The following is a 134,826-nucleotide window of genomic DNA, read 5'->3' as shown; positions in this document are numbered from 1 at the left end:
AATAATAGTCAATGATTTTCCTAAATCTTACAGTTAGGGGAAAATCCGTAGTAGGCCTATAAATATGGCTGATTTGTAATTTACACCAAACTAAAATTATACTCAAATGAATACGAACTGGGAATTTCAAAATTCTGGAAACTGTGAACAACAGAGTAAAAACTAGATGGTTGCCCATTATGTAACCCGGTTGCACATAAATTTAACCAATATTTCCGCAGATTGGTGTCGAATCGCAATTTCATCCAATTAATTGTTCAGTTAGGTTATACCTACACTTAAACCACAGTTAACTTTAATAGACGCTGCCAGGAGTCTAGATAAACATCCAGGAGTAAAGTAAACTGCCGATTCTATTATTTCAAATCGATATCAATCCAGACATCTAGACATCTCTTACACGAGCGTAGTGACTTTCTAATGGCAAAATTCCAGTTTACAGCTAATAATAATGATATAATCATAATATCATAACATAATAATATATAATAATCAGAATATTATGAATCATCTTTGAAATAGTTCGGATTTCCGTATTTCAGGATATCCAACAAGCTGACTATTCGAAAACGTCTTTGATCGGGAAGCTTCAATGATGAACTAACTGGCAATGTGAGCAGAGGTGATATGAAAAGTGGACTACTTTTCGCTTCATGAATAGTATAGATGCCAGGAATTTTGGTACCGTATCAGTATCGAGAAAAACTAGATATCGATATTGATATACAGTAGGCTACTTGGTTCTAAAAAAAGGTATTGATGCGAAGCAGTATCTAAAGTATCGCAACGTCCCTGATGGCTGGATGATATAATATCCATCAATAGTGAGTGCCACGTGAACAAAAATAGGGGCCAGCGTGCCGATCTCTGCCTTCACACTGCCTTCTATAGACGATATTGATACCAGTATAATTATCTAGTCTATATAACATTAACTGTTCATTCTTGTTCAAATAATCTATTATTATTAGTCAGAAAAATAATTCTTCAATTATTGAATGATAAATTTCAATTATGAGATTAAAGATTTTCTAAATTATAATTTTCACATTTTTAAAAACGATCTGGAAATTTTGCAGAGCTTATGAGAGATAGCGCTATCCGCCATGTCGAATGATAGACAAGGATAACAACACCAATTTTAATCAAATACTGCCATTATAACGTGGATCGACCGTGGATCTCACTATATAACTTTAGTCTGAGTATAAGATTATGTGTGTGCGTGTGTGTGTGTGTGTGTCTGTGTGTGTGTGTGTGTGTGTGTGTGTGTGTGTGTGTGTGTGTGTGTGTGTGTGTGTGTGTATGTCAAATTATACCTAAAAAGTAATGATAAGCTCTATCAACTGCCACAAGGCCCATATCTGTATACTATTAATATTAGGCACGAGCTTTGCGCCTGGTGCAATATCATGGATAGATGGATGAATAGAATTTTCATTACTATTTTGAAATAATGTGATGAAAAAATTAATATAATTGCATATTTCACAGTTTTGTCTCAAAATATATCTAAAAAATTGTTTGAAATTTAAATTACGGTAACTAATATAAAAAATAGGTAATAAAAGTCGAAATTCATCGACAAAAAAAAAGTCATTGACCAAGATTCGAACCTAGATCATGTTTGTTCACTGAGCATGGTTCTGACTGATGTATTACGCCTTTACGCTCTCGGCCATTCCGTACTGTTGAACTTTGGGGCCTGACTGATAACCCTTAGCATACACGTAATACTGTAATACTAGACTTCTAAAAAGTTTACTTCACTCCTAAAAAGCGTACCGTACAACAGACTTTGGCTCATGATTATATTATTAAAATTAATATTATTATCTGTCTCACAATAAAATTTTCACTCTGAATTAAGTCAGATAACATAGGCTACTATAATAATAGAGTATAGCGCAAATTTGAAGCCGGTTTGCTGGCATTTTCACAACAAAATATTGCTCTGAAAATAGTTAAATCATAGAGAAAACATTCGAAGATTCAATCTTGAGTGGGCCTAATGTTTTCTCTATATGTTTAATATTAAAGAAAAAATTATCTAAAAGTTTTAATAATGAATTACGGAAAAATTACTAGGTATTTTTCAGTCAAGGCTGAGTTTCACCAGTAGGCTTACCTTAAACTTCAGATCTGTGCTGTATTTGCATTATTATTGTTGATTGTATTGCATTAAGAAGTGGAATTCGATAATAAAAAAGAAACAATTATTACTCTACCTCACTTTTAAATATTGATACAATTATTGTACTTTGAATTCAAATTCGATTCTTCACTTTTAAATACTAGCGATACATACCTTTCTGACAATGGACAATGTAGCCAACATTATATTGTTGAGGCTATGGAGATATATCATCGTATTCTATTGTTTGATATCAAAAACACAATAATAATATTAAATTATGAAACAGTAATTATAAAAATATATTATTATAGACATAATACCGCGATTCACGATACATAATTATATAGAAATTACAGTCATTATGAGATTATCTCTCTATGATTTTTATGAGATCGGACACGATCAGCTGTTATTCAAGGTCATTTACACCCTAGGGCCGTAAGGTTTTACCGGCCTGGTCGGAAAACAATCACTTTCGGCCTCCATATGACGCACGTAAACCAGCTCATTACATCCAAGTGTGGTGAAAAAATTTTTCTGCACTCCAGATTTGCACATGGCAACACAAAATAGTTGGTGGGTTATATGGGGATTAGTGCACAAAACAAAATTAAGTTGGTAACAATGACTGTGGTCAGATTTAGATGAGAATCATTCAATGGCTACCTACATTTATGATAAAATCCCAATCTAGAAATCCAAAACAAGAATAATGTTTATCTAAATCATAATTAAATAATAACTTCTCATCATTTAATAATAAATAATGTTCATTTTCTATTGACAGTGATAATTATTTCAACTCCAAGCAATGAGAATGTAGCAAACACACATTTTGAAATTCGAATTTTCAGGTTAAATAATTACCGTTCGGAATCCATGTCGATAAAATCAATAAAATAACATTAGAATATACTAAAATAAAATATTTTCTGTTGTCTATGTTATTTTATAAATATTTTTCAGTTAATTATAGTATTTTTCGGTAATTCTAGTGGTCATAATTCGAATATCTGAATACTGTTTTTAGCTGGATGAAAGAACGAAGTTAGGTACGATTCTTCCTGCTAGGTCACGCGCTTGTCGGTTCAGCCATTTTTCAGTCATTCAAACCAGCTTTTGGCGTGAATTTTGAATGCGAATTTTTTGTTTCATCTGTATTTTCTTGATTCTTGAATGAATAAAAATGAGAACTTTGGCTGAAAATTTTCAACTTCAATTAGATTATTAATTTTTAAATGAATTAAGATTGTTTTTAATAACAGCATCACACACACAAACATTTGATGGATTTCAGCCATCATTTTATCCATAATACCCACTTTTCATATTCAATGGTAACTGTAGGAAAAACTTAATGTGAAATACGTGCGCAAAGTTCCCTGCTGCACTCAAGAAGCCATCCGCCCTCGCGTACGGCTCGGGCGTAAATGTTCTTTCGGTGCAGCAAACTGTCACTTTGCGCACTAGTTGCACAAATAACTATTTCGCCATATCACTATTTTTACTTTCCTTGCCCTATTACCATAGGTAGGGAAAGTATTGCTTTCCGAAAAAATTAAGGTACCCCAATTACTACATTTTTATACGTTTCAAGGTCCCCTGAGTCCGAAAAAGTGGTTTTTGGGCATTGGTCTGTATATGTGTGTGTGTGTGTGTGTGTGTGTGTGTGGTGTGGTGTGTGTGTGTGGTGTGTGTGTGTGTGTGTGTGTGTGTGGTGTGTGTGTGGTGAGGGTATGCGTCTGTGTACACGATATCTCATCTCCCAATTAACGGAATTACTTGAAATTTGGAACTTAAGGTCCTTACAATATAAGGATCCGACACGAACAATTTCGATCAAATGCAATTCAAGATGGCGGATAAAATGGCGAAAATGTTGTCAAAAACAGGGTTTTTCGCGATTTTCTCGAAAACGGCTCCAACGATTTTGATTAAATTCATACCTGGAATAGTCTTTGATGAGCTCTATCAATTGCCACAAGTCCCATATCTGTAAAAATTTCAGGAGCTCCGCCCAATCTATGCAAAGTTGGATTTCAGATTCCCAATTATCAGGCATCAGATACAATTTGAACAAAAAAATCGAGTGTATAAGATTGAGCATAAAAATCTCTACAAATTATGTTGAGTAACATTTTCACCTAAAATTGAAATTAAGCTCGAAATTCGAGAAAATGTGATTGTCCAATTGCAAACTGTTGATTCTATTAAATCATTCACTATGAAGAGATATCAGACCTCGTATATCTCCAGCGTTATTGTCCTGTCACCAGCTGGCTTAGATCTTTGTTTATAAGTAGACTTCTGATGCGCGTGAACACTAGCGTCAGGTGATCAATTCTATTAACGGCAAGGAAAGTTGTGTGAGTGCGCCACACCAGATTTTATTTTTAAAGTGGATTACTTCCCAACTCTTCAACCCCAAAACGTTTCTAGTAATATCGATATTAAAGGTAGAACTGTGTACCTTCTGTATTTGTTTACATAATACAGATCTATGGTTAAATCAGAAATTTGAGAAATTCACTATTCTACACATTCTGAGAACGAATATTTTTCTGAATAGAGGCTTGTTTTATTATTGCAAGCATGCTAGCTTATATGTGAGAAAAAAATTGAGAAAGTAGCTTAGTATATTAGTTATAAGCTATTAAGTAGATTGGTAACTGTATTATTACAGAGTTGAATAGCATCTCGTATGATCATTGGTTTCCAATCCACAAACTGGGTAGTGCGGGTACCGTAGGCCTACCATTACTACACCTTCTTTCTATAGTCGAAGCTACAACGTAAGAACGTTTTGTCTCATATACCCATTCAAATCTACGATTGTTTGAGCAGATCAGATCTTTTCAAGCTCGAGTTGTCATTAATTTGTTGAATATTGCTTTTTACTCGTATACGGTTCAGTAAAGGATATACTGAGTGAGTTAAATGTATGGGAACCCATCAATAAATTGGAGACTGTTGTACAAATAATACTGCAACTTTCAGGATAAGTTATTGGTAAAATACTCTACCTTTCGACCTACAACTGAATTTCAACCCCTCATAAGAGGTTGACTTAGTGGTTGTTGTTCGAATATTTTAAATGTAAACATCCATTGTGTTTTAAAGGCCTTTTGAAACAAGAAAGATGTCATCAACAAAAATGTTCTATTATACAAAATGTACTTGTATCCAAAATGGCGGATGATTGAAGTTTTAGTTTTTAAAAAATGAGGGGTTGTAACTCAAATGTTTTGGACGTAAACACCCATTGTGTGATACATAATTTTGAAGCTCAATACTAGAAAAAATTTATCAATTATTTCTTAGAAAACTCAAACTTCAATCATCCGCCATTTTGGATACAAGTATCATAGAAAATTTCAGTCAATACCATATTTCTTGTTTCAAAAAGGCCTTAAAAAAGATGTACCACACAATGGATGTTCAAATTTAAAATATTCGAGTTACAACCCCTAAGTCACCCTCTTATGAGGGGTTGAAATTCAGTTGTAGGTCAAAAGGTAGAGTATTTGAGCAATAACTTATCCTGAAAGTTACAGTATTATTTTTACAATAGTCTCCAATTTATTGAAGGGTTCCCATACATATGAATCACTCTGTACACAATTAACATTTTAACATAATAGACATTACAACCCATTTATTTGGAGCATCAAGTACCGTAGTAATTTTTGTAGCAATAATGTTCTAAAGCATAAATCTGAATTCACAAAATATCTCATCGAAAAGCCTATTCCAGCGATTCTTAATCTGTGTGCCGTGAAATTCTGGCAACACATAGATATTACCTATAATCACAGGAAACTTCTAGATTCTTTATTCCGTCCTATAATATAATAAAGGAAAGAATAAATTGGCTTATACACGTACGGGATAGGAAATTCACGAATTAACTACTGGACTGATTAACTTGAAATTTTGCTTTTAGGTTCTTCATATACCTAGGATGGTATAAATACAGTATGGTATGATACAGTAAGTAGGTACTTGGATCAGTGGAATGTCATAGATGTTCTGCCATGTCTTAATTTTCTCTACGATCTCACAAAAGATTGCAACATTGATTTGAATTTTGAACCTTTCTGATGACATTTCGAAATGTCTAGGTAAGAAGCTTGAAAATACATGAACAAAAATATTGAGTAAGAGCCATTGATTTTTTAACTATGACAAGAATAGATTTTCGTCTCTTGTTTTATTAGAAAATTAAAGGTTTTTATAATATTCCAAGTAGTTTTCATTCATCTATACCACAATATTACCATTACAACAAAACAGAGATATTCAAAATTCTTCGACTTTCATAAAAATGTATCTTCCGTATATTTGATGAGGAATCCCCAATCCTCCTACTGCATGTAAACTGCATAATATCTTAGTAAAGTAATGATGAATGAGGTATTATTGACTCATGTCATTAGTGATCGGTATGAAATTGGAGTACGGTAGGCTACATTGAGTTGATAGCTGAAGGAAAGGCAAATATGAATAAAACAGACCTAGAAGTCAACATTTAGGATTCTTCTTCACTCCCATTCATTTAAAAAAGTAATGAGAGCAATATGACATTTTCAACGGTGTATAAACTCCTGATTATTATATAATATAGCTTCTAGTCTGCAGAAAAAGGGAAAAAAATTCATTACAAATCAGTCTCAGTATGTTTTCCGTTCACTAGGGGTTGAAAAAACGAACTATTTTTTGTGAGAACATCATTATTTAGATTATTTAGATTGGTGAATAGGTAAATCCAATGTACCTATAGTGAGGTCAACGATGAAATGGCAGTGGAGAAAGATATGAAAAAACGTTGCCGATCCTCTGTCTTGTCAATGCCTTCTAACTTATAGACGGTAGCTGATACAGGTTTATTGATGTAATATTAACAGTTCATTCACGTTTAAATCAATTATATTTCATTAATAAGAAAGAGATTATATTTTTCAATAATTTCATAATGAATTTTCATAATTAGGATGAATTATTTTGTTAATTAATTATGAATTCTACATTGTTAAAAGACGATCTGGCAAGAGAGCAAAGCGAGAAAAAGATAGCGCTATCCGTTTTTTTGAATGCTAGACAAGGATAGCAATAACATTGCTAATCAAACACTGCCATTGATAATGAATTTAAGTGTGAATCTAAAAGTAATTTTCCTGGTTCAACATTACTTCATCACCTGCTTGGATGAACGATGTAGCTTAAGCTTATAAGTCGGTTTGTTAGATCTTCGAACCAATGCTTGAGAAACAGAGGAACTCTTCTTTATTGGAAAAATGGATACTGATTCATCCTAACCGTGTTAGCGGTTTGAAAATAAAGAAATTTTGTATTTTGGTCGCCTAAGAAGCAATTTTTTATCTCTACCAGACTGATAATAAAAAGTTGCCCCATTCCGTCAGCATTTTTTGCTCTTTGTTACCCTACATTCTTATTCCTTTCAATGTTTGAAAGTTGAGAGTCGAATAAGGAGAATATGAAGTTTCAATGGATTAAATTCCTTTTGAGGTCAATAAGATAACTAGAAATACCTGTGTGGTCATAGTGAACAATATCTAGGGATTTCCAGAAGTGAAATTCCACTAATTAATACGTACACAAACAGTCCTTTGTATTGCCCTTCTAAATAGTGTTGGTTGTAAGTTCTATTCCTAAAAATAGTGTGGTCGACCACAAACTGCATGATAATTGGCTGAGACGGGTCAAAGTACGGATTGCTGGGATAATCCTGGCCGGGCGGGCATTGTTAGCTGAAAATTGCTCATCGGCGCGTGATCGCTGTCCAAACATACGGTAACTGTTCTAATTCGGTATTCGCAAGGCAGGTGCAATCAACAAGTTCTCCTACTGTTGAGGCCTCGACGGAATTATCGTCGAGTTAAATGGAAAATTCCAAGAATGTAGATAGTTTCTACTGGATATTATTCATTTGTACATTACCAATATTATATGAAAATGGAGTGAGGTAGATGTCTACTATTGACATATTTGATGTAAGTTAGTAGGGATCTCCTTTTTGAATTATTGAAACCGCATTGAATGCTTTTAATTTGTTCACAGGTCATCTGCCTGACTTGTAGAAAAACTTCTAGTGTCTGGTGCGCTTTACAGCAATTACTTTCCGCTTCTGATAACAAATGAAATTATTTTCATTTCATTTGGTCTGGGATTTTATTAAATTGGAGTTAGGTAGGGAATTTCTGAATTTGTAATCTTGAAAAAACACGCGCTATTCTACAAAGATGAAAAGACCTTTCAAAGTTTAAAATCTGTAATGCATAATAGGATTTTACCACACAGGTCGGGGAATTTTATTTCACTTCATTCATTTCATTGTATTTCTTAATATTCATTATTCAAAACACCTTCTAAATACCATTCTACTGTAGAAAGACCTCGACTATATCCGATGGAATATTCATTCAATCGGTTGTGAAGAGTTAACCAAATTGAAAAACCCATAGGCTATTTCCATTGAAAATAATAATAACCCATTTCAATTTCGTGAATTTTCTATTCAATAGTATGTTTTTATCTCTCTTCTCTTATTATCTGTTTCTGAGAAGTGCATTTCTCCCTCACAGTTGGCACCACTGAAATAGAAACGAAATCCAATCCAACTTCGTCTCTTTATCTACAATCTCAAATAAGCTCTCTTTGGTCTTGAATAGAGAATGACAGTTTTCACTATTCGGATGATAACAAATTGAGTAATTCAAAGCTGGTGTATCAGCAATTAGACATTAAGAGAGGTTTTGGTAGTGCGTTTTGAATTAACTGTCTAGGAAAATTATGTAAATCAACTCTCAAGTCTAACAAATTGATGCCTGATTTCAATATCTGGAAGTTCATGTCATTCTATAGGCCTATTGGATGATCCCGGTTTTCAAAGGCTAAATACAGCACATGCACATTGCAGACTTAAATAATATTTCTTCTGCTATACAGAATTGACAAGGCATGTTGTGGTAGGTCCTCACTCCTTTGATCTCCGAAATCTTCAAATTTGTAAAAAAAAACTATGAATTGAGAATTGGGGTAAAATGGAATGCAGAAATTGACCGCTTTTAATCTTAATCAAGCGAATAATATGCTGCTGATCATGGAATAGAGAGATGAGATTAAATATAATTATTATGAAGGATTTAAACCCGATAATCAAACAAGGATATACTGGTATCTTCAAAGCGAACCCCTAATTTCCGGGAAAGGTGGTAAAATTTTGCATTTGAAAAGACAAGTAGTGTAATAGAATAAAAAAAGTAAATTCATATGGCTTTTATTGGTGGAGAGTCCTTTGCGAGAAGGTACCACCTCGCCTGAATATATAATTTAAGCCGTAATTGGGCCTGTCAAAGAGGAAGTGACCTGACTAAAAACTTTTGTTCATTGTTCATATTCGAGTTTGAACCCGGGACCTTTACACTGCTACACAATCACTTCATCCACTACACCAATGATCACTCGTCATTATGGAAGAGAATAGATTTTGTCAACAATTGCGACATTGAAACTCGGTATCCATCCATTCTTCTTCAACTTCTCACGTCTATAGGCCCTACAGCAGTGTTTGATAAAACAGACGCGATTTATATATGATCAATGTATATTTTTTCCTCTCCTTCAAAATGATAACATTAAAGATACTCACTAGAAGGAGAATATTAGGCTTTGTTCAAAAATGATTGTGTAACTTTACTATTTCAAATCATTCATAGCCTAAACTCCATTGCCCAACTCTGTATAAGCTTGAGACTTGAGGGACGATTGTGAGAGAGAGTCACATAGTACCCATTTAGCAAGAGTATTCCAGACAAAATGAGAATTGAGAGAGTGTATAGATCAACTATAAAATATTATATTTTCGGCCTCCAGTCCGGCTGATAGATCGGACTGAAGGCCTGGAATTGAAGACCTGAATTACACTTTACTTCAGCTTACTCGTATTTTAGAAATTAAAAACGAGTAGCATTATAATACTGATACTGTATGCTAGTGGAACAATCTGAAGAATAAGTTGAGTATGACCAGTGTCGCAACCAGAACCATTGATCATGTGTTATTGAAGTCGATAGAGATGAGGGAATGAAGTTCAAACTGGCTTCTCAAAATTTAATGGTGATTGGAATAAAATGTCCTCCAAATGGAGTTTTTCGAGATTTTCAAGAAACATACTGCAATTTACAGAATAATGAAATAAAATCAAAAGATTATCTTGGTTTATCTGATAAAGCATAACTGTGATCTTTTATGTGTCAGATCGGTTAGCGACATAACTGAATTTTCGATGGACAGTAGTTTCTCGAGTTTTACAGAAATTCAAACAATATGGTCTATCACCGACAATATTATTGATCAAATGAACAGATCAGAATGTAGTGAATGTATCAATGATATTAAAGAACATTCCCTTAATACTTCACTCAAGTGACTCATATCTGTTTATACTGCCGATCACGTCACAGGTCTGTTTTCACATCAAAAAATAATCTGTCAAAGTGAAGTTCACATTCATTACTGATTTAAAACTATCCTATTAGTATGTCTGAATATTGTATAAGAATATTATTTGTGATGTGAAAACAGATCTTGCTGTGACAAACGGCGGCATGAAGCGATATTATAAAAGTATGAGTTAGTCACTTGAGTGAAGTACAGTGAAAAGGGAATGACGAAATATGAGACTGAATAACGGAGTATCAATGATTTGATATTTATGAAAAAGAAATAAAATACAATGTAATCAGTTGAAAAACTAATGTTATACAAGCTGGACCTACTGAGATTTTGAATAATTTAAAATAGGCCTATAGCATAGCCTACTATAGATAGCCTATTATCTAAAGTAAGCCATGCCATAACCATCATCAGTAAATTAAAAATCTATGTGCAAAATTTCAAATAAATCAGTTCAGGCGTGATAAATTCAGAAAAGCATCCTGTTATTACAACAGTCCGTTCATACTAGACTGAGAGAATATTTCTTGCATTCTTCAAAGAATGCAAGAATAAATTGATAATTGAAATAAATTGATTCAATTTTTATGTAACGAATTATCAGTATTGATGCCTTTTCCTGACTCTTTAGTAGAAAGCAATCACCCATACTGCAAATAGGCCTACAGCATTCTGTTGATAAACTATCAAAATCCGAAAAACAATACAGAGAGGTGATAGTGATTTTAAAGCGATTGATGATCTTGCTTAGATACCTAAGAATAGTCTATTCAGCACACTATCAATCATCAATAAATTATATTCAAAATAATATAACTCTAAATATAGATTTATAAATATTTCATAAATCTCATTCAACACTTCTTTATAATTTTAATGTGTAGCCTATTGCTCTCTGAGGTTCAAAAATGGAAATGAAAATAATGAGGACATGGAAGGTAATTGGATTATGCAGGATTTGGAACAGATCACCCAAGATTTAAGAGCAGCAGGGAAAATTGGTATCAAGGGAGAGTGCAATCAACAGTATTATGATGTTACGGTTGTCTCTGAAAAGAAATATTCTTACAGTAATTTCATTCTTAATAATTCGACAATAAATCCAAAGCTGTTGGAGAATAATAATTCATCAATAGCATTACTGTATTAGATAATAGCAAGACTGCTGCTCTTCGTTAAACTATTGTAATATGAGTTAGATAAAGAGGTGGTCAGAAATCCAAGTAAGGCATTTGGTACGGTATTGAATATTATTATGTATCGGGATCACAAACTGATAGTGGTGGAGAGTTGAATAGTAATGCTCAAGGTAGTTTCGATAATCGAATGACGCCAACAAGTCATAACTTATTTCTATTACACATTTAGTTCATATTATGCAGTCCCAAATCACAGCTTATTTATCTATTTATTTCTTCGTCAAATATGCAGATGGGTTGATAATAATTGTATTCACATATCGCTCATTTACATATTTTTCTCCAGTAAATTCAGATGAGCAAAGATTAAGATAAAAAATAATCAATACGGTAGACGAAAAATGTATTAGTGAACTTCTATTCCTCAAGTCAACAAAATAAATTCAATGCTGAAAGATGCAGTTTTCCCAGGTAGCGTTGAAGTCTCCAAAATCACTCCTCTTCCGAAAAAAGGCATAACAGTTTATTTTGAATTATCACCCCATCTCTATTTTACCTGCTCTGTTTATTTAGAAAAAATATGCGTCTGACTAGCTATTCAACTGAATTCAAACCTGTTCTCACCTACCTAGTCCAGTCACCAGGTACTTTTTGCTGGAAGAAACTCCGAACACGCTAATTTTTCTGTGCAATAATTCTGGAGTATTGGACATCCTAAATACAAAAAGTTGAACTTCTTGGCCTGGAGCTTTTTACAGAATGCCCCAAAACTGCGGATTTTCGGCTCCTTTTCCAGTTCTTTGAGATTTTCGCCGAATCAAGCCATCAGACAGAAAAAATCACTCGTCTTTTTCTTGAATAATAAAATTTTGAATGAAATGAAGTTATTATTCGGAGCTCTTTATCTTCATTGAGTACTGAGTTACAATTTTTCAAAAATGAGTACCTAATTTTTGGAAAAACATTCATTTAGAGGAAATTTCGCTTTTAATCAACTATATATATTCCATTCCGTTTTAAGCCATGACAATTTATGATTCAAAATTGTTCTGGGAGGAATTCTGTGCTCTACAACCTGAAACTAGATAGATTGTTCTATCTTAGATAGAGTTTCAGGAACACCTGATAACAATATTCCTTGTATTTCGAAAAACACCCGATTTTAAGCTTCAACCCCCATCATTAACTTCATTATCCTGTTATTGATAATTCGCACAATGATAAAGGCTAATGAGATCATGTTCTATCATACTCACCCGTTCGATTAACATTTTTTCAGTATTTTCTAGTGGATGGGCACACGCATAAGGAGACCTAAAGGATCAAAGTTTCAAACACTGATAACTTTTGACTGAATGATCTCCTGATACTACAGCACATTCTTCTCGGCTTCTCCAGGCGGTTTGAAATAACTTATCATAAGTCAAATTCGGTCAAAAAATGATTAATTTATCCTTAACTGTACTTGAACCTATATTTTCATACACAAAAAAATTAATAATTTCTATATCCAACAAGAATATATTCCAGAAACCCATTATGATAAAAAATTTACTTGGTTTTAAATTGTAGAACAGAATCTTCTCTCTCATTTGACGTGAATAATTTATGAAAAAATGTACTTGGAAAGTTCGATTCGCTCGTTTCAAATATTCATGAGAATGGAAAAACTCATCTCACTTTTACGTTCTTCGTAGTTTTTCGATGAAGAAGAATGATTGAAGATGGATTTGAGGCAACTAAGCATAATTATTAATAGAGCAATGAATTCTCCACAATTTGAGACCAATCGCGTGTTCCTATCATGTATCAGTCTCAGTTTGGAGGCTGTCGTCCTGTCGATTATTAGTAGAATCGTAAAATTAAGGGAAAAATGAAATTCACCATTTTTTTACCGGTCTCTAACTTTTTATCTGACACATCGTCAGAAGGCCTTCGATTGTGTTGATTCCAAAAGATTATAAAATTTCAAAAACCTATGACTTGAGTAATGAGGTTTTTGTGCTGGTTATCTTTTCTGGAAGTATGCAAGAACCTCTTCAATTTTTAGAATAAGTAGAATATCATTACATAAGACTGTGCTACATTTTCAATAATATAAGTTAAACCAGTACGGTATAGATTTGTAATAAAAAATTCATTGAAAAATGGAAATTCTCTTTCTATAGTAAATATTTTGAGACAGGGAATTATTTTCCGAGGCTAAGAAATTGATTCAATGGATTAAAAAGTACGGTACGATGGCATAATGAATAGAAAAATAATAACTTGAAGATTAAAAAGTGATAATATTTCACACCTTTGTGGGCATGAAATGTCATGCTCCCTCGTTTTCCAAATTCAAGTCATAATTTCATTGAGAAAATAGAAATATGTATTTAAAAAAAAATTGATTTGAGGAATTAACAAACAAATAAAAACGTAACAATAAATCATATAATATGCGTTCGAATTTCGAATGCTGTTCCTTTCAAGTAGATTATGTGATAATGAGTCAGAATGGAGAAATTCATTTATTAACGCATCAAATAAATTTAGAAGCAGCTTTGCATTCAATAATAGCTTATTCAAAAGTTTATACAGAAAATGTATTTCTGGTAAACATCACACACACTGGGAATACGAATACAATAGGCCTATGTGTGTGCCTTCGGCAGCAAAGTAGGTCAACGAACTTTCGTTTCACCACTGTGTAGACCCAACCGGTCGGCACCGACCAATAGGGTTGATGCATCGAGTGGTGACTCCACCCCCATTCCAGGACGAGCAGAGCGAGGACCCTGTTCGCCATTAGCAATTCACTTCAACTTGTGACATTACCGGTGATACATCAAGTGGTGTGTTTAGTCTGTTTATACTATAAGTTACTAGTCATAGTTACTTTCCGTTTACAATGGACATGGAAATCTGCCAGAGCTGTGATAGAGATTGGGAGGCCCACAAAAACAAGATTATTGTAAGTGGGATCTTATATTATTCAAATCTATTTGTGAAAATGAGGCATGTTTTTTCTGTGATAAATAAATTAATTTATTATGTTATTCATCACAGCTGAAATCAATAATTATTATTACATTGCAAACACCTTTGCCGCTAACCACATTGACTTATCAGTTATCTGGTGTAGATGTTTTCTTGTAGCCTATTGAAGCTTCTCGCTTGTGACAATGATAAGAATAAGAAATTAACTACGCGTAATCTCCATGATTTATCACTTAGTTTGATACAATCTAGTCTCTTATTTCACAATGCAATTATACGGTAAGTTAATAAATTGTAATCTTGATCAATTTTTCAATGTACAGTAAAAGTATACCAGTATTTAAACTTTATGAAGGAGATTCAATAGAAATAAATTACTAGAATAAAAAAGTTATACGGTAGCCTACCGGTTTTGTATCTAAAGTTGAAGTTATTTTTTAGATGCGAATGAAATCTCTAGGTACTTCAATTTCGTACTATTTAAGTTCGAGTTGTGAGTATCAATTAACTTCTAGTAGACTATGTATTTGTAATGGGTAACATTCTTATGAGAATCAAAATGAATAAGAAGTGAAATAAAATGTTTATGACTTTTATGTAACTTTTAAGACTTCTCTTGCTTGGTATTTCTTTCCTTGATTAACCAAAATCGGATTTTTTAGTAATATTAATAGAAATTGAAATGTTATTTCAGAATTATTTACATTGAAATTATCTTATTAAAACAGGAATTTCTATTTTGCTATTATTTTTAAGAGAAATTGTAATAAAATACCTACTGAATAGGTACCGTAACCTTAGTTCTGTTGATTTGAAGTTCAGATTGCTGTATCACAGCATTTAAAATTAGCCGCCAAGATTTCAGGTTAGTATGAAAGTAAAAATCTGATCTCAGTTATGAAAGCAAAGTTTTCAATCAAATCATGGAAAAGGATATTTTTATTAATGTAATTTATTTGACATGAATTTGATTATTTATCAAAGAGAATGAAAACTAATAGGCTATTAGATCAAATAACGTAATGGGATGAATTGAGTAACAGCTGTGGCAAAATAGAATCAAATTATAAATTAGGCTATAGAGGTTTGACCTCTCTTTTTTCTTCACTGCCATTATAACTTTTTATTCAATAACAAAAAAGTGATTTGTTCATTTGTTGTTTAATAGGAGAGCCGGTTGCACAAAAGCAGGTTAAATTTTAACCGTGATTAATTCCACGAGAACCAATCAGATAAGCCGTCTCTTCAAAAAAGCCTTCTCTGATTAGTTCTCGTAAAGTTAATCACGGTTAAAATTCAACTGGCTTTTGTGCAAATGGGCCTATGCATTAAATTATTGTTCTGGGTTTTTTTGTCAAAGTTTAACATGGTATTGGCAACTACTTCCCCCACCATTGGAGATTTGTGCATAACTATTAACAGACGATATTATTTAATGTAGGCTATTGATAAGCTCTAAATTTATTAGTAAGCTGTATCATAATTCTCGAGACTTCAGTAATTTTGACGGTTCATCATAGTTATAAAAAAAATTGTAGTGGACATTTTTTATGGCTACGTGATGTTTCCCACAAACCAAAATTCTATCATTTACTTCCCTACTTAGAACTGGGGTTTTATTAGGTTAATTGTGTTTTGAACTATCTATTACTGTAATATAATTTTTATAGACTAATATTGCATAGATGTATTATTTTTCTGCTACTATCCTGCATCTATGGGTGGGAATGTGAGTGTTGGTTGGGAAGTCCAAGAATAGGATATTTTTAGACCATTCTGTCCATTTTGAAACGTTTATATACTTTGAAATAATTATACTTTATAATACTGTTGTAAATGTGATTTTGTAATAACACTTTATTAGGTTACATCAATTTGGAACGTAAGCTTATATCACAAAAGCTCTGCGTTTACACCGAAGTTAATAACTCAAGTTTTTAACATTTTTGTTATCAACTGATGTTAATTACAAAAGTTAATAGCATCATGTTGAGTTGCATTTACACCGGAGTTGATAACATGAGTTATTAATAAAAAGTTGCCAACCTGACTGAATCAACAAAAAACAATCATGAAAAAATTTGATAACTCGTGTTTTCAACAGAAAATTCCTTGTTATAAACAAGATTTACATTATCCATCGAGAGTCGGTAATAGTATATTTCGCACCTAGGGCCGAAAATGAGACTTTTCCGGCTCGAAATCGGTTTTAAAGTCCGAGGCCGTAGGCCAAGGAATAGAAAAGTTTGAGAGCCGGAAAAACATTTTTGCCTGTGTTGCGAATGCTATTTTTTGCCACACAGAAAAATAAAACAATATAAATATATGAGAATAGTTGTTTATTAGGCACTTCTGAAAGCAAAACTGGAAGGTCATAGCTCTAGCAAATCAGAGGTATGAATATCAGGAAAAGTGTCCAAGTATTTTTATTTTTATTCTGATTTGTCTAAATAACCTAAAAGATTATGTTCAATTATTATGTTTTAATGTGGTCGGTTGAGTTTATACTTTTAAATTCTTTCAAATGACAATGAGATGATATTATTATGTTTTGATTCTTAAATAATAAACACAAATAATGAAACGTTTTCGATCAGCTGTTTTAGCACTCTTGAAATTTGGAAAATCTGAATGTCAACGGAAGTTTAGGTTAGAAGTTCTATCCTACTCTGAAAATCGAATTTGAATAGTTTATAATATTAATATATCTTATCTGTATTTCATTCATCCAAATAAAATGATAGTATCTTATGGCTGAATACTGTATTTAATTCTGGAAGCATGAATTGATTACGTTTCATAAACTATTTGTAAAAATGTTCAATATGTAAAACACATGTTTCAATTCAAATTTGAAGACAATTTTTTGCTTTTTATTCCGGCTGCTTTATCATATGAATACTCTCGTTAAATGAAATCATATGGAAGTCAATTACATTGATATAACAAGATCTGGTTACATGACAAGGAATTTCCTGTTAGAAACATGAGTTATTAACTTATTTCAAGAGAAATTTTTGACGATTCAGTCAAGTTAATAACTTTTTGTTAATAACTTGTGTTATTAACTCCGGTGTAAACGCAGCTTAAAGCTAGAGTTAAAAATAGAATCTATAAGGATTCCCAGCTTAAATAGTCCAAAAAGTAGGTTATGTTCCATACACTTGAATTCGGGTCCAATTTTCAGTCCAAACATTTGAAAACAGAAAAGTTCTAATTTAGATTGTTTACAAACCAAATTGAATAACAAAATAACACTCACTAATCACTTAAAACTGTAGAATAATGATCAACTTAAACAGGTCAAACAGGAGACATAATATATATAGATCGGCTCTTCTCGGTTGAGAAAGGAGACTTAGTCTCCGAAAATTTTCCCCATTTCTAATGTAAGTTTTCAAGTGTTTTCAATCTATTTATATCGTGTCTCCTGTTTTAATTTATATTACAAACTTTAAAGTGTCTTCTAATATAAATATTCTATATATATATAATATATATATATTCTTCTATATACATATATAATCAACGCAGTATTAGCTACGCAGAGTGTAGCGCTTCGAGGATGTCATTTGTTATATAATGGCGAAACGTCAGCAAGTAAGTGAAACTGCTTATCGGATGTACCCGGATATATATATATATATATATATATATATATATATATATATATATATATATATTTGGTTATTTATATGTTCATTTATTTCCAACGGATCTCGAAAACGGCTCTAACGATTTTCACGAAATTTGGAACATAGTAGGTTCATGATATAAAAATTCGATTGCATTAGGTCTCATCCCTGGGAAAACTTTCTGAAGGACATGAAAAGGATAATAATTATTCATCCTTGGAAAAACACATGATAATTTCGTCGTCTGTTGATAACGGAAGATGGGAATGTTGGTTATTACATTTTGTTAATAGCTTTGGTGTAAACGCAGCTCTACTTGTTATCTTTTTATAAAGATATTGCCAAAACAGTCACCTTGAAAACCGTGCTCACATGATAAGAGTATCTATTAGGGCTAGCCTACCGTACATCACTATCAGTGGCGTAACTAGTCCGACTGCGCCCCAATGCTATAGTATTTCTTTGCGCCCCTATTCGTAGACTCTCATCATTGTATTGAGTGTGAAATCTTCAGTTTCGCAACAATAGACCAATTGACAAAGGAATTTGTTTTATTTTAAACACAATTTTTGACTTTGCAGCTTTATTGGGACCAGTTAGGAGGTGAATATACCAAAAGTCCCCATCCCTACCCCTTGTGAAGGGATGAGGGTGGTTCGAAAGTAGAATTTTTCAATGTTTTGCCTACACGTTCATATCTTGAAAAAATGCGTTCAACCGACAAGACCAACTATTCAAAAAAGAAGCTTGTTAAATTCTCTACAATTTTTTTTAGCATGGAGTTTTGTGATTTTCCCCAACAATTTTCGCGATATACGATCTTGAAAATGTGAAATTGTTAAAATAACAACTTGTAATCCAATTTTTTGCTCTTTCAGGGCGTATAAATCTTGAACAATGCATAGTGATAATGAATGCTTATCGAAGATTTGTTGAGCATTGGTTCTCTTCAATTTTTATGTATTATTCCACTATTTCATATTTTCCTTTCATTGTTATAGCAGAAGCAGATTCAATGTACCGTAGTAGGTGAAATTTTCTATTCTGTAACAATTGATCATTTGACAATGAAATTTGAGGGGAATGTCTGGTACAAAATTGCTGACTTTGAAGGTCAATGAATACTAGTTGGGAGGTAAAAATAGCAAAAATGCGCATCTCTAGCCCGTCTGTTAAAGTTATGGAACTGCTAAGTTGACACTTGTTGCAGAGTTGAAAATTTAAACCCCACACATTGAATTTGCTATAACTATGAAAGGAAAACATAATAATGAAAGTAATACATAAAATTGAAGAGAAATCTATGTTCTACAAACCTACAATAAGCATTCCTTACGATGAATATACGGCTGTAAGCCGGTTCTTTCTTTTTTATAATATAGATGATAGATGGATGGATGATTTATTAGTATCTTTGAATGAGAATAACTTTTGAACGGTTTGAGATATCGATGTGCGGTGTTCACCATTTATTTTATCTTGAAATTCTGTATCAAAATAATGTATCATATAACCAAATTCCAATTTTAAAAATGAAGTTGGATTCAAAATTGCTTTTCCAAGATGGAGGACCAAAATTTTGATGTGACAGAAAATCAGTTATTTTTATTCGAATAGGATCCCCAATCAGACATAGGTCTATGAGACCGTTGAATACACTATTTTATCTATGACCACCTCTCAATCAAAGTTAGCAAAACATAATAAATTGGAAGTATGACAAATTGAAAACTAGACAAACTGAAGACTTGCCATCATGAAGAATTGAAAATACATCTATAACCATCCTTGGAATCTATATGCGAAATTTCAAGTTAATCAGTTCAGTAGTTCAGACGTATTGATGCGTCAAACATAATTTTCCTATCCCTATGGCTGTAAGCCGATTTTTTCCTTTATTATAATATGGATGAACAATTAGGATAGGAAATTGAAATTTGAACTTCGAAATTCGTATTGACTTCAATAATAGCCATGCTTGTATTGATTTCCATTACCGTATTTTGGTATAAATGGAAAAACGAAATAAATTTTTTCACCATTTTTATTTCCAAGTTATCCGTTTGAAATACGAAATGGTTCAATGATTTAAAATTTAGGTGCGCTTAGTTATCTCAAAAGGTAAAAATGATAAAAACAGGTGTTCCTTGAAAATTTGGTTCATTTTGGTAACTTAATAATAGTACCCAAATAGAATGATTTGAGAAAATCTAGAAATTTTCCACAAGCGAGTTGCACAACCTTAGATGCTATCCATCTATACTCTATACTCCTTGGGGTTATCTAAGAGGGTTATTGAAAAGCGTTTCCTACGAACCCCAGCGTGGTGTTTCCTACAAATTTTAATTTTCCTACAAATATTGTTGATCGAAAACTAAAATTCATCAAAATTGATTTTTTCTTCAAAATTCACTCATTTTTAAAAAAATCATAACTCAGTACTCAATGGAGATAGAGAGTTCCGAATGATCTCATTCCATTCAGAATTTCATAATCTAGAAAAAAAGTAGCCTCTTAGTCCAGTCAATATAGACATAAAAAAGGGGTCTCAAATCTCCATTGAGTACTGAGTTATGATTTTTTAAAAAATGAGTGAAATTTGAAGAAAAAATCAATTTTGATGAATTTTAGTTTTTGATCAACAATATTTGTAGGAAAATTTAAATTTGTAGGAAACACCACGCTGGGGTTCTTAGGAAATGCTTTTAAATAACCCTCTTAGATAAAGTAAAGTAAAGTAAAGTTTTATTATTCTCAATAAGCTCAATACAAGAAAATGTAAAATACATGCATATAAAAAAAACAAAACAAATAAACAAGTTTATAATATACATAACTGCATAGTAACGAATCAAACCAAATTTAATATTACTTATTGAGAAAAATACAATCCAGCACGTAAGATGCAACTTACGGACCGCTGGAGGGAGTCTAACACACTATTTTACTAAAGCAATAGAATGGACTGAAAAAAAGAGAGATAAAAAAAACATTTATGGGCTGTAATCAAAATAGGATATTAGTATTTAATTATTAAAGAGATGATGCTAATTAGAGAGAGCAAAAGAAAATCATTAAAAATAGAGATTCAAATTGTGTGGAAGGATTAATTTTATTGATTTATATTACAAAAAAAAACGGTAAGAAGAGCAGGGAAAATACAAAAAAAAAATAAAGAGGAGAAAAAATAAAAAGAAAAGCAAGATAACAGAATGCAAAGTTAACAGAATGGAAAGAAAAATAGACGGATTAAACAATAATTATGAACAAAAACTCTAGAGCTTCGGGAGTGAGTGACAAAAGCCAAATTTTAATTAATCTCTTAATCTTATTTCCACAATTACATGCAGCAATGGCATTCTTGACCTCAAGCGGCAAAGCATTATAAAATCTAGGTGCCAGGAAAATGAACGTTTTACGAAAAAGAGTGCAATTGGGTTTAGGACATCTGACTTGGGAAGCCGCAGTCCGCCTGGTCTGTCGAAGTGCGGTAACAGGCTGACAGTAATCAATTGTCACACCTCTATTTCCACTTATATTGAAGAACAATGACAAAACCTTGAATACATATAGGAACCTAACAGGCAAAATTCTAAGATGACAGAACAGTGGAAATGTATGATCATCAAACCTACTGCCCGTTATCAATCTTATAAAAGCTTTTTGAAGTTTAATAATTGGATCCTGGTTAGAGTAATAGGAGCTTCCCCAACATGTGATTCCATATTCAATTTTGGAATGTACAAATGAAAAATAAAGTTCCTTCATTACATTAAAATCGCACAAATATTTAATGCGATGGAAAATCATCAAATAGAACCTTAAAGACTTGGGACAGTCACAGCTAGAATAGGAACAAACCGGAGAGTGAAAGCGCAGTGGAGCAGGCAAGTCAGCACTTCCAGAGAGACTGAACATCATATAATTAGTTTTGGCTACATTAATTCTAAGTTTGTTACATGTAAACCATAGATATATTTTGTTCAAGTCAGACTGCATTTTCTGATGTAAATCTTGAAGGTTATTACTTTTATATGAAAGAGCAGTGTCGTCCGCAAAAGCAGTTATCCGTCCATTCAATTCACCATTATACAAATCATTTACAAAAATTAAGAAGAGAATAGGGCCAAGAACCGAACCTTGCGGCACACCACAAGTTGTGGGTAATACTTCACTTGCAACGTTTCTGATCCTTACATACTGTTTCCTACCCTGTAGGAAGGACTTAAACCAATCTAGTGGAATTCCCCTTACACCAGCACTCTCCAGCTTGCGGAACAGCAGACTATTAACTGTATCGAATGCTTTACTAATATCCAGGAAGATTCCCACTGTTTTGCCACTACAGCCACTGTTTAATCCTGAATAGACATATTTCAAAAGATGCTGTAAGGCAATTTCTGTACAAATATTTTCCCTGAAACCGAACTGGCAGGCCGAAAAAAAGTTGCAGCTATTGAGGAATGAAAGTAATCTAGTTTTTATAATTTTTTCAAATAGTTTTGACATGACTGGTAATAATGAGATGGGTCTGTAGTTTTCTTTACTGAGTTTATTTCCTTTTTTGAAGATGGGAACAACAGTAGCCGACTTCAGTATTTCAGGGAAACAACCAGATACCAACGACAAGTTAAACAAATATAAAAGAACTGAAGAAATAGAAGAAAAGTTATCTTTAAGGATTCTAGCAGTCACAACATCGTCACCCGAACTTTTACGAGTAGAAAGAGAGTCAACAAATGTTTTGAGTTCAACAAGTGTAACAGGGCTGAAAAAAATAGATTTATGGCTAGTTTTAATTCTGAAGGACTCTGAAGATTGTGCCTGAATATGGGTGGGTAAAGCAGGAAAAGAATCAGAAAGATTCTTAGGCATTTCAATAAAGTATTTATTCATTACGTCAGAAACTAGGCGGTTGTCATCAAATAAAATACCATTCTCCTGCAACACAATATCCGTATCTTTATTATTGTCTTTTACTGGCAAAAGTGTTTTTATTGATTTCCATTTTTCTCGGGGGTTATGTTTTTGAATGAATAACTGTGAAGAGTAAAATAGAAGTTTGGCCTCTTTCACCCATACTTTTATTTTATCTTTCATATTTACGAATTTTCTTTTGAGGATCAAGTTTTTTGGATCATTTTTATGCATCTTATGCAATTTGTCTCTTACATAAATGGCATTGGACAAACCAGGAGTCATCCAGGGCTTTAACATTTTTATGTTCTGTTTGTATTTAATATTTTTTTGTGATTCTACAATACAGTTATTTAAGATTTGATAAAAAATATCAAATGCTTTGTTAGTTTCGTGTTCTTCAAAGACAGGTTCCCAATTTTCATATTTTAATAAGGTACTCAAACGCTTGTGGTCCAATTTTTTAAATTCAGACTGCTGAATCCTTCTCTTTTCAATAACTATAGGCAAAATACAAGCCACCGCCCGGTGATCCGTGATTAGGGTTTCAATGACAGCAACTTTGTCAATGACAAAAAGATTCGAACGATATGATAAGTGGTCAATACAGGTTGAAGATGACCCCACTACCCTCGTCCCTATATCTATTAACTGCTGCATACCATTTCCATTGAGACAATTTAGATACGAATCACTATAAACATCCGAAACACTAACATTTAGGTTAACATCCCCTAGACAATATAAATCTGAGCTCCTGGTGGTAGCCAAGAATCTATCAAAACTGGCAATAAATGTATGCCGATCACCTAGGTGAAATCTGTACAAACCTAACACATTAAATAAATAATTCTTGTATTTACAAAAAAGTAACAGTGAGTCACAGTCAGCAATGCAACAATCCTTTTTAGTGGCAGTAATAGAAGAATGAACAACCCCAAGGAGTATAGAGTATAGATGGATAGCATCTAAGGTTGTGCAACTCGCTTGTGAAAAATTTCTAGATTTTCTCAAATCATTCTATTTGGGTACTATTATTAAGTTACCAAAATGAACCAAATTTTCAAGGAACACCTGTTTTTATCATTTTTACCTTTTGAGATAACTAAGCGCACCTAAATTTTAAATCATTGAACCATTTCGTATTTCAAACGGATAACTAACTTGGAAATAAAAATGGTGAAAAAATTTATTTCGTTTTTCCATTTTGGTACCGTAGCTTGATAGTAACTTGAAAAATGACACTAAAACGTTTTTAACAACGTGGTACACAGCCTTAATGTTCGGTACTCAAATCAGGTCTTAGCTCACCCAGTTGACCGAAATGGAATAGCCTACTATGGATCAAGTTGTTTGAAAAATGATAGGAGAACGCAATGTAAAAAACCAATGAAAAATCTCGGATAAGTGCATAACTCTGGAATAATTAAAAAAATACTATTAATACGCTCTCTCCTGTCCTTAGCGAGCATGAGAACCTCTTAGGGCCGTTTGCACAGTCAAAGCTTAAACTGAATTTAATCAGCTGGTGGCTTAAACTCAAAATGAAACAAATTACAACAAACGAGACTTGGTACGGACTTAATCCAGTTTAAAATGAAATTTAGTTTAAACTGTCACTGTGCAAACGGCCCTTACTGTGAACATCTTCAACAGTCATATTCTAAGACGTAGCAAATAGATAAGAATATTTAGTTTGTAAAACTCTTCATTTTCGTCTTACAGCTTTCCCTTAGTATTTATTTACTTATTTATTTTATCGACAGTCACAAATCATAATTACAATATAATATGATTGGGAGAAGACAACAGGCATAACCCAAAACTGTCTTCTCCCAAATTTTTACAAATAAAAGTTTAAAAAAAGAATGAGGTTATGATTTTACTTTTCACTTCAAAAAGTCCAATTTCCGCTTTAAAACTAATGACATTAAAACTATTTAAACATAAAAACTATTGGAACATGGAATGGTATTGTCATGATTAAACCTATAATAGTACAATTGGAATTTGTATTGAAGAAATGCAGGTTAATAATAAAATATCTGTCATGCCAAGACCAACCAAACCGTTCGCAAAAAATGTTGATATAAATTTTTTTTATCATTTCTTATACTTTCGATGAAAGTATTTTTTATTAGTTTTTAATAAAAAAGTATGTCCTAAAATAGATTCTTAGAATAGATTAGATTTGTCTGATTTGATATCTTACTGTTGGATATTTTTTTGGGATGGGAAAAACATGTATTTTCAACAAATTGTAAAAATCCAAATAGTTTATTATCTCTACTCATTTTTATTAGTAATAAAAAAATGGCCTATAGGCCTATCAATGTTTTTACTCTCCTTGCCCTACCGTTATGTAGTGAAGGAAAGTAGGCTATGTATGTAAGAAAAGTGACATGTAGGCTATGTAAGAAAAGTATTGATTCCAAAAGAACAAAAAGTTATTCAATATTCGAGAAAGTTAATAGAAATAAATGAATCCAGCTGTGGATTGCAAGTATAATAATTATATGATAAAAATGAATTGAATTGGGAAAGGTCTATAACGTACGGGAGCGAGAGAACCCATATAGGTAGATGGTTGAAAGATGGTTGTCGCCGTCGCCGTTAGGCGGAATCAAATTCAAATCTATAAAAAGACACACTACATATTCAATAACACAAGTAATATCAAACAAATATAATGAGCCCCGAGATGATTCGAATTGCAGTAGTGTTCACAAAGGCGTTATCAGTTTGCATTTCACGCAGATAAAACCAGCTGGAAAACAGGGGAATGAGAATGTTGTTTTGTGTTGCAGATTGCTGGTGACCCCAAATTCGACAGTTGCCCGAATGCGATGGACCGCGAGCAGTTGCAGCAGTACCCCTGTCCGGAAGCAGTGCTCGAACTGGGTCCCCTTTGCCCAGTCACCTGCGATCTCCTCACGGCCTGCATGGCTCACCCCGAACAGGTGTCGGCCGAGGGCCGCCGCTTCGCCGCCAAGTTCGTCTTCCAAAGAGCCATGGAGACTGTTCTCAACGTTGATGTGGCAGTCGAGGTGGCCACCACAGTCATGGCAAAAGAGGAGAACGACCCAGTCTTCACAACGAGACTGACCAGTTGCTTGGATCTTACCTACGTCGAACGCGAGAACCTCATACCTATGAAACACATCAACGTCACACATTTCCTCAAGCGACTCTACACTGTTCTCAAAAATCGAAAAGTATCCGTCAGAATCTTCAACACCGAACTACCAACCTATTTTCTGAACTGTATGCTGACATGGTGTCATAGTTGCTTTGAGAAGCCCAATCTCTATTCAGTATCAGCAATGGACGCATTTCATGGTATAATTAATAGAAACACGGCATTAGTCATGCGCAAGAAGTTCCCACGTAGAACAACACGACTGAGAGGATGTATTGCGAAAGCAGTCTCTCGAGGCCCTCTACAGAAAGGAGTCCGACTTCTTATGTGGGAGATCCTACAATTTTTCCCCAGGGATGACTAAAATAGAAAGAAACTTCGAATGAAGATATTTTCTTGGAATTCAGAACTAGTTTTTGAACTTATCAGTACTATTAATTAAGCTTTATGATACCGGTAATTTGAGGTTTAACTGTAATTTAAATACCAAATAATGAATTATTGTCTAGGATGAACAATTTTCCTATTAATTATCATCTCAATAAGAAATTAGAATTGACAAAATTATAATAATTCACTATTCTCCCAGAAGACTGAAAAATGGGATTCCCAAAAATTAAAACTGAGCTTTCCCAAAGATAAATTTATTTTTAAATATAGACTAATTATTATAGAATACATTTTGTTTAAAATATATACGGTAGCTTTGTTCTTATGTAATTTGATCTCAGAATACTCAAACCGCTCGCTGTTTATTAGTTTAGTCCATTAAGAAAAATGTGAATTTATTGTTAGTAATATCATCAAGATTTAATCATTTGATTTTGTTCTAGTGCTCAACTTGTGAATTGTTTTCTATTTCCACTATAAAATAAGCCAAACAAAAAGGACTAGGTAACTTTCAAGTTTTGGAAGATGTATTTGAACCTGCAGTCATAATAGTCTAGTCTTGTGTTATTTATTCCTATCTTACTAGTCTTGAGTTATCTACAGTTCAGACTAAGCAACAGGGATTATTGAGTAACTTTATCCTTGGTAATTATTTCCCACGTAATTGTGTAATTTTATCAACGAGATAGTCAAAATAATTAAATTACTACTTACAGCATTAGGTATATTATAGGCTAATTCTTATTTGACGAGCAATATTCTGTGAAAATTAATTTTAATATTGATTGATCTCTCTATAAAATAGCCATATCATAATGGTTCTCTGTAGATGATGATAATGTAACTAGAATCTGTACATATTGTAAATAAATATTCTATTTAGAAATACACAGTGTACGATTAATGCTTGAGTTTTTGAATCCTCAAATCAATATTTTGTCAAGTTCTAGACTAATTGAGTTATAAAAAATGTAATTAATATTAAAACCATGGTTAATGAAGAATATTAAGCGAATTATATGTAACAGTACAACATAGAGAACAATAGTAATTAATTTGTTTTCTCAACATTCAATTTTTTATATTAGCTTGATTGTTGATCAATTTGGTAACTATGAGCCAAATTGGTTTTAATCATGAGCAGAATCCTATTACGATACTATAATTTCAAGTATCCTACTACGAAAATGAGACTTCATTCATTCAATTTAATCATGAAATGGGATCTTGAAAGGCAAGTGGTTCATGAAAAGTAATAAATTTTCATCACTTGATTTGATTGATGAGAAGCAAATTATGTTCTTTTTTACTATCAGTCATCTTCAATTCACTATCTTGATCTTACAAGACAATGAGGAGCTAAGTCTACATATAGCAATAAATATTACATTATCATTATTCCACATTATTATTCACGGACATGGTTCAGCAATCTCATAGTCCTTTCTCATAGACCTAAGCCATTCATTGAAGATGTGAAGATGGCATACTGAGATACATTCATATGTTGCACTCTATATTGAGTTTCACCTTTAACTGTTGCAGCAATGTAGTTTTAATATTTTCAACTATTAACAGCAATTTGATCAGTTTACACTATTTTTATACCATTTATATTATATGGTGAGATTCACTTTGAATTCAATTTAGTTGCAATCTCATGACGAAATAATTATAGTATTATGGATGGCACCAACGCTCCTGTGCAACTAAATTGAATTGAAAGTGAATCTAATTATATAAATGGTATGAAAATATTGTGAACTGATCAAAATGAATCTCACAGCAAAGCAAATAGATTATAAACATTAAAATGGGATTTAGGTATGTATTGCATGCAATCCTATCTAACCAGTTGACTGCTGAATCTGGACCCGATAGATAATTGTACAACGTTGTCAGCATGTTGGGCAGAGCATCCAACTACTGTAGTGATGGCTGTGATGGTAACGTACAGTGATGGTGGTATAATAAAGTAGCTTCAAGCAATTTGGAGCCTTCAAGCACTACCATCTAAATTCACAGGTGGAAATCTAGGTGGTAGTGCTTCAAGGCGCAGGTAGGTGCTTCACTACTTGTGAGTACAAAACAGAATCTAATCAATCAATACCGTATAACTTGACCAAATAAGAATTTATTTCAAGAGATAAGATTTTGAGAAAAATCATCAAAAATATGATTATTACAGACCAGTCCTATATAAATTCCTCTCAAACACTAGCAGACCATTTGAATGATTAATTTCCATGGAAATCGGCTATCTATTTCACAAAATAATATGATATATATCTAAATAAGATCTTGTGGTGCGAAGAAGTTGCTGCTAACCATCTTCTGAGTACGCAACGTGTCATATTATTATTATCTTGATTCTTCTCGAAAACTAGCTCATCAATAACCTGTTTTCCATTAATCTGCAATCCAATCCCTGAATATAATTATATTCTAGAATATCCAAATTCATATTGTGGATAATGTTAAATTTGATTTGCCTCAAGTTTTAGTGACATTTTATAATGTTCATTGAATCCCAAAATATTTTGATTAATTTGGACCAATTCAACTTATTTTCCATCAATCTGCAATCCATTCCTCCAATATAAGATCCATTTACTCCATTACCGGTACTCAAGATCCATTTTAAGGACTAGCAGACTGTTCAATTGAATTGGTACTATTGTTTGTGGAAATCGGCAATCCATTTTCTGAAGATCTTCTTGTAGAACTTGCGAGCCATTGTGACGGTAGGCGGGTCAAGGTTGTTGGAGGCCCTCAGGTCGAGGTGGTGAGCGGCTGACGGCAGCAACACGGCAACTGTCGACTCTGACACGTTCTTCAACACGCCGCCGCCTGCCCATGGATCCAGAAGGCCATTGCTACACAATTAAACAATATTATTAGTTGAGTAAGGGCCATATGCACCATCTTCGTTTAACGCTAAACCACGTTTACTTGTAGATATGGTTGCATTCATCATAATGTGTTTCATTCGGGGTTTAAACGAACAGCTGACATTTCTCCTTTTAACCGAGATTTTGCATACCGTACCTAAATCGTCACTAGAATAATTTACTTGTTCTCCATCATTGCTTGATTATGAAAGTTGCCTCCATTTATCAAGTTGGATACGCATTACCCAAAGAGGTTCCGAAGGGTAGGGTGTAGGTGAATATCTCTATGTCGTTTATCAAATTGATTTTGTAGAATCTGAAAATGAGGTATTTCAATTTTTTGCATTTGTCATCAATATGATAATTCCATCTAAGATAAGAATCAATTATAACACCCAGATACCTAGCATGGTCCACCTTATCAATCATTGGGCACTGACAATGATCCAGCGCAGCAGGCAAATTGCATGATGCATCATTAATTTGCGATCTTAAATTTGTTGGTTGTGATCCGGCAGTAGGGGAAAAAGCTATGAATGAACTTTTTTTATGGTTCAATGTGAGTGTATGGATATCCAACCATGTCTTGACCGTCTTCAACCCTTCTATTGCCAAATCTCTCACCTCCTCCCATGTAGAACCCGAGAAAGTCACAATGGTATCATCAGCAAATGAAATAATTGTTCTATTTTCAGAATTAAGTTTGAGCAAATCATTCATATACACCAGGAACAATATTGGAGATAACACAGTTCCCTGGGGTACCCCATATTCCGACAAATGCACCTGATCAGACTTGCTTCCTATTGATATGATTTGTGTTCTGTCTTTTAGGTAGTGTTTGAACAAATCTAATGCCTTGCCACGAATTCCTATATTTTTCAGTTTGTTCAACAAATTTTTGTGTGGAATTGTGTCGAAAGCCTTTGCCAGGTCCAGCAGCACTGTAAGAGTTTTTTTATTGTTATTAAAGTTATCTGTCACTATGTCTACCAGGTGTAATATAGCATCTTGTGTACTCTTGCCGGTTTGGAAGCCATACTGATTTTTATGTATAATATTGAATTTATCTAGGTATTCTACAATTCTTGTTTTTATTATTTTCTCCATTACCTTAGACAGGCTACTAAGTAGGCTAATCGGTCGATAATTACTAGGATCATTTTTAATTCCACCCTTGTGAAGAGGTACGACTCTAGCAGTTTTGAACTCCTCTGGGAAGTATCCCTGTTCAAAACACTTATTTATTATGAAGGACAATGGACTAGCAATGAAACTGGATATATTTTTCAAACAAAAATTACTTATATTATCAATACCAGGTGAAGAGCTATTTTTTAATGTACATATTGTTTTAATTACCTCACATTCATTTGTTGGAAACCAGAAAAAGACTTTGGTGAGTTGACAATTGTTTCAGGGAAATGAATATCAATATTGGAGTTTCTTATCTTTTCTGCATGCGACTTGCCAACCTCTGCAAAATAATTATTCAAGACACTAGGTTCAATGTTTACATCAGTGTTTTCTTTTCTTTGTCCAACAGCTTATCTATACAATTCCAGAGTTTCTTGCTGTTTGTTTTATTTTGTGTTATCTTGTTTTTAAAATAGTTCTGCTTAGCCTGCTTTATAAGATTTCTCAATACGTTTCTATATCTAGTGTAGGCTATTGCAATTTCAAGTCAAGATTATTAGGTTGTTTTGTCAGTTTTTTATACATTCCATCTCTAGTTCTTATACAGTTTACTAAGTTTGCAGTAATCCAGTTTTTTAAAGGTTTTTGTCTGTGGTTCAATTTTATTTTTGTTTTTGAATTATTGATATGATTATTTAATTTGTTGATGAAATTAGGTGTCAAGTTTTGCAGGTTATTACAATCAAATATATCCTGCCAAGATTCAGTTTGCAGATTTGTAATTAGTTTTGAGTAGTCTTTTTTTTCAGTATGCTCTCTACAGTTTGTGGGGGCTATATGTATGTGATCTGAGATACCCAGAAAAAGACCAGTCGCACAATGATCAGTGATGCTAGTCTTGAAAATTACACCTACAACATCCTTGTAATTTGACGTTTCGTCTTTATGGAATATGTGATCAAGAGTTGCCACTGATTGATTTTGTACTCTTGTCGGTTTATTTATATACGATTTTAGACCATTCATATGTAACAAGCTACAGTACTCATTCGCAGAATTTGTGTTTTGATCGAGGTTAATATTTATGTCACCGGCTAGTATTATGTTTTTTTTATTTTTGAGTTCTTCTAGACATGAGCCAAGATCCTCAACAAACGATTCAACCGATAATGATGGAGGTCTATATATAGCCATTAGTGTGATATTTTCTTTCATCTGTGGTACACTAATTTCAAGAATGATTGAATTTGCAGAAGCAATATCATTGCTTAAAATTCAGCATTTAGATTATCCTTAATAAACACACAAACTCCATCACATTTATTAATTTGGCAGGTGAATTTATAACTGAATATCCGTTCAAATTGAAAGAAAACTCGTGCTCATTTGAAGCCCATGTTTCAGATAGTATAATTAAATGGTAGGAGGTTTTACAATTTTGAAGGACGAGAGATAATTCATCGAAATTTTTTTTCATACTACGTATATTCATATGTAGGATGTTGAATGAAGTTTTACAAATGTTGTTCAATTTCAGTGACGGACGAAAATCCAACACATCATCATATTCTATTGTGTCGTAGCAGCCATCCTCAATCAATCCTCCGAAATCATTAACAAAACCATTATTTTTTAGTTTCCAATTTTTAATCCAATTCCTTCTATATTTGAGTGATTATTTTTTATCATGCAAGTGAGAAATGTATCTAATGAGCCAATGTTACTTATGTGTCTTTAAGGAGATGATTTAATAATCTGATTTTAAAGGGAAAATGTATGAAGATGAAAGATTATAATTAAAACCCTTCTTTCCTGAATGAAACGGGAATATGAAATATTAGCTGATCTGTTTTATTTAAAAAGAGAATTAACGCTAGAGAAAATATGTGAAAAATGTATGGAAAAAGTTCAACTGGTTTATAAGAGAAAAGTTTTTATGGAAACCTTCAACGTTAAAAATAAAAGATAATTAAGAAAAAAACAAAAAAAAACAATAACAAACTTATTAACGGTCACATCAGGTGCGGCCGTGCTATCTCCGCAGTATTGTAACCGTAAAAATTCCTTATCAATATGAGTTGCATTTATACCTTTCCAAATTCCTATGAAAAACTTAGAGTGTTTAATTAGAGAATCCAGATAAAAATATTGAATTCTTATAATGAAAATGATAAGAAACTTTTCAGTCAGATAACTTGAATAAATTGAGACCAACTTAATACAAATAAAAAATAATAAGAAAATTTCAGTATTCAATTAGAGAACCTGGATAGATTAATATTTTTATAACAAAATAATATGATATATATCTAAATAAGATCTTGTGGTGCGAAGAAGTTGCTGCTAACCATCTTCTGAGTACGCAACGTGTCATATTATTATTATCTTGATTCTTCTCGAAAACTAGCTCATCAATAACCTGTTTTCCATTAATCTGCAATCCAATCCCTGAATATAATTATATTCTAGAATATCCAAATTCATATTGTGGATAATGTTAAATTTGATTTGCCTCAAGTTTTAGTGACATTTTATAATGTTCATTGAATCCCAAAATATTTTGATTAATTTGGACCAATTCAACTCATTTTCCATCAATCTGCAATCCATTCCTCCAATATAAGATCCATTTACTCCATTACCGGTACTCAAGATCCATTTTAAGGACTAGCAGACTTTTCAATTGAATTGGTACTATTGTTTGTGGAAATCGGCAATCCATTTTCTGAAGATCTTCTTGTAGAACTTGCGAGCCATTGTGACGGTAGGCGGGTCAAGGTTGTTGGAGGCCCTCAGGTCGAGGTGGTGAGCGGCTGACGGCAGCAACACGGCAACTGTCGACTCTGACACGTTCTTCAACACGCCGCCGCCTGCCCATGGATCCAGAAGGCCATTGCTACACAATTAAACAATATTATTAGTTGAGTAAGGGCCATATGCACCATCTTCGTTTAACGCTAAACCACGTTTACTTGTAGATATGGTTGCATTCATCATAATGTGTTTCATTCGGGGTTTAAACGAACAGCTGACATTTCTCCTTTTAACCGAGATTTTGCATACCGTACCTAAATCGTCACTAGAATAATTTACTCGTTCTCCATCATTGCTTGATTATGAAAGTTGCCTCCATTTATCAAGTTGGATACGCATTACCCAAAGAGGTTCCGAAGGGTAGGGTGTAGGTGAATATCATTGCAATTGAAGTTATAAAAACTCACCTTTTTAGGCAACACATTATTAAACAGGCACATTATTTAAACAGGAAGGCTATTCAATCTCGCTTATTATATATAGACAGCTAGTTGAATCAATTAAGTAACATTTTCATAATTTAGTAACATTTTCTTAGAAACCTGATAGATACATCACAAAGAATAAATAATATGCTTCAGCTGTAAGAGATGCCGTACAACAATGATAAGCAAAAGCTTGATATTAGTTTTATTATCAAATATAGTGCTGAAATCATGCATTCAATTACATTAATTTTGTTTCCGATATACTAAAAATATACTATGTACATTTTATAAACTATTTTATATACTATGTCCTATCGGACATAGGGTGAAAAGAGTGGAATACCTGAAATATTAACAGATCATATGGTCATCTATGGTAGTGGAATAATAGCTTCTAGTTTCTGTAGTGGTTATTCTAGTCTCAGGATTCCAATTTGATAAACGTTGTAACTATAATAATAATAATAATAATAATATTGGAGGGTGATGCCTACATAAGCTCTTAGGCATGTGCGTGGGTAATGAATGAGAGGGATGATGATGAGAGATGATGACTACTTTTTAGGTAATCGGGACCGACGGCTTATCGTCTCCTCCGAAAGAAAGGGTGGCCGTATTTATGTGATTGTACTGTGGTCAAAAACTTCTGTCTCGGTCGAGATTCGAACTCGGGTTCTCTTGATTAATAGACCGGCGAGTTATCACTTTCTCCAACGAGCCACTATAAGCAACTACCGGGTGCGACAGCGAAACTTCCATTTTTGAAGTGAACGCCATTCAGTCAGCTGATGTCGTAGTACAGCGAATTTGGTCTCGTTAGAGAGGCCAAACCATAAATTTTTCTTCCCAACATGTTCAGTTACCATCATGCATTGTAACAATGAAAAGCGTGCATTTACCGTTGAGACGTATTTTTCGAGCGGAAGTTTTTTGGTCACAACCCAGCACGCATTTCAAAATCGCTTCAATTCAGCCCCTTTGGCTACTGTCCTTGAGCGTAAATCAACTGTTACGTGGGTCACTAGATCAGTCAAACTGCAAGTGCGACAAGAGGAAGAACTGAAGTCCCTCGGCCCATTAGGTCACTTGAGAACATTGAGGCAGTGAGAGTTTCAATGTTGCGATCACCACAGCGTTCAGCGCGCAAACATGCGTCTGGTCTTGGACTTTCCGATCGTGCTGTGAGACAAATTCTTCATGATGATCTTCATTTTCATCCATACAAGATGGCAATTGTATAGGAACTTTCAGAACTTGACTTCAATTGAGGAAACACGTTCCAGGACGCCTCATCTCAATATTAGGAGCGATTCGGAGTGGCCAGCCCGATTTCGCGATTTGAACCCTTGTGATTTTTTTCTACGGGGGTTTTTGAAATCCATTGTTTAAAAGAACCGTTCAATGACCCTAGAAGATTGGAAGACCAAAATCAGGGAAGAAATTGATGAAATAACACCTGCAATGCAAGCAGGAGTCATGACAAACGCCAGAAATCGGTTTACTCAGTGTATGGAGAATTGTGGACGTTACCTACCTGATTTGATATTCAAAACTAATTGAAACACAACTTATTTATATATGTGTCTACATTACAAAAAATAAATACAAACTTTCTGATCCATACAATGAGTTCTATTCACTTTTAAAAACAGGAAGTTTCGCTGCCGCACTCTGTATAACCAACTTATAACCAACTATAAGCACATTGTTCTAGATCTAGCACAATGTAAATAATTATGTTAAAACAATTTTTGTAATTTCATTGCGAATTTTATTATATTTAATGAAATAACAGTAAGATAGATATGGTGACTTATATAATCGTTTTAAGGAAATAACTTAACCTATTTCCACAAGAAATACATTTTCATTATTTTGATGATAAAATTGCATGTCCCACACAAATATTGTTAGCTTTGTTTGAGAGCGGGTTTTGTGTTTTTGTTTTCTAGCTCGGATGGTAAATAAATTACTTTCAGTCTAAGATAATAATTGAGGCATATATAAACTATGAGTAAGACGGACTGGCAAAATGTAGCGTACCTGAATATGATGTTGCTGGCTGTCTCAAGATTCTTTCCACCAAACAACTTTGGGATGCTGTATGGCCTTGTGCTCATCTTCAATGTTTTCTTGCAATCATTAACATAGGCTCCAAGATCCCATGGCGCTGGCTCGAAGAAATCTTGTTTTCCATCCATGCAGATGGGCATCACCATTTCTGTACATGACTAAAAAAGAGTTATTGTATTAAAAATTTTTCATCCTTTTTTGCTAGGTAACTCAAATATATTATCTAGTTATTTTCAAATCCCCAAATATTTGTGTGATAAGATCAAAATACTGTATAATACATAAAACAAAATATTAATGAACAAATAACCTTACCAATCGATTTACAACTAATAATAGCTATATTACGGAAACACAAATTGCAGAATATCAAAATAACTCATCTTGAATTATGTGATTCCTCCAATCATACCAAAATGTGAACAATGTAGATTGACTTAAATATCCATAAAAATAATTGTTGTAATCAAAGGAAAGAGTATTTTGAGCAAGCATAATGTACATTATAGCAGTTATCAGCAAATATTTTGCTCAATAAATAGAAGCATAAATTAAATTATCAACACTACCAAGGTTACATTTACAAAGAGGTAAAATCTCTTCAAGAGGTAAAACACTTATCAATTTCGAACTTGCTTCTAAATAGTGTTCGACTAATCAATGACCCACTTGAAAAAGATCTTAATTTTAAATGATCGAAACAATATCCCGAATACTGGAATCTCTCATCTAGGTCCATGTGAACATTTTCCTCATTTTCTTTTGTATATTTATGATATAGAGTTTTTGAAATATTATCAGTAAATACTATTCTTGAATAATTTGTTTTATTTTCATTCTTATTCCAGTTGGGTACCTGGTAATTCCATGCGTCTAAACCAAGATCTGAAGTTCCAAACTCAGAAGACAAATTAAAACATTTCGCAGAACCTGAATGGTTGAACCAAGCATTCAGCCCTTTGAAAGTTGCTGTAAGTAGATCTTTTCCTTCCATTGGCTCATCCAAATGTTTGCAAAATGCCTGGAACAAGAACAATTTCAAACGTTTATTTCCTTAAAAGTGTTTTACTTTATATTTTTACAATGAGCCAAGGCAATATGAATATAAGTAGGTGCTTTCTTTAAAACTTGATCAGAATTAGTAAGTAGCTTATGACATGCATGTGAGGTAGAAACTTGAGAAAATTAGTCGAATATAGAAGGACATCAAAAATTGATCTCAGAAGAAATGTATTTTTGAGGAAAAAGAAGGGCTACCCTGCACCCTGCTAGTAGAAAAGAATCTATACACTCTACTCAAAGTAAAACTTTCACAAGATGAAATCATCAATATTGATGAGTTTAATTGTTATATCGTAATATTTGATATCTATTTAATACATCTTACATTGCCAGATCTGACAAGACCTATGACAAACACTAATAATATAATAATAAACAAAACATAACACTTCTATAATAATAAATTGATAAATTAACCCCCCCCCCCAAAGAAAAAAAATGGAGAAATAGAATGCATTGCACAATACAAAACACTCGCTTATCAATAGGCTAACATAAATCATGAATCAAACTCTATTCAGCAGTTCAATCTCAATCGACTTGAGAACAACTTTGTGCAACTCTGCTTTGTTTATGATTCAGCTTTTGTAGCATGCATGCAGTCATCGGCACAGATACTCAGATATATATATATATATATATATATATATATATATATATAAATTAAAACAGGAGACACAAGATATAAATAGATTGAAAACCTTTAAAAACTTATATATATATATATATATATATATAATATATATATATATATATATATATATATATATTATTGAGATGGAGTGAAATAGAATAATGTAGCCCAGGTTCATGTCATATTCGCAAGGTACCGTAGGCTTCACTTCACTCGTTTCGACAATCCCTAAATATAATAAATATACCGTAATTACACATGATTAATTACCCTGACAGGATGTCCTGGTAGATCCCCTAAGAAATTGGCTGGGTAGGGATAGTTGACCATAGCAACATTGATTGTGGCGCTTGATATCCAAGCTTTCATATTATCCACATCTGTTTTATTTTTCAACGCATTACACAGCTTCCAGTTGGTTGACATCCATTCCAGTCCTTCTTCTATAAAAGAAGGAGATAAAAATGAAATAAATGATTAGGAGAAAACTTCTTCCAAATAACATACAATTTTAATGCTCATTTACTGATATAACTGTAATTCTTTTTTCAAGTATGCTGCGTATTTTCAAAGCAGCCAATGAAGATATTCCACTTTTTCATTTCACGTTTACCAGCTTTTCATCGTACCGGTTATTAGTAAACACATTTTAGTTTGTGGAGAATCTAAGGCTAAGTCTATTGTTATTTCGTCGTATTATCATTCATTTTTCAATGCATGTAATAAAAGTTCAATTCTCAACTGTTTTATATTCATCCATCTAAATAAATTAATTGAACGAGCGTTAGCGAGCTCTCACTTTTGACTTACTGAAGGCCAAAGTCGTTTTCTGTCTGTTTGTATGTTTGACAAGAACTTTAGAGAGAATTGATCAGCTTCAAATTTTGAACACGAATTCTTCGAACCTTTTTACATGACAAGTTCGTTGGACAACAAAATTGATTCACTCCACCGTCCTTTTTCAGAATAAAAAAATAAAATTGAAATTGCATAAGAAAAATATTGGTTTTGATTTTATGATTTAGTCAGCTAAATTGCATGCTATTTCTTTAATTTTTCCATTCATTTAAAAAAGCTGATGCTATTTAGGAGATATCACACAGACTGTCAACAGACATACTTTATGCACCGACACATGATTTCAGCTGAATAATACAAAACATTAATTTATAAGATCTATATATTAACTCGCTTCCGTTAACGTCTGTCTGCCTGTCTGTAACATATACGTAATTAATAATACTACTTGTGATAGCAGTTGCTATGACAAATTGTTTGTTCAAAGTGTTAAATTTGTGAGTAGAAACTACTATTAGTGTTCACTAACACTTGATTATTCAATGTACAGGTACTCATTCATTTCATTTTGGTATCATCTATTAGGGCCGGTTTCCGAGCTTGGGATCTATAAGTTCTGGACTTACAGAGTCCAGGACTAAAATAAGCTCTCGGGTCTAAATCAACTTTTTGAGTCACGGGTTTATTTATGTTCTAAACTCCAGGGTCTATTTGAGTCCTCGACTATGTTAACACTCTGACTCGGAAAGCCAATTTTCTGACTCCAGAATTTTTAAAGCCGGTTAAAGACTAGAACTTAGCTAAATCCCGAGCTCGGAAACCGGACTTAGTATCTTCAAATGTTGGGATCATTGAAACGGTTTGAGATGATATCGATGTGCGGGTTTCGTCATTAATTTCACTTTGAAATTCTGTATCGAAATCATGTATCACATGATAACCTTCGCATTTGAAAAAATGAAGTTGGATTCAAAATGAAGCTGGATTTGAAATGAAGTTGGATCCATATTATGACAGATCCAAGATGGCGGACAAAAGTTTTGAAGCGACAGAAAGTATTTTTTTTTCAATTGAAATAGGATCCCCATGGAACCTACTACTGTAATATCATACTTGTAAAATATAGTATATATATATTATTTAAATATATTTAGCTGTTCCCATAATAATTCTCGCCAACTCTGTTTAATCACAAGTTTCGGTTATCAGAGACAATACAACAGTTCATGAGCGAGTTCTTCAACCCATGGAGTCTCTAGTTCATTAATTTATTCTGATTTTAAAATAATATTTTACTTACTAGAATTACCCAACTCATCGATCGCAGTCCACAATTTCCTCACATTATGAGGACAACTCTTTTCTTCTATTTCGAATGCAGAAGTGACAATCCTAGCGAACGTATGACAGTCATTGAGACCAGGAAATTGCCAGATTGGTGCTGAAGAGGCTAACGCACTGAAATAGAAAAAAACATTTGAATCGTTAACAAACATAAAATATCTCTGATATTTGAGGAATAGAAATGAATCTGCTTCGGTTGATGTTATTATTACAGTTCCAAGACGTAGAAATTTATTATTCTATATGAATATAAAAATGATGTTCCTACGTTGATGACAGTAGTTTTATAATGTCATACTTTAATTCATTATTCAGTTTCGGATCCGGTATCGTAACTGAAGAATGAATTAAAGAACGAAATAATAAAACTATTGTAATCAACTTGGAAAAGTCATATATACTGTACCCTAGTCATATTCTTCAAGTACCGTATGCCTATATAGGCCTACTGGGAATCGGAGAGTTTACATGTTTGTAATGTGGGAATTACAGTATTCACGTTTCGATCGGAGTCAATAAGTACTAACTGCTGAATTATGAAAAGTAAAATTTTAAATAAGAGCGAGTTCCATATAATGAGGGAAGTTTAATTATAAGGAGAGTTTTGTTATGCGAGAAACATCTTTTTATGATGTAGGCACATGCATGCATGCGGACGTTTGATTCTTTACCGTCCTCCGTCTGTCTGCTGCTGTGTGCGTTCGCTTTACATTTGAAAATAGTATGAAATTGGCCGAAACTAGTTTTGCCATCTAAAAAGGATACTAGTCTACTCAATTGAAAAATTCTTATATTATACATGAATTGGCGAATTGTTATATTCTCACCCAGTGACTAATCCTGGATATTTCATCCTGAACCAAGCTGACAGCATACCTCCATAGGAGCCGCCAAATGAAATAATAGGAATTCTCTTCGTTCTCTTATTCACATTCTTCTTACCATTAACAAAAATATCAGTACGGAGGTCTCTCGCAGATGTAGTTAAATTTGTTAGAAGATAAACATAATCAGCCAATGTTTGCTCTGCTGTCAAGTATCCCGAATATTTTGGTTCCTGAAAATTTTAGATAAGCCATATTATAATATGTTTTTTCAATGTTCGTTTCAATAACTTTTGAAAAATTAAATAACGACATAGCAGTCTAATATTTATATCATAATGATATTCTTACAATATTATTCAACTTGTTTTTTCAGAATTATGGAAGAAAAATAATAAAAGATTATATTTTTGAACAATTAAATTACGACCTAGCAGTCTGATATTTATTAATAAAAGCTATTAGCTTCTACTCACATTTGTGTTGAGGAAGGGCCTATAGTGTCCGAAAGCACTCCACAAATGTGAGTAGAAGCTAATAGCTTTTATTAATAAATATCAGACTGCTACCGGTATGTCGTAATTTAATTGTTCAAAAATATAATATTTTATTATTTTTCTTCCATAATTCTGAAAAAACAAGTTGAATAATATTGTGAAAATAACATAAATGACGCTCATATGAAGTTCAAAGAGATGATTCTTTGATTCATTCAAAGAAAGTAATATACTTTATGAACAAGAAAATGCAAGAACATTATTAAGTGAATCAAGATTAAAACGATGGTTTCTTGATCCATTCCGAATTACGATGTATTGAGACACTGTTTTAATGTTTTTTACATCAGTCAATTGACGATCATTAAAACAGTGTGACTAAAGAATATTTAATTAAACGGCAATTCAATATCAGAATATTTAATATTATGTGATAGTACCTCTATATGTTTAATACTAAATATGCAAAATTTTACGATGTCAAGTGAACATATAAAACTTTTAAGACTGAAGAAAAATGAAACAGTCGAAATTATTTATAATTTCGTTTAATTCATTAAACTCATTTTTGAGCTCGAAATTGAAGAAATTTTAAATCCTCCAGCCGGAAGATTAGAAATGTAATCCATCAATTGCGGGCCAAACATATCTCTTTAAATTAACATAAATCTAGAGGAAATGAGTTTTTATTTTTAAAATGCTGAATCTATTATTGAATTTGGGAGAATATTCCCAAAAGTGAGACGAGGAAAAATATTATAAACATCTGAAAAATTCATTTCAGAAGTGTATGAGATAATGATTTAGGATAAATCAATTTGAAAAAAGTTGTCTTACACTGAGAGATTTATTTCCATAAGGCATGGAATGTCCATAGTATCTGTGCTCAGCAAAGACAATTAATGCATGGAATTCTGGAGCTGACTCCCACAGAAAGCCCTGGAAACAACATAATATATTTTAAATTAAATGTACTGTACCAGTGAGATTCACTTGAGAATATTGGTTGAATTGAAAGCATTGATTCAATTTATGAGGAATGGGGTTCAAAGTTGATATCACTATCTGCTACAAGCGGTGATAACAAGAATTGAATTACATGGCACATTTATGAATCAATCCAAAATTATTAAAAACTACTTGAAGACATCTTGCACCTTCAACACACCTCACCTGCTTATTTGCTGCATTAGGTACTCGTCCCTTACAACATAATCGAATATGGGAATAAGCATTATCAATGAAAATATTTCATTTCACCTGAATATCAAATAAAATAACTGCCAAATGTAATATACCTATATTGACTGTTTTATTTCATTTATTTATAAATTTTATTTTTATTTTATCATCTATTTTAAAAATATTTAGCAGTATGATTATTGAAATATTATTTTAGAGTTATCAAGTTTTATGTAGTAATGTTTTAATGTTATCAGTCCAAGTACGGTAGTATTGTTTTCTGTCGAGGCATAAAATGTAGCTTATTAGGCTACTTAATGGTTACCTAATAAAAAAGATTTATATTCTATTCAGCTATGTTTGAAATAAAATGAAATGAGATAATTTCTGAGAATCCAAATGCGATTGAGAAAGTGAAATGAATTCAAACGTTTTCAAAGATTGCAGGATAATGATCTATTCCGCTCTTGTAGACCATTATTCTTCTATGTAGCGTACATTAGAAGAATCACTTTCAGACATTATTTTCAATTATTGTTCTCTTTCGGGAGCGAAGACCCATGATGTTTTATATAAGAAACATTTTTTCGAATAAACCTTCAATATTCAAACCGTACTGGTCTTGAATGATCTACTTGAGAAAAACAAACTACTACGGTTATTATGCTATTACAGTATCGCTTTCTCACTTTCTACCACACAATATTGATGAATGAAAGAATAATGTATTTCAGGATTCAAGAGGAAATTAAGGCAATTTTGAGGTCTATGATGCTATTCATATATGATTTTGGTACGGTATCTATACTCACAGTATTTGCAGCAAATGATTCTATATCACCTTCATTTCCTGTATAGAAGAAAATTGGTGCACCTTCATTTGGTTTCCAATATGAGTCATTTATCAGGTATCGCATTCTAAACATATCGTCATTTGTAAAAGCAAAATGATCCACCTGAAAGTAGAACAAACATTTATAATTGATATAGCCTACCTACTATAATTGTTAAAATGGAATAAAATTCATGCGGAGCCGGCAATCATTATCTTCGTTCACATTACAGTGTTCTTCGCACAATCCTATAGCTAGAGAACATTAGGGCTAAGATACTCTACTAACTTTGCTATTAAAATTGTGAAGTTTCTTCAACACGTACAAAGCTGTTTAATGCTGCTAGTATTTTATTAATGCACATTTTGAGACTCAAGATAAGATACAATGTATTCTTCAAGTGAAGGAGTCTCTTATGAACCGATTGAAAGATAAGTTATCACTCTGAATCTAAAAAAAGTCACACGTTCTCTTAATTGCTCCAACCAAATGAGAAAGTATATAGTATTATATTTTTTTCGTTAGGGCTACTCTTATTTACAGGGCTACATCTTTAGCAAAAAACTTATTTGATTTTTCAAATTGTTGATTTTTTGGGATAATTATGAAACAAGAACGAAACCAACTTCTAACTTGCATTTGGCTTATATAACCGTTACTAATATTTCAATTTCATTTCATCTAGTGTAATGGCTAAATAACTATTTTCAGGCGCTTAAATAACTTGATTGATGTTTTAGAAATCAATATTGTGCTGTAAATACAAGATATCTTTGTATGAACCAATACCTATCAATTTGTTTTGTATATTTTTACTAGAACAGCTTACTGAAATCGTTGAAGCTTGTTGAAACTTCTCGAGGAAGAACTTGATAGAATCAGAGACCTCAATACAGCAGTAAATTATTATTGTGGAATTCACAAATATCGGAGAAGTCACAAACAGTGTACTGGTTCACGGATTGATATAAAATTAATAAAAATTAAATAACTTTGTTTTTTTAAATCAAACTTTAAAAATTAATAAATGAAAATGAGCATCAATATACATACAATTCTATTTATAATGATCACTCATATTTTTAAAATTTATCATATTACATCAGTCTACAACATCTAATTTGTTATTATTGTGAGGAAATTGAATAATAAATTTAATTCACTTACGGGCACATCAAAATACTCCGTTTTATAAGTGTATGGAGAAGACCCGCCATTGCAGATTCTCGGAGCTAGTGCACTTAATCCAATAACTGGAAACAATAACTGCAAAGTTAGAATTGAATATAACATTTTCAACAAAAACTAAATCTGGACTCTAAATGTGGTAGCTAGCTCAACAGATTATCAGTCTGTCGGCTGTGAACAATGATAAGTATTGGAAGTATTTATCCTACTCTTCACTGTAGTAGTTGTTGATAAGAGAATAGAGTGCACAGGCAAGCAATTGAGCCAATTCACTACTATCTCAATCTTCTCCACAGTATCCCCACCTAATCTCGGTTTCAAATTAAAATTCTAGTTCCTTTCGACTGAGACAGAGTTTGTTGACACACTCATCCAATAGCCATGGGTCATTAACATGATAAATTATTAGCTATGCCAGTTGTGTAAGTTACTATTTAGTTGAGTTAAAATTTTCTTAAATTTGCCTTCATGGGTAAGAATACATTAAAATGATGAATGATTAGCTTTGTCAGTTACGTGAGTTACTAGGTAGTCAGTTCAAGTTTTCTTCAATTCTTCACTTGTATATACAATTACGTTTCGAATAAACTGTTTTTCCTCATACTCTCATGAAATTACTTTTTTCCTCTTATCTCTCTGTTTTTCAACAAACAACATGAGGGAAATATCGATGTCACCGTACCGGTTCAACGAATAATATTCTAAAATTGGAAAAAGCTAATATTCCATTCCTACAAAACATTTTGTAGGATATTTATATGGTAAAATATCAGAGATAAATTCCTATTCACAGTCTACATACTTGATAGTCTGTTTAACAATTGTATTATAGTTGAGAAAATCATTTATACAATAAATAGCAATAATAGCTATGATAGTATTACACATTACACAATAGTTTGTAGTGGCCCGGTAAAATAATTAAATACCTATATAAAATAATTGTACCTATGTATTACGTCATCAGAGGACATTCACAATATTAGATCACGGAAAAGGGACTTTCCAAAGCCGAACTCAATAACTGTATAGCTTTTCATTAATCCATTACGATATTTAGTTCACCTTCAAGAATAGAGTCAAATAATAGTGTACCTGACGGCTAAAATAAAGTGAATAATGTCTAATTATATTTAAATTAAAAGTCTACTGAATTGGGCTTTATGTACTAACTCAATACTAGAAATTAAAAGTGAATATACTGGTGTAGAAATCATGTGAAAATCGTGATTGAGTGATTGATTGGGTTCAATATTGCGTGTGAAGGAGGAGGATTCTTTGTTCTTGGCGAATGATACTGAACGTACATTAGAAAATATTAATATCAAACATTTACATCAATTATCATAATAAATAATATGCAAGATATGTTTTCAACAATATTTATAAGGTAAAATCTTTGAGATAAAGTCCTATTCACAGCCTACATTATGAACTTGAACAAAACTTGACAATTATTTGTATACAAAAATGTTATTTTTTACATGAAATAAATATAGATTTTGAATTTTAAGTTTCAGGACATGCTCAGAAGTAGAATATATAAAAATTACTAGGAGTCGATAATAATACAGAATTTTGTACAATTAAAATGAAAACATAAACAGATCAAGACAGGTAATAAATTTAGTATAAGATCATTGTTTCAAAAAAGCATTTGTTTATTCAAAATTGTCATGGAATATACACAACGACTGATTCGGAAATCCATATTAAAAGTTCATTATCAATATTCAATATTGACATTCGTCGGGAATAAGCCATGCTCAGATAAAATTTTTGAATTTATTGAATAAATAGTAGAGCTTAAAAACTACAATCTTGTTACAAATTTAATTGCCTAATCATACAGGACATAAAATAAATGGAAACAGAATAAATGCAAAAAAGAGAGGGAGAGGCTAAAATAATGAATAAGTTCATTAAAAACGACTCAAGAGTTTGACAAATACTTCCTTCTCAAATTGAAATGGTAGTGAGGAATAATTTCTATTGGAGCTAACCACTTGCGCACAAGAGAACGTAGTCCCAGTTACTGCTAATAAATTAATAAATAAAACACTTGAATTCAATGCGGCAATTACGCCCTCCAAGTTTTCTTGATTTGCTAAAATATTATCCAAAATACTTCCAATAGCATATTCAAGCGATTGGTACAAAATGACGTGATCATCAATATCAATTTACTAAAATGGCTTCTGAGCCTTCTTATTATAATAATCTCATAAGTTTAGAATATTATGGAAAAATAAAACTATGATAGGAATAGCCATACACGATCTTATTACAATGAATATGTTGAGCTTATTGCAATGTAGAGCGATGCGTAAGATGAAATGTGATGTGGAATACACCAACAGGTATTAAATAACAATAAAATAAAATGAATGATTGATTGGAATAAGTTAATATAGAAAAAAATGAATGCATTATACAATAATATCAATATTACTTAAAACTCTTAATAGGTAACCAGAGGGTTGAATCACAAAAATTCACTGTCACCATTAATCTATGAAAATACTTTGAGCATTTTATAAAAACAGAATAGACCGAAAACAATCAAATAGGATACAACTATAATTATAAGTAACTTCAGTATCATATTAAAATACAGTTCTAGGGAATTAATCTCGAGGGCGATTAAAACAGTGAATACATTTTTGGAACTTTGAAAACAGCACATATTACATAACCTCAATCAATTATTCTCATTCTATCAATAAATGAACATTCATTACTCTATTCGACTTCACATATATTATATAGAATACAGCAATCGGTCTGATACAAGTTTGAATTGAAATATTTGTTTTACAAACATACATTACATACTTTACAAACATTTTCAAATAGAAGCAATGAGAACTTAGATATCATGAATTGCCAGCACTTGTGCACCAATAAGAACATTTCAAACTGTACAGACACAAACAAAATGAGGGAAATTACACAAATATTAAATAACTTTTTTTGGAGTGATAAATCAGAGATCTATCGTGAATAGAAGCACCACAGTATAGAATATCATTAATCTTACACAGAAACTTCACGATTAAAGTATCAAAGGAATGAAATTAATCACGGTGACTGCATTGTTTGTCTTGATATACTGAAATAACTATGTTCTAGAAGGAGAGCATACTCCACAAAGTAACTTTTCAATAAATAAATACTGACAGTATGCTTTGAAAATTTCAACGGTAATCTAATAATTAGATTAATTTTAATTATTAAAAGTTTTTGGCAATGCCTTTTAAATAATATCAATCAAGTCACAAATCTGATTGTTGATTTGCAACTAGTCATTCTTTTAATGCTAAATCAACTGAGACATCTTGTGGGGGTACTGGAGCCTAAAATTTTTAATGTTAGTTCTTATCATTAATTCACTCTATAATGTCAAAAGTAAAAATGAGATTGATGAGAAAGTGATTAATACAATGATAATGAAATTCGAAGCTCATCCATTTATCCAGGGAAATCTCAGAATTCAACATTATTCATAAATCATGGAAACACAATCTTTTATGAATAATTTCAATAAAAAACATATAATCGGACAAATGGAAACCACTACTGCAGAGCTGGATATTATTTGAACGATTTAAAACAAATTAGAATGCTAAAAAGTATTTACAACTGTTAGATTGGCAAATAAGTATTTTAGGATAATTATTAAGTATTGACTTGAATTAAGGACCAGCTAACCAATGTTATCTATTTTTTCTACTTTTCCTGTTGCAATGGAAAAAAGGGAAATGTACATTGCTGTAATCAAGACTAATATATATTGCTCAACAATATCCAATTAAACTGTATATTTTATTGTTTTAACTACTTCAATTGCTATGATTAGTAGTAAAATCACAAATCCTCAATGAACGTAATTGTACCTTACAATCAGATTATTAGATACTTCAAATATATACAATCGAATTGTCAAAACAATATAATTAAGGATGAAAAATAGTTAAATTACAGTTTGACTTATGATTTTTACAGAAGAATACGAAAAGCTATATTTATAGATATTTTTTACATTACGACAGCTTGACAATTTTTTTCACACACCGTTCAATATACAGTAGAATTTAAAAAGATTGTAGTTGTTTAGAAAGTTATCTTTCACAAATGTGAGATCGTTTTCAATGAGTATTATTATAGTTTGATGTTTCTGCGATTGTTTCAGAACAGTAAATATGATTTATGAAATCAGATATTTATCTTTATATAACATTAGCAAAAGTTTATAATGCTTATTGGTACATTTGTATTTACGATTATGAGATTTGTGAAAAAGAGGAATTCACAAAATATATATTTTCATTTAGCAATGCACTCATGATGATATTACAAGATTTACAATGTCAAGTTTTTTGTATAATATAAATAATATCATTTCAAACAATAGTTTTTGATAATCAATGAATTTTTCAATAACATGCATTTCATTGGTTACTATTCAAAACATTGTCAAAAACTTCGTTTTTTATGATATTTTGATCATTCAACAATAAGCTTTTGATGTGATAATAATAATAAATATTATAGATGGAACGAAAAATGATGGCTAGTAGAATTGCATCTAGCCTTTGTTCTCTATAGCAGTTGTTGAAAGGCCTGTTGGTTTTATTAAAGTCTTGAATTGTTCAGGCACTGGATACTCCGCCTAGAAAAAAGTTTAAAATTATTATCTTTTCATAAATAGTATAAAATGTATCTGTCACAAGATAAATGTGTGAGTTGATTTTATTGATACCGTAACAAAATTCTTAAATATGGCCTGATATTTAAGGTATAACGATTCTTGATACGGCAGACAAAAAGGAAAAGGTGATACGTAAGCCAGGTACTTTATCAAATCCACTTAATTTGAGTACGAGTAAACCGTTAAACATTATAAAACGTTTTTTTATCGAGTAGGAAGTGAATGTTGGAGTTGGTATTCCATTAGTAGTTAAATTTTGGATGAATTCAGCTACTTGAACAACATTTTTGTAATATTGTAGAAGGAATGAATAAATTTGAATTTGAACATAGGGAAATAGAAAATATGTACTACTATTTAAACACAATGAGAGTTATGAAGTAACTTTTTATTTTTATTTTCAACACTTCATCGAAACACAACTGGTTTCAACTCTTCAAGGGCCATTTTCAAGTGTAAATCATGAAGATTTGAAACTAGTGGTGTTTTGGTAAAATAAGAATAATACTGGATAGCTTTCATTTTGTTTCAATAATTTTCGTAGCCCTAAAAAAGTGACCATTTAAAATACTATTAATACGCCAAGGTCGCCCACTATCATTAATTGACCGAGCGAAGTGAGGTCTGAGATTCAAGTCGACGGTTTGGCATTTCTCTTAATGTTTAAATGTTTATATGTTGCGCATTTACGGCGAAACGCGGTAATAGATTTTCATGAGATTTGACAGGTATGTTCCTTTTTTAATTGCGCGTCGACGTATATACAAGGTTTTTGGAAATTTTTGCATTTCAAGGATAATATAAAAGGGAAAAGGAGCCTCATTCATACGCCAATAATAGAGTAAAAGTCTAGTGCACTCACACAACTTTCCTTGCCGTTATGAAAATTGATCAACTGACGCTAGTGTTCCCGCGCATCTCAAGTCTACTTTTCTAAGATCTGAGCCAGCTGGTGACAGGACAATAGCGCTGCAGATACACGAAGTCTGCTATCTCTTTATAGTGAATGATTTAATAGAATCAACAGTTGCCAACAGTTTGCAATTGAATAATCTTATTTTCTCGAATTTCTAGCTTATTTTCAATTTTAGGTGAAAATGTTACTGGACATTAATTGTAGAGATTTCTATGCTTAATCTTTTCCACTTAAATTTTTTTTGTTTAAATTGTATCTGAAGCCTGATAATTGGGAATCTAAAATCAAACTTTGCATGGATGGTGCAGTGCTCCTGAAATTTTTACAAATATGAGACTAGTGGCAGTTGATAGAGCTTATCAATGACTTTTCTAGGTATGAATTTGATCAAAATCGTTGGAGCCGTTTTTGAGAAAATCGAGAAAAACCCTGTTTTTGACAACATTTTCGCTATTTTAGCCGCCATTTTGATCGAAAATGTTCGTGTCGGATCCTTTTAGTGCAAGGACCTTAATTTCAAAATTTCAAGTCATTCCGTTAATTGGGAGATGAAATATCGTGTACACAGACGCACATACACTCATACACACACACACACACACACACATACACACACAGACCAATCCCGAAAAACCACTTTTTTGGACTCAGGGGACCTTGAAACGTATAGAAATTTAGAAATTGGGGTACCTTAATTTTTTCGGAAAGCAATACTTTCCTTACCTATGGTAATAGGGCAAGGAAAGTAAAAATCAGACTATAGAATTATTCATCATAAATCAGCTGACAAGTGATTACACAGATGTGTGGAGAAGCCAGTCTATTGCTGTATTTCCATAAGGTCTATAGTTTCAATCAGGTACTTGTGGATGAGAATACTGCGTGAGGTCTACTGTTCACAGAACTACTAGTAAATGAATCTCATCAAATAAATAAATGCCGAGTGACCTGCCTGGCTCAAGTCTGGTGTCAGTGTTTTCAAGGTTGCACCTGATCAATTTCAGAGCCTCTGAACATGACATAACGACTGCTTCTAGGCATCTGGGACACACATAAAGAGTGTCAATCCGAAACACGGGAGTGGCCGAGAAAAATATGTGGCCTCGCCGAGAACCGAACCCCGTGAGTCTGGTTTACGAAACCACTCAACTATGACCACTACAATATATCTCGTTGATCTTTGATGAATAGCATACTCATAAATGGATGAATCAAATCGAAAATTGATTTATTCGATTCGACGTGTTCGATTAACAGATACGCCTGGAATGGGGTGGATGTTTTTTTTTGTGAACGATGCAACAAACGGTATTGTTCAATAGTTGGATGCTGACTTTCTACTCTGTTTTAATGCCAACTGAATTAGGTATGAAATACCTTCGGGTTTGGTAGGACCCTCAATTGTTTGAATTGTGAACAAAAATTTTGTATTGATTTGAACTCACACAGAAAATGGTCGGTATAAAGGGCGAGAAGAGTTTGTATCGATTTTCTGCATTAATAATAAAATCGATTAGGTAGTGGAGGGCAAGTTGTATATGCCTTGGTTGTATATAGCAATTGATTGTGAAAATAAGTACGGTACTACGGATGATAGGATGATGATCCATGTTTCCAGTCTTGTTTCAAAATATTTATATTTCAAGTCAGCTAGTGGTTAGTCTTGAAAACTAGTTAATAATCTAGGCACCCAATTAGAAGTAAATATTATTTGGCATATTTGTGCATTTTAAACTCGACAGTTCAATCTTCAATACACATAATTACGAGCATTATGATATTATTTATTCATTTATTTATCACATTGTGAACAAATACTTAACATGAGGAAAGGCACAACAGGCTCATGCCCAAAACCGTTCATTTCCAGTTTATACTATACTGTCCAAATCAAAATGTTGGTTACGCCACTTTCACTTTTCATAATACAATTTACATTCTTCAATACTCAGATAACGTTTTTAGTACGTTTACTTGTAGATACGGTTGCATTTATCATTATCTGCAAATAAACAGCGAAAGTTATGAAGTGAAAGACTTACGAAATCTCCATTTGCTTTGGGAACAAGCACGTTCATCTCTGATGACTTGGAGCTGATTATTTCAACATCGAGCGAGTCCTTGCTCAGGTAGATCTGGCATCCATCGGTTTTATCTATAGAAATGGTGGGCACTTTACCCAGCACCTGAACAAAAAACAAATGAGAAATATTTTTCTTCAATGTTGTTTTCTATCACGAACTGCTTATTATTAAATCACTTTTTGCCATTAAAAAGAACGACTAGCAGTCTGATTTTTTACAATAAATGAATTAATCACTCACTGTGACAACGAGATCTTTCGGCAGGTCCGCCATGTTACTTAGAAGATGAAGAGAAATATTAAAAAAACAAGAAATATACATGCGATATTCATTCTGATAGTTCAAATATAGCTACTGTATTTCAAATGGTTTGGAAATTACTCAAAATCAGTTAAATCAGTTATGTAGTAATCAGTACAATATCAACCTCTTATGATAAGTGATAACGTGAAAAAATAATAATATTGGGAGGATATTCTTAATATTTCAATATTGTGAGTTCAATGAATAATTGTTGGTTTAAAATCAGTCTTTTGTTGAACATTTTCAAATATAATTCAATGTTCTACAATTAAAAATTATGCCAATGCTTCAAATGAAAGAAACTTTCAAGGGTTTGGAAAAACTCTTACAAATAATATTATTATTCTTCAGACTGTCGACGGCGACAAAAAATTCTTGCCAGAAAATAGAACCTGTCCTATTTTCAGAGTAGAGCAATAGTAATGGCACATATGCTTCTTCATACAACCGTTCACACTGATCTAGTTTAGTCACCGGAGCCCATTCTTCACAATTTTAGGAGAGTCACTGGCCTTTGTTTGCCTGCCTAAATCAAAAAAACTTTAATCGTCAATTTCAAGATATATTTTTTTTGAAATATTATAATAATCCACTCGACTCACTGAGTCCATAGAAGTTTGAGTTTGTTTTGTTTCTACAACCAAAAATAATAATATTTTTTGTTAAAAAAGCTAAAAGTTGCTCTGTTCAAGAATCAATAATGTCGAAACCCAAAGCGATTTCTCCTATTCTACGATTTTTAGCAAACCATTCCGGTTCATTGCGGACGACTACTCTACCTAATCTTCACTACCTAACCTACCCTACCTGACATAACCTACCTCCAGCCTAATTAACCTGCCCTCCCTCGTACAGTCGTAAAAGGCAATTGTACGGGCGAAGCCCGCCTCCCAACCGGAACGCGAAGCGCGGAGGCTGTTACCCAACACTATACAGTCATAGAAGGCGATTGGGCGGGCGAAGCCCGCCACCCCCAGCCGGAGCGCGAAGCGCGGAGGCTGCTACCCAACACTATACTGTCATAAAAGGCCATTGGGCGGGTGAAGCCCGCCTCCCAGCCGGAGCACAAAACGCGGAGGCTGCTACCCAACACTATTCAGTTATAGAAGGTGATTGGGTGGGCGAAGCCCGCCTCCCAGCCGGAGCGCGAAGCGCGGAGGCTGCTAACCCACCCAACTGGGGGTGCAGGGGGGCGAAGCCCCCTGCCGAGCGCAAAGCGCGAGTAATATTATTATTTGTCAAAATTAATTGAAAGAAGAATGCTGATTTTTCAAGTAAAATTAATTTCTAAAATTCTATAGGTTTCATCCAAAAACTATTCCTTTCCCGAATTCAAATAAATAACAAGTTCAAAATACATCAACTAAGTTTTGAACACTTACCTGCATCTGTACTGATTGACAGTTGACAAATTCCACAGACGATACTAGCGAATCGAAGACAACAGCAGATTTTTTACAAGAATCAAGGAATACTGAGTTGATTTTGCCTTTCACTGTCAGAGTCGACTCAGAGCAGCCAAACATGTACACAACATTGTTCATTTCGGCTCCATCGATAACAAGATTCTGGTTTTTGTGTTGGTACTCCTGGGAACAAAATGTTTAAAATATTTCATCAGTTATAGATATATCATCAGATTGAAGTGATTTACAAAGAGTCAAAGTTCTAAATTATAATTTTCAATCGACTTTCCAAATATTTTATTTTGGGACTTGATAATTCTTCTTGTTTACAAAATAATAATTTATTTCTTCAGTTGAATATAGATAGCATTCAGTGATTATTAATATAAATAATTCAATGTTAATATTTTTTTTATATTTCTAACATTTCAATGACAGACTTGGAAGTTAAATATTAGTTAGGGAACTACATTTGCATAAATGAGAAAAATGAAAATACAACATTACTATACATACTAGATTCAAATGCACAGTACTCCATTTTCAGTTGCGATGCAACAAACCAGTTTTTTGTAGCCAGTGTCTAAAATAGCCAATTTTCTCAAACATGTCAAAAAATTAGCAAAAGACTTGGCTACTGCATAAGCCATGTTGAATTAAGTTTTTTATTCAAATCGTATAATTTATTTATTCCCTCATTCATTCGTAAATGTAATTAAGAAAATACTTTGGAGAGAAGCAATAGGTTTCACCGAAAACTATTTCTTTCATTAACTATCATGGGTAGTAATAAGTTCGAAATGAATTGAAGCCTCACTTTTTAAAATTCAACATAGATTTTATGATAAAAGAATCAAACTGAGTGATTAGAAGAGAAATAAAAATGAAATGTTTAGCTTGATAATCATTTGAAATTTCCACTTTTGAAATAAATCTTACTTATTTTTGGGACTTTTTGATCAAGAAAACTTATTATTGTAGGCAAATCTGATTACTTCAACAATTCTTATCCCCGGTTGTACATACAACTACTTGATTTAATCGCCGTGAATTATCAATTTCATTCTCCAAAAAAACATAATACACGAGTATGACATACAATATATTATATAATATATACAACATATTTTGGAATCCCCCTACCAGACTAATACAACTGTGTGTAGGGGGGATTTAAAAATAGTATGTCTATTTATTTATTTATACATTAATAGATACAATCATTCTCAACTATGAATGATTGGGAAAGGAACAACAGGCTTAAAGCCCAAAACTGATCAGTGGTTCTGATCGAAACGGATAATGCGATGACGATGCAATACATTTTTTAGACATACTAGGCCTTGATTGCTAATCTCAAACTTAATAATTGATTCATTGATTTATGCGTTGAATGAACACTTACAACAAGCCACTTCTTGCCATCGCGCGCGAAGACGGGGGGCTTGTTGGTGGCGGGTGCCTTGACAGGCACAGTAGTGGGGGCGCCAGTGCTGGCCGCAGCCGGCTTGAAGGGCGCTGGTCCCGTGCGCAGGTTCGGGTTCTTGTGAGTCTGCATTTCCGAAGTCACTTTCTTCAAACCTACAACAAACATAACGCCAGTCATACTATGCTACCCTTTTATTAGGTCAAAAACATCACAATATTGGAAAGAAAAGTCGCTAGCACAAATTATATTAACTTCATCTCTTCCTAAATTAGTTTCTTTAATTTTATTTTTTAATTAATAATTCAATCTAGTAGGAGTTCAACAAGAACTTGTGAATTTCTCTTGAGTAGCTGTTTATTATAATTTGTAGCTACAGTAGAGTAATCTATCAGATGCATTTTCTGTTTACTTTTCTACTGTATGTTCTAAAGGAGTTGTTTGCTTGAGTGCTTGCTATTTTTATCAACATTTTATGGTACCGTAGCTCTTGTAGAGTAAGCTATTAACTGTATTTTCTATAGTCAAGCAGATAATTATAGATGCGGTTACTCTATATTTTTCACTTGTTTTGTTCATTTTTACACATAAATAAAATCAAATTCATTATTATTATTATTATCAAGACTTTATATAAAATACTGATATTATTACAAGACCAGATTTAGGGTCAATGATTGCAGTCCAGTCACTATAGACATAAAAAAGGGGATGTGCTTGCAATTTATATTGTAGTTCTGATTTTTTAATATATTATTTGGGTACATAAGAGAAGTGCAGAACCAATTTCTTCATGCAAAATTTCCTTGTGCTAGATACAGGGTGGCCCAAAAACCTCGTATTTTCGGCTCATTTTCCATTTGCTCTCGCCTTTTTTTAGATTATAGAATTCTGAATAAAATTAGATCATTCAGAACTCTCTATCTCCAATGAGTACTGAGTTATGATTTTTCAAAAATGAGTAAAATTTGAAGGAAAAATCAATTCTGATGAATTTTAGTTTTTGATCAACAATATCTTCCGATTGTTACCATTTAGATGTATAATTCAAAATCCCTCTGGGCGTATTTTTGTGTTCTACAATCTGGGATCAGGTAGATCTTTATCTTATAAAGATTTCCAGGTACACCTGACAACAATGCTCCTTGTATTGTGAAAAACACCTAATTTTCAGCTTCAACCATCATCACCAACTACATTGTCCTCACATTGATATTTCGCACAATGTCATAAGTTCATGATATTATGTTCTATGAGAATCAACCGTCAGATGCACTTAATTTCAGTATTTCCTAGTGGAGAGGCGCGCTTAAGGACACCTCAAGGATCAAAATTTCAAACACTTATAACTTTTGATACACTGTTCAAATTCCATCGTACTACACTTCATTCTTCTCGTCTCGTCAAGGCGGTCCAAATTCATGCATCATGAGTCAAATTTGGTCGAAAAATGGAAAATTTATTGTTGAGTGTGCTTAAGCCCATATTCCAATATACAAAAATGGCTAATTTCTATATTCAAAGCTGCATGTCTTGTGAAATATTTCTGATAAAATTTCCAAATCAAGTGAGAATGTGAAAATTGCCCCCCTCTACCCACTCCAATAAATAATACTTTCGATTCCAATACAATTCGAAAGTTACAGAAGATTTTAAAAATAGCGATTTCAGTTTTTACATTTTTTTCCTGATTTTAGTGTTGATTAAGAGTTTCTAAAACGAGTCTGATTCATTATAGAAACTCACGATTGATTCCAAATTGTAGATAAATTCATGCTCAACGAGCTCAGTTGCCTAAAATCCATCTTGACCCACTTTTTCCTATCATAGAACTGCCAAACCCGTTAATATGAGAAAAATATCTACAATTTCCGAATATTTTCAACAATCGAATCTCACTTCACGAACTAATTTTTTCATGAATCGTTTACAGCAGATGAAAGAGAAACTCTTAAATGATCATTTTGATAGTTAAAAGATGAGTAAACACATATTTGGAGTTTTAATGAACCGAACGAGATCAGTTCTAATCCAGGATCAACACAATTCACAATATTGTAGGAGGTAAGACACACGCTCATTCAATTTGATTGATCACTAATGGTACTCAGGTATTGTTTCATTTACATAATCTAGATTGAACAATGAATCATTATTGATGAGATTCTGTTGAAGGAAAAAAGAATAAACCAGAATATTCTGAATTTTATAATTACTAGCGTTCTCTCTCTATACATGGACTTAATGATACCTAGTGATAATATAAAAATAATAATAATACAGCCTATCAATTAAATGCGATCGAAATTAATTTCATCAATATGTCAATGAGAAGAATAATTATTACTGATGATGATTATGAAAGGTAAGAAGGTAAAAATAATAAATGGTAATATAGAAAACTTTCCTAACAGAGAATGATGATTTACTTACTCTTGGTGATATTTTCTCCTTGGTTGATTTGAGCAAATAGGGCAGATCGGTCATTGGCTGCGTCTTCAATGGTGAGATCTGCCATTGGCGGCATAACGGGAGGGGGTGGGGGAGGGCATCCGGGGGGTGGGGGTGGAATTCCGCCCCCGGATTTTCCAGACCAAACAAGGCCAGTCGTGTGATGCTGCTTCACAAATTTCTGCAACTCGGTCAGCGTCTCTACCCATGCCTTCGCCCAGTCTGCATGCTTCGCATCCCTGTAAAATAACGTTCATAACATATTTACAAATTGTGCAGTAGAATATGTTGGATTCTCTATTTAATAGTTCAGAGGGCCTACACAGCTGTAAGAACTAGAAGGAGTCCAAGAAAGGAAATTGAAGGCCCTAAAAGACAAAAAAAAGGATAATACCTACTTGGTGAATCAATTTATGCTCCAATTTACATTATTTAATAAGTGTTTCTATTCCTCACAAATGACTAAAAGGTTTTCTCTTCCATTCTGATATAAATTCATCATATTAATTATTAATTTTATTTAGGATTATGAATATTTTTCATTTTTTTCAGGTTTATGCTTAATTTTATTTCAAATTGTACAATTTGTATGTTATGAGAGCAATAATGAGGTCTCCCGGGTGCTCTCACATATTGTACTTTTTTAATAAATGAATAGATGAATATAAATTTGTATGACTCAACATGAAGGTAATCATTATCATGATAAAAACCGCCACCATGACAAGTATTTCAAGACAACCAAGCCTATGAGAAATTATTATTATAATCGTATCTTGAATAAACGTCGGATAAGTTATGAACAGATTGAGTAAGCTATGTGTTTGAGAGAGAATAACAAGATTCAAGGAGAAAATATTGAAAAGTATTTACTTACTTTTGTTTCCAGTCTTTCAAAACTCGGTTCGTATAGAATTGGCCAGCATCGTTCATCTCTTTCACATAGGGAGAAGGTGCAGGGCTCTGTAAAATGAATTTAAATCTCAAGCATTTGCATCAACTAAAATGTCCGACAATTACGTTAATATAATTAACAAATAGACATACAGGAATAACATTTATTCAACAACACTTTTTTGAAGTTTGATAAAACTATAACAGAATAAATCATGTGCTACAATACAACCATGTCTACTAGTATCCAACATTTTCGGAATACACGTTGCAAAAATATATGTTAACCAATTGAATGACTGAATGTATGATGCATGTATGATATAAATATACATTATAAAATTTATGATTGTTGGAGCAGATACCTTGATGTATAAGTGATCTGATCTTATCTTGCCCAAGATTTAAAAGCAATTATCATGGCTATTATTGTCTAGTAACTTTCAAAAGCGATCGAAAGAAATTTCATCAATTTGATGTGAAGATTTTCGATTCACATTATTAAATTCGAGAAAGTCATTAAATTTGATTTGTAGGAGACAAATTTGCATTTTCAATTAAAATGCATGTACCAATCTCCTAGAGATGAGAGCTTCAGTTAGATGAAAAATGGAATTGTGCTTACCACTGTGACCCAACCAAGAGCAGGGATACTCTCACTAATAGCGCTAAGGTGGTTGAAGAAGGGAGATGCTCTATTCTTCTCCCTCAAGCCTTGAATCTCTTGAATTTTTTGTGATGTTGGCTGCAGCAGCTGAACTAACTCATTGTCGCTAGGAGACGACCGACTGGCAGCAAGTTGCAGGAACTGTACTTGAATCCTAAAAAGTAGAGTGATAATACATTTCCTATTCTGGAAGATGACAAAAAACATACATAGCGAAATGACAAAGAATCAAAATTAAATTGAATCACACTGAAATTTCATATCTTCTTATAACCATCATTGGAGCTCAATGAAATTACATATCAAAAGTAAAGGGCGAACCTCTAAATGAAGATGAAATTTATAGCAGCATGGACAAGAACGTCATAGCAATGAAACAGCTCAAAAAACATAATAAGAATGTAGATATTAATAGTCATACCATAGTATCACGTACAATACAGAAGGCCTATACTATTGAAGAATAGGAATTCCAAGTCGTGTCTACCATCGAATTTCAATTTCTGTGGTCTATAAAACGTGGAGTAAAGTGGATTAAAAACGACAAAACTGAAAAATTATAATGAATATTTCGGGGACATATCTGCAATTTGGATCCATTCTTTTTCAAATGATGTATTGAGTATGTAAGCTTGAATTGGTTTACAAGTAAATTTTCATAGTGGAACTTGAACACAATGAATAACAGTGGTTTCATCCTGATTCGATTGAAAAAGATTAATTATGCCAAGATTTTATCGTAAAGTAAACGGTATTTTTACATTAAAAATATAGTTATATCATAACTATTCAACAACTACACAACTATATTCTATATTGTCAGTATGATCACAGAAATATCTTTTACACTGTTTATAAATTAAACAATTATAGAAATTAACATGTACAAGATAGGAAATACATTGTGACGCTTATCACTTCTGAACTATTGAACTGATCAACTACAAATTTGCATACGATTCTGAATTTACCGAGGATGGTTATAGGCCTATTTTCATTCTTATTAATCAATTATTTATAATTTAATAATTAAGACAAATTTATTCAATTATTCGGAAAATATAAAAACTAACAAAGTCAAAGGAATCACTTACAGAAAAGTCTGTTAGCTTGGGCTTTTGTCATTGCGTAACTTTGAAACACAAATTGAATAAATTTGTTTGAATAATTAAATTAGAATTAGTTGATTAACAGCAATGAAAATGGGCCTATGATCATCCTTGGTAAATTAAAAACCTTTATGCGAAATTTCAAGTTCATCAGTTGTGATGATGCGTATTTCCCATCCCGTACGTGTATAAGCCTATTCTTTCCTTTATTATATTATTACTTACAATACCCCACAATTAATTACTTTAAAAATTAGAAAGGTATGGGATTAGAGTGCTTCCCCTTGTTTTGTTAAAAAATTATTCAAGTGATCGCTCTCAATTGATATGTAAACGGAGGGGGTGTTTCTGCTCTTCTATAATATTCGATGAAATTATACTACTAAACTTATGATCGAATCCTTGGTTGGGAGCTTATCGTGGATTCGTTCATTCAAATGCACAGATTTACATCATTATTTAATTGCCACCTATTTTAGCAACTAGCAACTACGAGCCAGGAACTTCATTGAAAAATACTTTCAACATTTTACGTCAGATTTATTGAATTCTAAATCGAACGGATTAATAAAAGACATGTAACATTCAAATTTTCAAACAAAGTTACTCATTAATTGGTTTATGACAGAAGACATATTCAATTTTTAATTTCTGCACTTTGGAACTTGCTAACTTGCTGCAATTTATTTCGGGCCTCGGTCATTCTATGTAACTAAATTTGAGCTAAATAAAAACAACAGTTTGGCACTCACCATTTCCACAATTCAAACTTCAACTCTTTAGAAACACACACATAAGATTTAATATAACTCACTAAACTTGAACTCACACGCACAAATAATTTCCAGATTCTACTCCTAATAACTATATAAAATTTGGCTACCTATTCAACTAGTTAAAAATTACTGATAACTGGAAACTTAACAATCTTTCCCTCTGAATGGGGAAATGGGCCCATTCAGAAGAGGACCGAAGCTCGCGCACCGTTACATGATTTTCAATTGTTGCGCGTCTCAATTCGAACTGTGGCCTTTTCACTGAGAATTATTCCCCCTCCACGAGCGTTGATCCTAACTTCCAGTGGAAAAGCCAAAGCTGCTAAAAGGTCAATGGTCATACAATTCCCAAATACAGTAGCATTTTCGGCAAGAAATTGAAACTGCACTTGAAAAATGCACGAAAATTGCTTTAATTTCGACAACTAAGCAACAAGTTAGCGTATTCAAACAAGACAGAGTCAATTCTCACATTAAAAGCGCAGGGCTCAACATATAGTGAAAATCAAAGTTTATTCCAGTTCAAAAACCTGAAAAGAATATAAGATATACAAAAACAACTACAATATACCCACTCAATTTCACACTATTACAGATATATAATAGCAACGATTATAAATCCAATATTTTAAAATTGAACTCTTTTGGATTACCACAGGGTACCGAGTTATCTCATTTTTTATTTTTACTTTACATAAATGACATATTTAAATTGAAAATAAGTGACTCAAATTGAATTTCTTTTGCGGATGACACAGCCTTAATAGTTAAAGATCGGTCATGGATATAGACTTTTTCAAAGGCAGAAAAAGTTATAACAGTAATTAAAAAATGGCTAGACCTTAAAATATTGAGCATTAATAATACAAAAACAAAATATTTAGCCATTTCTCCCAATATATTTGGACAGCCACCAAATACTATGCAATTGAGGATACATACTAATTGTGAAAATTGGAATGAGTGTACCTGCCCCCTACTAAACAAAGAGAATTCCATCAAATACTTGGGGATCATGATCGACTGTAACCTTAAATGGGAGCATCATATAGAATTCATTTGTAGAATGCTCAAGTAACTTATATATCAATTTTATTCTATAAAACCCGTAAAATACTGAATATTAATGAATTAAAGATTCTATACTTTTCATACGTTCTGCAGTATGGGTTGGTGATATGGGGTGAAACATAATTATGATGTTTACATGGGAAAAAAATGTATCATGCAAAAAATGATAATTAAAACAATCCTTAATAAACAGAGAATATATTACAGTAGAGAAACTTTCGACCAATTCAAGTTGATCTATTTCTCGTTGATTATTCGCCAACTATATAAACAGAAAATGTTACAGTACGTACATACGGGTAAATAAAAACGAGTTTACATTGAGAGATGATAATACTGCTTTGTATAACTTCAGATTGAGTTCACATAACACATTTAACATCAATCACACTAATATGAGAATAGTACGCAGACAATTGAGTTATCTTAGCACTGAACTAATAAATCTCATCTCCGGTAACAGAATTGATATTTTTTCCCTGTGAATTGACTGTATCGTTGAAAACTTTTTCTTTGACATCAGTAATATTGTAATTTATTTTTTCTACAACTGCGCGTAAAGAAAGAATTTACACACTCAATTCTCCTCATAAAACAGCTTATTTCTGAGGATAATCTACTTTTTCGCTCGCTAACCATCCGCGCAAGCGCAGTAGATTTACTTTCCGCTCCCAAATCATTCGCGCATGCGCAGAAGAGTTTCTTTACGCTCCCTAATCAGCTGATTGTAAGCAGCTCGCCAAAAAGTCAGATCTTAACCTAAAACGTCGGTAATTGTAACTCCGCCGATATAAGTAATTTAATAGGTTTGGGCAGTTGTAGAAAAAATTTTGTATGTAAAATACGCTTCGCGTCGCGTGATAACTGTTTTGCGCGAGCGATAAAGTTGCGCATTATGCTCTTAATACATAAAAAGCTATTTTCACTATCAACTCCTTTGGTTTCTTTTTTGTTTCATGTTAGCTTGATTTTGTTTTGAATTGATACTCTCACTCAGCGGACAGGATTTTTCCTTTGCTGGTTGATGCCAATAGTGTATTAAAATTGTTTTGTTTTAAATTTTCTTTAAATTTGATTTCCATTATCGAATTATTTCTAAGAAATTAATAGAATGATTTTATACTATATTTTATTACTTGAATGCATCTGCAACCAGTTTGGCATGGGTGGCAACATCCCCGCCAATCTCTCCGGACAACTTGAGGTAGGTGGCCAGAGGCCCCTGCAGTATGTCGCTGTATGCTTGCACGCTCATGGCCATCGGTGATTCAGATGATGGCTGGTTGGATGGCTTCTGATGTTTATGTTCTGGCGAAAAGGAAACCTCTGAAACACAAATATAATATAGAAATCACTCAAAAGTTAGATTAGATTCCAATTAGAACAATCCAAGTTGAGCAAATATTCAGCAGTTAGTCAGATTCAAGGAATGAATTTTGGAATCAGTAAATCAAACATTGAATAAAACAACTTAAAATTGTGACAGCCACATATTTAATGAGATATTTATTAAGTTATTTATCCATAGGATAGAGCATATGTGTATACTTGTATAGATGTAATTTGTAAAAAATTGTATACAATATTCAGAGACGAAAAAAATGCTATTGCCCAAAACTTCTATTTCTTAATTTTGCCTCAAATAGTTCAAATATTTTTTAGGTTATGCCCACATTCATTTTCACGCCAAATCATTCATTTTGAGAATGCGATTTGATTTGAGTTGTAAATTATGTGTGTTTTTTATGCCATCCTATTATGTGGACAAAATTTAGTGGACTATGAAAGAGGATAATTTATAGTGTATAAAGACAAAAAAATTGTACAACAAAAACTGTGTCTTGGGATATAATTTGTAAAAGTTTTAGCATTTTCTAAATGATTTTGATGCCATTCTGTTATGTATAGAAATTTTAGTGAACTACAAAAATCTACAATGAGTATAATTTGCTGTGTATAAAACAAAAAATTAACGTTGAAATTCCAAATAAGAATAAAACAACCATTTTGTGATTTGGATGGATTGATAAAGAAACTTTTTAATGATGAGATAATGAATTTAATAGTTTCAGTTGTAACGACACTATCAATCTCTGGGAAAATCGATTGTTAACAAAAGAAACAATATATAATAATAATGAAATATATTTCAATAATAATTTATAGTTGCATGATTGACAATTTCTTGCAAAAAAAGTAAAATGGATATTTATTTCTCACAGTAATATCAACATCTATTTTAAAGAAGCATCAACAAGTAAATAAGTACTGTATGGCTTCAAAACCAGTCATAAGGCTTGTTTCAAGGAGATGAAATGGACTTGCAGACTTGAGACTGAGAGCATTTCATTTTATTTTATTTTTTTACTCTAATAAGAAGTAAAAAGTTATGACTTCTCTTGCTCTCTTTTCAGAGAACCCTGATCTCAAATTTTCATCTCTTAAGCGACAAACCAATATTTCTTCGGCGCTTCGGCACAACTCCATAGTTTCGAAAATGAAAATTATAATATACGGTACAACTTCGACGAAACAAATAGCATTCCAGAACAGATCAAGAAGTCAGATTCTTAAGAGCTTGGCCAAAGGAAATGGATAGCTCAAGGTTTAAAGAGCAACATTTACAACACAAGTAGGCTGAGTAATTTTGAAAATGTAAAAATGTTATACTAAATTAGACTAATTATATCAACAATGAGCGATAGAACTACTCTTAATGTGTGAATAGCAACTCACGGCAGGCTGTATGATGCTTAGGTGTTTCCGATGTAGGAACTGCTTTTTCTAGTCGTGAGGTTATATTTTCAAGACGGGACAACACCGTACTCAATTCAACACTAGATGACGCACCGCATTCACAAGGAGCCCCTGTAATTAAAAAAATCATAACAGATTGACTGAATAATCTTAGAGAACAATTCGTGGACATGATAGATTGGATCAACAGACATACAGATAACAAAATTGTGTGTATTAAATTAGAATGAAATCAGAAATCTCGATAATTTCCAACAATTGTTTCGTTTCGTTTCATTAAAAGGAAAGCATTTTTGATTACAACACTAATGTAATTTCAAATGGCTTGACTCGTCGAAAATGAGTACAAACACAAATATTTTAGATTTAGAAAAAAATATTTTATAAATTTAAAGAAATATTTTTGGACAGAAAATTGTGATGCAAGTTTAAAATTTCAAGTAGGCTACTTACTACAAATGAATGAATAAATAGCTACAAGAATGTCTATTGATCTTATTTATATTAATTCTATGCGAATGAAAAGCTCTTTACTCTTGTAGCTTCATCAGAAAGATATGCACAACGAGCGGTCGGGCGGTCCGAGTTCCACTTTCTTGGAAACTGGATATAATGGAAACTGAGTTTTATTAGTCCCTATTGAATTTGTAATAAACAAAATCAAATCAAATTTATTTGAAATTTTCACACAATATACAAATTGAAGAGAGATTTAGTGAATTATTAAGAGATAAAATTAGCGATATGGAGTTTATCATATTATGAAAATTATACTGAAGCTACAGATAGCTTTGGCTATTTAGCTATGGCTATACACTTAACTTGGCGAGCTGAATAAGAAAGCTTGCAATACATTTTTTGTGGGAAACAAAATAATATAAATGTGTCCCAAATATTTGGGAGAGCCCAGGGCTTCCGGGGGCAGAATTTGGAAGGTCTGGAGGTTTTCTCGTAGCCTCCAGTGGAGTATGCAACAGATTTGGTGTTCAGTTTTCACAGCAAACTCATAGTTCCAAGCAGCATTTTCACACTCATCTCTGTTTGATAGTATTTTGTTTTTTCTCCAATATTTTATATTGAGAAATCCAACTGGAACGCTTGCATGTGAAGTTGTGAACATCCATTTTATTCATAGAAAGAACATGGATCGCCTGACTGCTCTCTGTAAGCATACATCCTAATAAGGGGTTTGGTTTTCTTTTCATTCATGAAATCCTGCGATGAGAGTACATATTATTTTTCAAGCATGTAGCTTGCATAAAATTTTGTACTTATATTGTCATATCTATGCGAATGACTAGTTCTTTACTCTTGTAGCTTCATCAGAAAGATATCAATCTTCATTTATAAAACTGTCTCAAATATCTGGAGTTGACAGGACAATTTATTCATATTAGAAATGAGATTTATACTGAACCAAGCCAGTTCAAGAAAACAATCAGAAGACTTAATGATCTTATACATGCTTAAGATGGATAAAAGTTTAATTTCAAAATACTTATAAATAATTCTCAAATAATAAGAGGACAAATTCAATTCGATCTTTACAGAGCTTAAACTTTCATACAGAAAGCAGCATTTATCAAAGCAAATTCCTTGATTCCAAAGGGACGTTTCCAGTCGGAGACTGACCTATTTGCTTACTTTGTAAGACAAACACTGCATGCATTTAAAGCGTCCGTCAAGAGAATGCAGTAGTGTGGAGTGTGGACAGTGCTATTGTTCTCTGGGATCATCACAGAGGACAGCTTCACTACTTCACCCGAACAAAGCAATCACATTGCTCGCTATTCACTTCTCTCCCATGCAAACGCTAACAAATCTGTGTGACATTGCTAAGCGAAATTTGGCATCAAACTGGAACGACATTGGCGAATGCAGTGCAAACGGTTCACACAACATCCGGATGATCATTGTACAATAATTGGGCCAAGAAGTTAATTCAGTACAAATCATTCGTAAATTTATAATACATGGAGTACTTGATCAAAGTGCAAGAGATTCTCCAAGAGGAAAATTTAATGTTAAAATTAATGAAATGAAGACTTCTGAACTATAAGACCCTTCAGTCGACTCATTATCACTCCCAAAATTATCGATAATTATAAATGAAATAAAACTGATAAAATCATCAAGAAACTGACATTTGGCATAAAACTTTCCTAATCCAATCCACACTTTTGAAAACTAAAGGAGTGATTAATGGTCCTTTCAACTCTCTCAAGTAGACCAGTTTCCTGACTATATGACATAATATATTTTTCTTCTTTAGATGAGTTCTTTCAAGTGACAAAATATTATTGTTGTACTAAAATGATTGAAGTATACTGGATAGGATATTGAGGGGTGAAAAGAGTAGAGAGTACTTCTAGAATTTTCTCGCTCAGTACTTTATGATTTATATATGTCTTATGCAGAATTAAATTAATTGGGCGTTGAAATTTGAAATTTTCCTAGAAATTGTGAAAGCAATAGGTATGAATCAGACATTTGGCTGAGAATCAAATTCTTGAAAGGCTTTACATATTTGAAATTATTACTAGCAGATACATTTCTTCTAAAAACGTGGAGAGGAATGTCGATGAAATTTTTATGATGAAGTGAGTGCCTTCTTTTCCTAACCAAAGAAGGTCACTTGTAAAGCAAAAATGTTTGTCGATATGAATACGTTGAAAGCTCAAAGGCAGCTACCCTCAATCATTTTTAGTATCTTGTTTCAGACTTAGCTACGGAACCGATATAAGAATAAGCTACGAAAAAGTGAGCAGGCTCAGAACATTCTATGAAAAATTCCTGAAAGTAGATTGAAAAATACTTTACTCATGATTAAATTTACTGATAACGGATACCAACAAAATCTCAAAATAATAGTATTCCAGGCTAGTGATAAGAGATAATTTCTTCGTGGAAATTTGTTAAATCATGATTTCATATTTTCATACATACCTAGTTGCTAAAAAAATAATTATTATTTTTTATTAAAAATATAAAGAAACATCACTACAACAATATGAGGGGGATAATGTCTCATCAGCATGTTGACAAAAAAGTGTTAATATCATCATCTACTTCAACTAAATTATTGCCAGATAGAATCCGACATGAGAATATTATATACGAACAGAATTCTAAGAGTAATTTATCCGATTATCAGAATCAATTAGTTATAAATGTTTGAGTTATTACTCAAGTGATCTCAAGTCTTGATACATTTACCAAACTTCTTTCAAATATTCCAAGTTGAAGAACGAAAAGTTTCATAAAAGCAGAACAGTTGTTTAAATATTGTAGTTTGCAAGACTGTGCATAAACTTTTGGTCTTTCTAGTGCAAATTTGATCGTTGCAGTGCGTTGGTGCAAAGTCTACACATAAAGCCGATAAAATGGGTCATGCAAAAAAGGAAATTCGCCAGCGGCAAGCTGGAAGGCAGACAGACACAAGCGTGAGTTACTAATTGAATATTCCGAGAGAATAGCAACACCGTTAGATGAGGAGTCGCTCTACGAAAGAGGTCTGCATTATTAAAACTTTGAAAGCAGCAAGTACCGTCACCGATGCAAACAGCTCCAGGGTAAACACGTCATTAAAACAGATTATTTGCAACAACACTTCGATAATACTTGCGAACTGTAATAATAGAGACGAGCTTGTATTACAAGAAGGTGACACTTTTCAAAAACCGCCCACATTTTCTACTCCTACTCAAAATATCATTCATCATGCCAAAGCTTTGAGAGAATAATGATGGAGAGATTGATTGATAAGTTTCGGCAAAACTTCCTATATTCTGTATTATCAGAAGTGATTTATGGCATCTAAAAATTTGCCATATATAATGCCTACTTTGAGCACTCAACGAAAGCCCCGCTGATTAATTAATATTGATGATAAACTGCTAGATCACACTTAGATCCGACCACACAACCTCAAACTCTAGGCCAGAGGAATGCACAAAGTAATACATTACGTTGTTACAAACTAATATCATAGAGGAAAGATAGTATATTATGAAATGATAATAGCATATTAAAATAGTATGAATTAAGATTAAATGGATAGCATATTAAGATAGAATTACAACCTATTATCGTTGAGAAAAAATGACATAATTATAGTGCTATCTTTTCTCTATAATATTAGTTTATATACAGTAATGTATTGCTTTCTGCATTATGCTATCTTTCTCTTTGCTAATATATTTCTTTGAATTAAATAAAAATCGACCTAAGAAGGCAAATTTTCTCTCCAAAAAGACTATTGAACTGTAGGTGTACTTTAGAAGAACGATTTTTCAAGTTGAGCTTTCAACATCAGTTGAGATTTTCAAAGGGGTTTGACTTGGTTCAAGATACAGATGAAAAAAATCTACGTTAGACGAATGAAAAGTTCACAAAGCTATGCTGCGAAGTGCTTGGAGAATAATCTCATCCAAAAAAGAGTGAAATTGGACTCATTCCAAGATTTGAAGCAATGAATTAGGTCACTTTGAAACTACTTCAAGTTTTGCTTAGTTTCATTGCACTCATACAACTTATAAGATTGCACTACACAACTCTACTGCTAATCTTGTACTGTAATTATATTCCTTTATAGCTTAGGGTATTTTCATGGAAAATACTAAAAAACAAAACCACTAGTATTGTAGTAAACAAATGAATATGTAAATGTAGATAATGGTTCTTCATCTTCTCCTGATATGGGTGCAAGGCAAACTTTTGAAGTGAAAATGTATTTACATCATAATCAATTCAGTCTAAAATAATGATAATTCGTTGACATAATAGTATAAATATATTTTTACAATAATTAATTTATTACAGTATAAGATATTTCAAGAAGGATTTGTTTATTGAAGAAAACAAATGAATATGTAATCTATCTATATAAATAAAAATCGAGCCTCAAATTTTGACATTCAATAACTTTTTTATGTGTGCGCCGAATTTGATGATTTTTGTTTAGTTGTGTTTGTTATGTTTAGGAGCAGATTTATGGCCTATCAAATTTATAATCAGACTTCAGGACTCTTTCCTACGTTCCTTCAAATTTTACATGTAATCCTTATGGAAGAATATTTGTGAGCTGGCCACACACAGAAATAAAAATTAGCTGTTATAATCATTTCGTCATCCAACAGCCGTCGGTAGATCTGTTTTTCTTTCTACTGATTCACAAAATGTTAATTCTAATAATAATGCCGCGGTGCGAACGGCGTCCAAACTTGGGTCGTAGAACTCGAAATGCTGTAAATTTAGAATATGCACGGGAAAATCAGCAGCAAGGAGATATGCCATTCAATTTCCCAGCAAGCTGCATTCAACTAATCTAAAAATACAAACTGCTGTACAACTAACTAAGCACATAGGAAGTCCATATTGAGTTATAAAATACTGATTGTTGGATAATTTTCATAAAAATATAATGCATCAGATTAAGCTAAGACTAAGCACACCTGAGGAGGCGCGGCTTGGTGATACAAAGTGTTGATCTTATGGAGATTGCCTTATCACACCGTTCACGCCATGCTCGATTCAGTGTGTGTAAGTTCTTCCATTCAAACCAATATAAGCAAGAAGCACCTGGATGCAAAATGCCGCGTCGCGCCTCCTAAGGTGTGCATCCAGCTAAAGATTGTCATGAGATGCATTAACTATTTGGCGGTACGAAGTTCGCCGGGCCAGCTAGTACGTAGATAATGGTCCTTCATCTTCCCGTGATATGGGTGCAAGGCAAACTTTTGAAGTAAAAATTTATTTTCATGATAATCAATTCAGTCTAAAATACTAATAATTCTTTGACATAATAATATAAAGATATTTCCACAATTATGTTGATAAGGGATATTTCAATATTGGTTTTAATAGTAATTACTCACAATACTAGATTTGTAGAAGTATAAAGTGAGATGACACCAACCTGTAACAGAAACACATTGTAAATAAAACTGGATAGCATAGTTAAATCTTGCATGAAAACCAAAATTGAACTTAGAACAAAATAAAAATCGAATTATTCATAAAATCAGCTAAGAATGAGTTATATGAAATATAGTCTAACCTGAACATTTGATGAGCAAAGATTAGAATGTATCCAATAATGACAGAATTTTAAAAGAGAGTCAATTTTGAGATAAAATATGAATACCAAAAAGTTTAAGAATATCACAATATGACAACATCACATGAGTATCACAACACTTGGAAAATGACAAAACCCTGAACGTGATTAACGAACCTGAAAAGATACAAGTTTATCAATACAGATCGAGCTCACTGTCATATCCAATCCTACAACATTTCATCAAGATATTTATCTTTTGAAATTCTGCAGATGTAGACTAGACAAATCTCCAGAATTTACACAGTCACATACAATGTAGAGCTAGTTTCTTATGATAGCAAAATCAGTAAGATCCGAGATTGGACTAGTTAAGTTACCTTTGGACGATGGGAACCTGACTCGAACCTTGACATTCATCAGTTCAAAACCTATTTTGAGTTAATGGGGTTATCCGTTGGAGTTGTCGCTGAAACAACATGAAACAGCAGAGGAGAATTTAGTTGCAACAACGAATAAATAAACAGACTGATATGAATGAGTAGGTAGGCTATTGATACGGCGGGCGGAGCACAGAGTCAGTCGACTGTAATGGAGGCAGAAGCAGGAGAGTGACTGAAGGCACAAGGCCGATCGCCGATTCCAGTGATGCATCATTACATGTCACGTGTCCTTTGTTGCTTTAAAAACATGTCCTCCTGCTCGATTCGATGCGCAGCTATGTTTACATCACATAATACGAGAGCAAAAGAGATGGAAAACGTGGTTTACGTTAGAGAACTGGAAAAATGAACCTTTAATGAAGTTGGAACAATTAAATTCACTGGAATGACCATGTTGCCAGGGGAGCAGACTTCCAAAATGAAAAGAATAATTTGCATATAATGCATTGCTTGAAGTCTGAAGCATTTATATTTGATCAATGAATGTTCCATGAATGTGGTAGTCAACAATTTATTGATGTATACAATGTAGAGCTTCAATGTTCAGACATGACGAAGGCTTTGTAGAGTGTTATTGGGAAGGATATAGATCTACTTGGATATCCAAGTCGATATTTATGAAGATACAACACAATATTATATTATTGTGATTGAAATTTAATTTCATCTTCATATGACTCGATAATCCTCGAATTCAAACGATAAACATTGTAATCATTTAAAAATCTACAAGTATAAATAAATCTAAATCTATAATTTATTATTTTAATAGTATTTCATTTTTATTCATCATTTGCTAGTTTTATTGTACAACTAAGAATTAAGGATGTGCCAATATTTTGAATAACTTATCAATCACTTCCACTGTCATGTTTAATTTAGATAAAACAAATTCAATCAATCTTTCAATACTGGTAATTTTATATTCGATTCGATTTTTCAATTATCTTTATTTTCTTGAAGTTTCCGACGTGAAAGTATAGAATCGATTGTTTTTGTGGATGAATTTCATTTGATTCTATAATACTTCAATTTTCAGTTCGATCATAAATAACATTTTTATCGAAAAAAATCTACTTTCAATCCAACTCGAAATATTTCTGAACACTGAATTTCTATCCTGATTCACAAACTAGTTTCAAAACTGTTGATGGGAGATGCGGTAGGTAAACCACATGTGATGTACGCAACAGTTCACCTGTCTTGTCTATTTCAATTTATTACCTCGCCTGTTGAATTTGCCCCAAAGTGCAAGGGTAGTTTATGACAGACCACATACCTAATTAGTGTCTCCTACCAAGTTGTAAAGTCATTTACTGCGTTGTGAGTTACAGTGGAGGCTGCTGCTTCTAAGTAGATTGGGACAACATGAGAGACTGCGTCGGACTAGTGAGTTTGTTTGAGATCCAATATGACAAGATTTGTAAGACCATTAGACAGACACCTATTAGCCACCCTGTCTAACCCACCTATGTATCGATTGGCTGCATACAAGTGATTCACCGTGATTGACAGAGCAGTGTTCAAGATGAACAATGTTGATAAATTACAAAGAGGAACTTGTAAACTTCCATGTATGGAGCATACAGAACAGCAGAAAACCATGGAGCTGAGAAAAGTGGAATACATTTTCCCTAGAAATTGATTTTTTCTGAATTTCTAACTAGCTCTCACTTCCAGTAGTACATATAAATTTATTTTAATTCCAAACTATGGTGTAACTGTAACTGATTGTGTACAAGAAAGTGATTTGAAAGAGAATATCTTTTCTATTTCTATGATTAGGAATATTTCCAGATATTTTAAGTCTTGAGTCAAAATATTTACTCATTTTGCAGGGTTGACGTTGATGGATCATAGACCCCATTAGTGAGATTAAATGAAATCACTGGATGGACAGGAATCATTACTCAAGTCAAAGCTTAAAAAACGAAAAAATCAAATCACCAATTATTTCAAATTGAAAAAAAACAAAAGGTATTTGAGAGCATGTGACGAAATCATTTAAAAAGCGTACTCAGATTTATATTTATATTCAAAAGCAGCCCTTAAGAAAAAAAGACTATTTGAGAGCATTATGGCACAAACATATTTTATTTGGAATCTGCTTCTCGTATTTCATGATAAATGAAATTATTTGATTATTGATGAGAAGAGTTAGATCAGTGATTGGTTTGGTAGCATATTGTCATTCAAACCAATGAATCTCGCTACTGGAATCACAGGAACTGCATCCTTCCACAGTTATTTTAAATTAATTGTAAGGTTGTATGAGGATTTCAGATGACACTCACCAGTCGATTTGAATTTGAAACCAACATGTCAATTTATAACATTGAATAAAGCAATGGGAGTGGGGTTAGAATCGTAAGCCAATTTTCAAAATACCGATTCCATTCAGAAGGGATTAACTAGGGATTAACCGTTCAGTTTAGGATACGAAAGGTATTTTAATTTATATTTGAAACCGACAAGGGATCGGGATAAAGCCAATGTGATTGGTAGCAGCTTTGACATCGTTCATTCATTTTTGGCAGTGGATTTGATTGTAAGCAACTAACTCATGCTGTCAAAAATAAAGCATACTTTCTCTGCAGTAGCCTACTTCCATGTAAAATTTTAACGATGAGAACCATAGATTAATAATATTCATGAATATAATTATTTCAAAACCTTTTATGAAAGGTCGGTTTATGTTTTTTACTATGTTAACTTTCGTATGTTTCCTTTGAAATAAAATCTTGAGCTAAAATTGATACTCAAGTATTAATACTTTATAGTATTAATTTTTATAGAGTAATAATAGTTGATTATTCAAGTATTAGCTACATATAAGTGACAGACTAAAGTTTTTGATGAGAAAAGATTGAAAAATGTCACGAACTTTTCTTATAGCCTAATAACAGCCCAGAAGTAAGTACTTTTCAGGTGGCTTGACTGACGTGAGGTCAGGTCACAACTACCAAAGAGGATAAGATTGGTTTCTTTGGTACTACCTTAGGCATGAAATGTTTTAAATGAAAATTCCATCTTTCTTGTCGGAGATTATCGTCTAATCTAAGAGCTGAAGTTTGGAAATTGAGGTTGAGATAAAACGTGAGGTTTTCCGAATAGGGACGGAAGCTGGAAATAATTGAAGCGCCGGAAGATAATGCACAACAGCAGAAGGGATGCCGTCGTCAATCGCAATTTCAGAATAGAAGCAACTGAAACTTGGTTTCAAATTGCGAGAAGCTCAAATAAAGACAAAGCTTATCACAGTTGATCCATATCAAAGGTATTCACACGCCTGTGTGAAATCATGAATGGATGAAGAGCGAATCTAGATTGCGATCCTGGATTATTTGAATTAAGTTCTATGATTGACAGTTAAATAAACACCAACAAATGAGACTGAGTTCGGCTGCAAAGTCCTATTTGAGCATCACTCCAATATAAATCCTAATATTAGATTCTCAAATATTAAAGCCGATAACAAAATGAAGGTTTCACTTTTTACAAAAAATGATAAAAAACTAGATCCAGTAAGTTGAATATGATACTGTGGTTAACACCCATTCATGTGTAGTCATGATAAACAGTAGCTCATATTTATGATGAATTAATAAAGTTAGTTCGAAAATTGTAATTTGAAATAGAATGAAATCACACTATTAAAGATTTTCATACAAATTAATATATTCCATAAATTTATTTCTTCGATTTGTTCTATCAATGTGCCTAAATGTTCTGAGTATTGGATCACATTATTAAAATACTGCTCATGAAAAGGAAAAATCAGCATAGCATTATCAATATAATCAATTGGGCTATACAGGGTCAAATCATCGACTCATAAAATGAATTGTTCATGTTAAGGGAGGATTATTGAAAGAAAGTTTGAAGCTGCATCCTCAGCTGAACGCTTACATTTTAACTTTTATTCTTGTGTAAATCGTTCAATTCTGAGCTTCCGAGAATATTTCTTTCGATCTTCAAACGTCTATCATTACAGTCAGTAAATACTCGTACAAATTCAAAGTTTCGTGAGGATGGTAGAAATCCTTCAGTTTTCAGGTGAAATTGGAGCCAATGCCATAATTTGAGAACGGATATTTGAGAGAAAAGAAAATGTCATTGAGTTCTTATTCGATAAAGATGGAATGTGATAGGGTTGAAGTAGAGCGTCATTACGTGCTTCTTCCGTTTTATTGAGATAAGCTTTTAGGGTGCTTTTTCAGACAGAAAAAAATCCAACAATACGATGGAACAAAGAAGTAAAAATAGAAGTCTTCAAATAATAATAACCTTTTGCAATTAGTTCTGGCTGAATGAGTAGAAGGAAAGTAAAATAATGATGAAAATACAGTTTTAGATGGGTTCCGAACTACCTGAGAATTGCTAGGAAGCTTGTATGGAGTACTGGCTTTCAGGGTTCACCCACCCAACGGGAATATCGAATAACAGTCACTAATCTGAACAGAGAGCCACTCTCTCAAATACAAATTAAGCTTATTAGATTCACAAATTTAATTAAATATGACAGATACCCACATGGGACAAGTATTTCTGATTATGAATCTGAATTTGACCTACTTCCAACTCGATCAATTCCGTTTCACTTTCGCCAAATGATTAAAATCACCATAATAATATCAGATAAGGTGGTACTCATGAAAAGACTGTAGAAGTATTAGTATAGATACTAATACGTACTATACTTAATAACTAACTTTAATAACAATAATATACTAATATACTTAATAACGTACTTTATATAAATAAATAATAAGAGTTGGTAGATAGAGTGGAGACTATGGTTATAAATCTTTATTTCTATAGAGCGCATTCAAGGTATCGCATTTTCATTTTTTTTAAAGAGCTGTCGTCCTACGCTACATCCCCAAGAGTCTTAGTATGATGATAAATCGATCTCAAGGGTCTATATTATAATGAATGGACCTCAAGGGAAACCCGCAAAAACACTTACTCGGAACTGTAATACGCATTCTAATACTGTATTTGAAAAGAATTTATGATATCAGATTTCAGAGAGTCAAACTATACGAACTATGAGAGAAATAATACTTTCATTATTCCATGATATTATTATAACTCATTCTTTGCTTACTCAATAGAGTTGAGGATAAGAGTAGAAAAGAAAGTGGGCGTTACCATTTATAATAGGCTTACATGTTTCAGGTGGTTGGTGAAAAACTGAAAGGGCTTAAGGGAATCAGAATCATCACAAAATTTAAAAGTTTGAAGTTAATTTAGACATACAACATTTAATATAAAATAATAACATCGAACGCATGAATGTATCTATTCCAGTGATTTGAGATAGGATAATTATGTTCATCTTCAAGATTGGACTGGCGGTAATAAAATAGATACAATGAAAATATGCTAAGTTGTTTGAAAAAATATTTTCATATGACTCGACCAAAAAGTTTCAAGAACACTCGAATGAATAAGTAGTTACAATATAACATAGATATATTTGGAAGATGAACTGTGATTAGAGATGTTAGTAGAGTAATGGATTAGAGCTAGGCGTTAACAATTTGGTTCTGAAATTGAAATTATAACTACAACAGAACATCAATGTAACCGCAGGGCAGTCTGTTTACAAAGCTCCATCACACACAGCCCCCCGCAGCAGTTTGTTGCAAGTACAAAGGCTTGTGATTGGGCCTCTAAGCCACTCACTGTCACAAACGATTAAACCTTTCAAGAATAATTGAGGTGTGCAGGGAACACATTACTACACTAGACAACCAATACCAATGATTTGGATATTACATATTACCCGCTGGAGTAATGATCGATCAATGCAATAATCTTGTCTACCGATGTAGTTTGTATTGTAACAAATCAATGAAATTGCGCACATTCGAGCTCACCTGAGCTCACATAGCTGAATAACATAAGCGCATATTCCCATTTTTGAGATCTGTTCGGAAGATGTGAATGAATTGAGAAAATGAAAAACATGATTCACTCTGGCTTTTGTGTACAGGAGAAATAAATCAAGGTATATAAAACCAATAAAAATAAGATGAAAATAGCACCCTTAATTTATTTAGTCCCGAAACATACAATGGTTTTGATAATTTGAAAGAGTTCATTGTTTTCTGAAAAAGGGTACTATTATAATTTTATTTTTATTACCTAAAGTAGCCCTTATTATTTATAATATATAAAAACTATTATATAGGTACTAGTAATAGTCTAGTTAGAAAAACTAGTGAAAATAAGAAGTACATTCCTACTTCGCAAAAAATCATTGAAATTATACAACCATAGAAATGAGAATTGGATACTGAAAATAAAATAATTCTTATCAAAAGAAAAATACGGAGGCTGAACAAAATATTCTACTGAAAATGCTTTTTAAACATCATAAGAAATGAATTAATAATAACAAGCATTCCATTGGTAATGCTGGTCGAATAACAAAGTGATATAAAATTATAACTAAAGCATCCAAGTGTCATTTTAAACTCATCAGAACTAGAATATTAAAGTACATTCAATAGTCTGGGATCTAGAAAGAGATACGTCAATTTCAAACGACTGATTAGGAATTGATTGATTAATTGAAGCTTACGAACAGTTTGCCAATTGATGGATCAAATCATTCGAATTAATCCACAATAGAAGACATCATAGCTCTCTCTGGAGCATTATGAAGGAGCTAGGGATGTCATTGATAACTAAACAATAAGAGCTTTGAGGTAGAGATTTGAAAATATATTAACAAACTTGTTCACGAATATTAATGTGGTCTCGATGATAATAATGACGATCAATTACAGAAATATAAGTAGAATGAAATTTTGAAGTTATGAACTTCATACTATCATGGAATAAAAATTCAGTTTCTGATGAAAACAATTTTAAAATAAGAGACTCTTCAGATACTGTAAATCACCCCGAAGACTTCTGCTACTGCAGACATTGACAACAGGGTTAACAGCTAGATGGAAATTCGAGCTAGCTGTTAAGCCTGTTGTCAATGTCTGCAGTAGCAGAAGTCTTCGGGGTGATTTACAGCATTTATTTAGGATTTTCGTTAAATAATAATTATATATTAATTAGCATTTGAATAAATGCATTCTCTATTTAATTCCATCTTCAGATACGTTCAAAGATATAGCCTACTGAAACCTACTCAAGTGGAAAATCTTCAACGCCTAAATATTTCCTAGCACAAACAAAGAATTTCAAGGTATGAAGAGTAATGAATTCAAGTTGAATAATTGATAATTTCTCGTCTATGCAAACAATACTTTCAGAAGAATTAATTGTCTCATTCAATCAAATCTAAAATGTATGTAAAAAGGAACCTGAACAAGTAACAAATTAAATCTGAACAGTATCTCATAACTTGAATTGATGTTGAAAAATGCTTCCACACAATATAATAAAAGATAACTTTGAACTTATCAAGCACTCGATAAACATCGGTGAAATAAAAAATTCACTCTATGGAGATTATAATTCATTCAGATTATGAGAAGCTCAATTTTCATGATTGAGATTCCGCACAAACAATAGACAGTGAATATAGGAGGTACTTACTGTATACTCTGACAATATACGTTGAATAAGTAAAAGATAGAGATATTTAGCAATTTGAAAATCGACAATAGATGAATTGCAGCTGAATAGTGACAAGCAGCCTTGACCAACTATTACCTCAACTTTATTATGCCAATAGAAGCTGCACGTAGTTTTCCGATGAGATAATCATACAAAAATAGAGTTAATGTGAGTTTACAGTCAACTTATTGGAAAAAGAGGAGAATATTGGCTTTCTTCTTTCATGAGAGAGTAGGCCTACTGCATAACTGACTGCACGTTTAATAGTCCTACTGATTACTGTTACTGATTACACAACACAATTAGGTACCGGAATTTAGGCTTAATTCAAAAAGTGTACAGTCATTGATGATGTCTGATTTGCAATCGTTAAGAAAGCGAATAGTTTTTTAATGTACCATTGATAACTGATACTAATGACTAATGATTTTGTCAATTATAAAGGAAAATTGGAATGATGAATTAGAGAAGATGTTTCGTCAATGGAATATAATTTACTACAGAGTGTAAATGTTAGTGTCCGCCTCAGCTATGATCAAAATATGAATGAGAATAAAAGCAGAGATGGAATAGTCATATTAGCTCTATTTGCCTATTTTTGAATGGAGAAGGCAGCAAAAACACTGTTTGACGCTGAATTTCAATTTTTAAAAGCGTACTGGCAAAAATTCAAAATAGAAACTCGCCACAGTGGAAGCTAGACAGACAGACTATCAACAATAATACAGGAGCACAGAAGCACTCACGCGCCAATGCATCGAAATGGAATTGGAACTCAGCAACGCATCACAATCCTCGCCTAAAGCGGCATTGGAAATTGGAATATATGACCCCTTCACTAATCTAGATGCAATTTCTTTTCAATTCAATACAAGCAATCGATTCATCTTCGACTTTTACTTTTCTATGACGAACCTTTTGCGCAATTCGATGGGATCGAAAATGCTGTAACAGCAACTAGAAGCACTTTCAAGCACAATACACATGGCTATACGTGGGCTATATATTTTGTGAAATCTAATGGTAATTTGCATCTAAAATAGGTTCAGCAGAACTAAACCAAGGATACAGGATTTAATATAACTGCTAAATGATGAATACATCCATCGATTATGCTATCAAATGGCTAGATAAATTATTCAAACAAATGACTAAGACTCGAGAGAACAATAATGTATGTCTGGTCTATGAATGATTCAACCCGAAATAGTATATTTCTCACCTAGAGCCGAAAATGAGACTTTTCAAGTCTCAGTTTTCAAGTCCGAGGCCGTAAGCCGAGGACTAGAAAAGATAGAGAGCCGGAAACACATTTTTGCCCGTGGTGCGAACGCTATTTTTCGCCACACAAAAAAAAAAACAATATATATCTATATATGAGAATAATTGTTTATTAGGCACTTCCGAAATCAAAACTAAAAGGTCATAGCTCTAGCAAATCTGAGGTAATCTGAATATCAGGAAATTGTCCAAGTAATTTTATTTTATTTCATTTTCAGTGGATACAATTACAAATCATATAAATATGATCGGGAAATAACAACAGGCATGGCCAAAAACTATTCTGTTCCCAAACTTTGATAATGAATAACATGTCTAAAAAAATAGGTTGTTTTTAGTAGTTTTAAGTAGTTCCAAAATTACCCACCAGGTTTAATGGTAAACGCAGTACAAGCTGCGTTTGGGTGGATTTCAATTTGTCTAAATAACCTAAAATATTATGTTCAATTATGTTTTAATGTGGGAGATTGAGTTCTTACTTTTTTATTCTTTAAAATGGCAATAAGATAATATTATTATGAATGTTTTGATTATTGAATTATAAACACAAATAATGAAAAGTTTTTTGATCAGCTGTTCTAGCGCACTTGAAATTTGGACAATCTGAATGTCAACAATGTCGACTGCTAAAGTTGTGGTTAGAAGTCCTATCCTACTCTGAAAATCGAATTTGAATAGTTTATAATATATATCTTATCTGTATTTTATTCATCCAAATAAAATGATAGTATCTTATTGCAGAATACTTATTCAATTCAAGAAGCATAAACTGATTCCGTTTCATAAACCATTTTGTAAACACGTTCACATCAAATCAGAATCAGCTGACTTCAAGGTTATTTTACAGCCCTAGGGCCGTAAAACTTTTACCGGCCTGGTCAGAAATAGTATATTTCGCACAGAAAATGAGATATTTCCGGCTCGAAATCGGTTTTCAAGTCCGAGGCCTGGAAAAGATTGAGAGCCGGAAAAACAATAGACGGTGAATATAGGAGGTACTTACTGTATACTCTGACAATATACGTTGAATAAGTAAAAGATAGAGATACTTAGCAATTTGAAAATCGACAATAGATGAATTGCAGCTGAATAGTGACAAGCAGCCTTGACCAACTATTACCTCAACTTTATTATGCCAATAGAAGCTGCACGTAGTTTTCCGATGAGATAATCACACAAAAATAGAGTTAATGTGAGTTTACAGTCAACTTATTGGAAAAAGAGGAGAATATTGGCTTTCTTTTTTCATGAGAGAGTAGGCCTACTGCATAACTGACTGCACGTTTAATAGTCCTACTGATTACTGTTACTGATTACACAACACAATTAGGTACCGGAATTTAGGCTTAATTCAAAAAGTGTACAGTCATTGATGATGTCTGATTTGCAATCGTTAAGAAAGCGAATAGTTTTTTAATGTACCATTGATAACTGATACTAATGACGAATGATTTTGTCAATTATAAAGGAAAATTGAAATGATGAATTAGAGAAGATGTTTCGTCAATGGAATATAATTTACTTCAGAGTGTAAATGTTAGTGTCCGCCTCAGCTATGATCAAAATATGAATGAGAATAAAAGCAGAGATGGAATAGTCATATTAGCTCTATTTGCCTATTTTTGAATGGAGAAGGCAGCAAAAACACTGTTTGACGCTGAATTTCAATTTTTAAAAGCGTACTGGCAAAAATTCAAAATAGACACTCGCCACAGTGGAAGCTAGACAGACAGACTATCAACAATAATACAGGAGCACAGAAGCACTCACGCGCCAATGCATCGAAATGGAATTGGAACTCAGCAACGCATCACAATCCTCGCCTAAAGCGCCATTGGAAATTGGAATATATGACCCCTTCACTAATCTAGATGCAATTTCTTTTCAATTCAATACAAGCAATCGATTCATCTTCGACTTTTACTTTTCTATGACGAACCTTTTGCGCAATTCGATGGATCGAAAATGCTGTAACAGCAACTAGAAGCACTTTCAAGCACAATACACATGGCTATACGTGGGCTATATATTTTGTGAAATCTAATGGTAATTTGCATCTAAAATAGGTTCAGCAGAACTAAACCAAGGATACAGGATTTAATATAACTGCTAAATGATGAATACATCCATCGATTATGCTATCAAATGGCTAGATAAATTATTCAAACAAATGACTAAGACTCGAGAGAACAATAATGTAAGTCTGGTCTATGAATGATTCTACCCGAAATAGTATATTTCGCACCTAGAGCCGAAAATGAGACTTTTCAAGTCTCAGTTTTCAAGTCCGAGGCCGTAGGCCGAGGACTAGAAAAGATTGAGAGCCGGAAACACATTTTTGCCCGTGGTGCGAACGCTATTTTTCGCCACACAAAAAAAAACAATATATCTATATATGAGAATAATTGTTTATTAGGCACTTCCGAAATCAAAACTAAAAAGTCATAGCTCTAGCAAATCTGAGGTAATCTGAATATCAGGAAATTGTCCAAGTAATTTTATTTTATTTCATTTTCAGTGGATACAATTACAAATCATATAAATATGATCGGGAAATAACAACAGGCATGGCCAAAAACTATTCTGTTCCCAAACTTTGATAATTGATAATGAATAACATGTCTGAAAAAATAGGTTGTTTTTAGTAGTTTTAAGTAGTTCCAAAATTATCCACCAGGTTTAGTGGTAAACGCAGTACAAGCTGCGTTTGGGTGGATTTCAATTTGTCTAAATAACCTAAAATATTATGTTCAATTATGTTTTAATGTGGGAGGTTGAGTTCTTACTTTTTTATTCTTTAAAATGGCAATAAGATAATATTATTATGAATGTTTTGATTATTGAATTATAAACACAAATAATGAAAAGTTTTTTGATCAGCTGTTCTAGCGCACTTGAAATTTGGACAATCTGAATGTCAACAATGTCGACTGCTAAAGTTGTGGTTAGAAGTCCTATCCTACTCTGAAAATCGAATTTGAATAGTTTATAATATATATCTTATCTGTATTTTATTCATCCAAATAAAATGATAGTATCTTATTGCAGAATACTTATTCAATTCAAGAAGCATAAACTGATTCCGTTTCATAAACCATTTTGTAAACACGTTCACATCAAATCAGAATCAGCTGACTTCAAGGTTATTTTACAGCCCTAGGGCCGTAAAACTTTTACCGGCCTGGTCAGAAATAGTATATTTCGCACAGAAAATGAGATATTTCCGGCTCGAAATCGGTTTTCAAGTCCGAGGCCTAGAAAAGATTGAGAGCCGGAAAAACATTTTTGCCCGTGGTGCAAACGATATTTTTCGCCACCCTACAGGTATTGCTGACAAAATAAATAAAGAATACTTGTTATCGTACCTATCTCTTGATTTTAGTGGTAGAAGATTTGCAGTCAGGATTTCAGATTCTTTTAAAATTTCACTTGGAATATCACGGGCGTCGTCATCTTCAAGCATTTTTGAAAATTTGGAATTCGCTAATCAACAATAAATAATTGAATAAAACTGGTTGCGAAGCGAATGCTGAATTAGTTTGATTGGAAACTCGAACTAAAATCATGGCGACTTCAGCTGATGAAGAAAGTGGACACTCGCACGATCTAGCGTATGACTTATTAACTACGGACTTCCATGAGCGGCTGGAAAGTGACCACTTTCTGGCCTAGACCGGAAAAGAAACCATTTTCTGACGTCAGACGAGAGTCGTCTGCAAAAAAGGTCTTTCAGATCTACGTAGGGACTGGAAAACAGCTGCTTTCTGTGCAGTGTGGCGAAAACAATCATTTTCGGCCTCCATATGACGCACGAAAACCAGCTCATTACATCCAAATGGGGCGAAAAAGTATTTTCAGTGACTAAAGATATCTTTAAGGAAGTCGTTTCAGAGAAAATAAATATTTAGACAATGTTATATGATTATTAAATTCACTTCTGAATGTTGATATTTTGGAGTATAGAACAAAAAAAAGCACTTCATAATAATGGAGGACAATAGAAAGAATAAAAATATGAAATTTCAAGAATGTCTGATTGAAAAGAATAATATTCATTGAATTCGACAAATTTTTATCAGTTACTCCAAATAGACGATCTCAACATAATAAAGGTTATAGTTTGATAGAATAACAATATCATCTGGGACATTATGAACTAAGTTGGAATATATAGTATTCCATTTTCAAGATTTTGATAAGAATACAACATGGTAGGTATTTTCTCAAGTTGAAACTGAATTATTGTGGGAACTGAGATATTCCATACAAAGAAGAGCACTTGATAGTTATTACTGACGATGTGCGTGAGAGCTGCAGAGCAGTAAACTGTACATTTTAGACCAAAGTGCGTTCACCAGAAACGCCATTGTTATAACAATGGATTGGGAGAGGTCTGAGTGAGAGACAAAACTGGGAGGGAGAATTTAGAGTGCATTTGGAAGGTTACATTAATTCATTGTTTGATTTCATATCTGACAAAAGGTTTATAAACTGAGCTCAATCAAGTCTGAGGTAATCTGAATATCAGGAAATTGTCCAAGTAATTTTATTTTATTTCATTTTCAGTGGATACAATTACAAATCATATAAATATGATCGGGAAATAACAACAGGCATGGCCAAAAACTATTCTGTTCCCAAACTTTGATAATGAATAACATGTCTGAAAAAATAGGTTGTTTTTAGTAGTTTTAAGTAGTTCCAAAATTACCCACCAGGTTTAATGGTAAACGCAGTACAAGCTGCGTTTGGGTGGATTTCAATTTGTCTAAATAATCTAAAATATTATGTTCAATTATGTTTTAATGTGGGAGGTTGAGTTCTTACTTTTTTATTCTTTAAAATGGCAATAAGATAATATTATTATGAATGTTTTGATTATTGAATTATAAACACAAATAATGAAAAGTTTTTTGATCAGCTGTTCTAGCGCACTTGAAATTTGGACAATCTGAATGTCAACAATGCTTGTTATTGTCGACTGCTAAAGTTGAGGTTAGAAGTCCTATCCTACTCTGAAAATCGAATTTGAATAGTTTATAATATATATCTTATCTGTATTTTATTCATCCAAATAAAATGATAGTATCTTATTGCAGAATACTTATTCAATTCAAGAAGCATAAAATGATTCCGTTTCATAAACCATTTTGTAAACACGTTCACATCAAATCAGAATCAGCTGACTTCAAGGTTATTTTACAGCCCTAGGGCCGTAAAACTTTTACCGGCCTGGTCAGAAATAGTATATTTCGCACAGAAAATGAGATATTTCCGGCTCGAAATCGGTTTTCAAGTCCGAGGCCTAGAAAAGATTGAGAGCCGGAAAAACATTTTTGCCCGTGGTGCAAACGATATTTTTCGCCACCCTACAGGTATTGCTGACAAATAAATAAAGAATACAAAATAAAGAATACTTGTTGTCGTACCCATCTCTTGATTTTAGTGGTAGAAGATTTGCAGTCAGGATTTCAGATTCTTTTAAAATTTCACTTGGAATATCACGGGCGTCGTCATCTTCAAGCATTTTTGAAAATTTGGAATTCGCTAATCAACAATAAATAATTGAATAAAACTGGTTGCGAAGCGAATGCTGAATTAGTTTGATTGGAAACTCGAACTAAATCATGGCGACTTCAGCTGATCAAGAAAGTGGACACTCGCCCGATCTAGCGGATGACTTATTAATTACGGACTTCCATGAGCGGCTGGAAAGTGACCACTTTCTGGCCTAGACCGGAAAAGAAACCATTTTCTGACGTCAGATGAGAGTCGTCTGCAAACAAGGTCTTTCAGATCTACGTAGGGACTGGAAAACAGCTGCTTTCTGTGCAGTGTGGCGAAATAGTATATTTCGCACCTAGGGTCGAAATGAGACTTTTCCGGCTCGAAATCGGTTTTCAAGTCCGAGGCCGTAGGCCAAGGACTAGAAAAGATTGAGAGCCGGAAAAACATTTTTGCCCATGGTGAGAACGTTATTTTTCGCCACACAAAAAAAAAACAATATATATCTATATATGAGAATAATTGTTTATTAGGCACTTCCGAAATCAAAACTAAAAGGTCATAGCTCTAGCAAATCTGAGGTAATCTGAATATCAGGAAATTGTCCAAGTAATTTTATTTTATTTCATTTTCAGTGGATACAATTACAAATCATATAAATATGATCGGGAAATAACAACAGGCATGGCCAAAAACTATTCTGTTCCCAAACTTTGATAATGAATAACATGTCTAAAAAAATAGGTTGTTTTTAGTAGTTTTAAGTAGTTCCAAAATTACCCACCAGGTTTAATGGTAAACGCAGTACAAGCTGCGTTTGGGTGGATTTCAATTTGTCTAAATAACCTAAAATATTATGTTCAATTATGTTTTAATGTGGGAGATTGAGTTCTTACTTTTTTATTCTTTAAAATGGCAATAAGATAATATTATTATGAATGTTTTGATTATTGAATTATAAACACAAATAATGAAAAGTTTTTTGATCAGCTGTTCTAGCGCACTTGAAATTTGGACAATCTGAATGTCAACAATGTCGACTGCTAAAGTTGTGGTTAGAAGTCCTATCCTACTCTGAAAATCGAATTTGAATAGTTTATAATATATATCTTATCTGTATTTTATTCATCCAAATAAAATGATAGTATCTTATTGCAGAATACTTATTCAATTCAAGAAGCATAAACTGATTCCGTTTCATAAACCATTTTGTAAACACGTTCACATCAAATCAGAATCAGCTGACTTCAAGGTTATTTTACAGCCCTAGGGCCGTAAAACTTTTACCGGCCTGGTCAGAAATAGTATATTTCGCACAGAAAATGAGATATTTCCGGCTCGAAATCGGTTTTCAAGTCCGAGGCCTGGAAAAGATTGAGAGCCGGAAAAACATTTTTGCCCGTGGTGCAAACGATATTTTTCGCCACCCTACAGGTATTGCTGACAAAATAAATAAAGAATACTTGTTATCGTACCTATCTCTTGATTTTAGTGGTAGAAGATTTGCAGTCAGGATTTCAGATTCTTTTAAAATTTCACTTGGAATATCACGGGCGTCGTCATCTTCAAGCATTTTTGAAAATTTGGAATTCGCTAATCAACAATAAATAATTGAATAAAACTGGTTGCGAAGCGAATGCTGAATTAGTTTGATTGGAAACTCGAACTAAAATCATGGCGACTTCAGCTGATGAAGAAAGTGGACACTCGCACGATCTAGCGTATGACTTATTAACTACGGACTTCCATGAGCGGCTGGAAAGTGACCACTTTCTGGCCTAGACCGGAAAAGAAACCATTTTCTGACGTCAGACGAGAGTCGTCTGCAAACAAGGTCTTTCAGATCTACGTAGGGACTGGAAAACAGCTGCTTTCTGTGCAGTGTGGCGAAAACAATCATTTTCGGCCTCCATATGACGCACGAAAACCAGCTCATTACATCCAAATGGGGCGAAAAAGTATTTTCAGTGACTAAAGATATCTTTAAGGAAGTCGTTTCAGAGAAAATAAATATTTAGACAATGTTATATGATTATTAAATTCACTTCTGAATGTTGATATTTTGGAGTATAGAACAAAAAAAGCACTTCATAATAATGGAGGACAATAGAAAGAATAAAAATATGAAATTTCAAGAATGTCTGATTGAAAAGAATAATATTCATTGAATTCGACAAATTTTTATCAGTTACTCCAAATAGACGATCTCAACATAATAAAGGTTATAGTTTGATAGAATAACAATATCATCTGGGACATTATGAACTAAGTTGGAATATATAGTATTCCATTTTCAAGATTTTGATAAGAATACAACATGGTAGGTATTTTCTCAAGTTGAAACTGAATTATTGTGGGAACTGAGATATTCCATACAAAGAAGAGCACTTGATAGTTATTACTGACGATGTGCGTGAGAGCTGCAGAGCAGTAAACTGTACATTTTAGACCAAAGTGCGTTCACCAGAAACGCCATTGTTATAACAATGGATTGGGAGAGGTCTGAGTGAGAGACAAAACTGGGAGGGAGAATTTAGAGTGCATTTGGAAGGTTACATTAATTCATTGTTTGATTTCATATCTGACAAAAAGGTTTATAAACTGAGCTCAATCAAGTCTTGAGAACTAATTTTGAGCGGTCATAATGCTATCAAGTACTGTCATTATAGTTATATATTCAACAATAAGATAATTATGGAATCCTCAACGCAGAGCATAAGAAAACGTTTGATGGTTCCTCGGATTATCCATGGAGATGTAAAATTTTACACAGTGATAATAATAAAAACAATGATGAATATTTTAATGGACATCAAATAAATGGATGGTTTGTTCTAAATATAAAGTAGAGTTTTCTACATGAATCAAAGTAATTTTTGATGAAGGTCATTGACTTAACACGAGAAGAGAATCACAAACTCTTACAACAGCGGTGGTCAAGTTTGATATCTTCCAGCATTAAAAGTCATTAATTAAATATTGGTTGTTAATTTAAGGAAAATGTTGAAGAGCTGTGTTTTTGAGTCAAGCTAACATCACCTCGAGATAAGTTATGTGAAACGACACGCCTAGCACAACCCACTTGAAATATAAATGCAACATAGAGATCGAGTTTTGCCGAGCTGGACGCAGTCATGAGACGTGGGGTCTGGAGATCCAGCAGGTCATTCGGCTTTTATGACCTATGACCTCCCAGAGCTTTTACAGCCTAGGGAAGCGAGACGACTGACATAGTCTGGAGCACCTACAAGGAGCTGGGCAAGCACATACATTGCTAATGACTTCTTCTTCTTGCTTCTCGAATGCTCTCCATTCAGAGACACGTTTCTATTCCGCTCTTATCTATCTCACTGCACAAAAAGGAAGGCAAGGACGGTGATTACAACGCAGGTGACAATCACAATGACTTTTGAAAGCTAACCGACAAGAAGAATACTGTTTTCTTTTCCACCGAGCATAAATCAGTTTTGTAATCATTCATGTAATGAATGATACTACAAATATTGAAAATGGATGAAACACATAAATTATCAATCGCCTGTTGACATCACATAAGGAATAATTATCACCAAAACAATAATAAGCACTTCACAGTTACAATGTAAAAATTTATAAGGGTATTTTACCATAGTTTTAAAGCTAGCTACAGTATAGCCTATAGCTCCAGAAGCTAATGATGAGTATATTTCAACATTCGATAGAGGCTTGAAATACAGTTTAGAATTTTCAAACTACAATTTCATCACACACTAATTCATAAATTATAACAAAAAATGAAAGGTTACTCTGTTTATACTGTTGGAGACAGCCGATACTCATGAAGAATTATGGACAGAATTATACTCTGGAGAAAGAACTCTCAGGAATGACAATGAAGTCCAGGGAATTAGTCTTTCTTTGAAATTTTAAGTTAGAAGGTTCTATAATTTGCATGAATCTTATCAACTTCGTGATACAGAATATACTCTCAACTGTATAATGGTCGAGATGAATTTATTCTGAAAAGATAGTTTGAAATTGCCAGACGTTCTCCCTGAGAATGTGACCGCATGTAACCAATACTCCGTCTCACATTTTCATATCCTTAAAAAAAACTCGTCAAAAAAAAGACTGTTGGACATTGACCTATGTGAGACTGTTGACTCATACAGACAACTCATTTCACAGAAATGGTCCATTCATGGAATTTATTTTGCAGCTAATATCACTCTACTTATGTATTCCAAAAATGATCAAATTGTAGCATGATAGGAATGATAATCTAGAAATACTATTTGTCATCTTCTAAGAACTCATTCCACACTGGTTTCAGTTATAGTATTTATCTTCCAACTAATCAATCAATATACTGACTCATTCATAAACTTACTTTCCGGTGAACAGACTAGAACTAATAATAAAGTGAAACATACTTAAGAGGACAACAACATATTGTAATTCCAGTGAATGGTCTATTCCACAATATTATACTTGGAAGGTATAACAAAATATCAATCAATCAATTCATTTATTACACAAACGAACATAATACGAGAAAATATAAAAATGTGAAATGGAAATGGACAACCCTAGGTATAAATAAGCCCGAGTGGGGCTTATATAAATTAAGAAGTAATAATCAATTTGTAATTTATATGACTTTTAGTTGATAGTGTATAAATATTGAGTGCTCTACACTGTAGTTTTTTACAATGAGATAGTTTGAAAATAAGAATGGATAATTTTTTCATAGCTTCTATCTGGGATGGAACTGTCACCTTGTTATTCAGTATACAAGATGTAATGTTATGGTGTAATGTTACTACGAACTGAAATAGAGTAAAGATACCGTTCAATGACACTTGTAGTAATCATTTATCTGTGGAACTGACCTGCAACGGAAGGTCCGAGCGGATCGAAGCGGACGCGGTGCTCGGTGGCGGCCTGAGCGGCAACCAGCAGGTCGGAGAAGAAGCGGTGCCTCCTGAGGGCCAACTCGTCGCGACCGACCGGCGTGACAGGAGGCTCAGCGCGGCCGCTGCCCTCCGCACCCGGAACCACTTCGTCATCCTCCTGCGACCACCACTTTGTCACAGTCGTCGCCAGGCTCGGCGTCGAGTTGCGCTTGTTCGGGTGCGGCGTCGCGTTGCTCGCCGTCCGCGGAGTCATCGGCGGCACTTCTTTCTCGTCTTCATCTTCATCATCCTCCTCTTCCTCAAATTTACCTGCATCGCCATCCTTCGGCTTCTTCAGAATAGACCGGTCAACCGGCGCCGAAGTGTCCACAACCAGTCCCGGGTTCTTCGCTTTGCTGGACACTACTTCTGATTTCTCAACCTCCGATCCAACAGCCTTCTCCTCCTCTTTTTCACCACGTTTACCATCAACCTCTTTTTCACCATGTTTTCCATCAACCTCTTCCTTCACAACACTGACAACGTCCTCCTTCTTTTCGGTCGGTTTATTCTCTACCTTGACAACATCCTTTTTGCCCTCCTCGGTCTCCTTTCCAGTTTCCCGCGCTTCCTTTTTAATGCTGCCGCCATCGCTGTCGGCAACTTTCTTCTGTTTATTGCAACCGCAGCAATTCTTGAACATATCACCCGGCAACTAGTGACACAACTATTTCACACACAATCACGCGACAAGCAAAACTGAAACTACAAGCGCGCATCGATGAGATTATTCGGGTGGTTCACTAAACAGAAATGGCCTGGATGGGAGGATGGCAACGCGCCACGCTACTTCAGTCGAGCCCAACATCAAAGAAAGAGCACCAACGCTTGTTATGAACAGGAAGCGGACCTGGAACGCTAGGTTCACAAAACTCGAATGCCGACTGGCGTGTGGTCTAGGCTAGGATGCCGGTCGGTCGGTCCAGCCCTGCCTCCCGCCACTCTGTCACCGAGCGCACTCCGACGGCCAACTGGCGAACCAGCTACGCACTACAGCGTTGCCAAATCGATCTCTCTGTATATACAGTACCAGCACCAAAACACAGAGACGACCGCGCGAGACTGAGACCGCACGCAAAAGAGACAAAGCGAGGAAGCAGGATGTAGATCACTACTACTTGGATCCTCAGCTCTCACACAACAGACACCACCCGCACAAACCCGTCTTCTTATAAAGACACATTACATCTACAACTCACAAGCTTACTGTCAACAGGCCATTTAGTACGAAGCATAACAGCACGCCAATGAGCCCCCATCACCAAAATGTATGGCACAAATGATTTGAAATGTTAATGTGTGTACCATACAAGTACCGATCAATTGCAAATTACATGTGTTGCACCTGGGTGTTGGAACACACAGCCTTGTTTTCGGTACGATGACAGTGCACTGTAAGTGGGCTAATTAAATTCACGTTAGCTAAGTCTCATTGCTCATGATGTATGAATCACACTACTAGTAGATGAATGAATTGAATGCATTGCATGAATGTAGTCTTATTTTACAAGAGGGCTTTGAACTCTGTCTAAAAAGACTATAGACACGAGGGTTTGCAATTTAGAATGGCTTTATGTTTAATCATATAATTCAAGTTATCAAGGATCATTCAGTAACTCACTACATCACAAAAAAACGATGATGCGTCTCTATTTAGATTTGGATTGTTTTGATAAGTATGAATAGGAAGCACAATGCACAATAATGCATGGATAGAAGTTAATAGGAAGTACACATGGCAATTTAGCTGTCACGCGTGAATTGAAATTCTTGTGGAAGGAATTCATTTGAAAACCAGAGTAGGGTAACTCATAACTCATAAGGATAGTGAGTAGTAAACTACAGGCGGAAATCAAGACAGTGATAGCCTACACAACAAAGGTCCCTGAACAACAAAGAGGTTTCTTCTTTCAAGTAGCTTCTTCAAGGCATCATAAACTCCACGTACAATTCGTATTCCAATATATACCGAATACTCTATTCGGTATAAATTTGACTTTCCGAAATTTGAAATCCGAGAGTTGAAACTATTTCAAGAAGTTGAAAAAAGTGTCAAACTTTGAGTGTGAGTGTAAGTACAAGTAATGAGTATAATAGTAATAGACGACGAGTAATCTCTACCACATTATAATTTTCTCGACTAAGCTAATGCATAAGTTTTTAGTATTTTTGGAAACACCTAATCATCCACCCGCTCTTAATTAGTAGGAATGGGAATAATGAAAATCTCTATAGTCTATACTTAGAAACAGTCCCACGTGTAAAACTGGAAGTTTTAATCCTACCAAAGTTTCCGCACGAGTCAAGTCGAGTCGAGTGTCGTATTCTCACGCATGTATGAGCTAGCACTGTCTTTTTTCAGCCGCACCCTACTGAAACAATTTCGCCCCAACAAAGTTCTGACAATTTAATGGCTTGTTTTTAAAGAGCAGTGTTCAACAAAGTATGTTGCATTTTGCAGTGTTTCCTGAAATTTGAAACTTTACGAAGTACAAAATGAAGGCTACATAGAAGTGAATTATGAGAAAGACTACTAGATTAGTTATCCTATTATGCTATACGAGTTCTGAACTCTTTTGGTCTGAAGGTTTCATGAAAGCACTTTTCAAACTTCAGTAATAACCGAATTTTATTGAACTTCAGGAAATATTTTATGTTCAGGTCAAATGATAATGACGTAATAATATATAACAATAATGACGTAGGACTTCTTCATGTATACGCATCCACTGCATTCAAAGAATATTGTAGATTAACTACGGTACCGTTTTGCCAGTCACGAAAATATGAATTTAACAGGAATAAAAGTAAATTAACAAATATTGTTGGAAATTGCGAGAATATTCGCCAGTGATGATTCATAGATAAATTAAACAGCGAACTAGAAGTAGCCTATTACGTAAGTACTCGGAAATTGGAAAAAGTATAATCTATGATTATCACGTTTCTATTTTTGTGAACGCATGACATAATTTCTTATCTTGAGAACAGGATAGATCGCCAAATAGATCTATTCAAATTCTGAAAAGCTACAGGTATCTCAAGATGTAATGGAATAAGGAAAACCACTGACAAATTGGACTAATCTCTTTCAGAGTTCCTGTCGATAACAGATGCTTGGATATGTCAAACACAGAGATTTTCTACGTTGAAAGAGAAAACTCATTTTTTGAAGCTATAACTTAATTAACAGAGTATAAAAGGAGTGTCACTTCCAATACCACTCAGCCATCAAAATCCTTCCAATTACTGAGCACTTGAAGAGAAGTTTGCAAACTGATTAGAAATTTTGCTGCAAGCCGAGTGGATGCTTCGCAATAGAGAATAGCTTGCAAGATATATTCTAGATATGATCCAATTTGAAAGAAGAACATGATAAAAAATTTCTTCGCTGTTATCGAGAAGTTAACTTTGAAACCACGAGTTGGTTTTACAGAGTAGGAAGATGAGCTCGATGAGCTTTCCTTGGATGCAACATTCAACTAAGTTTCATAATTCTAACTTATATTACTAGGTAGGCCTACCCAAAATTGCTGAAATAATCATAACATCTGATAGTAGTCCTTCTAACATCATGGAGAGAAATATGAGCTAATTATCTGTTTCAATATTAATTAATGACGTATTTTAATGTACGAGAGAAAAAAGGTTATCAAGACACTATTACACGTTATTACATGTAATGCCAATTTTCAATTCAATTTTATTCAAATCAACACAAGAAACACAAAGTAAATCTAAATACGAAACAACACAATCAAATCAAATTCTTAAAAAATACAAAGAACAGGCTTTATGGTGAGGTGTGATGAAAAGAAAGAAAGAAGGACAAATACGTCTATGAGAAATGTATTCTTACATTATAACGTCACTTTGAATGTCAAATTACGATGAGTGATCGAGTGATAGATAACCCAACGAGCTATCAATAATTGAGTTTTAGAACTGGATTATGGTCCTGATAAATAAATCGAGATTTTCCGAGATTTACTTATAACATAATGACACTTCTACTAAATAATAGTGTTTCAAGAAAAAGAATCTGATATTTTATTATATTATCCATTTACTATTTCCCGATGATCTGGGAAAAGTTGGAAATGCAATCAAGTTGAGAAGCACAGAATAAACGGTTTTTGGCACTACTCACACGAGCGCGACTCAAAACACCGAGCGACTCGATACATCAGCACTCCATGTGTGTGTTTTTTAATAATTTGAGATTTTAAAAAATATTGAAGAATTCTTAATAACTAGCATATTGCCATTTAAAAGCTTAAATCCAACCCAAACCTTTTCCTAAGCTGACTTTAAAACAGAACAATCAGTTAAAAAAAAGGAAAAAATATAATCAGGTCGATTAAGAAAACAGTATTGTTATTGATTGTTTTATTGTATGTAATGAACTATTTTCATATATTCCTAGAATAGCTTACAGCTAGAGGGATAGGTACTATCGCACTGTTGTAATATTCAAATAAATTAAATTGAATAAACCTTCAATTATTTTTCTATAACCCTTATCATAATCCAAACCTCAACTAATATGACAACCCCTGTTTGGATTTTAGCCGTTCGTGCACCCCACACTCCAGATTCAGTTATTGGATACTTGCGAATGAGTTTCCTGGAGACTCCACATGCTCGTCATAGACACCTGAGTATCCTGTAACTTTACTAAAGTGAAGTTAGGATTTGAAGTGAATATAAACGAGAATAGGCCTACGTTCAAATTTGTTGGATAATTCCTCATTATGAACATTAAGAGAAGTTTGATGAGAATAAGCCTATAATTTCTAAAAATATATTTCTTTAGGGCTACTTGATTTGTTAGTTGTAAAATAATACCATAGTACCCTTTTAAAAACTTGAAAATGGATACTGGTTGATTTTTTATTTTGTTCTTTCTTATTAAAAAGGGTACTATTATATTATTTTACAACTAAGCCTATAATTATAAAATTTAATATAAATAGAGTTGAAAGGACCGAATACTGGTAGGCCTATTCGCGATTGGAGTAGTAGGATTTGAGTGGCGCTAGTGTGAGCAATGCCTTAAGTAAACTGAATTTCAGAATATTGAAGATGTATGAACATAATGTATAGGTTGTACACTTCCTAGTACATACCATCATCAGCTTCAACCATCATCACCAACTACATTGTCCTCACATTGATATTTCGCACAATGTCATAAGTTCATGATATTATGTTCTATGAGAATCACCCGTTAGATGCACTTAATTTCAGTATTTCCGAGTGGAGAGGCGCGCGCTTAAGGACACCTCAAGGATCAAAATTTCAAACACTTATAACTTTTGATACACTGTTCAAATTCCATCGTACTACACTTCATTCTTCTCGTCTCGTCAAGGCGGTCCAAATTCATGCATCATGAGTCAAATTTGGTCGAAAAATGGAAAATTTATTGTTGAGTGTGCTTAATCCCATATTCCAATATACAAAAAATGGCCTATTTCTATATTCAAAGCTGCATGTATTGTGAAATATTTCTGATAAAATTTCCAAATCAAGTGAGAATGTGAAAATTGCCCCCCTCTACCCACTCCAATAAATAATACTTTCGATTCCAATACAATTCGAAAGTTACAAAAGATTTTAAAAATAGCGATTTCAGTTTTTACATTTTTTCGTGATTTTAGTGTTGATCAACAGTTTCTAAAACGAGTCTGATTCATTATAGAAACTCACGATTGATTCCAAATTGTAGATAAATTCATCCTCTACGAGCTCAGTTGCCTAAAATCCATCTTGAATCACATTTCCTTATCATAGAACTGCCAAAACCGTTAATATGAGAAAAATATCTTCAATTTCCGGATTTTTTTCAACAATCAAAACTCACTTTACGAACATATTATTTCATGAATCATTTACAGCAGATGAAAGAGAAAACTCTATTGTACATTTCAAGATCAAGTAATGATTTTTATAATAAGGGGTTACCGAGATACACAGCTTTAAATATAGAAATTGGCCATTTTTTGGGTATTGAAATATTGAAAAGCACACTCGACAATAAATTTTCCATTATTCGACCAAATTTAACTCATGATGCATGAATTTGGACCGCCTTGACGAGACGAGAAGAATGAAGTGTAGTACGATGGAATCTGAGTAATGTATCAAAAGTTATAAGTGTTTGAAATTTTAATCCTTGAGGTGTCCTTAAGCGCGCCTCTCCACTAGGAAATACTGAAATTAAGTGCATCTAACGGGTGATTCTTACAGAACATAATATCATGAACTTATGACATTGTGCGAAATATCAATGTGAGGACAATGTAGTTGGTGATGATGGTTGAAGCTGAAAATTAGGTGTTTTTCACAATACAAGGAGCATTGTTGTCAGGTGTACCTGGAAATCTTTATAAGATAGAGAGCTCTACCTGATCCCTGATTGTAGAGCACAAAAATACGCCCAGAGGGATTTTGAATTATACATCTAAATGGTAACAATCGGAAGATATTGTTGATCATAAACTAAAATTCATCAGAATTGATTTTTCTTCAAATTTCACTCATTTTTGAAAAGTCATAACTCAGTACTCATTGGAGATAGAGAGTTCCGAATGATCTCATTTTATTCAGAATTGTATAATCTAGAAAAAGGCGAGAGCAAACTTTTCTGTCCGATTACGAGATTTGGCAGAAATAGCTGAGAACTGGAAAATGAGCCGAAAATACGAGGTTTTTGGGCCAACCTGTATCTAGCACAAGGAAATTTTGCATGAAGAAATTGGTTCTGGACTTCTCTTATGTACCCAAATAATATATTAAAATATCAGAACTACAATATAAATTGCATGCACTAATGTATATAGTGACTGGACTATTACTAGCATCTTCACTAATAATTTTCAACTTCAAATGTACAAACTGTACTAGAAAAGTTCCATTCATAGAAATCTTATTCAAGTGATGAGATAGAAAAATCACTTTGTTGAACAATAATATTTGAATTTCCATGTCATATTTTTTGAAAAAATAACGAGTAAAAAGAACTTTCGTCTCTTAAATTGATAATAGTTAATTACTACAACTTCAGTTGTATTATAGAATATTTATTAATTTTTACACATTCAAAAAAATGCACAAATCGGGAGAGGAAAATCAAGGATATCTTTTTATTTCTCTCCCAAATATAGATATAATTGAAAGGCCGAAATATAACATAAATATATTTTAGGTTACTAATTCAATGATACTTGAAATGAATAATAATTGAAAGAATAGGACGTTGATGTTGTCAATACCACTTGAAATGGAGAGATACCAGAGAAATTATGGAGAAATACCACAACATCTCGAATACCAAACAATCAAATTATCAACCAATAATAATTCTAAAATAAACCTATAATTATAGACATTGAAATAAATCAAATTGAAAGGACCGAATACTGGAGTCGTACGATTAACAATTCTAATAATGACTGTATTCAGTATTTTTAAACAGGATGAAAGCAAAATTATTCATCTTTTATAAGTCAAATTACAAAGCACCCTGATAATAATTAGTCTAGAATACTCCATTATTGTAGAATAATTATGATTTCAAATGTAGATGATTTCAGACGACGTAATGCTTTGTTTGTAAACCTCATATGAACTGATTTTCATCCTCTGAAATCTCACTCGAATAAAGCCACTGGCTTACTGGCTTGATTTCCCCAAGGCTTGCAGCGTTCCCCCTACCGAGAATTTACCGTAGAAATTGGTTCAGACATAATTTCACGTGAATTCTACTTTGCTCAGCTTACAGCACCGCAACAGATAGGTTTATCCAAAACAATTTGGAAATAATTTGAATTTACTGTATACAATAGGCCTACATAGCAGAAAAATGTCAAAGTTCACAAATTTTTATTTGTTGAGTAGGATGCCGCGCTACCTATCGGATTTAGTTTGAACTACGATACCGCACAGCACTACAGTAGCTTTCTCATGATATCAACCAACAGTGTTACGTTACCGTTCTTTTGTATGACAATTTCAATCTTAGTGCGGATTGCACAAAATCCGGTTGAATTCTAATCGTGATCAGGAGAAACAATCTGAAAATACTATATAAAAAACCTTCTCTGATTGGTTCTCGTGAAATTAATCAAGTTTAAAATTTAACCGGCTTTTGTGCAAACGGGCCCCTGAGAATGCAAGAGTACTTCAAACATTTTCAAAAATTAATCATGAAAATTTCACTTGAAATATTACATATTAAAAATTATACTCCAAATATAACCAATAATCGATTGAAGCGTGGGAAGTGCATTGATAAAATTTAGAAAGCATACTGTCCTAATTTACAAAACATGAATTATACTTTTCACTAAGACCAAGAGCCATTATAGAGTTTAAAAATGTAATTCCATGGTCAGTATTAAAATAGTTTCAATATTCACTTGATTTCTGCCTTGAATAAAACTGAAAACAACAAAAAAAGGAAAAAGAACGTAGATAAAAAGGATAAAATGGAAGAGTTAGAAAATTTTGTATTTATACTGAATGCATATTATAACCATGAGTCTCCAAAAAATATTGTTTACAAATTATAATATTTGGGAGTAAAATAAAAAAATAAAATAACAATTTACAAATAAAAAGGAGTAGAATAACAAATTCAAAGGTTAGAAAACTAAAATCAAAATAAAAGAGAATAACTAGGTACCTTTTATCAACACTGTGTGCTTTTAACTGTATTCTCAGTCTCATATTTAAAAATGACCATGAGCCGCGATAATGAGTAATTATCACTAAGTTGATTACAACTTCCCTAATAAACTGGACTTTGAGGTAAAAATATTGCTTTTTGTCACAACTAATTCAACATTTGAGTTTGAAAGGCGAAAGAATGTAGGCAATGGATTATTTTATTCTAAGAGTAAATTTTCTAATTCCAAACCCGATTGGCTATGTCAGTTCATGTTAGCTGGCCATAGAAAAGTATAGCAAGAAATATGAAAATTGAATTTAGGCCTAATGAGAGAAACCATAGCTCTACTGTAAACCCGATAACCCATATAATATTCTAGTTTATTATATTTTCAATTAATAATAAATAACAACATTAATATAGGTCCAATTATGTGAAAGTAGGTCACAGCGAAATTAGCACAGTATGATTTCTCAATTACCACAACTGAGTATTGCTTATCTTAGTACCAGGACTGCACGAACAGCAGTTTGATAACAAAAATCTTACAATTGCATCAAAAAGCGTTTTTATAAAATAAAAATTGATTCGTGCTTTTAACAACACAATATGATGAACACATTCTCCAGAACCTTTGAGGATTTAAAGGATTAGGATTGGTTAGGACTTTCCTACTTTTATAGGCATTAGTTTTAATTCAGCAAATAGTACTTCTGTTTTACCAGGGTAATGTATTTAATCAAGTAATTTATCAATTTATGTGAAATTGAATGATATTTTTTGGTTCTGGATTTATTGAATGTGATTTGATTTTATTAGTTGTATAAAATTGGATCTGAATGACAAAATACATCAGGAAACTTGGGCGTGAAAAATCAAATATCATAATATAAACGTTGATAAGGAGATGATTATGGTCATAATCATAAATGGTAATACAACTTATCCTACTACAATGTTTGTTGATCTACCTGTTTGTTTGAATTGTAAGTAGGCCTGCGCATAATTGGTCGAGCTATTCAACTACGAATATAAACGATTATAAAGTTCTCAAGCGCAGAATAGGTCATCGATAGAAGGATATTACTATCAAAGGTGTAAGGTTGAATGTAACGGAGTTGAAGCAAAAGAGAAGGCAGCAGAATAACCTTACCGAATATGGCAATCGGTTTGAGATCCAGCCGGCAAGACCCCAGGAGGCAATACAAACGGAGCAAGTCGATCAACCTAATCACAAGTTCTTCTCAAGTCTAACATCGAAACACTCACCTGAAACACAATAAAATATTTATATTATTAGCTATCAAATATTAAAAGAAGAAGATATGAAACGAAATTTAGTTGAATGCAAGAAGAAATCAGCGAAAATGAAATGATAACAAATAATTACTATTGAATACTAAGTTGGAGGAATGTAATAACTTGGAAATCGTAAAAATGGAGAAAATAAATTATATATGAATGTGTTAATTTATTTTCATTATTCAAATTTTTCTCACATTACATAATATATAGGTAGTTTTTTTTCAAATTTAAGTAATCATTATACATATTATCTTATATCTATCATACATGAAGTAAGAATCTATTATTTGATTTCCCTATGATAATTTTGTGGCTGCCCTGTGAAGCTAATTTTAGCTTATATTGGGGCATACTAATAATATTTATAACAATAAGATAAAATACGAGCCCAGCTATATGAATCCTACCAAATATGATAATAGACAAGCAATCAAATAGATGAATAAATGTATTAAAAATTCAGAGATTGAAGTGGAAAACCATCAAATTGTCACTATTGTTGAACAAATTATAATTATACTGTATGTGGCTTAGTAACTCTATTTACACAAGAGACTCATGATGATCAAGTCACTTCCCAGGCGACTTTTGAATAAAAATGAACGATGACAGATAACTGATAATAATTTGTAAAAGCTATAAGGCCTCTGATTTCACAGGAGCTCACCAGTAAGAGATTGGGAGGTCTGAGAAAAAGGAATACAAAATCAGATCTGAGAAAGAAGAAAAAAATAGATTGGCAAAAAATTGATCAGGTCGATTGACAAATTGAAATACTAGCATAAATAAAAGGTCGAAAAATCAAGGAACTAGACTATAATCGTGTTAATGATAGGAAACATTAATTTTAGAAGCACTTTTATGAAAATTTGCATAATACAGCAGTACTTCAAATAAAGACTTAGACCTATCCCTATTGAATTATCTTTACAATTTAATAAAACTTTGTAAATACTGTAATTTGTTTGAAAACTCGCAACAGCATCTTATTCTAATCTAATATTGTCTGCAGAGTTATTACATTCTATACCATCTATGTTGAATGTGCATGATAACAATTTCGTACTAAAAATCTCAGAACAATGAAATTTCTACGATTTTATCATACACAGTATTTCCGAGTTCTAGCAAAATAGTTTAGAAATAGTTCGACTCGCTAAAACAACCTATGAGATCATAGTGTTGGAATATTTTTTCAATATCAAAAAATATCTCGTAGGAGTAACACCTTGGTCTTTTGCCAGTTTCAGTGGCTGGGAACTGTGTCAAGAAGTTGATTTTTTTCTAGATCAAAACAGACACCAGACACTATCTACGAGTATAGATTCTAGAAAGTTCCTCACAAACAAACATTTACTCAAACTTTTATTCACTCAACAATTAGTTTTTATAGTATACTTCAAGGTTGTAGATTCTAATAATCGATTATTCACAATGCTATTAGGTAATGATTGTGAATAAAATAGTCAAGATTTAAAAAGTTATGAAAGAGAAAACCATAAAACTGAATGGGAATCTAATAGCATCATTCTCTTCAAGATCTATCTCCAACATTTCAATATGACAGTTTTGACGAGTAGTAAAATTTTCATCCTTATTCAATTATCTCAAAAAGTGATACCAAGAAATGTGTAATGATAATACACAACAAAGAAGAAAATAAAGAGATTCCTTTATCCTTTAAATAATCCCCCCGAGAATATATATTAATTTGATCAACGATTCTGACGGACTATGTAAAATATTAGTTAAATTACATGGTTGTAATAGATACATATACAAGATAGAAATTAGATATAAGATACATTATTCTAGACAGGAGTTTCATAGATAAGATTCCATTTTACAAACAATAATAATGAATTGAATTGCACATCAATTGATGATTTCATAAAAGTGTGTATTTAGAATTGAAATCTATTCCACTTTGTACAAGAGTATATACATTATATCCACTTTTTTGGTAAGGGCTACTCGTATTTATGTAAAAATTTCAAAAAAATCAAAGTAGAGCTACCCTATTTTCAACTCCATTTTATTTATTTTTCATACTCTTCAGTATATACAGTATACATACAGAGTGAGGCACTCTAGCAATCTATCTACAAAAACCTACTTAAATTTCAACATCAAATTAATGTTTAACATCAAAGTTTGTTCAATTTCCACTGGTCAATATTTCCCTTGTCCAGCTCGTCGTGAATTACAATTTCCTCTGCAGAAGTCACGATTGCGGGTTGCTGTGCTGGCAAAATTGCATTCTCTATTGTCTCAGCACCAATATTTGCTTTTTCAATTCTCCAACTGTCGTTTAAATCTCAACTGTTTCTATTGAACTACCAGTAGAAGATTGGAGTCTGACAGTAAGTTCACTATGCTTCCTATCACATTCAGCAAGGTCAGTCTATTAGTACAGTAACAACGTTCAGGTACCTTAATTTAGGTTAAGTGAATATTGTCATAAGATTAATTAGTGTTTAAACCTTTTCGAAGGCCCCTACAATTTCTATACTAAGATGTGCATGGTTAATGGAAAATTTGACGATCTGCTTATTCATGTTAAGAGATGAATGGACCTAGTTTTAGGTCAGTCCTGAACCATAGGAATGTGGAACATACTTCTACCAGTTTAAAGATTATGAACAGTATATCTCATCAATATTATTACTATCATATAAATTATTCTCGTATTATATTTCAAATCATGATTATTTTACTAGTAGGCCTAGGCTATTTCAAATTGACAAGTCAGCCACACTCCAATTCATTCATATTTCCAGGGTATACAGTATTACATTTTTTATAATATGCATTTGAAAAATGTAACAACATTTTTTAATCTTGCTAGTTTTTAAGAACTCCAAAATGAGTATTGTAACAAACATAAAGATGTAAATAATATTTCAATAGAATTCTCATGATTTGATTATTGTCTATGCCACTGCTAGACAAATTTCCTTTATATGTTTCATTTAACATAATTTCATCACTTTTTGTGTAGTTCAGAAGTTTATATTGTGGTAATTGTTCATATTAAATAAAAATACTAAGAAATTATCAAAAACCACAGATTTTATTGGAAGTTAGAAATACCTGTATCGGTTGTTACACCAATCTCTGATAAACCAGCATTGTTAATCTCTGAGTTTATCAGAGATTGACAATGGTGTAACAACCGAAACCGGTCTTTCTAACTTTCAATAAAATCTGTGTTTTTGACAATTTCTTAGTCTTATTATTTGATAGTTTTATCAGTAAATGTGGAATTGTTCTGTTCAGGACGATGATTAATGCGTAAGAACAAAGATAGCTCTTGTTCCTCACTAGACATGCATCGGAAACAGTTATGTGTGTTGCAGTGGGGAAAGCAAGACTAGGCTGCGTGAAGCTGAAGTCACGGCAAGTGCTGATCTCTAATAGCGGCGCAGTGCGAAAGTAGTGTATAATTCCAGTCAGATTCACTTTAAACTGTCAGCATTGGTTGAATGGGAAGCATTGATGCTATTAATAAGGATTGCTGTCAGTTTCTAGTAAATCTCAAGATTCACTTAGAGTCATTCCTTCTTCACCATCTTTGTTATTGAAATGAGGAGAGGAGCCGCGCGAAGCATCACCTTGAAATCCGTGCCAAAGAATTGGCAATTGAAGCTTCTATGTATACGCATCACTAGCAGTTGGCCCGCCTCACATAATAATCAACTAAAATCACGGTTAAGGCCACCAGCATGTAATATAGGTGTGATTCGAAATCATCTGTACTTGCACTTTGTACTTGGAATATTTTGATTCTGAATTTGATAAGTATTCATGCTGCAGAGTTGATGCTTTCAAATAAGTTCCTCAGTAATTTTATTCAATCAACAAGTTATCAACTTATTTGAACTGTTGTTCATTAATCCAATGTTTCAATGTTGTTCTAATTAAATCAATATTAAACTTATATCATAGTAATACATAGATTTGGGCAATAATATTTTGAAATAGCAGTTACATACTTTTTGAAAACAATTATATTGTATTGTAAAAATATGTATTTGTAATTTTTGGCAATAAATTCAATTCAATTCAAAAAAAAAATTCAATTCAAAATTATTTCTTTAGTACCTTCTCTGTTTCCATTTTGATGATTGGAGAGAGAAAATTGTAATAAAATTGATCACGTACAAAAAATTACATAATATGTTTTATGTTTTTCAAACCAGAAACCAAAAAATGGCGTCTGGTTTTGTCTATATACTTCTGTAGAAATTGTAATAAGTTGTCCATTCTTCTCTGAAGTAGGCTATTGCACGCGGTAACGCTTTAATTTAATTCGTTATTATCTCACTCAGGGCTTCAAGTGTACGATGGGCTTCAGGGCTACGTGTTCCATTGTTGTTTTCGAAATTGAGTGTTTGTCTGATACCAGTAATCGGTATTTTGACGATTAGTAAGAGTATTACTTTGTGATATTCCAAGATGAAATTTTCCATAAATACAGTAATATAGGGACTACTACATGATGATGTATACAACCTTTAAAGCTATATACACTAGAATACATGGTGTTTATAAATGACGGCATAAGATGGATTCTACATAACTTGGATTAATCATCAATCTCATGACATCACTCATTCCATAGTGAGTCATAAAGAGAAATACGATGTATGCTATAAGCATATTCGAAATTATATAGGGCCTATGCTATATCGGCACCTAGGTGAAGCCGTTTTATCTCTTCAGTACTTCCTGCTACAAAAAACTTTATACATGAGGATCTGATCAACATGAATGCTCCATGCAGGAATACAAACAATAAGAGCTAGGACTCGTTGAAAGTTTTCAATTTATCAGGATCAAAATAATGCAATATCATTGTCAGCTTCCTTTTTAGATAGAGATATTTCTTTCTCTCAACAAGTTAATTTTCACTCACAAGCAAAGAAAAATGCGTTAAATCTATTGAATTCATGGAATTTGAATTTTGCGGTTGAATATCAAATTGTGTTAAGGTATGTGAATTTTTAAAGACATTTTTAATAACATTCTTAACTCGAAGACATAACGCTCCAGGGTGGGAGTGAGAGAGCATCAACATTCTGGCTAGTGGGAAAAAATTCAATAATTAAAATAAAATTAGAACTTTAGCTTTAGTTTAGAAACACAGCGAATGAAAATAATTGAATGGCATGGAATCTGGAATGATCGGAGAAGTCAATAAGATCACATTCGAAATTATCGGATGCAATCATGCATCTCAAGTAATTAAACTTATATTACTCAATTAATTATTGTTTATGCAGTCAAGAATAATTTTCCACTATTCAGTTTCAAGACATGATTGGCTCATTAATGACTTTATTGTAGTTTAGACACTGTGTTACATTTGTAAATATTTGAAAAACAATTTTATTGGCAGATTGAGATATGCATTTCACTCCTGAGGAGGAGCTTCATCAGCCTGCAGGCCAAGTGTTTTTTCAAATATTTACAAATGTAACACAGTGCGTAAACTACAACAAAGTTATTATATAGTATTTCGTCATGGAAAGCAACATCAACTTATGGTAATGACTAGCCGTCAGGCTCGCTTCGCTTGTCATATCCGTCTAGCCAGGGGGCTCCGCCCCCTGAACCCCCGACTTTATCGTCCAGAAATGAGATCAGCGGGCTAGCTTCGCTCGCCTGCATTTTTCATTTGAGCATGCTTCATTCCATCAGAAAGTCAAAGTACTTGCTCGATTCAATCACCGATTAATTTCAATTATTTAGTGCAGGGTGGAAAACTTCGTTAGGATATTATGAGAATTATTGTACTCCAGTCTAGCCTAATTTTAAGCGTATCTTTGGCGTTATTTCAAATTTCTAGCACAACATTATTATACCCCAGCTGAGCTTCTGTAGTAAATTTGAAAATTTTCTGTTCATTTGTTCTCGATAAAGCTGAGAAAGCACACAAAAAAAATGCTGGAAAAACGCAGATTTGGGCGTATCTTTGGCGTTATTTCAAATTCCTTCTAACACAACATTATTACACCCTAACTGAGCTTCTGTACTAAATTTGAACAATTTCTGTTCATTAGTCCTCGATAAATCTGAGAAAAAACAAAACCGCTGGAAAAACACTAATTTTGGGCGTATCTTTGACGTTATTGCAAATTAATTCCTTCTAACACAACATTATTACACCCTAGGGAGCTTCTGTACCGTACTAAATTTAAACATTTTCTGTTCATATGTTCTCGATAAAGCTGAGAAAACGCTGGAAAAACGCATATTTTGGACGTATCTTTGACCTTATTGCAAATTCCTTCTAACACAACATTATTACAACCTACCCCTAGCTGAGCTTCTGTACTAAATTTGAACATTTTCTGTTCATTTGTTCTCAATAAAGCTGAGAAAACGCTGGAAAAACGCATATTTTGGGCGTATGTTTGGAAATTTTTCCAAATCCGTTCTTAAAAAAAGTGCCTCTAAAGGGCCAACTGATCATACCTACCAAATTTGAACGTTTTTGGTCCGGTAGATTTTTAGTTCTGCCAGTGAGTGAGTGAGTCAGTCAGTGAGTGCCATTTCGCTCTTATTATATAGATAGATTTCATCAATATGCGAATTTCTCAATTACTAAGTTAATTGGAAGGAAAATTCTATTTAAATCACATAAAATAATTTTCTCTATTCAGTCAGTAATACATTTATTTTAATTACAGAAAAAACATGAAGGTTTCATTCATCACTAACGCAAATACCTTTTGTTTCATTCAACGAGCTTGGCGTCTTGTGTTGAAAATAGCATTGGGTATATGAGAAGGAATGCGCGAGGACTGTCAAAATAAATCAAGTTTATATTTAGCGGATTAGAGACCAAAATACAATGGCATAGAAATTTGAAAAAGAGGTTGCGAGGCCATACTTTTTCTATGAAATGACCAGCGTAGTTCACTAAATATAACATTATGTAAAAACTTGTGCTAAATTTGTATCAAAAGTGAATGGAGTTTCTTCAGGATTCAAAAATACAGTAATTTACAGTAACTGTTCTTTTGGAGAACAAACTGTTTGTAAATAGGTCTAAATCAACTGATGTGAAATAACAATTCAATAATAATTATTAGGCCTATAAAAATCTGGTGCGGTGCACTCAAACAACTTTCCTTGCCGTTATGAAAATTGATCCCCTGACGCTAGTCGCCCTTGTTCACGCGCTTCCCAAGTCTACTATTTAAAGATCTGAGCCAGCTGGTGACAGGACAAAACGCTGGAGACACACGAGGTCTGCTATCTCTTTATAGTGAATAATTTAATAGAATCAACAGTTGCAAACAGTTTGAATAATCACATTTTCTCGAATTTTGAGCTTATTTTCAATTTTAGGTAGTAATCATTTATGTTGTATCTAAAATTCAAAATTTATTTTCAGTAAATAAATTGAAAATTAAGATTAGCCTACTCTTACTTTTTCCAATATTATTAAGGACAAAGAAATAATACAAGTATGCTAGCTTAGGTCATGCCAGTGTCATGATTACAATATTAATGGTAACACAGTACTGTAATCAACCATGTAAACAATACTAAATAATGATTTATAAGACCACCAATCAGACAAATATATGAAGCGGTTTTAATAAAATGCAATTTTCAAAGAAAATGTAGTTTTTCTGTTGCTTACGATCATAAGAAAATGATAACCGCCTTCCAAACCTCAGAAGTACTCAACGCTATTTTCAATATTTTAATAGAGTTAAATGTAGTATCAAAACATATTTAACTACAAATAGCTAAACTTTGTGTAGCTAGTTCTAATATTATTGTTGTAAGAGGCTAGATAGTCTTCCCTTGTTTAGAGTTTAGAAGCTTAAAAATGCATACACGAGATGTTCCGTTCGATTCAATATTTTGTTTATAGCCTACATAAATTCAATGATTAAAACTTGAAAAATCAACTACTTATTCAAATAGACATTTTACTATTGAATTAAGTTTTAAGCAAGTTAAGCTAACCTAAATGTTATAATTGTATGGGTTACAACTTATCTTGGGCCAAAATTGAAATAAATATTCCGTAGCTTACATAATTATGTACTGTATCAAAAACTGAATTGAATTTTTTAATGTTTGATAGAATATACTTATGATTTCAATCTATAGCCTACTGTAATAAAAAACGAAAACTATTTGCATATAGTAGGCTAGGCAATAACAAAATTATAGCATGAGCATGGCTTCTAGAAAGTTGAATTAAATCGCTTGCATTTGATTTTGCATTTAAAAATATAATCAATCACGAGACTTGTAAAATAACAAAAAACTCGTATTATATTTCATCAATTTAGCAAGTTAGCTTACCTGGTCAATAAAATAGCCTCCAAAATGAATGACAGTTGTGCATGTAGTGATGTAGTTAATGTTAATGACAGGAATTTGTATAAAAAAATTACAATATAAAACCTATTATGAAAGTAGTTTGACTTATACAATTTCACTTCATCTGAGCACCAATAAAAAGAAAAATATAGCACTTGAGTACGGAAAATATGAAACTAAACCGGCAGAAGCACTTGAGAGAAAACACAGGAGATGACTCACTCACGCTGTCAGGTCAGAAGTCACATCACATCCTCACTTCTGAATGTAGGCTTGCCAACGTAATTCAATCCACTTCTACAGCTGACGAGATGGCATTACGTCTGCTACAAGTGCTACATTTAAAGCGGGAAATTTTGAAGTTTAAAGTGCCCATTAATAAATTTTTCTGAAGGCTTAGCTTAGTCCAGTCAAGGAAAGGTTATAGAGAGAAAAGTTTGGAAGACAATTTTTGACCCTGCGTCCCTGCAGTTCTGTTTATGGTATAATTATAGTATAGAGGTGAACATATCAAATAAGACACCATTTTTTGCATATAATCATAGAGAAACAATAGCGTAACTTATGCTGTCGTTTCTATATGATATAACTTAACTCGAAAGCTATGTACGGTACCTATTTTAGTATCTATAGTATCTTACGGACATAACTTGTTCTATAAGAAATTAAAGCTCACATAATTTTCTACTAAAATATTTATTTTACAACTTCTTGTGTATCTCTAGTATATACTCTAGTTTGAGATTAGATTGAGTCACAAGGAGTTACAGTTGTGCAAGAGAGTAGAAATAGTCATGAAATCCCAAAATGTGACTAGCTGTTGGGCAAGCTGTGACAAATCTTTAAATGCTTAATAAAAAGCAAATAAATACAGAATAGCTGAATACAGAATTATGCTGAATAGGATTGATTTGACTGTTGACTCCGTGTTGGATAATGTCAGGATACGGTACGTTCTTAGCGAACTTATCCTACGTCAATCGTGACTGGGTCGGGCTCGAACATAATGGCCGACTACTTCTGTGCACTGAACTCTATACTAACTGGAATGGACTAGCAACCTAAAGAAAAAGATGCAGCTGGTAAAGATAGGCAACCCGCATTGCTGTGGGATTCGTCATTTTGTAACACATAACACTCATATCCGATTCTAGTCAGTGTTTAGTATTTTTAAATCAGAATATTAGAAGTCTTAGACAGAACTTTGATTTGTTTTTGAGTGAGCTGAATGATATGAAAGTGTCTCCGGACTTTATCATCTTGACTGAAGTTTGGATATCTACAGATGAGATAAATCTGTTTTGCATCGATGGGTATAATTCATTTGGTTTCTGTAATGATAATTATCGAGCAGGAGGCGTTGTTGTTTATGCCAAGTCCCGATATAGATGTAGCGTAGTGAGAGGTGTAGATATACAGTCAGCCGATTGTTTGCAGCTTTCCTGCTCTGTTGATAACATTGAATTCATTATTTTAGCAGTTTACAGATTACACAGTATTCCGTTAGCACAATTTATCGAAGATATCGGTAGCTTGATAACTCCTTTCAAAGGAAAGAATTTAATTTTCACTGGAGATATCAATTGTAATATTTTGCTTGATGACAGATTGTCTGATTCTTATCTCAGCCAGATGGCTAGTCACGGATTAAACTGTCTTATTGATAAACCAACTAGAATAGTAGGTGATACCCAAAGTTGTTTAGATCACTGTTTTATCCGATTTAGCCAATTGAAATTTACAGTTAAATACAATGCACATATATTACACCTTGGAATAACTGATCATTCAATGATAATTCTAGAACTGGAAATAGGAAGGAGTTGTAATATAAAAGATTCAAGTAATAAAAGTAACTTGGTGATAAACTTCAATGAATTGGAAGCCGAATTACAGAGGCTGCAATGGGAGAGCGTTTTAGATAAGAGTTCTGTTTCAGCTGCTTTCGATTTATTCATCAGCCAGTTATCAGATCTGATAGAAAAATGTAAATATAGTAAATCTAGAAATAGTACCAATGCACTACCTGATAAATTAACTCCATGGATTTCAGATTATTTATTTAGAGGTATTGATAGGAGAAAAAAATTGTACAAATTGATGATTTCAAGACCATATTATGATGTAAATCTTAAAGAGTATTACAAATCATTCAGAAACAGGTTGAAATCTGATTTGAGGAAAGCTAAGGAAGAGTACTACATGAATGAATTTGAAAATTGTTCTGGAAATGTGAGGAATCAATGGAGAATAGTAAATAGATTGATAGGAGAACGAGAACCCAAGGTAGAAGTTACTAGCTTAGTAGTAAATTCGCATACTGTCACTGACAAAGAACGTATTGCTAAAGAATTCAATTCATTTTTTATTAACATTTCTCAACAGTTACGAAATTCAGTTATTTTTACAGAAGATCACGAAGAAATAGATTCACTTGTAAAGATATGCCACATTCATTATTCTTATTTCCGACTGACGAAGCAGAAGTTTTAAAAATAATAGCTGATCTAAAAAGCAATAAATCCCCTGGAATTGACAACATTAATAGTTATATTGTAAAAAAAATTGCCATTCATATTGCTGGAGTTCTGAGTGAACTTTTCAATTGGAGCATGAAGACTGGTGAATTTCCTGAATGTTTGAAGATTGCAATTGTGATCCCAATCTTCAAGCATGGTAACAGAGAAGAATTGAATTGTTACCGCCCAATATCGCTGTTGCCTGTTTTTGCCAAGATTTTCGGAAAGATAATAAAAATACGATTGATAAGTTTTCTCAAAAGATTTGATTATTTTAGTAAAAATCAATTTGGTTTTAGAGAGGGCTTGAGTACCGAAGATGGTTTGGTTACATTTCTTGAGGATATTTATAATAGTATTAATGAAGGTGAAAAATGTGCAGCCCTGTATGTAGATATCACTAAAGCATTTGATACAGTAGACCACTCAATATTATTGAAAAAGTTGTATGCAGCAGGAGTACGAGGTTTACCTTATAAATGGTTTGAAAGTTATCTCACAGACAGAAAGCAGTGTGTAAGAATTGGTGGATGTTATAGTAATTTTGAAGACATTGTACATGGAGTGCCCCAGGGTTCTGTATTAGGGCCTATTCTATTTCTTGTGTATATCAATGACCTATGTAATGCTAAACTAGATGGGAAATTGACTGCTTTTGCAGATGATACAGCACTTACATATTCAGGAATTGATTGCGATGCATTATATGTGAAAATGAGTGCCGACTTGAGAGTCTTAAACTACTGGTTTAGTAAGAATTACATGGTAATGAGTGAAAAAACTAAATATATGATTTTCAACCTAAGAGGAGATCTATTCTTTAATACACCATTGTCGTATCACCGTTACTCATGCGCTGCTTTAGATAACTGCAACTGCCTGACAATTGAGACTGTGAGCACTATTAAATACCTTGGTTTAGTTATTGACTCAAATCTATCTTGGAAGAAACATGTAGCTAAATTAAAAAAAGAGTTCTGTAGAGGGATTAGGAGTTTTTACATGTTGAGAGAGCTGTGCCCCACTGGTGTGATGATAAATGCTTATCATGCTCTCATTAGTTCCAGGATGAGTTATGGGCTCGTATTATGGGGTGGGACTTATGTCTCAACACTTTATCCCATCATAATTTTCCAAAAGTCCTTCATTCGTATTATAACCAGAACACCTAGAACTGATCATTCATGGCCGATATTTGTTCATCTCAAGATACTTCCAATAAGAAATCTTTATGTTTATAAAGTATTGAAGCTTTTTTTTCTTAGGAGTTTGAATGAAAATCTCATTAGAGATGTGAGATATAACTTTAGACGGTTTATGGTTCAGGTTCGCTTTCCATGTTATTAGATTGGCCACGTCAGACCGAGCTCACTACCGCTAGCGGTACTCCCACTAGGAGACGTTTCAAAAGTTCGCCTGGCTCGCGAAGTGAAACTACTGCGGAGGTACTACCTCCGCGGTAGCGAGCTCGGTTTGACCTGCACAACTTAATAACATGGAAGGCGAGTTTTTTGACTTCGCTACCGCCGCGGACGCGAGCTCGGTGTGACCTGCCCTTTATACTGTGCGTTCGGAAAGTCCCTGTGCACCAAGTGACATGACGGGAATAGTTTCACGGTTAGGTTGGTAGCGCTGTGCTGTTGCCGAACACAGCGAGACAGTCAATAGTGAACATTATTGTTCAGATATTTTAAGGAACTTTACGCATCAATTAACACAAGTGGAAATGAGTAATTGTTGGTTCCAACAAGACGGGGCAACAGCACATACATCTAACATCTCAATGGCTTTCCTGCACAACGTGTTTGGTGAACGAATAATTTCAAAGAATTTGTGGCCTGCAAGATCTCCTGATCTGACTCCCCCCGATTTCTTTTTATGGGGTGCAGCAAAACAAACAGTGTATCGCAACAGACCACACACGATTGACGAACTTAAAGCCGCAATAAGGGCATACATTAGCGAAATCACTGTTCTTCAGTTGCGTAAGGTGTTTTCAAACAAAATGAAACGAGTGCAATGCTGTATTGATGTCAATGGAGGTCATTTCGAACACCTTTTATAAACAATGTAATCATGTATTAAGGTATGGTTTAAAAAAGTTATTAAAGGTATTGAATAATTTTTTTTTTGAAATGCTTAGTCATTTCTTTAAACATATTTTCATTTTTCCCTAGTCACAATTCCACTGCACAGCGACTTTCCAAACGCACTGTAGAATAGACACACCCCATACTGAAAGTTGATGAAGCCAATATCTACTGCCATATCGCCTAGGGAACTATAAATACCGTCTTTCAATGCTGTCAATGCTCCATATTTCATCAGGAACGCCGACCTTCATAGAGACCTTCAGGTGGAGACAGTCAAGGAGATGATTGTAAAAACAGCAAGGACCTATGAAGAGGCTCTACATCACCACCAAAATGTTGAGGCAATCCAGCTTTTTGACAACTCAACATTAATGAGGAGATTGATAAGGAAGAAGCCAACACTTTTTTCAAACACTTTCAAGAACCTTTTCAAAAAACCAATAATCTTGAAACTGAATGTTGTTTGAAACTGATGACTTTGGCTCCACTAATGGCTACAGACCTAAAATTACTAATCTCATTTTCTTTGCTTGATTTATAAATAGGAGTGATTTTAGCTTATTTCCAGATGAGAGGAATTTCATTGCTTCCAATATTTGACAAATGAAATATTTATAATAATGGCAAAATTAGTTATTTCTTCAATTCTTTGAAAAAATAGTGGGTGTACTGTACCATATGGACCACTACTTCTATCATTCTTCAAATATTTGAAAGGTGAAAGCGTTAACTACATCTATCTCACTCACTTCTAAATTGAAACCTACAGTTTGAAAAAATATCATTATCTTTAAGTAAATCTTCAATATTACTTTGGTAATATTTACTATAGTATAGGTTGTAGCTTCGTTGTAAACTAATTTGAAAACGGTTTGACTTATTTAAGTGAAAAAAAGTAATTGAGTATTTATAAAATAGAATTATAGTACCTTTTTCTGACAAAGCAATACAAGCAGTTGAAACGAATGCTATGCTATAACTAAAATGGCGACTGCGTGTACCCAGTCTTTATGTAGTGAGGTCCACATTATAATGGCAGTGTACTATTGACAATACTGCTGCTGCTCTTTTCTACCATACAACAAAACAGATAGCACTATCTCTCTCTCGCTTTGCAATGTTGTCTATTTGCCAGAATATTTTATATTTACTTTTGACAGTGACTGTACAAAACTGAACAAACCATATTCTCAGCCGCCATTTTTTTTCTTCATTCTATCAAAATACTTGAGTACACAAGTCGTATAATTGATTTAAAATGTATTTTTAAAACAATGAGATAATTTTTAAACATTACCTTATGAGAAACACAAATTAAAATACCTGAAATAACATTTTAAAGGTTGATATCTAATCATCCTAGACTTTATGCATGCTTAAGTTAGCCTACCCGTATAGGTTAGACCTACTTGTACCGGTATAAATAATATTGAAAAGTTATTTCAGAATTAATCAATTAAAACTACTCATTTTTAAATAGGATTCCTATTTTTCTATTATTTTTAAATGAAATTGGAATAGAATACCTACCAAATAACTCAATTTCTGTTGTTTTGAAATTCAGATTGTTGTATCACAGCTTTTTAAATTAGCCCCCATTCAAGTTTGTATAAAAATAAAAATCTGATCTCAGCCATGAAAGCAAATTTTTGAATCAAATTATGAAAAAATATATTCTATTGATCAATTTGTCATTAAATTGATTATTTTATCAAGGAAATGATAATCATTATTAGATTAAATTTAATGGGATGAATTGAGTAACAGTTGTGTACAGTCAGTGGCAAAATGGAGAGACTTGGCAACGTTTTTCTATCTTTCTTCACTCCCATTATAACATGGACCTCACTATAGTTCCTTAATATCGCCGCATCGTCTATACTGACGTCAGCATCGTATAGAAAACTAGTCTGTAGACTTTGTTTACATAGTTTTCCATAGCAGATTGTGTCTATTTTAGATGGAAGTACATTATTAAATATTATTATACATAGAAAGATAAGATCCATCGGGTCCCAATTCATGTGACCCGATGGATCTTATCTTTCCATGTATAATAATATTTAATAATGTACTTCCATCTAAAATAGACACAATCTGCTATGGAAAACTAATCTGGAACTCAAAATATCTTGCAGCTAGCCGGAATTGGAAATATATGGAACTCCAAATATGTTGACAGGCAGAACTCCGAATATCGTGCAGGCCGGAGAAACTCGAAATATCTTGTCAGCTGGTGGAATTGGAAGTACAGTATGTGGAATTGGAAATAATATCGAACTCATGTATCGAATATGTATCGACGGTTGATAGCAATAGAAATGCCCAGGAGTGAGAATGGAGAAGTGGATGCAATTCAAACGAGCTTTGGTAAATACAGCGGAGAAAGTATGTGGCAGGACATCCGGGAAAATTAAAGATAAGGAAACGGTATGGTGGAATGCACGTACGATTGAGGCTGTCAAAAATAAGAACACAGCCTGGAGAAAATGGTGGAGAACCAAGACAGAGGAGGACAGAGATGCATATAATAATGAAAAGAGAAAGTGTAAAAAAGTTATTGAAGAAGAAAAAGAAAGAAGAAGAAGAAGAAGAAGAAGAAAAAGAAGATAGATTATTATGTTGCTTTGGCCTGTGATCTGTATAAATGTCCTGTAACAACTAAAGGTGCGTCCACACATGCCGAACCAATCTCGAACCGCGCAGCAAACCGTGCATTCCTCCGAACATCTTGCCTTTCAACGAACAATAGCATATTATGTTTCATAATGTTAAAAATCAGCTGTTAATCATTCGCCGTACCGCACTCCGAACCATTCGCCGTGCCGCTTGCCTCTGTTCTAACTGCTCGCCTCACCTCACTCCGAATGCTGAACTTTTCAGCCAATCAGAGCCCTCGATTACAATTCGTCGTGCAGCTCGCTCCACAATATTTTGGCTATCCATCACAAGTGGAAAACATGCGAACATGAATACAGAAGTACCTATGGGCAATTTTTTATTTGATTAAATTCATGTTTTGAAGAATTCATTGTTACGCATGATAAATTGATAGGAGCTTATAAATATATTCTAATTCAAATGAAATAACTTCTGAAAAAAATAATGATTGGATAAATACCAATATTGAATTATTGTTGACCAAGAACTCAGTACATCGACAATTCATTCAACTAATTCTGTATTGATAAAATTATAATCATTTTCTCTATTGATAATCAATTTCATTAACTAATCATCAACTAACTGAAAATAGTACTTCAATTTCCATGAATTTATTAATAGAATTATATAAATCTAAAGTGTAGGTCATATCTAAATTCACAAAGAGTTCGATTCTTGTTGGCAAGATAGGTGTTATTCAATGCAGAAATCATTGTTATTTTACTAAGAGATAGGATAAAATGAATAGTTCTCTTTCAGGGGGAGTTTTGACAACCCAAAAAACTAATTTTTCATTTGAAGAAATAATATCAAAAAGGTGCATAGGACCTTACTTTTTTGTTCAGCTTGCCAAAATACCCCTCATTTCAATATTAAAATTTTCGACTGACTGTACAGTGAGTCAATCATTCTATCAAGGCTTGAATAATTTTGAAATTTCAATTAAATAAAAATGGTAGAGAATAATTATCATGTAGATATCAACACCTTTATTTAAAGACATATTAACTGCATGCGTTTTCATATTGCCGATACAGCATTGATAAAACTGTAGACGTTTATTTAGCAGTCTCAAAAAACTGTTCTAGCTGAAAAATTAATCATACATGCCACGTGTAGGCTTATACATTGCATCAGGAAAACGAAGTTCAAAACTATGGTTTTCCTAAACATATGTTTTTGAGATAATTTCTTTGATGCAGCTGTTTCACATTCACCATTATAAATTATACAGAGTTTGTGAAAATAAAAATATTTATTGATTACCAAAACAATACTATTATTATATTAATGATAATAATTAATTATTAAAACAATACTTTTATTATATCAATAATAATAATATTAGTAAACTTATTTATCAATTATCAGAACAATATTATTGAGGTTGAGTGGAATCAGGTAGAAAGCAATAATAGAACAGATGTTCTTTTTTGAATAAGGATTCATTTGTTCTTCAACTATGTTTTTTATTTTAGATGCTAATAAAGTAGGCCTAAATTTTCAATTAGCTTAGAAACTATTGCAGTATACTAGGAATAAAAACCAAATTTGTTGATTTATTTTGGTCAAATAAACTGATCAATATAAAAAAAAGTATTGAAATGCATGTAAAACAAAAAGGTTTCTTCAAATTAATTAATAGACTAAAAATGTTTGACTTACCTGTGAAATTGTATTCATTTCCTTTAACATGCCCATTCTTGCATCCAAATACAACACAATACATCACCATTTTTCGGTCGTATTTTTATTCAATTCTACGCATTTTACAATAAATAGCCTACATAACAATATTTAAGAGAAAAGGTTGTGATCTAATACTGATAGCCCTAATACTCATTCAAATCCATTTTTCAACTTTAAAATGATAAATCGTACTCAAGAGCTGCAACAACCTGCTTAAATGTATGAGTACGAGAGAGAAGGGAATCCCACACGGTATGCCAGTCTCACTCACTCCGCCTTACACACTTTCAGCTGTAGGTTAGCATTGGACAGCCCGTTCCAGTTAGTATAGAGTTCACTGCTTCTGTGTTGAATCCTTAGACCAGTTATAGAATAGACACATCCTATTGTTTATTCATACTGAAAGTCGATGAAGCCAACATTTACTGCTATATCCAAATCGTGACGTCAGCATCAGATAGAAAACTTTTCTGTGGAGTTTGTTTACATGTTTTTCATAGCAGATTGTGTCTATTTCAGCGGAGTGCAGCTGGAGTTTACATTTTAATGAATATAAATAATTACATCCTTCTGAAATCTACACAATCTGAAAGTTTTCTATCCGATGATGACGTCACGATTTGGAGATATGGCAGTAAATGTTGCTTTAGAGGCTATGCTTCCAGCGTGTCTATTCTATAACTGGTCTAAGGTTGAATCATAGGAGCGATTTCGTTTGCAAATTTTTCACTGCTGACCAAACTTCGTACCGTTCGATTGCAGCAGCACTCCTCGAGAAGCAGACTCTCGGCCATCCACAGGGAATTGTAACCTTGAATATCTCACAGAAGATCCAGCAGGCAACAGTCAAAGAAAAGACCGGGATTAATTTAAAAATGACTAGAAAGTTTAGTGAAGTTGGTGATAAAAAATTGATTGAAAATATTAGAGAAGAAAAATTTGATCACAAGCATCAAGAAAATAGAAATATAAAAGAAAAACTAAATTTGGGAAAAAGTCACAGCAGAAAAAACTGGTGAGAGAGAAGAATAATTCTATCATAGCCTTGGCTCAGGTTGGTGACATTGGGACTCAGTCATGCACAGTGGCATAACGTTTCCAAACCGGGCCCCCCCGAAAAAAAAATCCGTGCCCCTCTTCTAAAATCGTACCACCTTTCTCCAGGACCCCTTCTCCCTTAATCCCAAGCATTAAACTCTAATGTGAACGTACATCTTTCATGAGTGGTGGATTCACAGCGTCGGCAGCCTTGATTGTGGGCTGATTAGTTTGCGCTTTCCTCCCCTTCCCCCTCTCCCAAAGAGGCAAGATAACTCTCTCCCTCACCCCTCCTTCATCCTTCCCGTTTATCTTTCCACCCAGCACTTCAAGAAGCGTTGTCGAGAAGTCAGCATAGTTTCGTTTCATTCCGTGGCGTTCTAGCTGAACGCAATTATTACCTCGTCTCGTTTCGTGATATATGTAGCCTACAATATCATATAGGCCTACGCATAAAGACAGGATATCATCAGCAGTAACTTCTACACACGAGATACAGTCCACTTCCTCGCCAGTTCCAAGGTTAGTGCAAATTAAAGACTTACTTTTGGGGTGTCGACGTTTTCGTGAATAAATCTTAACTGTACCCCATCCATAGGTTTGGGGACAGGACGGGATTACCACATGAGTGATTACATAGCTTAGTTCAGTGGTCGCCAAACAGTTGATCGCGAGCTACGGTAGCTCGCGGCTGGTTTTTGGTAGCTCACAGAAATGCTTGGGTTGTCAACCATGCATTGAGCAACATGGCTACAAAATTTTGCATTTCTCACAGATATAACTGAGAAGTTGAATGATTTAAATTTGCAGTTTCAAGGAAAGATAAGGACATTGGTGGAATGATTTGAATTGTAAAATCGTTTTCCAAGGAGCTTGAGATGTGGGAAAAGAATGTCATCCAGTTTGAATATAAACACTTTTCCAGTCTGAAGAAAATCAATGACGAAAAAAATCCTTCACAGCACCTCAGCAATAACCAAGAATACGTTACAATTCAGACTTGAGATAACAGTTTGATCGACGATTTCAAGATTTCAATATGGTACAATTTTTCAACTCTCCTTTTGTAGAGATCGATGCAGAAGATTTTGCAGCTTGCGTTGTAAAACATTTTGGTGGAGATCAGGCTTCAGTTGAAATGAAATTTGTGGAATTATGAAATGATCTTGTCTCTCAGATCACTTTCTACAACTGGAAATATCTGGCCTCAAGTCCTCAAAGAAAAATATCCAATTATTATTCAAGTTGCATTGAGATTGAAAGCTATGCTCAGCTCTACCTACTTGTGCAAATCATCTTTTTCAAGTATGAAATTCATAAAAAATCTATATAGGGACATGTCTAGGACAACTGCATCAGAATGGCGGCTACAAAGTCAAGAAAATACTTGATTGCCAAAAAGAGTTCCACTGCTCTCATTAAAATGTACATTTCAACTTTTGTTATACTTATTGCTATGAGATAAGTAGATTTCAACACTAGAAATCAATGTATCTTTATGGGGGATAAAAGATACTTTCTTTATTCTAATATTCCTTGGTAGCTCACTAGAAGATTTATAAATGCTATTCTAGCTCACAGGCTCATAAGTTTGGCGACCACTGGCTTAGTTGAAAAAAAAACTTGTCCTCGATTGAATTCTACAATTCAAGTCAAGAATTATGTTTTACTATAATTATACTATTATATAGTATTTATATTTATGGCGCCCCTGCCACACTATATGGTATATATGTTCAGGAATTCAATGTGAGAATAATTTCTTTCCTCCAATGCTTACTTAAAGATAGTAAATAAAGATAACGATCTACTTTAGAACCATTCTGACAATCTTTGTTTGAATCAGAGAGAAAAAAAGTAAATCTTATCTATAAGTAAGTGTTTTGAATAGTCTCAGTCTGGATTGTCTCACCGGATGTATAAACTTTGATGATTTGAAAACAAACAACATTCCCGATTTTTCAATAAGCTCACTACCAGCAGTCCAGCACACAATTATTGAAGCTCTGTCAATGGAACTATAATTATTATTACGAGTAGATTTGAACAATGATTGTTTTTCTTTCTTGCCTTATTCATTATTTTTTACTTGTATTCTCTTGATATCAATTTATAACCATAGACTGATAACATTGTTCTATTGCATATTTCTTCTTACACAATGAATGAAACCTGTCATTTTCCACAATAAAACTTCTTCTTTTTTTTATCAAAAGTTACTTCGATGATTATTTAATTTTTGTTTTTAAAGTATGCAATATATAATTATCATTTCGGGCCCTAGACCAGTTAATTTTATTTTTTCAGAAAACCTATATTAGCCTACATATTATCCGAGCCCTAGCCTGAAAATTTTCAAACAAAAACGTTTCACTTCTTGTGTAGTTGATATTGTGGTAATTATTCATATTGAATGAAAAAGACTAAGAAATTTTCAAAAAACCACTGATTTACTGATAATTAGAAAGACTGGTTTCGGTTATTACACCATTGTCAATCTCTGATAAACTAAAACTAAATACAAGAGCAGCAAAGTTCATACTAGTAGGCAAGTACTGCTATAGGTCGAGGGCATGAACGCCTGCCATTGGCCTAGCTAGATAGTCTCCTCCCACTCAACGGTATGACAAAATGGCGGCTTCAGCAACAGAATCGCCATGATAATAAAATTTACTTTCAGTACAAAATAAGAACCAAGAAAACAATTGTGAAAGATGATAAAACAAATATGTAAATGGAAAAAACTATTTGTTTCATGAAAAAACATGAAAACGTTTCATCCACAGTCGACCGCTGATTTTCAGCCATCTTGAAATTGAGCCTGACCCGGTCGCGGTTGACATCAGATAAGTTCACTGCTCGCATAAACAATAACGCACCTTAAGGTCGTTAGGGAGTCTTATCACCTACAGTTTATAATTAAATTTAGAAGGCAGTGACGAATGAGAAAACTCGTGGATATGGTGGCTACTCGGTAACGGTGGTTACAGTTACGGTAACCGGTAACTGTAACTCAATTCGCGTTCCGGTAAACATTTGTGCATGCATGGCTACCACTATTTACATGTGCATTGTTTTAGGTCACATGGTTATGATAACCTATCGTTTCAATGTTTCAATCATGAAGTTTACATCCTTCCAGGATTTAAAAAAATATAGTGATGAAAAAGAGAAAAAAATTAAATGATGAGCTTGTATATTATGAATTGAAGTATAAATGTACTCATGGTGGTGTAATGAAAAGTAAGTCCAAGTGACATCGACCAAAAAAAGTAAGTCTAAGGGAAAAGGTATGTGAAAAGCCTTTGAATGAATCATTATAGACCTAAGCTATTTATTACCTAAACTCCCGATTTTTTTTTGTTGTGTTGGAGGGGGGCGTAGGGGGTTCTGTACCTGAAACCCCGAAAGATAGATTAGGAAAAAGCTTCAGAAGTGATACTTTCAGTTTCAGTTTGGTGTTCAATTTTCAGCTGCTCTAATATAATTATGCTCTATTGAGATATGCTACACCATACATCTGCATATATACACACTAAGCTCTAATAACACACTAACCTTTTCCAAATACAGCATTGTAATGCGTATATGGATATATCATATATCATGAGTATTAAAATGCTGCATTCAGACAAGGTAAGCTCCGGTAATGAGTGCAGTGACAGTTTGTTGGCGCTTGCGCAAACGAAGTCATAACTTTACTGGAACGCGAACTGGAGCTACGGTTACAGGTTACCGTAACTGTAACCACTGCGTTAAGCGGTCGTCACACCAACGTCTGCTAGCGGTAGCGAGCTCGCTCCCGCGGAGGTAGTTTTTCTGGAAGCAGTTCACACCAAAAAACATCCGCCAACGGTAGTTTGGTTTTGTTCTTGTTTTGATGAGGCTGGTTCTCTAGAAGTGGGGGAAGGCTGGCAACCAGAGTGCTGTACTTCGTCTTGTGCAGTACTGTACTAGTGTCTAGCTACTAACTTTAGACTGTCTACTATCCAGTAGCAGAAGTGTTCAACAATGGACATGACACTAAATTTTAGTGACCAAAAATCACTTCGTAATAATGTACCATGGTTAGAGGACAGTAGTTCCGATAGTGATGAGGAACTTATTATGCTGGGTCATTTCCTCACTTTTTCAATTAGGTTCTCCATTGAAGCAATAGTTGATTAAGAATAGATGAAGATTAAAGAAATATAATTAAATAATTTAAATAAAATGATGAACAACGAAAATGACAATGCAACAATGGAAGACAATGCAAATGACAATAGCTCAATTCGACTGCACCATAAAATGTTGCGTCGCTGTAGGCATGCAAATGACTCATTGTCACGTGTAAGTCTCGGTATTCTGCGCATGCGCTACCGATGGCGAAGTTCTGGAGTTCGCTTTCCATGTTATTAGATTGGCCACGTCAGACCGAGCTCACTACCGCTAGCGGTACTCCCACTAGGAGACGTTTCAAAAGTTCGCCTGGCTCGCGAAGTGAAACTACCGCGGAGGTACTACCTCCGCGGTAGCGAGCTCGGTTTGACCTGCACAACTTAATAACATGGAAGGCGAGTTTTTTGACTTCGCTACCGCCGCGGACGCGAGCTCGGTGTGACCTGCCCTTTATACTGTGCGTTCGGAAAGTCCCTGTGCACCAAGTGACATGACGGGAATAGTTTCACGGTTAGGTTGGTAGCGCTGTGCTGTTGCCGAACACAGCGAGACAGTCAATAGTGAACATTATTGTTCAGATATTTTAAGGAACTTTACGCATCAATTAACACAAGTGGAAATGAGTAATTGTTGGTTCCAACAAGACGGGGCAACAGCACATACATCTAACATCTCAATGGCTTTCCTGCACAACGTGTTTGGTGAACGAATAATTTCAAAGAATTTGTGGCCTGCAAGATCTCCTGATCTGACTCCCCCCGATTTCTTTTTATGGGGTGCAGCAAAACAAACAGTGTATCGCAACAGACCACACACGATTGACGAACTTAAAGCCGCAATAAGGGCATACATTAGCGAAATCACTGTTCTTCAGTTGCGTAAGGTGTTTTCAAACAAAAAGAAAGGAGTGCAATGCTGTATTGATGTCAACGGAGGTCATTTCGAACACCTTTTATAAACAATGTAATCATGTATTAAGGTATGGTTTAAAAAAGTTATTAAAGGTATTGAATAATTTTTTTTTGAAATGCTTAGTCATTTCTTTAAACATATTTTCATTTTTCCCAAGTCACAATTCCACTGCACAGTGACTTTCCAAACGCACTGTAGAATAGACACACCCCATACTGAAAGTTGATGAAGCCAATATCTACTGCCATATCGCCTAGGGAACTATAAATACCGTCTTTCAATGCTGTCAATGCTCCATATTCATCAGGAACGCCGACCTTCGTAGAGACCTTCAGGTGGAGACAGTCAAGGAGATGATTGTAAAAACAGCAAGGACCTATGAAGAGGCTCTACATCACAGCCAAAAACACACACAGCTCTACATCACAGGCAATCCAGCTTTTGGACAACTCAACATTAATGAGGAGATTGATAAGGAAGAAGCCAACACTTTTTTCAAACACTTTCAAGAACCTTTTCAAAAAACCAATAATCTTGAAACTGAATGTTGTTTGAAACTGATGACTTTGGCTCCACTAATGGCTACAGACCTAAAATTACTAATCTCATTTTTTTTTGCTTGATTTATAAATAGGAGTGATTTTAGCTTATTTCCAGATGAGAGGGAATTCATTGCTTCCAATATTTAACAAATGAAATATTTATAATAATAAATATTTTTAATATTTCTAAATGAAAGGCTGAAAAGACATAACTTCACTAATCATGGGTTGCATCTAAATCGATCTGGCAAAGTAATCTTTTGTAATAGATTGGCAGAGCTGATTGAAAGCCGTTTGCAATCCTCTGGTTTAAAAACAGTCAAAAAAACAAATAACGATTTTTTAGTAAATTGGCTCAAAACAGGGAAAGGGAAATAGCTACAAATGCTAGAGATAGAGTAGCACAAGATGGTAAGGTTTTTAGTATTTATCATCAAAATATTCAGTATCTTCGCAACAAAATTTACAGATTAGAAGTATTTCTTAAACAGGAGGATCCTGACATTGTTATTTTCACAGAGCATGGCTTAAAAATAAAGGAAATAAATCAAGTTAGGATTCCAGGCTATTCACTGAGATCAGAATTTTGTAGAATAGCTCATAGAAGTGGTGGTGTATGTATATCACTAGCAATGCTAAACATACCCAAACTTATGAACTGGATTTTGTTAAGAGATTTTCTGTTGAGATGGATTTAGAGGTGACGGGACTAAGGTTAAAAATTGATGATCGATTTGAGGTAGCAGTGTTAGGTATCTATAGGTCACCAAATGGAGACTGGAAAAATTTTGTGAGCTGCTCCATACACTTTTGGAAATTACAACCGCTCGTTTCACAAATGTTATAGTAGTAGGAGATTTCAATACCGATTTTGCAGGCAGGATAAAATGACAGAGGATATTAGAGATATTATTAATATGAATAATTTAGAAATTAAGGTCCACGAATATACAAGAGTAACTCGAACTTCACAGACAATTATTGATAATATCCTCACAAATATAGAAGGTTGTAATGTCAGGTTAGGTAGCTCAGATCTATCAGATCATAACTATCAAATTTTAGATGTTAAGTTGCAGGACCAGAATCCAAGCAGAAAAAAAAACTTTTGTGAAAGAAATTCAGCAATATGAGCTAGGAAATATAAATTGTTTGAAGCAGGAACTGCTTCAAGAAAATTGGAGTAGTGTTTATAACAGTTGTAACCTAAATTACAAATATAAGCAATTCATTGATACTCTAAGATTTCACATTAGTGTATGCTGTCCAATAAAAAAAGTCAAAGTAAAAAGTAAATTAAACAAAGTAGATGAATGGATAACTGAAGATATTCTTACTCAAAGAAATATTGTTAGGGAAGCTTATGAGGAATTTAAATTAGTGAGGGATGTTCCGAGTGAAGTCAAATACAAATGTCTAAAGAAAAACTATGCAAAAGAAGTGAGGAAAGCTAAGTGTAAGAAAACAGCTGAAATATTAACAACTAGTACCAATTTTAACTCTGCTGTTTGGGAGGTAATTAATAGAAATAGGAGAGCAGCTCAAAAAGATACAGTTACTAATGTCCCTAGGATAATCGATGAACATGGAAATTATATGGATGATAGTATAGACATTTGTAACTTTTTCAATAAGTATTATCAACAGGTTGCATATAATCTCCAAAAGTCACTGAACACTAATACTTATAATACAACTACATTAAATGCTGAGCCAATTGAAAAGGTATTTAAATTTCATCCATTATCAAGAGATGAGTTGTCAAGAATAATAAAAATTTGAATAACAAAAAAACAGTAGGATTGGATGGGGTCTCAAGCAAAATTTTAAAAGAATGTGAAAATGAATTACTGGACCCTTTATTGCATCTCCTTAATACTTCACTAGAGCAGGGTATTTTCCCTGATGATCTGAAACAAGGAAAAATTTTGCCAATTTTCAAGAGCGGTGATTCTGAAAGAGTTGAAAATTATAGACCCATTAGTATTCTAAATGTAATAAGTAAAATTTTGAAAGAGTAGTTTTAAATAGGCTATTGATGCACCTGGAAGAAATTAATTTCATATGTGATGAACAGCATGGGTTCCAGAAAGGGAAATCTACTAAGACTGCAATAGTATCCCTTGTTGAAAGACTAATAGATATAATAGATTCAGGTGAGAAGGCAGCCGCAATATTTCTTGATTTATCCAAAGCTTTTGATTGTGTGAACCATAGAATATTATTGGAAATACTAAAAACTGTAGGTGTGAATGGTATAGAACTAAAATGGTTTGAATCATATCTCATAGGTAGAAACCAGTGTGTTGAGCTTACCAAGGTGGATGGGAATGAAATAGTAAAAATTAAATCTCAAAAACTGGAGGTCCAGGCTGGAGTACCTCAAGGCTCAATTCTGGGTCCCTTACTGTTTCTGTTGTATGTGAACCAATTACCAAAAGAGTTAAAAGATCACAGAGCTCTGTGTTTGCTGATGACACATCGCTTATCTTTAACAATTATTTATTAGATAGTCTAGAAATAAATGCTTTTACTGGAGTACAGTCAATTGTCCAATTCTTGAAGCAAAGGCAATTAACAATAAATAGTAAGAAATGTCAATTCCTACAATTCAAAAGTAAATATAATTCAGTAGAGGATAGAGAAATAAATGTGTTTGTAGAGGAAAATGAATTAGACCAAGAAGAGAAAGTAGCATTCTTGGGAATTTTATTGGACAGGAAATTAACATGGCATCCTTACATTGAGAGGATATGTAATAAGATATCATCTGGGGTATTTGTCCTGCGGCAGCTTGCTAGGCTGAATGATAAAAAACTACTGTTAACTGCTTACCATGGACTTATACTATCTCATATTAGGTATGCTATTTTAGTATGGGGTAATTCATCTCAACAAAATATGGACAGGGTGTTTAAGATTCAAAAGAAGGCACTCAGATGTATAGAGAAAGTGAATAGGTTAGACTCTTGTAGGCCTTTATTTAAAAGCTTGGTCTATTAACTGTGCCATCTTTGTATGTATATGAAGTTGTAATGCATGTGAAAACGAGTGGTGTGATCCAGAATTCAGATGTTCATGAGTATAATACGCGAAACAGAGCAGATTATCATATAATGGGCCACAATAGTAGGTTATTTGAACAAAAACCAGATTATATTGGTAGGAAATTTTATAACAAGCTACCTCAAATCTTGAAAAGTATGGTAATGATGATTTGAAGATTTTCAAAAAACAATTAAAAAATATTTAGTTGATAGAGCTTTTTATAGTGTACAAGAATTCCTTTCAAACCTAAACTAGGTTGAACTAACTACTTAGTGTTAGAATTATTATGTAATAACATGACTTGTCTTATACTCCATGACTGGAGTCTTTAGGACGTAATCTTAAAAAAAAAAAAAAAAAAAAATAATGGCAAAAAAATTAGTTATTTCTTCAATTCTATGAAAAAATAGTGGGTGTACTGTACCATATGGACCACTACTTCTATCATTCTTCAAATATTTGAAAGGTGAAAGCGTTAACTACATCTATCTCACTCACTTCTAAATTGAAACCTACAGTTTGAAAAAATATCATTATCTTTAAGTAAATCTTCAATATTACTTTGGTAATATTTACTATAGTATAGGTTGTAGCTTCGTTGTAAACTAATTTGAAAACGGTTTGACTTATTTAAGTGAAAAAAGTAATTGAGTATTTATAAAATAGAATTATAGTACCTTTTTCTGACAAAGCAATACAAGCAGTTGAAACGAATGCTATGCTATGACTAAAATGACGACTGCGTGTACCCAGTCTTTATGTAGTGAGGTCCACATTATAATGGCAGTGTACGATTGACAATACTGCTGCTGTTCTTTTCTACCATACAACAAAACAGATAGCACCATCTCTCTCTTGCTTTGCAATGTTGTCTATTTGCCAGAATATTTTATATTTACTTTTGACAGTGACTGTACAAAACTGAACAAACCATATTCTCAGCCGCCATTTTTTTTCTTCATTCTATCAAAATACTTGAGTACACAAGTCGTATAATTGATTTAAAATGTATTTTTAAAACAATGAGATAATTTTTAAACATTACCTTATGAGAAACACAAATTAAAATACCTGAAATAACATTTTAAAGGTTGATAACTAATCATCCTAGACTTTATCCATGCTTAAGTTAGCCTACCCGTATAGGTTAGACCTACTTGTACCGGTATAAATAATATTGAAAAGTTATTTCAGAATTAATCAATTAAAATTACTCATTTTTAAATAGGATTCCTATTTTTCTATTATTTTTAAATGAAATTGGAATAGAATACCTACCAAATAACTCAATTTCTGTTGTTTTGAAATTCAGATTGTTGCATCACAGCTTTTTAATTAGCCCCCATTCAAGTTTGTATAAAAATAAAAATCTGATCTCAGTCATGAAAGCAAATTTTTGAATCAAATTATGAAAAAATATATTTTATTGATCAATTTGTCATTAAATTGATTATTTTATCAAGGAAATGATAATCATTATTAGATTAAATTTAATGGGATGAATTGAGTAACAGTTGTGTACAGTCAGTGGCAAAATGGAGAGACTTGGCAACGTTTTTCTATCTTTCTTCACTCCCATTATAACGTGGACCTCACTATAGTTCCTTAATATCGCCGCATCGTCTATGCTGACGTCAGAATCGTATAGAAAACTAGTATGTAGACTTTGTTTACATAGTTTTACATAGCAGATTGTGTCTATTTTAGATGGAAGTACATTATTAAATATTATTATACATAGAAAGATAAGATCCATCGGGTCCCAATTCATGTGACCCGATGGATCTTATCTTTCCATGTATAATAATATTTAATAATGTACTTCCATCTAAAATAGACACAATCTGCTATGGAAAACTAATCTGGAACTCAAAATATCTTGCAGCTAGCCGGAATTGGAAATATATGGAACTCCAAATATGTTGACAGGCAGAACTCCGAATATCGTGCAGGCCGGAGAAACTCGAAATATCTTGTCAGCTGGTGGAATTGGAAGTACAGTATGTGGAATTGGAAATAATATCGAACTCATGTATCGAATATGTATCGACGGTTGATAGCAATAGAAATGCCCAGGAGTGAGAATGGAGAAGTGGATGCAATTCAAACGAGCTTTGGTAAATACAGCGGAGAAAGTATGTGGCAGGACATCCGGGAAAATTAAAGATAAGGAAACGGTATGGTGGAATGCACGTACGATTGAGGCTGTCAAAAATAAGAACACAGCCTGGAGAAAATGGTGGAGAACCAAGACAGAGGAGGACAGAGATGCATATAATAATGAAAAGAGAAAGTGTAAAAAAGTTATTGAAGAAGAAAAAGAAAATGCATGGGAAGGATTTGTAAATAAATTGAGAGATGACGTGAAAGGAAATAGTAAAATGTTTTATAGGATAATGAAAAATAAGAAGAAGAAGAATGAGATGCCACAAAGAATGGAAGGAGAAGACGGGAGAATCGTAGAGAAGCCTGAGGAAATAAAACTGTTATGGGAAGAATATTTCAGGAAACTTCTAAATGGACAAGATGAAGACAACAACGAGGGAGAAATAGAGGAAGAAGGAAACAACCAGTGGGAGACAAACCAGGGTAATATCAGCTGGAAGGAAATGGAAGATGCAATTCAGAGAATGAGCAGTGGAAAGGCACCCGGACCTGATGAATTATCAGTCGACATGATTAGGGCAGCTGGACCGATTGGAATACAATGGTTTTACCGAGTTCTGAAATGCATCTGGAAAAACAAAGTAATCCCAGAGGACTGGAAGAAAGGAGAAATAATTCCCTTGTTTAAAAAGGAAGTAAGAAGAATTGTAAAAATTATAGGGGAATCACCTTGATGAGCCACTGTGCGAAAATCTTCGAAAGAATATTACTAAACAGAATCAGCCCAAAAATCGAGCTTGAACAAAGTGAGGAACAATATTGTTTTCGACCAGGCCGCAGTACAGTAGATCTTATATTCTCCATAAGACAACTGATGGAAAAGAGCTGGGAATATAATAAGAAGATTGTGATGCTATTTATAGACATAGAGAAAGAGTATGATTCAGTGGATAGGCAAGGTTTGTGGCAGGAAATGGAAAATTTTGGGATTGAGAAAGAACATATTGGCATAATAAAGGAGATGTATAGGGGATATAAGTGCCCAGCAGCCTTGTTCAATGTAGTTATGGAAGGAATGAATAGACAAGTTAGAGAGGAAGTAGGAGAACGGGATAAGAAAATGATATTCGTGGATGATATGATGATTTGGGGAGAAACAGTTGAGGATGTACAGATGCAGTTGGATGCTTGGAGCAGGGTTATGGAGAAATATGGTCTGAAAATAAGCAGGGAAAAGAGTGAGGTAATGGTTTTTGGAAGGGATGACAATTTTGCCGGAGATATCAGATTGAATGGAGAACCCCTGAAAAATGTTGGAAGTTTCAGGTACTTGGGCAGTGAAATTGCAGATGATGGGAGAATAAACCACGAGATAACTAGAAGATTACAAAAGGGGGGAATTTCTACCAAACAGTGAAACATTTGATTTGGGATGGAAAAGTACCAGAAAAGGCAAAGATTATGATATACAAGATGTATTACGTACCCATCATATTATACGGAGCCGAGACATGGACGATGACGGAAAGAGAGTGGAGTCGAATACAGGCAGGAGAAATGAGGTTCCTCAGGGCAATAAAGGGGAAGACACGAAGAGACAGAGTTAGAAATGAGGATATAAGAAGAGAATTGAACATGGGGAGTATAAGGGAAAAGGTTGAAAGTATGAGACTACGCTGGTTTGGGCACATGAGGAGAATGAGAGAGGATCGGCTGCCAAGGAGAATGGAGGAGATGAGGATTGAAGGGAGGAGACCAAGAGGACGACCGCGACGACGATGAACAGACTCAGTGGCCAACGAAGTGGAGAAGAGAGGACACCGATGGCGGCAGGTGGAGGACGAGCGATGGTGGGAGGACCGAACAAGATGGAGAGGCATTGTAAACACCCAGACCTGGCACTAGCTGGACCGGGACCCGGATATGTATGTATCGAACTCACAATATCGATCGTTATTAGCGAGACTGTGTAGATGTGGAAAACAAATGAAGGGTTCTATAGTTAACCTAGAATAAATTCATCAACACATCAACAGTCGTCAGTATTGTTTGAAACAGATAACAGAGTTTTGAAAACTTGCATAATATGTACACGGCTATTATTTTATAAACCAATAAAATTTTAATATATAATGAGCTATGAATTACCCTAAGTGGGCTTATTAGTCCATATCATTCCAGAAAATAAGCCAGACTTGAACCATTTCTCAATCACAAACACATTACCAGTACTGCCACTTTGGCACCGATATTTTGACTTCCAGATATTTCCAATTCCGCCATCTGACAAACAAATAATTTGAGTTCCAGATACTCCCAATTCCGCCTAGCAGCATATTTCAAGTTCCGGATATTTCCAATTCCACTGTTTGACAAATATTCGGAGTTCCACCCAGCAACAGTTTTCAAGCAGAGGACATTTAACATTGATATTTTGAGTTCCAGATATTTCCAATTCCGCGGCCCCGATCCATCTAAATTACAAATTCTTCAGAAAAGTTTTCTATACGATGATGACGTCACGATGGGGCGATATGGCAGTAGATTTTGGCTTCATCGACTTTCAGTATGAATTTACAAAGGGGGCGTGTCTATTCTATAACTAGTCTAAGGGTGGCTTGGTTGTCGGCTTGTCGCCGGACCACAGTATACATACAGTACGGAAACTTGGCTAGTACTCTGACGCTAAAATCTGCCATCTTGTTAGGAAGCGCCGCATTGTAATAGTATTGATGGTAGGTTCGGATCACTTTAATGATCCGGATCAATTGATCTCATTCACTGCCACGAGCCAATCAGAAGACCAGGATTGGAACTTCCCAAGGTCACGTGACGTGTTTAGTATTGGGGTCATGTAAAAAGCATTGGTTAGATGGGCGATTGATTACAAGTTTCCATTCTGTACCTATTCTGTGGCCGGACCACAGAATAGATGTGGCCGGACGCGGACGGTGGTATCTATTATCTAACTGAAGATTGTCGATTGAACTGTATAAATATAAATTCTATTCTGGAAAATTTAGGTTGAATCATCCTTATAATATAAGGATTATATTATAATAATGCAATTCAGAAAACAAATATATTTATTATCTTAGTATAGATTATGTTTTTGTCTAGTAATTGAAATAATGGATGAAGCGGTGAGTTTTTGAAATATTTTTCTTTAACATAACCTTGAAAACAGTGTCGCATATTTATTTATAAAATTCATTTTATGTATTAATTAAGTTAATTTATTGCTTTTAACCCATAAAAAAATCTAAAAGTGAAATGTTCATTCACTTAAAATGTCACAAGATAGTTGAAAATTAAAAAAAATCTAGACCAATATTTTGAGTGACCCAATCTTAACCTACTGTGCCTGACCTTTTAAAAGATGATAAAAAAGATAATTTTGAATAAAATTTAGAATTTAGAAATAGGCCGACACATCTAGAAAATACCTGAGTCTATACCTAATTCATGCAGGTGAACGGGCTAGAGTCAAGAAAACTTCAATTAATCTTGCCATGCCTGATTTACTAGGTTTCTACTATAAACTAACACTACACTTTGAAATAATTAAAAAAATACAAACAACTTCAATAAACATTGGCAACTAAAATCGAACAACAGAAACAACAATTTCATGTTACTTTGTTGACATTCTTCATCTGATTTGGGGGCGCATTACTATCCCTCATTTAGATAGCAATACGTCACAAAACCAAACAATATCAGTCATAAAATAACAAATTAATTTCAACATGAAATTACTCAAGAAAGAAAAGCCCGTTGAACCCAAATTTCGTCGATAGTAACCCATATAACCCATTTCATAATAATTTTGAATCCCCACTTTTGATTGACATTCTCGAATGAACATTTGTTTCACTACACTGCACTTTCGTTGGTCTGTACGTTGCTTTATCGTCGGGGTTACAGTACCTTGTTTTTGGCGGTGAACTTTTACCGGTTGAATTTGGCTTGACGGCGACGTCCTCTTACGTTCCTAGACCTGTCGTCTGAACGGGTGTCTTGAAGCGGTGTTACATAAAGTTGCAGAACCAAAGGGGTGGTACATGAAGTTGGTTTGGGGGCACACATGAACGCTTAGCGGTTATTTGAAGAAACAAATATTCGTACATGAAGAAGAAACACAATTAAACCTTCAGGACATGGCACTACTAGAAAATTTAAACTTTAATAAAAATAAAACTAGCTCCTACATTAACTAATTATAAAACTTATAAACCTGCCCAAAAAGGGCGAAACATAGTGACTACATCTTTACTCTCGTAGTGCTCCTAGCAAAGTGTCCTCCGAAACGTAATCTGGTCTCTCGACTGGGGAATCCCCACTACTGTATTTAGAAACAGGTCTCCTATTGGGCGAAGGGAATCAATTTGACCAATCGTCGCGTGGCTTCTAGAGCCTTTGGACCAAATAGTAACTGCAAAATCGGTAGTTTGTTATAATTTCAATGCTTGCTGTTTTCCAACTTATCGCACTCTATGTCGCGACACGAAGGCTAAGTTTTAGAGATAATTCCATAATCTACATTCCTCGACGACTCGGAGCCACAATTTTTAAATATCTATCATGGGAAACTCGAAGTCATGGCCGTTCATAATAGAGAGAGAGGAAATAATTTATTTCGCTAACTCACTTACAATAATGGCTCTAGTCTATTGCGTATTAAATTTACTATTATAACTTGGGAAAAGGCCTGAATTAAAAAGAGTGCTCGGCACACTACCCGTGCCAAATCTGAACAAACCAAGCCTAATCTGTCCTACAGTAATTATATAACCCACAGTATGGCCATTGACTGTCACATGGT

The 134,826-nt window shown here is 33.5% G+C and overlaps 4 protein-coding genes across 11 annotated transcripts in view; 2 read left to right on the top strand and 2 right to left on the bottom strand.

The window, feature by feature from the left end:
* Positions 1–14,539: 14,539 nt before the first annotated feature.
* Positions 14,540–28,245, top strand: LOC120353704. Its single transcript, XM_039438462.1, has 2 exons — positions 14,540–15,012; positions 26,093–28,245. Exon 2 carries the CDS (start codon positions 26,132–26,134, stop codon positions 26,786–26,788), a length of 657 nt encoding a protein of 218 aa, XP_039294396.1. The 5' UTR covers positions 14,540–15,012; positions 26,093–26,131; the 3' UTR covers positions 26,789–28,245.
* A 683-nt stretch (positions 28,246–28,928) lies between these two features.
* LOC111056875 (lysosomal Pro-X carboxypeptidase) lies at positions 28,929–44,801 on the bottom strand. 2 transcript variants are annotated; one of them, XM_022344285.2, is made up of 9 exons: positions 44,499–44,801; positions 43,311–43,454; positions 42,154–42,255; positions 40,823–41,052; positions 39,952–40,109; positions 38,124–38,296; positions 37,014–37,178; positions 36,128–36,315; positions 28,929–29,690 (listed from the first exon to the last, which is right to left on the bottom strand). In XM_022344285.2, the coding sequence occupies exons 1-9, from the start codon at positions 44,622–44,624 to the stop codon at positions 29,489–29,491; spliced, it is 1,488 nt and encodes a 495-aa protein (XP_022199977.2). In that variant the 5' UTR covers positions 44,625–44,801; the 3' UTR covers positions 28,929–29,488. The 2 variants fall into 2 exon arrangements, with proteins under 2 accessions (XP_022199977.2, XP_039294371.1); XM_039438437.1 differs by lacking the exon at positions 28,929–29,690 and adding an exon at positions 33,288–33,738 and having other exon boundaries at positions 44,499–44,796.
* Positions 44,802–46,156: 1,355 nt separating this feature from the next.
* Positions 46,157–109,513, bottom strand: LOC111056873 (adenylyl cyclase-associated protein 1). Of its 5 annotated transcripts, XM_039438398.1 has the most exons (12): positions 109,212–109,484; positions 100,726–100,841; positions 70,967–71,007; positions 65,070–65,201; positions 63,470–63,659; positions 59,336–59,531; positions 58,694–58,779; positions 57,799–58,055; positions 55,345–55,520; positions 53,916–54,122; positions 52,189–52,332; positions 46,157–49,191 (listed from the first exon to the last, which is right to left on the bottom strand). In XM_039438398.1, exons 5-12 carry the CDS (start codon positions 63,592–63,594, stop codon positions 49,108–49,110), a joined length of 1,275 nt encoding a protein of 424 aa, XP_039294332.1. In that variant the 5' UTR covers positions 63,595–63,659; positions 65,070–65,201; positions 70,967–71,007; positions 100,726–100,841; positions 109,212–109,484; the 3' UTR covers positions 46,157–49,107. The 5 variants fall into 5 exon arrangements, with proteins under 5 accessions (XP_039294332.1, XP_039294340.1, XP_039294326.1 ...); XM_039438406.1 differs by lacking the exon at positions 70,967–71,007; XM_039438392.1 differs by lacking the exon at positions 100,726–100,841.
* A 23,449-nt stretch (positions 109,514–132,962) lies between these two features.
* The window catches only part of LOC111062709 (gastrula zinc finger protein XlCGF57.1-like), a 24,733-nt gene continuing 22,869 nt past the window's right edge, over positions 132,963–134,826 (top strand). For all 3 annotated transcript variants that reach the window (XM_039438430.1, XM_039438424.1, XM_039438417.1), the window contains exon 1: positions 132,963–133,144. In XM_039438430.1, the coding sequence (XP_039294364.1) occupies positions 133,133–133,144 (12 nt within the window). In that variant the 5' untranslated portion in view covers positions 132,963–133,132. The remainder of the gene's footprint in view (positions 133,145–134,826) is intronic.

This window comes from Nilaparvata lugens, chromosome 1, assembly GCF_014356525.2.
Source record: "Nilaparvata lugens isolate BPH chromosome 1, ASM1435652v1, whole genome shotgun sequence".
NCBI classification, from domain to species: Eukaryota; Metazoa; Arthropoda; class Insecta; order Hemiptera; family Delphacidae; genus Nilaparvata; species Nilaparvata lugens.
This window is presented reverse-complemented; position numbering and strand designations above follow the sequence as displayed.

Bases quoted from the DNA above. Each gene is read 5' to 3' on its own strand.
- LOC120353704 (XM_039438462.1), top strand. From the start codon at position 26,132: ATGGACCGCGAGCAGTTGCAGCAGTACCCCTGTCCGGAAGCAGTGCTC.
- LOC111056875 (XM_022344285.2), bottom strand. From the start codon at position 44,624: ATGTTATATTCAATTCTAACTTTGCAGTTATTGTTTCCAGTTATTGGA. The intron at 43,455-44,498 runs GTAAGTGAATTA...TTCTACTTTCAG, and splicing joins CGGAGTATTTTGATGTGCCC to GTGGATCATTTTGCTTTTAC. The intron at 38,297-39,951 runs GTAAGTAAAATA...CTTCTTTTATAG, and splicing joins CGATGAGTTGGGTAATTCTA to AAGAAGGACTGGAATGGATG.
- LOC111056873 (XM_022344281.2), bottom strand. From the start codon at position 91,541: ATGTTCAAGAATTGCTGCGGTTGCAATAAACAGAAGAAAGTTGCCGAC. The intron at 65,202-90,835 runs GTCAGTTCCACA...TTTTAATTACAG, and splicing joins GCTCGGACCTTCCGTTGCAG to GGGCTCCTTGTGAATGCGGT. The intron at 55,521-57,798 runs GTAAGTAAATCA...TGTTTGTTGTAG, and splicing joins AGGAGAAAATATCACCAAGA to GTTTGAAGAAAGTGACTTCG.